The 110948-nt window shown below is 45.3% G+C and overlaps 5 protein-coding genes and 2 long non-coding RNA genes across 16 annotated transcripts; 5 read left to right on the top strand and 2 right to left on the bottom strand.

The window, feature by feature from the left end:
- The first annotated feature begins 21899 nt into the window (after positions 1 to 21899).
- LOC135253884 (E3 ubiquitin-protein ligase TRIM35-like) lies at positions 21900 to 26624 on the top strand. 4 transcript variants are annotated; one of them, XM_064333711.1, is made up of 9 exons: positions 21902 to 22715; positions 23013 to 23108; positions 23214 to 23444; positions 23824 to 23846; positions 24250 to 24365; positions 24928 to 24991; positions 25304 to 25374; positions 25536 to 25619; positions 25960 to 26624. In XM_064333711.1, the coding sequence occupies exons 1-9, from the start codon at positions 22233 to 22235 to the stop codon at positions 25989 to 25991; spliced, it is 1200 nt and encodes a 399-aa protein (XP_064189781.1). In that variant the 5' UTR covers positions 21902 to 22232; the 3' UTR covers positions 25992 to 26624. The 4 variants fall into 4 exon arrangements, with proteins under 4 accessions (XP_064189783.1, XP_064189782.1, XP_064189781.1 ...); XM_064333710.1 differs by having other exon boundaries at positions 25954 to 26624; XM_064333713.1 differs by lacking the exon at positions 24250 to 24365 and having other exon boundaries at positions 21900 to 22715.
- Positions 26625 to 33049: 6425 nt separating this feature from the next.
- Positions 33050 to 36692, top strand: LOC135253883 (uncharacterized). Its single transcript, XR_010329706.1, has 7 exons — positions 33050 to 33107; positions 33218 to 33312; positions 33959 to 33991; positions 35135 to 35158; positions 35360 to 35504; positions 36105 to 36352; positions 36480 to 36692. It is a non-coding gene; the product is annotated as an uncharacterized LOC135253883 (long non-coding RNA).
- Positions 36693 to 46406: 9714 nt separating this feature from the next.
- LOC135254322 (uncharacterized) lies at positions 46407 to 48947 on the top strand. Its single transcript, XR_010329836.1, has 3 exons — positions 46407 to 46740; positions 47206 to 47329; positions 48611 to 48947. It is a non-coding gene; the product is annotated as an uncharacterized LOC135254322 (long non-coding RNA).
- A 4522-nt stretch (positions 48948 to 53469) lies between these two features.
- Positions 53470 to 72981, top strand: ripk2 (receptor-interacting serine-threonine kinase 2). Of its 3 annotated transcripts, none has more exons than XM_064333664.1 (12): positions 53470 to 54278; positions 56760 to 56913; positions 58966 to 59121; positions 60036 to 60193; positions 61544 to 61593; positions 62550 to 62711; positions 64540 to 64625; positions 65329 to 65421; positions 66555 to 66648; positions 67703 to 67777; positions 68105 to 68302; positions 68948 to 72981. In XM_064333664.1, the coding sequence occupies exons 1-12, from the start codon at positions 54088 to 54090 to the stop codon at positions 69328 to 69330; spliced, it is 1800 nt and encodes a 599-aa protein (XP_064189734.1). In that variant the 5' UTR covers positions 53470 to 54087; the 3' UTR covers positions 69331 to 72981. The 3 variants fall into 3 exon arrangements, with proteins under 3 accessions (XP_064189734.1, XP_064189733.1, XP_064189736.1); XM_064333663.1 differs by having other exon boundaries at positions 68945 to 72981; XM_064333666.1 differs by lacking the exon at positions 65329 to 65421 and having other exon boundaries at positions 68945 to 72981.
- Positions 72982 to 73171: 190 nt separating this feature from the next.
- On the bottom strand, positions 73172 to 80218 carry LOC135253856 (metalloreductase STEAP2-like). The gene is made up of 5 exons (XM_064333667.1): positions 80073 to 80218; positions 78540 to 79077; positions 77587 to 78114; positions 76121 to 76285; positions 73172 to 75134 (listed from the first exon to the last, which is right to left on the bottom strand). The coding sequence occupies exons 2-5, from the start codon at positions 79038 to 79040 to the stop codon at positions 74841 to 74843; spliced, it is 1488 nt and encodes a 495-aa protein (XP_064189737.1). The 5' UTR covers positions 79041 to 79077; positions 80073 to 80218; the 3' UTR covers positions 73172 to 74840.
- A 53-nt stretch (positions 80219 to 80271) lies between these two features.
- LOC135253857 (STEAP family member 1B-like) lies at positions 80272 to 90971 on the bottom strand. Of its 3 annotated transcripts, none has more exons than XM_064333669.1 (7): positions 90730 to 90971; positions 89799 to 89972; positions 85038 to 85386; positions 83899 to 84065; positions 83290 to 83454; positions 82697 to 82960; positions 80272 to 80405 (listed from the first exon to the last, which is right to left on the bottom strand). In XM_064333669.1, the coding sequence occupies exons 2-7, from the start codon at positions 89889 to 89891 to the stop codon at positions 80379 to 80381; spliced, it is 1065 nt and encodes a 354-aa protein (XP_064189739.1). In that variant the 5' UTR covers positions 89892 to 89972; positions 90730 to 90971; the 3' UTR covers positions 80272 to 80378. The 3 variants fall into 3 exon arrangements, with proteins under 3 accessions (XP_064189739.1, XP_064189738.1, XP_064189740.1); XM_064333668.1 differs by having other exon boundaries at positions 89799 to 89910; XM_064333670.1 differs by lacking the exon at positions 80272 to 80405 and having other exon boundaries at positions 80817 to 82960; positions 89799 to 89910.
- Positions 90972 to 91057: 86 nt separating this feature from the next.
- On the top strand, positions 91058 to 95951 carry LOC135253858 (uncharacterized). 3 transcript variants are annotated; one of them, XM_064333673.1, is made up of 6 exons: positions 91058 to 91806; positions 93544 to 93652; positions 93918 to 94037; positions 94674 to 94752; positions 94980 to 95113; positions 95402 to 95951. In XM_064333673.1, exons 1-5 carry the CDS (start codon positions 91694 to 91696, stop codon positions 95069 to 95071), a joined length of 513 nt encoding a protein of 170 aa, XP_064189743.1. In that variant the 5' UTR covers positions 91058 to 91693; the 3' UTR covers positions 95072 to 95113; positions 95402 to 95951. The 3 variants fall into 3 exon arrangements, with proteins under 3 accessions (XP_064189743.1, XP_064189742.1, XP_064189741.1); XM_064333672.1 differs by having other exon boundaries at positions 91059 to 91806; positions 95399 to 95951; XM_064333671.1 differs by having other exon boundaries at positions 91062 to 91806; positions 94980 to 95951.
- Positions 95952 to 110948: the final 14997 nt, after the last annotated feature.

Below are 110948 nucleotides of genomic sequence, written 5' to 3'. Positions count from 1 at the left end.
ACAATGCTACACCGGAACGTCTACTCGATGTGACCTAATCCTGTTCCCTCATCAGGGTTAACCATGGTGCCAGTGTTATTTCCAGACTTGATGGGATCAGTTTTACGTCACAGTTCTGAAAAGACAAATAGGTGCAATGAGGAGTGCCCCCCCCCCCCACCTGGGGCTTGGTGGGGGGGGGGAGTTGATGGTAGAGGGGGAGGGGGGTCCACCATCTGGGTCACCACAGGCACTTTACCTTCTGTTCCATTTTCTGCTCTCTCGCTCTCTCTCTCTCTCTCTCTCTCTGTTTTCAGGCTTCTTAATTATTTCCTTTCACGGTCTGTGAACTCGGCCGGAGCACTTCTGCCTGAAGCTGTGCCCCCCACTCCCCGGCCCCCCTGTGCCCCCCCCCCCACGGCCCCCCCAGCCCCCCACAGCCCGGCCGGGTCTCAGCCTGGAAATGGACCGAGTCCAAGGAGGTGCTGCGTCTGCTCCTGATTAAAAAATGTATAAAACGAAACCGTCCTCCATGGAGCTGGCAGGGAGCCATGCTATCTCTCTTTCTCTCTCTCTTTTTGTCCCTCTCTCACATTCTCTCACTCTTCATCTCTCTCTAACTTTCTCTTGGTCTCACTCTCTTTATCTCTCTTTCCCACACACTCTCTATCTCTCTCTCTCACTTTCTCGGGCCGAATATATAGAGATTTATCTTTGCACAGCACTGCATTTCTGGTAAATGCACACCAACCCCCACCCAAAAAAAGTTTACCCAGGGGAAACATAAGGAGGTGGGGTGGCTATATAGTCAGTGCCTCTCCTGTAGTCCTGTGTGTGGCCTGCTGGGTGTACAATAGTCACTGGCTCTCCTGTAGTACTGTGTGTGACCCGTAGGGTGGTAATTAGTGATTGGCTTTCATGTAGTGCTGTGTGTGGCCTGTAGGGTGTAAAATAGTCACTCTCATGGAGGACCAGACTGTCCCAGGGTGCTTTGCTGCGTTTGTAAGCCAAGTGACTTACAGGCCAGCAGGCGGATGTGGTGCTGTTTCCCTGCAGGAAAGTGAGCAGGTCATTATATGCGCAGACAGCCTGGATCTGTGCGCTGTTTGGTACAGGAGAAGTTACGCCCGGCTTCGCCAGTCCTGGGGAGGAGCTTCCGTGTGCGGCTGGCCCGAAAATCTGAGCCTTCTGGTATCAATCTCACACACTGCAGCCTGCGTCTGAAGCAAATGACTCTACTCCCTCTCACCCTCTCGCTCCGTCTGTCTCTTTCTCTCTCTCTCTGTCAGTCTCTCTCTCTGTCCATATCTCTCACTCTATCTCTCACTCTCTTTCTCTGTCCGTTTCTCTCTCTCTCTCTCTCACTCCCTCTCTGTCTGTTTTTATTTCTCTCTCAAGGAGGAAGAAAATTGTTGAGTTATGGGCCTGTGGATGCGTTAGGTGACCTAGGGCAGTTTGGTGATCGCAAAATGGCCAAACCGAGAAAAGAAAAAGGTGACTTATTTTATATATAATATAATGAGTGCATGAACAGTCCAATTAAACAGAGGAGGATAAATTTGACCCGCTTAAAATCACAGGGGTTAGAAGTTCGGTGCATAAACTGTCTTAAAACGGTGGTGTCAGACTTCAGTGCCTGATGGGTTTTTTTTGGGTTGTTTCAGCACCAATGTGATTAATTTAAGACATTGATTGGCTAAAGAGTCCACGCACCCTTTTCCCTAGGTCTAAATTGGCTGCTGATTGTAGGAAAAGTATAAAAACCTGCAGTCGCTGCAGTCTTTCAGTTTGAAACAGCTTCGGTGAAGTCGAGAAATCTTGGAATCTGTACCGTTTAACCAAATGTGTGCTGTGTGTCTGTCTTTGTCTGTGTATATGGGTTTGCACGTGTTTGTGTGTGCGCGCACGTGTGTTTGGGTTTGTGTGTGTGTGTGTGTGTGTGTGACGGTATGGGGTACGCGTGTGGGCATGTGTATCTGTGTGTGTGTGTGCGTGTGAGTTTGTCTGTGCGCATGTGCATTTTAAAGACAGCGATGTAAATTTGGAGCTGGCCGGGTAAACGCTGTGTTCTTGTCATATTTGTGTCACTGTGCTGAAATGCACTGCTTGTAACTGCCCACCGGAGGGCGGACTTTTTCCCGCCATTATGCCGAGTGAACGAGGCTTTCGGACGGGGGGGTTGGATGTGACTGTGGAGGGCCTGGGCTGATTTAGGACCGAATCAGTCACAGCCACAGAGAAGGGCAGACAGGGAACATCCTCTACGCGCTCCGCAGCTTTCCGTTCCGTCCTCTCTTTCATCCATCCATCCGTATCATTTTAAGCACTTGTTTTATGTAAAAAAAAATGGGGAGTTCATGATGTGCTGTAAAACTGAGATTGAGGCACAGCCACTTTTGCACATGTGTATACACACACACGATTACACACACATACACACACACACATTCATACACCATACACACAGGCACATGCACTCACACACACACACACGCTCACACACACAACACACACACACACACACATACACACACACACACACACACACATTCATACTCCACACACACAGGCACACGCACTCACACACACAACACACACACACACGCTCACACACACACACACATACACGCGCATACACACAGATTCATGCAACACACACACAGGCACACTCATACACACACCAATGTAATCACTCAGATTCTGATGCATCGATTCTGTCCATGCACCTTATTAATGGGATTAAAAAACACAAAAGTAAAAAAAAAAAAAAAAAGTTTCCTAATGAGTTATTATCGATTTGAAAACAAATCATTGGCAAGGATGTTCATTTTTAAAACTTACTCCGGCAGCTGTCTGTCACAATTGACTGGGATAGAAACAGATCGAATCCAGTAGATACCAAGCAGAGTCAACCTGGGTCCACATTCGTAGGGCTGTAGAGCAGAGCTGATCTGGGATCATGTTTCTCCCTCGTCTATTATGAGCTAAACGGCTAAAACTGACCCTGGATCAGCACTTATAGTCTGAGAGGTACTGCTAGCTGTTCCTCTTTTTTTGTTGTTGTTTGTTTTGGCACCCAACGAGGGGCTTCATGTTTTTGCAATTTCCACCCGAATTTAGAAAGTCCAACCGCGCTCATGGATGAGACCCACTGCCGATTCGGGGGAGTGTGGACGTCCGCGAATTTTGCGGTGTCACTGCCGCCTGTGTTCCCACCGCGGACGACAGCCAAGCTCACCGTAGAGCGAGAGTGTGAGGAAGACCTGTCTTATTTTGGCATTGGTGTGCAGTTTACGGGTACCCTGAACGACCAGCAGCGTGGGGCCTTATCTGAATGAGCTACAGCATGGGGCCTCATTTTTGCCTGTGCTCAGTGCCGTATCAGCCACAGTGTCAGTGCATCTGATTTGTCATATCTCCTCTTCTTTAGGGGGGACGTGTGGGGGGAGGGGGGGTTGGCTGTGTTCCGGAATGCTGGTGGGCGGACGCGAGGAAGAAGACGGGAGCGCAATCTGGAGCAACGCGATCCACGCCGTCCCCGCACACGTGTCGCCATGCCGACCCGCGCTCCCCAGGAAGTGTGTACATCCTCCCCCTAGACAGAACTGAGTCACAGGTGCACCCAAATCCAGTGGGGGGAGAGGGCTGGAGTAAAACTAATGTCACTATGGGTAGTGAAAGTAATGGAATCTAATGCACAGGGCCAATCAGTCACTTTCTTAAATTGGTCTAAATCAGTCTCTAATCAATTAGTTGTTCAAAATGCGGTGGACTCCAGCATCGGATGACACATGACACACGTCACATGACACTACAAAAAGAAATATAAAGTCTTGAACATTAGGTTTGATATTATCATTATAAAAATATGTGTTGCACATTCTTTAAGAATTGCTGTATATATATATTAAAAAAAGATTTAACTTTTTGGTTCAGCACTCAACATCCTTTTGAATTGTAGGTTTTTCGGAATGTTTTTTCAACATTCTAAACCATTGTTCTAGAACTCCATTGCTTTGGATTACCAGCAGTGATTGTGACATCAGCATTGGAATGTCCAGAAAATTACGATATCACATATCTGTGATCTCACACCTTTAAAAGGTTGAACTTGGAAGCTCACCAAACTCGTTCACGGCCACAACTGGCCGAAAATGGTTTGGCTGTTATCCGAGCCCACAGGTACATAAGCCTGGGGCCTGCGACTCTCTGATACAGCGGTGCCCACGGAAACCGGGAACAGAGACGCTGTCGTATTGATTCCTGGATGCCCTAGGTCAGGGATAATCAGAAGATTAGATCACCCATTTACAGACATCAGTTTGGGATGGGGGTTGGGCCCAGAGCGTTGTGTGCTATTTTTGGGAAAGGAACAGTGTTTCGTGCAACAAATTAACCCACACAGAACGTTGGCGGATTGGGTTGGAATTGATTTCAGGAGGGAAAAATGAAATTGTTATTTGGTTATTATTTTGAGGACAAATACAAATGAAGGTAGAGAGGTAAAAGGTAAAGAAGGAGAAAGGATGCCAGAAATGCAGGAATGGGAATGAAGTAGGGGTACCTAGTAATTTACACCTGTAGGGGAACACAGGTAGTGCAGGTGAAAGTAACTGCAGAAAGGGGTTGTCTGGAAAAAAATTTGTTTTGGGAATCTTTGCTGAATACTCCAATGAACATTTTGCAGTGAAGGGCGGAAACTAACCTCAAACAGCACTGACGGGCAGCCATTTTGTGCCAGAACACTCGCAGTACATTCGCCGAGCTGGAGAGGGGGGCGTTTATTGGTGCACTTCTACTTATTGCACTTATCGGCACTAACTTCATGGGCTGTTTTTAGGACCAAGCTTCTTCCCGTGGAGTCGAAGTCAGGACAATGCAGGAACTCACCACTCAAGGCAACAAACACTTCACTGAAGAAAGTAAAAGTTTATTGTAATCACACGGGCCAGCGGGAAGGTCACCGAAGCGCAACGCAAGTTCACAGCAACCCACATCGCACTGGTCTTCTGGCCTGGTTTAAACGCCCTCTGGGGCCTTGACTGGGTGTGCGTGTCTATCCTATCTGAGAGAGCCTATCTCTTTGTTACCCAATAACATCTGTTTTGTACATAAACAACCATTAATGTTGCCTGATACCGCATGAGGTCACTACTTCCAGAGGAGAAACACTCCGAACCCATCGCTGTGTTTCAGTCGCCGTCAAACAACTTCTGATCGTCTCCTTATGGCTAAGCACTTTCCAGTAAATGAGGATTCCAGTGCAGTAGATCTGAAGTGGTGAGTTGCACAAAAATGACGACCTTAAATAGATTCACCCACAGTTCACCGGTAATAAAATAAAAAGCGTTATTCATCCAATGCAGGCTGAACAAGGAATATGATCATGTGATTGAATCACAGTGATGCTTGGGGTGTAGGGGCACTGATCATCCTCTATAAAGGAGCGATGCACTAGGAAAGCTGTTGTTTACCGAAGATTTTTTTTTTTGTTATCGCATTAAATTATTATTTTTTTTTAATCTGGTAATTTGAGAAGCCCGCTGGAGAGCAGGTCTCCACGGTGACGCATCGCTGATGGTCCGGTTGGCGGGAAAGGGAGAGGGAGAGGAGGGTAATGGAGAGGCGGGAGAGAAACGCGATACGGCCGTATCCGCCGCCGGTGACGTCGTTCCACGGCGTTCCGCCGCTCGCGCTCTCCTCCCAGCTTCCCTTCCCCTCGGGCGAGGCCGCGCGTGGAGCCGGTCTGTTTACCCCTCTCTGAATTCCCCCCCTCGTTCCCAACGGGAAACAAGGCTCGCCAGAGGTGCTATAGGAACACACCCAGGGGGCCAGTGTGAAAAACGATTTTTTTCAATTATTAGTTATTTACTTAACTATCTATGTAATTTGTCTGCAGTGATCGAGAGTATGAATGAAGTTCTGGCGGAATTTATTTTGATAAGCATCTCTGTTACAGTGGCGTGTAATCTTAGCTTCAGTGCAGCGCATTACGTGGAATCTGGGTGTCACTGATTTGACTTGTACTTCCCTCAAGTGTACTGCGCTCCACCTTTTCTACACCCTGTTACAAATTCAAATTCAAAATGCTTTATTGCCACCCTGTTACCCTCGCACATCATGCACCTCTCTTACACCCTGTGTACCTTTCATACCCCAAAACCCCCCTGTGCTCTCAACAGTGATAGAGGAGAGCAAGTTTCAATAAAATCCAGAAGACAGACCAGGTTTCACTATCATTAAGAGGACAGAGCAGGTTTCAGTAGCGTTAAGAGGACAGAGCAGGTTTCAGTAACATTAAGAGGACAGAGCAGGTTTCAGTAGCATTAAGAGGACAGAGCAGGTATCAGTAGCATTAAGAGGACAGAGCAGGTTTCAGTACCATTAAGAGGACAGAGCAGGTTTCAGTAGCATTAAGAGGACAGAGCAGGTTTCAGTAGCATTAAGAGGACAGAGCAGGTTTCAGTACCATTAAGAGGACAGAGCAGGTTTCAGTACCATTAAGAGGACAGAGCAGGTTTCAGTAGCATTAAGAGGACAGAGCAGGTTTCAGTAGCATTAAGAGGACAGAGCAGGTTTCAGTAGCATTAAGAGGACAGAGCAGGTTTCAGTACCATTAAGAGGACAGAGCAGGTTTCAGTATCATTAAGAGGACAGAGCAGGTTTCAGTAGCATTAAGAGGACAGAGCAGGTTTCAGTAGCATTAAGAGGACAGAGCAGGTTTCAGTAGCATTAAGAGGACAGAGCAGGTTTCAGTAGCATTAAGAGGACAGAGCAGGTTTCAGTAGCATTAAGAGGACAGAGCAGGTTTCAGTGTCATTGAGAAGATATTTTCTGGCATTCTGGAATGAGGATGAGGCATCTGTTGTCAGCTTGCCTCTTGCGAAATGATTTTTGCATTTTTGTTATGCTTTTCTTATCAGGGCTGTGAGTGACCGTTTGCTTCGGGGCAGAGACTGGCATCTGCCATCACATTTGGCGCAGAATCTTTGGAGTCATCCGAGCGAATTTAAATCCATGCACCTTTAAGAGAAGGACATCATCCATTTCAATCAGTTACAATGTGTCCCTGTTAACATGGGACGTGGCTGGGGCGACATGGCTCAGGAGATACAAGCGATTGTCTGGCAGTCGGAGGGTTGGCCTGGGCGTGTCGAAGTGTCCTTGAGCAAGACACCTAACCCCTAACTGCTCTGGCGAATGAGAGGCATCAATTGTAAAGCGCTTTGGATAAAAGCGCTATATAAATGCAGTCCATTTACCATTTACCATTTAACACAATTTATTTGCATTTGACCGAGGGAGAATCAATCCCTCCGGAGTTTCACATTAATATTCCTTCAGAAAACATTGAAATGTGATTCTCTGGAACAGACGTGTGTTGGACGCTGATGTCACCTGCATGTGTGGAGTTTTTTAGAGCTGGCTTTGGGCGCGTGGTTTCCGCACACTGTCTGCGGACGACCCATTTGACGATGGGCTGTCTCCATTGGTCACTGAAGGAGCGACAGTGCTGCTGTCGGTTGGTCACCGTAGCAACTGGTATGTGACAATTCCCTCCCACCGCAATCTGCTTCTGAAGAAACCGCACGTGTGCATCCTCTCCCTGACCACCCCTGTCTCTCTCTCTCTCCCTCTCTTTCATTCTCTGTAATTTTCTGTCCCCAATCTCTCTCTCCCCTCCTTTGTGTGTGTGTGTGTGTGCGCGTATGTGTATGTGTGTGTGCGCGTGTGTGTATGTGTGTGCATGTGTGTGTGTGTGTGTGTGTGTATATAGGTGTGTGTGTGCGTGTGTGCATGTGTATGTGTGCATGTGTGTGTGTGTGTGTGTATAGGTGTGTGTGTGTGTGTGCGTGTGTGCGTATGTATGTGTGCATGTGTGTGTGTGTGTGCGTGTGTATGTGTGCATGTGTGTGCGTGTGTGTGTGTGTGTGTGTGTGCGTGTGCGTGTGTATGTGTATGTGTGCATGTGTGTGTGTGTGTGTGCGCGCGTGTGCGTGCGTGTGTGAGTGTGTGTGTATGTGTGCATGTGTGTGTGTGTGTGTGTGTGTGTGCTTGTGTAGGTGTGTGTGTGCATGTGTGTGTGTGTGTGTGTGTGTGTGCGTGAGACTCCAGAGCCTCGTTCCCTCAGTGAGCTGCTGGTACCATGCCCAGCACTTTCCACAATACTGGCTTGGCAGTTCTCCGTGTCATTGGGCTAAATGACACAGAGAAAGAGAGGACACTCCCACCCCCTCCAATTACCACCATCCTGCGCATTAACAGACTTCATTTCATCTGTGTGACTGCAACTGCAAACACGCTCTCCTTCCCTACCGTCTACTCAGTGGGAGCGATGAGGCTCTCATTAACCCTGTGAGGTGTGAGGTCACGTATAGGCAGTTAGAATGTTCTTCAGTGAACATTCCAATGCTGATGTCACAATCACTGCTGGTAATTGAGGGAAATTGAGTTCTAGAACATTTTTCAAAGGGGTAAAACCCGGCAGGCGCATGATCGTTCCCTCACTCAAAAAGTGGCAAGTTTGTAAATTAAATCAAGCCAAATCAAAATTGTATATCTTGTGTATTTGTGACACTACCCTTCACAGCAGACCCCGGCCTTAGACTCCCACAAAAGCAAGCCTAGCGAGCCACTGTGACAAGGAAAAACCAAGCCTAGGGGGGAAATGGGTCGAATCCTCGAGTGGAACTACACTCAACTGGGGGAGCCCACCGACCTCTGGCAGGCTCAGGACCAAACACTGAGAGAACAAACTAAGCAAAGTCACCATTATTTGAAGGAACCAGATGATCTTGCAGAAGGCCGAAATTCCTTGTCAGCAGATCTGTGGTTTCTCGTCCGTTTTGCTGCCATCTAGTGGTGTGGAGTGCCACGCACACAGGACTGCAGTTGAGCGATCGATCGCCTCCGTTACCCGCCTCAGTCTCTGATCGCTCTCCAGCACTCTGCTCTGACGCCGAGGCTTCTACCGGTTGCTGGGTTACCTGCCGTGAGCTCGTTGGGAGCGCCAGGCTCATTTTAAACTCCGGCGAAAACCCTCGTAAACGAGGGGTCAGGGGAGCATGACACGAGCGCTTTGTGTTTTATGGACTGTAAGAGGTCTTGCAAGTCAAGCCAATTTAAGCTCAGAGGGGAAGAAATGTGTAATTTCCCTTCCAAACAACAATAATAAAAAATGAATAGAATAAAAAGAAAAATACAAGCAGATCTTTCATGGTGCAAAAAAATGCCCACTGTTTGCAGGATAAGATGAAACAGGATAAGATTAAAATAATAATAATAATAATAATAATAATAATGTTAGTCATATATCTCCTGTGACACTGTAGTACATAGTTCCCATTCTCAGCTTTTATTAAAGAGCGCTTTTATACACTTTGGTTTGACCGTATAGAATTGACAGCACTTATATATAGGGTCTCCCCCCATTTCAAGGCGCAATGTGGAGCTCATTGTATAAATGACATATGCATAATAGGGTCCGGCACGCCGCATCTTTTCTAAAGGACTGAAAAAAGCTCCTGCTTCACACTTTCAGCCCTGAAAACACAAGCCAAAAGAAGACAACAGGGGGCAAGAAAGGCACATGGAGAAGCAGCACATGACCAAACTCTTGCCTGAATGTCGGCCTACTTCCAGGCCAAGGGCAAGAAGCGCCTTAAATCAACTGGGCAGTGTTGCGTGACACAGCTTCCCTTCTATTGGCCAGATTTATGGTGGGCGGGGCTGAGACTGACCTACATGCACCTCGGCCTCAGTACCGCAAGGCTGAGTCTCCTTCATCCAGCAGGTAATTAAAGACATCCCCTCAGGAGATTTATTTTGTCACTGTCACCCAGGAAACATGCACTATGCAAAGGGTGTGGGGGGGGGGGGGGGGTAGTTTTCCCCTCCACTGCACTGTGCAAATGTAATATACTGCAATATAATGGAAATATGTGGGCTTTCTCTAAAAATATTGTTTTAAATATATTTCGAAACAGTCACTGTCATCCAACGAAGACACGCTACGCAGGCAGAGGCTCCGTTCTCTCCTCCACTGCATTATGTGAATGCAATATATTGGAAATATATTTTTCTTCATATTAAAATATAATGATAAAAATATTTCACAGCAGGGTAATATATTGTAATGTCTAAAAGTAGTAGTAATTTCTATATTCTCACAATCTATATTCTCAACAATATTCTTACAATATTTTGAAGTGTTGATAATTAATTTCACACAAATACAATTTCATAATATTCCATTTTCATAAGTTTCGGGTTACATTTTGGTTGGAGTTTTTTAGGCATAGATAGAACATACTTGCAGTGCATACATTTGAAACCACAGAATGGCACATAAAAGTATTGCTGAAAAATTCAATTATCATCGTTTTTTTTTGCCTCAGTGGAAGCACGTGACCGTCTACGAATTGGACGACATCGGACGCAGACAGCTGTCACTGCAGCGCGCTTTAATGACGCGAACAGAGCATGCTACATTCACAAACCTTGAAAATGTGATCACTGTCGCATGAGACATGTTTTCTTGGTCAGTTTAACATATTCTTAGGATGTTACATTTGAAAAAAAAAAAACAATGTTATAGTCATTATCATTAAAAACAAAGCAATAAATTGTGTAGATAAAAACAGTGACACAGCCAATTTCTGTGAACGATGGACAGTAAAGACACATGAATCCATTTCCACTTAGTGACCAGTCTGGCGGGGATTTTTTCCCACAGATAGAGAAGGAGCTTGATTGCATCGATACATTTATATACTGTATTTATATGAACGTACAGTCCAGATATTTCATTTTTCCTAGGTACATTTTTTTTTTGTTTGTTTTTTGTTTTTTTCACCGGCCGGGCTCATTTAATGCTCTGGGCCCCTGTGGCCTTGCTGCGACTGAATTGAAATGACTGCCGTTGTCTGAAATCGAGCTGTGACAGTGCCCTAGATTTCCCCAGGTCTCCGGCTATTTATAGAATGAATCGCTGACGAACGAAAAATAAGCAGCGTTCCAAAATAAACAAAAACAAAAAAAACGAGCTCACCTTTTCAGATGGCAGTTTAGCAGCACCCCCCTCCCCCCCCCCCCCAGTCACCCGCAGCCCCCTATTGATGCCAAGGCCCACTGACATGGCAGTAGTGCCCCTCTAGACATTCTGCTTGCTGGCAGCCTCACCCAGCATCTCTCACCCGGGCTCAAACTGCCACCCCCCCCCACCTCCCACCACCCCTATAACCCGGGCTGGGATCTAGACAGCTAGAGCAAATAAGAAACAGCACTCCGAACTGCACTGCGCCCGAACCGAGCGGTGTGCCCAGCTGAGAGCTGTGGGGTAAGGGGGGTCGTGTTTGGGGAGGGGGGACAGGGTGGGTGGCGGGAGGCGGAGGGGAGGGGAGGGGGAGATTCCTCAAATGCCTGGACAAATGTAGAGGAAATAAGTTGTCTGGGACTTCCCGTGCACTTTCAGAATGTGGAGGGGTGGGCGGCTGGGGCGGAGTTTATACGGGCAGCCTGGTAGCTTAAAAATTGCTTCCAGGCTGTAAAAACACAAAGAAAACATCACTGCGCATGCCCCCCCTCCCCCGCCCCCGTCCCCCCCCCCCCCCCCCCCCCCCCGGCCCGCACCCCCATGTAAAACATGGTTCCCATTGTTCGGCATGTGGAGGTTAAACTGAAAACACCTGCGGGAGAGCAGAGTGCCAGAAAGCAGGCGTTCCTCTCTTCCTTTCCTCCATTGCTCCCTCTCTTTTCATCTGATAGTGTGCGTTTGTGTGGCATCGTCATGCCTGTTCTCTTGCACGTATGGCTTTAAGCGACTGCACGTCCTTAAGCCCCGCCCATCAGGGCTGAAGTCAGACAGCATTAAAGATTTCAGGAAAGGCCGCCAAGGTTTGAAACACAGAGATGCTATAGGCCTGCTATAGGCCTGCTATAGGCCCAGTATAGGCCCACTATAGACCCAATATAGGCCTACTATTGGTCAAATACAGGCCAAATATGGGCCCACCATAGACGCAGCATCGACACACCTTTTGGTCCAGGAGATTGGCGCCATGGCCTATTAGGTTTGATACAAATTTCTGGGTGCACCGCTATCGAAACGAATTTCGCAAATAAAATTACGGTAAATTCACTGCAATCGTTTGATGAAGATGATTTACTTTGATTATCGACTTCAGTGTGAAGATCAATAGTTGCGGTCATTGTAGTCATACGTCATAGAAACGATGGGTTTATAACTCCGTGGAGATAACGGATGCCATTCGAACAGTGACAGCTTCTGCTTTAATTATCATGATGTTTTAGTGGAGGCCACAGTAAAAACCACATATTTCTGCTCAGGCTAAATTACAAGTTCATTCAAGGAATGTTAATAGGGTTCAGCTTTGGCCTGCACTGAAATAAATACCCTTTAACTACAAGCACTATGTAATGTAGAAATACATGTCACGGGCATTGCAAAAAACAGAATCCCTGTGTGTGGGTGAGTGTGTGTGTTATGTGTGTGTGTGCATGTTTGTGTGTGTACACGGGTGTGTTATTAATGTTCCTCGAATGAACTTGTAGTTTAGCCTGATCAGAAGTATGTGGTTTTTTTTTTTTTTACTGGCGCCTTTTGAGCTGTGACAGCTTCTGGTTTAATTATCGAGATGTTCGGTGGAGGTGGCAGCAGATGGAACTGGCGCCCACAAGAACGTCTTACAGTGGGAGGACGCGGAAGGCGTTTTGATATTTAACATTTTTCTTTGGGGGGGGAGGGGGGGGGGGCGATCTGTCAGCCTCGCTCCTCGTCCCTTCTCAGAAAGACGAGGGGCTGAGCCGATGACAGATCCCTTCCAGATGCAGCCGGAACCGCGGTTCGGGTTTGTCGTGACCAGCCCACGGCCTTTCCAAGCTGTCAAAAGTCCTCGATTCCCACACAGCCTTGTGCTGAAATTCAAGCGAACGCAGAGATGAAAAAATACATTAGTACTACTATGTACCCGATGTTATAATGTTTTAAGAAGGTTAATGAACAAGATCTTTACTGGCCAACCCTGGTCCTGGAGAGCCACAGGCAGTGTTGGTTGGTTTTTGTTGGTGTTCAGTAATTTACTAATAAAACTTTTCTGGGATCTACTGTAATCAGGGTTGGGGATCCCTGCAGGCACTGAGGCTCTCCATGACCTGGTTTAACCCTCACTGAACATGATATATGTGTGTGAAGAGGGTAGAGGCCTCTGTACTTCAGGAAGTAAACCATACTTTTTAGGAGGTTCCACAGAGACGAAGAGGCGGAGCCATCTTTTGATCCCATAAATCAGAGAGGAAGAGGCGGAGCCATCTCTCGATCCCATAAATCAGAGAAGAAAGAGGCAGAGCCTCCTTACTATAGGGCGGGGCATCTTACAACACTTCTGCAGTACTGCTCAAAAAAGTATGGATTTAAAAAATTTTGCATACTGCCCATCGCATACTAAAAAATATTCTCTGAACAGTAGGCAGTATGTTCACTTGAAGGTTGGCTAGTCAATGGGAGGTTGGTTGGTTTGATTGGTTGGTTTGGTTGATTTGGTTGGTTAGTTGGTTGGTTGGTTTGGTTGGTATGTTGGTTGGTTGGCTGGTTGATTTGCATTTACAATGCTAATCGTCTTACTACATTGTTACTCTTTTGTTGTAAGTATTCTTGTTTGTTAATAAAATGTTGTTCCGCTTTTAGATAATCTGTCTGTCTCTCAACCAGCCAACCAGCCAACCAGCCAACCAACCTCTCTCTCTATCTCTCTCTCTCTGGTCCAAGGCATGACAGTGCAGAAGACGACAGATTTGCATGCCTCAGAAGCACATTTATTGGATTGATTTCTGCGCTGGCAAAATGCCTAATGTCGGCAATTACCCAGAGAGCCTAGCTAGACCCCTGAACGGTCTCCTCCTTCTGTTCAGACTTTAAATGAACCTTGGCACGCCTTGTCTCTCTCTCTCTCTCCCTCTCTCCCTCTCTCCCTCTCCCTCTCTAGCTCTCTCTCTCTCTCTCTCTCTCTCTGCGTGTGTGTGTCAGTGTGTGTGTGAGTACAGTGTGTGTGTGTGTGTGTGAGTATGTGTGTGTATGTGTGCGTGTGAGTGTGTGTGTGTTGAGGTGAGTGGTATCTGTGTGGTATGAGGCGGTGAGATCAAAGGCAACCACCATTAGGAGAGGTCAGGGCTGTCTGTCTCATCAAAGGCGTCTATGGCCACAGGCCACAGGACACCAGAGACTGGCAGGCACAGGCTAGTACTGTACAGCAAGTAGAGCACATTCACAGCTTGAGATTGAGTTGGGGGGGGGTGGGGGGGGTTGCAGACACAGAGCTGGAGAGGAAAATGTGATCGCCGTTGGGCAGAGGGGCGATTGTGATCGTGAAGATTAGGGGGAGATTACCCCAACCCCAACGCCCCCATACTTTTGCAGGCTCTGAGAACGCTCTGTTGAAAAAGCCCAGGGAGTAAAGGCTACCACAGCTGCACAACTGCAACATATATGCAGCTAGACCACTAAACTGTGAAAGCAACCATCACTATCGCTATCACTATCCATCCATCCATCCATCCATCCATCCCTCCATCCCTCCATCCATCCTGGTCAGGGTCACATGAGCTCCTGAAGCCTATCCCAGCATGCATTGGGTAAGAGGCAGGAATACACCCTGGACAGTTAACTGTCACTATACAGACTCATTATTATTATTATTATTATTATTATTATTATTATTTAAATTGCTTTCCCACAACAGTGAGTGATGAAGCATGCAGACCAGACAGAAATGAAATGCTTAGCTTGTTTATTCCGTGTTACTCAGGGTTTTAATTGTCAGGAAAGCCATTTTCTTAAATACTTACTAAGCCTTTTTTCGGTCGGTTTCCTTTTAGCTGAAGCCTCTCCCGGCCTTGGCTCAGCGCTCCACCTCCACCTCGTAGACGGAAGACATATTGGAGGGCCGTTCCTGTAAGACACTCCAGGGCTGTTAAATCAGACTCGCCCACCATCTTCACGGTGAATGCCCGCGATGCCAAGAACACTTTGGCAGAGTCTCCCGGTTTTATTTTTTATTTTTTCTTTCTCTCTCTCTCTCTCTCTCTCTCTCCATCTCTCCATTATTTTAATTGCCTTTAACCCTTAATCAATATTTACGGCACTTTCTTAGCAGAGGATTCAGAACTAAGCATTCCTTCTCTTCTCCGGTTTGATTTGATTAAAAGTTGGCTTCTCTTCTGCACAGTCATGGTTTCATTCTGTTCATTTTATTTTATTTTTTTATTTTTTGGTGGGGTATTTGTTTGGAGGGGGGAGTGGGGTAGGTGGTGTTTCAGTTGTTAATGTCGGTAAGTGGTGTCAGTACTGTTGGAAGTGGTCATGGTGGTGTTGACAATTTGGGTGGGGCTGGTGTAGCTAGTCACGGTTAGGGTGTGATGTTGGTGGTTTGTGTGGTGTTGGGGGGATGGTGTTGGTTTAGTTAGTCATGGTTGTGGTGGTGCATTTGTTTATTGATTTACTTTTGAAATCCATTTTACTGCTCTCAACGAATGGCGTATGCTTACAAAGCAGCTTTGAAGCTTTTGGGGCTCAGAAAGTGTCTGGCGGCAAGCTTCCAGCCGGCAGCCATGCTACGGTACTAACGGCCGCTACGCGGTAACCACGGGAACGCCCCAAGCTCGTAACCCCGAGGTCCCGTGTCAGAGCTGCGGGCTGCTGAGGTCATAAGGAACGCAGAAACAGAGCACATCGATAACCAGTACAACAATGCTGACCGCAACTAGGAGATAAAGTCTGACTACTCTCTGATAAGCACGTTGTGGGGAGGGAGGGGGGTTGCGCTTGATTGCACTTTTTACAGATAGCCAGACAGTTATGTAAAGGCCCAACTACAGTGCAATGGATCAAAACCTAACAGCAGTCCAGACTGTGTCAGTCCTTAAAGGACAGGCTACTGGTCCCCCACGGCACAGACTGTCTGGCTGCCCGCTGAGATTCACACCCCTTTCATCTAAAGATCACAGAGCACTTCACACTGAAGGGCCCGTTCAGCCCGCAGAGCCTACCAATTAATGAGCAGTGTACAGCTGTAACACACACACTCACAGGCACGCACAGACACTCACACACACACACACACACAACACACACACGCACAGACACTCACACACACACAACACACTCGCACATGCACACAAACGCACACACACACACTCACAGGCACGCGCAGACACTCACACACACACACACACAACACACACACGCACAGACACTCACACACACACACACACAACACACTCGCACATGCACACAAACGCACACACACACACTCACAGGCACGCACAGACACACATAAACACACACACCCACACCCACTTACACATTCACCCACACACACACACACACACACAGGCACGCACACACCCACTCAGATCCGTGCACGCACACACGCACATGCACACGCACACACGTATAAAAGTTCTGTTCATTACCCCAACTTGACCCATGATAGAAGGAGGTTGAATTTCAGGGCTGGCCATGGATATGCCTCCCTTTCTGGGATCCCCGCACACATTGCGCTTTTTTAATGACGTGTCCTCTTATCCCCCTCTCCTCTGCACATCATACCCCAATTATATGTGGTTTTGATCAAGCCCAACCTGTTGATCTGAGCGACAGCCAAACTCATGTGTCAGAATATTTTAATTAAGGTTCGGAGTAAGCTGGTAATATTCCCATCGCCTCCATGCACAGCTCGATCAAATGTCCATTAAACTAATTTTCAGGCGCGCAACATTCATTTATGTCGGTTGAGTACAAAGGAACATTCATCTTATTTAATTTTCTGCGTCAACATTCCCTCATGTGACTCTTCACCTTATCTTGGAGGCTTTTGGCTGTGTTTCTGTATTATATATATATATGCCTCTGAGCCAGTGGTATTCTTTAATTGAACACGACAGCTTAATTTTTTATTCTTCAACTGACTGATTTTGTGTGTGTATGAATGTGTGAATGTGTGTGCATGTGTGCACCTGCTGCATGCGCCCTACTTAACGAAGCACCACCTGCGCATGCGACCCACCAAACGTCCCTCTCGGGTCGTCCGTGAGTGAGTGAGTGAGTGACCACAATTTGCCATGCATAGAAGAGACAGTCACGTCCGTGCGCAGTGAATTTCGGGCGATTAATTATCTTGAGCGCACGTTGGCGAAGAGATAGTCCGATGCGTTGGAGTCGGCCCTTCTTCAGACGGAGCGGCGTTGAAACTGCTTTAATACCTGCCCGTTCCCTCCGAGCCCAGCCGCGGGGAAAATCGATAGGAGAGCGGGAGTAATTACTAAATCTGTTCAAATTAATAGAGTGGCTGAATAAGCAGGAAGGGAAAGGCCCTGGCGATGCTCGTCTCTGTCGCTGATTAAAGGCTGCCTGGCTGCCTTGACAGAGCAGCGCCTGACGCTTCCCATAACCCCAACAGGAAGTGGTGTGCGATTTCCCAGGGTGCACTGCTTCTCCGTCTGAAGGACGCCGAACGCCGTTTGTCTCTGGCAGGTGGTCTTGCCTTGGGGAGTCAATCACGTCCACCTGTTGGAAAAAATATATAGGCCTATATGTAAAACAATATCCAAGACATTTTTATTGTTTTCTTTTTAAAAATTACTTCTCTTAAGTACATTTTGGTCAAATGTGAAAAAAAAAAAAATTTATTTGTGAAGGTTTGGAAACAAAATTATTAGTTCGCAAATGGATGCTGTTTAATTTGAGAGCAGTTTATAAAAAAAAAAAAAAAAAATGATGTTAGCCTGAATTGTGGGTTCAGGGGGAATTCATTTGGTTTTATGTGATTTAAAGCTACCATTGATTGTACTCCCTTTTTATAGAGCCCTTATTTTCCCTTACAAGAGATGCCTTCAAGACATTTGGCCGGAAGGAATTTAATTAATGAGTGTGGAGGCATAGGATTTTCAGATTGTGTCTAGAGGAAATGACTGGTATTCAGGGAAGTATTGCTTTTAAAGGCTGAAAACATGGCTGCCCCTTAATGCTGTGCCCAGTTAAAGGGCTCTCTGTGTTATATTGGTGATGGCTTGTAATTCTGAGCTTGATGGGTTCAATTCCCTGGTGGGGCATTGTTGCTGTTGACCTGTGCGCAAGGTACTTCATAAAAATCCATTAAAAATGGATTATCGTTTAGTTTTTCATAGTTTTTCTTTTGTTTTTTTTTAGTTAAATAAATGTCAGTGTTCTACCTTCCATTTGTCATCTGATGATGATTTTGTTATTTATGGGGAAAATGAACGTATCCCAAGGCTCACACCACTGGCTCCCAATGGGAGAGAAAGGTAACTGGAGTAAGACTTCACTAAAACTTTGAACAAGGAAACAAAACAACGTAACTTCATAACTCAGCCGACCAATGGTGTAACTTCATCACTCAGTCACTCAGTCACTCAGTCACAGACATTCGTGTCTGTAGGGTTGGCCCCGCTGTTGCGGTCCAGCCAAAAAGTAGTGCTGGGGAACTGGCCGCATCTAGTGGCCAGAAACAGGAACTGTAAGAACAGATGCGTTCTCTTAACAGTGACGAAAATCTTGCACAGGAAACCAGGATTTCTCTCCTAGCACGTGCCAGAGGAAGTAACGATTTTTGTATTTTTCAGCACAAATAATGATGTCATAAACCTGCAACCTTGAAGGACTGAGCTGTGATGTTTGAATAAGCTCGCTAAAAATCCTGAAACTCTGATGGAGGTTTGCTGTATGGAAAGTGGAAAACTGTCATCCACACTACATGTTATCACAAGTTAATTTAATAATATGAGGAATAATTTCATACATCAAAATGACTGTCTAAATGTTGGGAAGCAGTCAGATTCACCAGGAAATTGTAATCAGGTCACAGGAAACATGCTATGGAGGAACTAGGAAACGATTAAGAAGGGAGGTGTGGGGTATGTATTTTCATGAGATAAATAGATAAATAAAAATAAATAAAACTAACATTTAAAATAAATGTAGTTTTTCAGTAAGTCCAGAAAGGCATGACTGTGCTGAACAGGGGCGGCCGGCTTGTGAGAAATTCTTTGTTTCCATCATAACGACACGACAGAATCATTTTTGCTGCCAAGAGTGCCTCGCCTGCCAAATGGCGCTCACAGTCACTTATCGGCGACGAATCGTCCGTCCCCACTCTCTGAGCCTCGTCTGTCAGCTGCGGAAAAGGTCAGACAGTCGCTCACCTGCCTGCGCAGGGGCTCGATCGGATCCAGCGCGAATCCCCTCCACTTAAATAACACTGACAAAAAAAAAAAAAAACCTGTCTGCATTCCTTCCTAGACTCATTAAACCACAGTAGCCCGAGAGGAAGGTAGAGAGGAAGGTAACGTTTAAAGAAATAAAAAAATTTTAAAAAGCGTGCGAGTGACCTTCGGCCCGGCAAACAGCGGAGCCGTTACCGCCGGCGTGGAGTCGCGTCTGGCTCTGCGGAACAGCGAGCCGCCCGCCTGCCCGCCAGCCCCCCCGCCAGCCCGCCCGCAGCGGCGATTTCCATTCATCTTAACGAGACGCGCTTTGCGTGCGCGGTGCTGCCGCCGCCGCCGCCGCCAGCCGACCAGCCGACCGGCTCCTCCGCGAATTAATGGAGGAAGAAACACTTTTAAAAAAATAAAGAAATAAATGAAAAGGTTCTGCAGAGGCCCGCTGAGAGCGGCGACTGGCGCGCCGGAGACGGACGCCTCCGGGGACGGAACTAAACCCGCAGAACCGAGCGTGTCCTTAAAAACATTCCCGCATGCTCCCTGAAGGCCACCTAGAGCTTTTTTTTTTTTGGAACGCCGAAGTCAGTGTTCTAGAACCCCGTTGCTGTCAGTCACCAGTAGTGACTGTTACATCAGCATTGGAATGTTCAGTTTAGAACATTCTAATCACATATTTGTGAGATTACACCTCAAAGTGTTTACAGGTGAGGTAAGCACCTCAAAGGTTTAACACCTCACCTGTTTTGTGGCACACAATCAAACCAGCAGACACTGCGGCCCTCCGGGCCTGGAGTTAAACCTGCAGACACAGCGCCCCCTCCAGGACTGGAGTTAAACCTGCAGACACTGCAGCCCTCTAAGACTGGATCCTGCCACCTGTAGTTTGGAACATGGCCTCTAATACAGAGCTTTAATTTGACCTTCTTTACACCTGAACGTTACACTCAGTTCACTTCAGAAATTAAATCCTATGCTGCTGAAATGTAAAATGGCTGTACACCGCCTGGGAGTTGAGCCCGCACGCTCTGAGATTCAAGCCAATGCACTTAAATGCATTACATTAATTAAACAGAAACAATGTATGAGAAGATAAGTGCATTCATCTGATTTACATGAGCAATATCTGAGTGAAGGTGTCACTTACGCACACACAGTGCTTTATGTGTGTCACAAAGCAGGAGTGCACATTAGAATGCAGTAAACAAAAACAACAGGACTGCACTCTCTTCTGTTCACCGGTACCACTCAAACAGGCACACAGTGTAAGCGCCTAAAATCATAGGGCAGTGATTTCGTATAAGGTACATATTGATCTTTTTTTATTAGAAGAACAAATCCTCTTATGCGGTTCCTCTTTGGCTGTGTTCCCAAAAAAAAAAAAGAGTCTGTCGAAATAAATAAGTGATCATTTGTCACTTAAAGAATCAGACATGCACATTTTTATAATTATCAAAAATCCAATGCGGTTGATGATTTAAATGATTTTTCATGTGAAACTATCGCATGATAAATGGAAAAATGCTGGCAGGAATTCAGTCGTTAATTCCTAATGAACTTATATTTCTTCATTTCACTCTGGAGGTCAGATATAGTTGCCATGGCCTATGGTGGAGATTGAATGATGTCACCTCTGCAGCTGCTCCACGATTGGCCACTGATGCAATCCACTTCCTGTACAAATCCAGGGGCTGTGCCTTAATTCAGCGCACTCGGCTACTATTGAGTATATAAGTCACATGAAAGTTTTATACGACTTGCATACTCAATAGTGGGAGAGTGCACTGATTCGGGCATCGGCCAGGGTAATGAATTAGGGATGGGACATTAATGTGATCAATTTTTGCCCGGAAACCAGAAAGGAGCTCCACCAATCACAAAGTAAGCTAGAAGAGACAGAATAACCCTGAATGGGATTGGTGGATACTCTCTGACCATGCTTCTCTAGGTGGCCTTCAGGGAGCATAACCGGCATTTGTCCACCATTTTCTTCTGGCTTTGTTGTATTCGTAAATGCTGAGGGTAATGCTCTCTTTCCTCCGTCTCCTACCGGAACATGTGAGGAAGGGGGGCGTGGGGGGCGGGCTAGGGGCGGGGCGGGCGGGGCAGGGGCGGGGGCGGGGCGGGGGGGGGGGTGGAAGAAAGGAGGGGGGGAGACGAGTCTGAAGCCACTTCGCCAATATAGTTGAAATCTGGTGGTGTAGCGCATGGTTGGACCAAAAAAACCTGTAGGCCCGCAGGACGTTGAGCTGAGTAGCCCTGCTGTATATTATGCCACAGTAATTACCTTATCCCTGTCAATTACCTCATGATACGTTTCCTTTTCAGTCTCAATAAGTACCGAGTATTGAGTATAAGAGTATTGTCTGAGATACCTTAATCGACCTGGGTAAAAAGCCGGTGATACAGTCTACTTTAATGTTACAGTACCCCTTCCACTATACTGTGAGATCAGGTGTGCACTTCTGGGTGTGGCCATTCAGGAAGTGCTCTACCTATATCAGTAAATCTCAGAGACATTACCTGAACTGGTACAACGGAATTCCTTCCTCTAATAGATAAGCTGCTGGGGGTCCTTTCCTGTAAAGCCCCGCCCACATACCCGTCTGAAGATTAAAAACTTGGACGAGTTTCAGCTATGTATGACATGAAAGCACACAAGTGAAACAGAAGGTTTTAAGGCGTGTGAAGAGTCAGAATGCTCAGACTGTCATGTACGCTCGGCGAAGACAAAGTAAATTAGAGAGTCAGGAGGAGATAATTATACTGACCTCAACATAACAGCTGTAGACCAACAACTGCAGCAAAAAAAAAAAAAAAAAAAACTAGAAGGAAACAAACTGAGACAAAACTAAAATAAAATCAGCTAAAAAGAAAGAATAATAAGGCTAAATTTGAGAGAGAATCCAGGTTCGCAGTAGCTGAAGTGAAAGTAAAGCTACGTGCGGAGATTAGAACTCACTGAATGCGCTGAGAGGCAGTTCTGCAACAGGGAACAGCGGATGGCGGCGTTTTCGCCCCTGGAAGAAGAGCTCACCTGTCCTGTGTGCCACAGGATCTACGAGGACCCCCTCCTCCTGCCCTGCAGCCACACCTTGTGCAGACAGTGCCTGCAGCAGTGCTGGAGCCGCCAGATCCAGAGGTGCCCCGTCTGTCGTCAGCAGAGCAGCGAGCAGCCCCACCGAAACCTGGCCCTGAGGAACCTGTGCGAGGCCTTCAAAGGGGGAGGGGGGCGGAGCACTGCCCCAACCACCGCCGCCGCCGCCGCCGCCAGCGCCCCGTCCACGGAGCCCGGCGAGGCCGTCCGCACGGCCAGGAGGTGGAGGATCCCCGCCCGGGCCGAGGAGCTTTGCTCGCTGCACCAGGAGAGGCACAAGCTCTTCTGCCTGGAGGACCAGGAGCCCATCTGCGTCGTCTGCCAGGCGTCAGTGAAACACCAGAATCACACGCTCCGGCCCGTAAAGGAGGCCGCTCAGACATTTAGGGTAAGAAACCAGTGGCTGTCTGTTGCTTTTCGTTCACTTTCTGTTCACGTTGACCCGCAAAGTGCTTTGAGTGTGAACATAATTAATAAGATGCATTACTACTATTACTACTACAACAACTACGATTATTACTACTACTACTACTATTACTACTACTACTACTACTACTAATAATAATAATAATAATTGTGTTTGTATAGCACATTACCATTCAGAAATCTGTCTTATGTGCTTCAGAAAAATACAGAAAACAGTAAGCAAAACACACACATGCGCACACACACATTTTGTTTACAGGGGGAAATCAGAGCGGATTTGAAATCCTTGGATAAGAACCTTAAAGTCCTAGAGAAAACCAAACAGACCTGCGAGAGGACAGAAAGGAACCTCAAGGTGAGCAGGATGAACCAAAAAAAGTATCACTTGTGAAAATTGTGTGTGATTCATAACTCAATATAAAAATGCAGTTTGATAAACAACAACCGCTCCCTCACACAGAGCAAGAGAGAGTTCACAGAGAACCAGATCCGGGCGGAGTTTGACAAACTCTTCCGGTTTCTGCGGAACGAGGAGGAGTCTAGGATCAGTGCCCTGAGGAAAGAGGTGAGGGACAAGGCAGATTTGGCCCAGAGGATGACGGAGGACCTGAGCGACGACATAGAGTCCCTATCAGACGTGATTAAAGCCATGGAGGAGGACCTCAGAGCCAAAGACATCGTGCTGCTGAAGGTAACTTCGGTAGCGGTTTGCACAGGACGCCACAGACTACAACGTACTTCAAATAGAGTCGGGCAAAAACTTTAGTACCTCGCACCAGTGACATCTTTCGCCATGCTGTCGCCAAGCAGACGCTCTAATCCAGAGAGCCTTACAGCACAAACACAAAACCGAAGAGGGAGCAAATCTACAATAGCTGATAATCTGTAATAACTCACAAGTACAATACACTGCTGAATGAATAGCCAACTGTGAAGAATACGTATTCCCAGTCATTATCAACACGTCATACACCCTGAGTGTATTAATGTGCAATGTGTTTTGATGTGTAGATGAATTAGATTTGTTAGTTAATGTTTAATTAGTCAATATGTTTGGGGCTTCATTTCAGAACTACAAGGACACAAAGAGAAGGTATGTTAATTGTTTTCATCACTATGTTTTTCTCGTAATGATGAACCCTGTGTTATATTATATCCTTCAGCAGGTAAAACCTTCACTGTATGGACTCCTAAACTATGGAATGGCTCACAAGAGAGCAATAGAATCCCCTTTTAATGATAATAATTATAATAACAAGCATGATAATCATAATAATCATAATTGTTATTATTATTATTGTCAGTAGTAGTAGTAGTAGTAGATATTGTAATGCATTTTATTATTGTAATGTCAACACTCAAAGCAATGAACATAAAGGGGAATTGAAAAAACATAACAAACAGACTGTTATTATATTATTATTATTATTATTATTATTATTATTATTATTATTATTATCATTATACAGAAGCCTAACTCTAGAATGATATCGTAGGGCTCAGTTCATAGCAAAGAACCCTGGGAAGGTTCCAGAAGAAACGAATGTGGATAAACACGTGCTCAATCTGAAGAGCAAAGTTACGGACAGAATGACAAGATATTTTCAGAACCGTGAGTACAGGGGAGGGGTATTACACACCCTGAACAAACGATACACAAACTAAACGTTCTGCTACTACAAATGTACAAACTTACCATCTATGCCAAGGGACTGACTGAGCATTTGTAAAACTGCTTTTCCCAGCATGCAATATGATGGAACAAATCAATAACCAATATCTGTTAAACCAATGAGTTTAAGGTTTTTTTTTTAACTTTTTGTTTTATTTATTTATTTATTTATTTATTTATATATTTATTCATTTTAAATTGAGATTTTATATCTGTTTAGCACATTTCTGATATATTTAGTGGCTATATCATGATGTTTTTAAGAACATTATTAGGTCATTTAAATTAACTAGTATCGTCCACATGGCTTGGATGGAAAAATATTGATTTTCACCAGAATATGCTAGGTTTTAGTGTATGTTAGGTAAAGGTGAGATCATTGAAGCTGCTAGTATTGCATACAAGTGTAATGATTGTAATACACTTGAGGCAGATTGAAAAAAAGTAAATGAATTATGTAATGTGATAAATATTGTGTGAGTTTGTGTTTTTGCATTTTCAGAACAAGACAGAACAAGAGAGAGAGGCTCCGCCAATGCGATCCCAGCCTCTCCCGATCCCAGGAGGTCAGTACATTAAACACGATACTTAGAAAAACCTCTCTCTCTCTCTTCTTTTTTTTTTTCCTTGTCTTCCTCGACTCTGGGCACCTGCCCGGAGCTCTAGCCCAAGTTTGCTTCCCAGAGCTCAGTCAATTCCAAGTCCATTTTTGTGCATTTCTTCCTGGGGCAAAATAGGAAAATTAAATAAAATTAATGCTTCTGATACAGAGCTGTCCTATAAGGAAGCTGTAGTCTACAGGGAGAAAAGAAAGGCTCTTTATTACTGGGTTATATACTAGCAAAGCTCCACGGCCGTGCCTGCTTGTCTCTCCACAGGTACAGCTATTGTGTGCCAGAAGTTACTACGGCTGCACCAACACCAGGTGTGCGCAATCGAAGAAGTCCAGGTATGTTTAACACTCTTCCAGTCTTGTAGCTGGACAGTTGTCAGCATTGCACAGGAAATTATGCAGTTTCAATAAAATGGAGTCACGTGTGTGCGTCACAGTTATATGGCATTACTGTGTGAAGTTGTTTTCCCGAATACGCTGTTCTTCTCCCCAAAAAGGCATCCTTCGCCCATCTTTCCCCAGACGACCGCTCCAACCCGCCACGTCAGTCCAAAGTTTGCCCGGATACTATGACCCCCTCGGTAGGTACGACGATGCTCATTCACAGCATTGCTAGAACGAAGCCTACGCCGTCCATTGACATAAGGGGCGGGTTCTGCGTTGTTGTTCAAACGGAACGTTCAGGTGACGGCCAAACTGAACCGTGACTAAGTTCGGACAGTGGAAATGATACGTCTAACGTGTTATGGAACTGATTGTTGAACGCTTTCAGTGGTGTTTGAATCACCTTCTTTAAATAGCCAGAAGAAGACTGTTGTTTGGACATTGTTTTGCGTAAGAAAAATAAGGCGATAATTCATATATATATACTGTCTGTATATACATACAAATATATATCTTTTTTCTTTCATGCAGATGAAGGTTGTGGTAACTCACCTGGAATTGCCGTTTAGTTATTTCCCCGCGTGTTCTTCATGGACACAGGAAAAATGGACGAGACTTGAAAAGAAGTGGATTCCAGCTCCTGCCCACGAGAGGGTGAAATCTGGATATTCAAGTTTACCTGTTTTCATGATTCATTTACTTAAACAGATAGGCCCTTCCGGCATGGCCACACCTACATAGCGCTAGCATGTCAAACTAAGGTGCTTATCTCATGGTAGACTTGTGTTTCATGAGAGTTTACATAACTCCTTCATAAGCTCTATGGAACTCCTTCATAACCTCTACATAGCACATTTGTGAGCACTACAAGGGCATTTGTAAATGCTTTTGTCAGTAACCACAGGTGTATTGTGCATCCCTTGGCATGTTGTGATGCTGTCACTTGCTGCTAAAGAAAATATAGCTCTAATAAATGACTGTTAACGGGAACTAACATACAATTTGTACCTAAGACTGTATTCCTGTTTATTTAGTACTCTCTCAATCAATGCTTTAATTTAATAATGACTGTATTACCATATAATTGCCAATAATCACTGTTTTCAGAAGCAGCAAGTTTTTGTATTTAATGTTTACATTTTTATTGCGTATTTTAACTTAAATTGTTTGGGCCTGTAGAAAATGAATGGTCATTATATTAATGGGTGAATGTACCTTTCACTTCACTTTGATTTACATTACATTCCCATGTTATGTTCTTGTAATACTTTGTGTGTGATTGTGTATGGGGACATGTGTGAGGACATGTAGGGGACAGGTGTGTGGGGACATGTGGGGTAGAGATATGCTGGGACATGTGTGGGGACAGGTGGGGGACAAATGTGTGGGGACATGTGTGGGGACAGGTATGTGGGGACGTGTGCGGGACGTGTTGGGACAGGTGTGTGGGGACAGGTGAGGGACAGGTGTGTGGGGACAGGTATGTGGGGACGTGTGCGGGACATGTTGGGACAGGTGTGTGGGGACAGGTGAGGGACAGGTGTGTGGGGACAGGTATGTGGGGACGTGTGCGGGACATGTGTGGGGACAGGTGTGTGGGGACAGGTGTGTGGGACATGTGTGGGGACAGGTGTGTGGGGACATGTGTGGGGACAGGTGTGTGGGGACAGGTTAGGTACAGGTGTGTGGGGACTGATACTGCTCAGGAACAGCTTTGTATATGGTAATCTGAGGAGTGTGAAGTTTTCTGTCCCGGGCATCCTTGCCTGCTTAGGTTATCCCTCTTGTATTCATAACTGCCCTTTCTCTAGATCTGAAAGTCCATCCTAACGCTACACTGAACACATGCCCACTATGCACTCACACTCGGACTTGTGTGTTAAGTTATTAAGAAGCGCTGTTTTCTGCTCGCTGTGTGTTCACTTAGACGTACACTCTGTCCCTTGCATTGTTCATCAATCCATCCTATATCTAAGCCGCCTATTTCTGGCCAGTGTTGCAGGGGGTGCTGGAGCCTATCCCAGCATGCATTGGGCAGGAGACAGGAATATGCGTAGATTTGAGGGCCACGTTGGAATATCCTTGACAGAGCAACCACACATTAGAGCTTTTAATAAATCAAGACTAACTTCTTACGTTTCCTTATCCACCTGTTCTGGTATTCAAATTTATGTTGCATGTTTTTGTACTGACTGCTCCCATTGGTTGGAATGCTGATGACATGTTTAAGTGCTGACTGTTCCTATTGGCTGGGATGCTTATGATATGGTGTTATCTCCGCTCCTCACCCAATCATTTCTCTATACAGGGCTCTAAAGTGGCTGAATGGACGAATATAAGCTCAGATAAATATCTGTGGCGTGGGTGTACTGAGCGAGAGGGTGTGAATCAGACTCAAATATTATATATATATATATATATATATATTTTTTTTTTCTTGTGGGGACGCCGGAGACTGTGCCCACGTGCACAGTGGCGCAAAGCCGCTGCCACCGTCACGATTCTGTAGCCCCGTCTCGCCAAAAAAAACAAAAAACCTGAAAGGCGCTGGCATCGTGTCTGTGGGACGGGAAGCACGACAACGTGGGGGGAGCTGGCCTGGTCTCCTAGGAAACCAAATGTGTGGAAACGCCTCCTCAACCAGGGTCCTGTGTCATGAAGCAGGATTACTGAGTTAGCTGGATAACTGCGCTGAGTAAAACATGGAACAGGGGCCTGTATCATGAGGCAGGATTACCGAGTTAGCTGGACAACTGCGCTGAGTAAAACCCAAAACTGGGTCCTGTGTCATGAAGCAGGATTACTGAGTGTGGCATGCTTCAGAAAAAAGAAAACAAGGTCTGCTTATCAATTTGATCAGTAATCCTGCTTCATGATACAGGCCTCTGTTCCAGGTTTTACTCAGCGCAGTTATCCAGCTAACTCAGTAATTCTGCTTCATGACACAGGACCCTGGTTACTACATTAATTAACCACATTAATTCAGAATTGTGGATATGGATATTTTTAGTAAGAAATTACATAGATTTGAAAACTATAATTTCTTCCCTCAAATACTTTGTACATAGTTTCCTGCATTGCAAAGACTTCTTGAAACAATATAAATAAATACATGTTCACAAAAATAAAAAATAAAATGAAATATTAAAGTCTAGCCAGAAACGCTGACTTCTGTCACTTGGTCTGTCTCATTGCTTTTCCTTATTAGAGGAGCTGGATTCCATCTGAAAACAACATAAACTCAAATATTCCCACAGATATGTCACATCTTCCCTCTCATATCTTCTGCAGTGGGTCTTCCGAGAGAAAGCAGCACTGTTGGGGGTTGCAGTTATTTAAACAGACCTCATTCTTTTGGATACACAGACGCAGCGCACAGCGGTGGTGATGAGCCTTGTTCCTGGAGATCTACCATCCTGTAGGTTTTCACTCCGACCCTAATTTGGCACACCTGACCTGGCCCTACTAATCAGCAGCTCAGTGAGGTCTTTGGGTGTTGAATGAGGTGTGTTTTTTTACCTACAGGACGGTAGATCTCTTGGAACAGCGATGGACAGCCCTGTTCTGTGCACTGTTTGGTACAGGACAGTAGGTCCCCAGGAACAGGGTTGGGCAGCCCTGCTCGAGCTGTTGAATGAGGTGTGCTTTGCTAGAGTTGGAGTGAAAACCCACAGACTGTAGATCTCCAGGAAGAAAGTTTATTCCAGCTAGTGTACAATGTCCTGCTGCCACTTGCTGGTCCGAGCTGCCCAGCTAAATTTCTGATAGTAACGGTTGTCTCGCATCCAGAGGTCCTCAACATTTGTTAACTTAGTGCTGCCCAATCATGTGCCATGGAGGGCCGAGAGTATTCATTTCAGCCAATCACTTCACCTGCTGGTTTCACTGATTAGTTCCCTCCTGTCTGGTTGAAAGTGTGTAAATCAGGGAAATCAGCAGGTGCAGTGATTGGTTGGAACAAAAGTCTGCATAAATGTCCCCATGAAAAACCAGTATGGGATTCATGACACATGTGCATCCTAGGCGTATAAGGTGATGAATGCTGACTGCGTATACATTTTATGTGCAATCCTGTTTGTGTGTGTGAGTGTGAGTGTGTGTGTGAGAATGTACGTGTGTATGTGTGTGAGTATATGTGTGTATGTGAGAGTGAGAGAGAGTGTGTGTGTGACAGAGAGATAGAGAGTGTGCTTGTGTATGTGTCAGAGAGAGTGTGTGCGTGTGAGAGAGAGAGTGAATGTGTGTGAGAGAAAGAGTGTGTGTGTGTGTCTGCGTGTCTGTGTGCATGTGTGTATGTGTATTGGTTTCCATATGGTCAGTACTCCTGTGTGTGTCCTCTGAAGCAAAGTGCATTTAGTCGTGATGGGAGTTTGGAGCTTAGAGGAAGGAGAGGTCAGTGCACACAATAAAAAAGATTACACTGTGCTGCAGCTCCCCCTGCAGGTAAAACCTGGGTATAACTTGTAACAGGACAGAACAGTGTCATAAATTTCACAGAGAGCAAGTATACCGGCCCCAGTATTTATTGATGGCAACTTTAAGAGCTGTAGACTTGACAGTGTTCTGCCTTCATTTCAGCAGTATGTGGACAGTTTGACAAAGAGGAAAAATGTAATGGACTTATGCTATGGCAGTATCGCTGATGCGTACGATGCCCGTGTATGCCCGCTGCTTGGCTTCTTCTCCCTTCGGCATTTCAAACAGGCACTCAGACAGCATAAGCCTCAATCTCACAGCGTCGCTCAGTGGTCATAGGGTATCACTGCACAACTAAAGCGTTCGCTAGCTAGCATGTTCTGCCTGGGACATTTCCAATGGCAATTTTGATGAGAGGGGTTCTGTTTTCACAAACTGTACATCTTGTATTTATCACCACCATACCGGTTCAAACTTTAAGGAAATACTCAAACTGTGTGCGTGCATGTGTGTGTGAGAGAGAGAGAGACAAAGTGTGTATGTGTGTGTGTGTGTGTGAGAGGGAGAGGCAAAGTGTGTGTGTGTGTGTTTGTGAGAGAGAGAGACAAAGTGTGTGTGTGTGTGTGTGTTTGTGAGAGAGAGAGACAAAGTGTGTGTGAGTGTGTCTGTGTGTGTGTCTCGCGTGCAAGCAATTTTGCCTCAAAGCAAGCAAGCAAAAAAAAAAAAACTTACAAAATAACCCAAAACAAAACATAAATGAAAGGCATCTGATCAACATCTTAAGCTCTTAATTAACGTGGCAACAGAACTTTCTCGCCCCCTTTTTTCACTCTTTCATGAGGGATTAGCCAAAGTAACCAAAGCTCTCAGAGAAGAGAGACAGATCTAATATGTCAATTCAGGCTTTTTTGAAATTCTTATCCTTGATAGGACAAATATATTTGCATCAGAATTTTTAAAACATGAGAGCTCTATAATGTATCCACCCAGCACACTTGATGACTCAGTCCTTCGAAAGCACAATCAGACCTCCTTTAAAGGTATCCAACGCAAGCACTGCGGGGAGCAGTGTGGTATAAGGGTACAACTCAAAAGTTCTGAACGGAATAAATAACTTTGTTTGTGATGGTACCACAGCATCATACCAGTATGCAATTCAATATCTACGATATCTTCACAGTTACAAATATGCGCAAGACATTTAGAAGTTAAAAGGAAGGATTAAGAGATTGTGCCAAGGGTTAGGATGCTGTTAAACTTTATTAGAGAGTTATGGCAGAGCTATGACAGAAAGTATGACAGCAAATACAAACTCGCAGGGTTTGTAACTCTGACTCTTCATTTGAAAGGGCTGCTCAGGTCATGGAGGAGTTTAATTAGTGCAGCTCGCCTTAAGACACGTTTTCCAGTGGGTGCTTTTTAAAATATTTTTTAAATAATGAGAATGAAAGAGGAATGTGAGAGAGAGAGAGAGAGAGAGAGAGAGAGAGAGAGAGAGAGAGCGCATCATGCTTACCGGAGGTTCAGGAGACAAGCAGATGCAGAGCCGTATGGAAGAGGTGCTTTTAAAGTCCTGTCTAATCAGACTACAGTCCCCAACCACCCCCCCCTCCTACAAAGACGTTAATCAGCACTACAAACAAAATGTGTCATTTCTTTATTGCCATTACAGCATTTCATTTTAATAAGGGAACAAGGGCAGAATAGTTAAAGGTGACCACACTTCAGAAAATGGCTGTTTCATTTTTTCACTGCTGTGGGTAAGATAATCCCAACAGGAGGCTGGGTGGGGCTAATATATTGGTTGAGCAAATTTCAACGGGTAAGCTCCTTCTGTGTTGGGCACAATGTGCTTTCCTCCCCTTTACATACTGTATGAGAGAGTGCAGTAGCAGAGAGATAGTGAACCACACGTCTAATTTCAGCACAAAAAACCGTATTCCATGCAAAGTGGGGTGACTGGACAGTGAGGTCATGCATTAGCAGATCTACCTCACTTGCCCTGTTGGTGCCAGGGTGGCTAAACTCTGACTGATGTGGCTGTCAGCAGAGTAGAGCGCTGTGAGTCTGGGTTCCAATTCCACTGTGATTATGGACCTGGGGGGGGGGGGGGGGGCATTCCAGTCTTGGACCAGGGTGCTCCAATTTCTTTGGGGGGAGTAAAACTTAAATTAGTAATTTAATTACAGCTTTTCGTGTTTGTCCTCAACCTCCAATAAGTCAGTTCCACAAAAACAGAGACTAACCTACTTTAAAGGTGCCACAGAAGGGACTGAGGACTGTGTTGTTATGATGCCATGAAATGGTGTATGACAGTGCTGCTGGACTGTCCTTGTTTGAGAGAAGGACAGAGAAACAAAAGCTTTTTCATCATCCAGGGTGCTCACATTGACGTACTTGTGAAAGTTTAAGCAGAGGGAAATCAGGTCTCTTAATGGCTATTACAATCATTCATTTCTAAAATGATGTGGATCCAGTTCCTAACCTCGAAGCCCACAGTACTTCCTATGAGCACCTATAAAGCAGGTTAGTCTTTTTTTTTTTGCGGGACTAGTTAATGAGGACTGGAAAACAAACTGCTGAATTTACAGCAGGGCTTAAATTACTGAGGATCCAGGGGGAGCCCCCCCCCCCACCCCCTGAAAGAGACCTGAGGCCCCCCAGTCCTGCAACCCCCCAACAATCACAGGCCAGAGGGGAACTGGAACCCAGACTCACAGGACTCTGTTTTGCTCACAGACACTGTGTCTGTGAGCAAAACTCAGTCTGAGTTTAGCCACCCTGGAACCAACAGAGTAGGTGAGGTAGATCTGCCAATCCATAACCTTACTGTTCAGTCTCCCCACTTTGCATGGAATTAGCCTTTTTCATACTGAAATGTCATTGCACTCTCTCATAATATGCAAAAAAGAGGAAAGCACACTGTGCCCAATACAAAAGAACCTTGTCTGATGAAATGTGCTTAACCATTATATTATACTCCCACCCAACCTCCAGTTGGAATTATCTTACCCACAGTGAAAAAAATGAAACGGCCATTTTCTAAACTGTGGTCACCTTTAACTATCCTGCTCTTGTTCCCGTATTAAAATAAAGTGCTGTAATGGCAATAAAGAAATGGCACATACTGATTGTCATGTGGAATAACATCCTGATAGGAGGGGAGGTGGTTTGGGAGAAGCAGGGTACCTGACTGGAGTCTGATTAGACAGGACTTTAAAAGCACCTCTTCCATACAGCTCTGCATACACCTGTCTTCTGAAGACGAGGTAAGATGTTACATGTGTGGTTGCTCAACTGTCCCTCTCTTTATTTGGGGGGAACACAACTATCTTTCATAACTTCAAGTGATATGAATCCTTTTCTTCTTTTTACTTAGAGACAAAGAACAGGATGAAGAACCTGCTAATTACAGCACTGCTGTTTCTCTCTTTGGCTGTAGTTGCTCTAGGAGGAGGTTCACAATCTAAACCGGTACCATGTGAATTTATATTTACCTGTTTATATCCTCCATCCTATCTCAAAGAGACATTAGGTAAAAGTTTTGCAAATAGACTTTGGAGAATGGCACCTAGTCTACATTTTAAATAGCTATGTGCAGACTCAGCTCGACTGCCCATTCTCACAACAAAATGTAGACATTTCATTTTTAACTGCATGTAACATGCATGTATAAGTGATTATGAAAAGCTACGCAACTCTAACCTAGAGTTTTAGCCAAAATATTACTTTAATAAGTAACTGACTTCTGGAAAATAGGATGTATGTGAAAAATCATTAACTTTGTATAGTTCAAGTATAAAGTATAACAATCCATATCATGCAATAATTCATCACATGCATTTAGATTAAATACGCTACATATGTTACAGAACTATGCAGATTATTTTGGTGTTAACAGAACCTTGCTTTTTAAAATGATCACCTTAAAACTCCAAATCCCAATCACAAATTCTATTTGTGAAGGGTTCCTGCTCAACTGATGCAGCTAAAGACTATGTGCTGGGATTACAAACGTATTAATTAATTAATTTATTTATGTATTTATTCATTCATTTATGTGTGACATTGTCAATGATATTGGTGCAAATGTACCTGTTCAATGTGTCTTTGTCTTTAGCATAATGAAGTATTTGTGCCACCCACACCTGAGGTAAATATTGACTATATTATATTCATATATAATTTAGCTATTTTAGGACACATGTTTTCTGGCAAATAGACTTCTAAGATAATAATTTATCACTGTCTGAAAGAAAGTCTGAATCTCCCGACTTGCCGAGTGTTGAGCAAATTTTGCCTGAAATGGAGTCACAAACATTAGACTAGGCCTACTATTTGAAAAAGTAACATATGTCAAAAATCAGTTATGACAGGTCCGATTTGAATTTTCCTCATTTTTTCAGCATTGTCAGCTCTTACTGTAAATTAAATGACCGGGCAAGCATTGCTTTGCAGAATGTCTAAAGTTACTGCTTCATATCTAAAAGTATTGCATCACAGATAAAGGCTTTGTCATAGTTCTGTGTTCCTGTCTGTGTTTCCTTGTTGGGCCGCCAGATGGCGACACTCCTGTTTTATGTCCTGCTTAATTGTATTATTGTTTTCAATTATCCCATTATTGTTTGCTGGGTGTCTCGTTTTCCCTTCCCTCTCTGTGGCCTGATTGTTCATTGTGCCCTCCTGTGTCTCATCTGTGTCTTTAAGTTTCCCGTCTCCTGAACTCAGTGCTGGATCCTTGCTCATTGTTGGTTTGTTGGTTGTTTGCTTGTGTTTGTTTCTGACCGTATGTACCTTTCCGTGTACTCTGCCTGCCCGTGCTCTGCCCTGCCCGTGTTTTGAGTCCCTCTTATTTTCTTAGATATTTTGGAGTTTGTGTTTTTGCCCATCGTGGCCTTTTCTGTTCCCTGCTTGTTTGCCTTTTTTGTCAGTAAAGTCTGTTAACTTTCCCTTTTTGAGTTTGTCTTTCCTTCCTCTGCGTTTGGGTCCTCCCTACCTGTTTTGTGACAGGCTTTGTAGTAGTAGAGGACCAAGAACTGAACCCTGGGGGACACCTGAGGGAGTTTTCCCTTGACCTAGTAGGAGGGACTGTCAAGGTTGGAAGCAAAGCAGTTGAAAGCTGTCCCATAAATACCCAAGGTAGTCAGGGAAGACAGCTGGCAGTGGCGGCCAACCATGTCAAAAGTTGCATATGACTGGAATACATAACAGGTTAGGACCTCCGTGCTTTTAAAACTTAAAACGTACCTTCTTTATTTTCTGTTTTTTCTTTTTTTTTTTTTTTTTTTTTTTACAGGAAGAAGCCACGGCAACCAAAGATGTAAGTACCAGCAATGCAATAGTCCATTAATGCAGGCAATGCAATAGTCCACTGCTTATTATGGTGGAAGAAGCAAAACAACTTTGGAATTCTGCTACCAGAAACTTGACGTATCTTCTACATTATTATTATTGTTATTATTATATTTTTCTTCTTTATTTCATTTTTTAAATTTTATTTTCTTCACTTTCTTATTTGCAGTTTACATTTGGAGACATCATTGAATTTCCCTATAAACACAAGAGGGTGGTCCCATTCAAGCACTATGGTGTATTTGTGGGAAACCATCGTTTTCAGACGACCGGAGAGCAGCAAGGACCCCATGACACTCTTTTCCATTTCTCAGGTTTTTTTTTCTTTATTCAGATCCATTGTACTGGCAAGCTGATCAGAATTGTCAATGAATGTTTCTTGTGTGATATGTGGATGTTTGAATGAGTACATCAGTACAATATGAAAAAACGAAATAGTGTAAAATTGCCTGACGGGAATGTATGATTGAGGGAAATTAACAAAAAATGCTAGTCTGGGGTTTATTAAACAGGACTGAGACTTCAATCAAAATCAGTTGTTACTGTAAATTCAAATTAAATAGAGTTTCTTGGCCACACACAGTAGGGTTGACTTTGGCATTAGAAAGATTACAGTTTCATAACAGGTACATTTACTGAGCTGGATATTTCAGTGCAGCATTTCAGGTTAATTAAGGGCATAACAGCAGTGCCCAGGTTGGCAATCAAACCCACACCTTTTCAGTTACAGGCCTGGTTCTGAAACCATTACACCCCGCTGCCTTCACTAAACAGCATCTTGAAATTAAATGTTGTGTCTATAGTGAAGCATGGTCAGCAGTCTTTGTTTTAAGGTTATTTGTGTTATTATGTCTAAGAATTCTTTTTTTCCTTCGCATTATATGACTGTCTTTTGCATTTCTTGTTTCATATAGAAAGTGAAACCGGAATGAAATGTCAGTTTAGTACAGTATTGGCAGCAGCTGAAGGAGGTACATACCAAAAAAAGAACCTTCATGATGGAAAAGATGGGTGGCAAAAAAATACAGATGAGAAAATGGTGGAAATAATCAGATTTCTGGCAAATAACGGATGCGGAGAATACAAATTACTAAGCAATAACTGTGAGCACGTGTCAACATACGTCCGTTATAGTCAAAATGTTTCGAAGCAGGCACAGAGGGTATGTGATTCTTCAAACGTTTGAAATAGACTTCCCATTTCTGTCATTTACAAGGATAATTTATGATTCATTTCAAATATCACCACCTGCTCAACCTCATGTTTGTTCAATTTCATTTCTCCCGCAGGCTAAAAAAATAATTCGCTGTTTAGAGATTACACCCACGGGAAACAGACCCAAAAGGTGGGCTGCATCAATTAAACATTTCCTGGGTCTGGCCTGAGCACCCCTCTCAGAGGAAGAGTCAGAGTTACAAACCCTGCAAGTTTGTACTTGCTGTCATACTTGCTGTCATAACTCTGCCACAACGCTCTAATAAAGTTTATTAACAGCATCCTAATCCTTGTGTCTCTGCACTGGCATGCTCTCTTAAATTATTTATTTTAACTTTTATTTTCTAAATGTCTTATGCATAATTGACACTGTGGATATATTGTAGATGTAAAATTGAATACTGGAGTGATGTTATGGACTCATCTCAGCTCTTGGACAAATATACCTTACTTTTATTCAGTCCTGAACTTTTGAGTTCCAAGCCCAGTTCTATCACATCTACACTTAACCACTGTACTACAGTGCCTCCAAGTGTTTACTTTGTGTACCTTTAAAGCAGTTTTGTTTGTTTGTTTTTTTTTAATCTATTGGGTAAAAACAATACAGAGAAGTCAAATTTTAAAAATCAGATTGTGTGAGATTATGCAAATATGCAAGGGTTTGTAAGGATAACAATTACAAAAAATGTATGAACTGACTTTGTCTCAGACCTTGCAAAGAAAAAAAAGGAAAAACAGCTCTTTTGCCATGTTAATGTAAATGTAAAGTAAAAGTGATTCAATTTTGATCAGATGCCTTTAAATCTTGTATTGCTTTTTTTGGTATGCTGATTATTTTTGCTTTCCTTGAGGTAAGAAATAAAATCTCAAATAGAATTTTGTGCGATTGCACACACACACACACACACACACACATATATACATAGTGCCCTCCAAACATTACAGTGACTTTGTTCGTTTTATTGTATTCTTAAGGCATTTGGATTTGTGATCAAAAGTTGAAAATGAGACAAAAGCACAGACAATCAGTTTTTTTCCCCATGGTATTTACATGCATATATGTTTTACCACATTACAGAAGCAGCTGTTTTGTGTTGAGTTCACACATATTCAGCTATGCAAAAGTGATGACAAAGCATAGCATGTTAACACAAATGCTCAGAAGCCTGTGCCAGAGAACTCAGTCAAATGATGACATGATGTGTGAGTCACATGATCACACCAAACGAAGCTGTGTTACATAACACAAAATTTGTTAAGTTCAGTACAGTGGTGCTGAAGGGCAAGCAAGCATATCAGTCTTATATTACATAAAAGGCCAATTGAATTTAAAAAGAAATTCAAGTTATTTATTCACTTCAATGTCAACAGTGCTCGCCTATGAATGAGTGAAAATCAGTAAATGATGTTATCATGCGTAACATGCATTAATCACACCCCTAAACTCCCAAAATGCTTTTAAGCCCTCCAGATACCTCCAAACTCCAAGGCAAGGTAAAAGAGACGTAGTAGACTTTGAAATGAAAATGGTAGGAAAGGCAAAGATTGTGTGGGAGCATTTCAATGACGAGACCCCAAAACAAAATTTCATGTACTATTGTATATCTTACCAGCACCTGTCAAATCTGATCATCTGAGCGTGAGAATTTCTGGAACCTTCCAGGAAACAGGAATCCGTGACGCATAGAGTGGATAGGGAGACACACTGCATGTGGAGGACGGAGTGTAGCACAGTGGGTAAGGAACTGCGCTTGTACCCGAAAGGTTGCAGGTTCGATTCCCGGGTAAGACACTGTCGTTGTACCCTTGAGCAAGGTGCTTAACCGAAATTGCTTCAATATATATCCAGCTGTGTAAATGGATACAATGTAAAAATGCTATGTAAAAGTTGTGTAAGTCGCTCTGGATAAGAGCGTCTGCTAAATGCCTGTAATGTAATGTAATGCATGTTGTAAGTGTATCTCACGCTCTTTTTTAGCCCTGTCATGGTGGAACAGGTAACACTGGTGTGCATTATGTTTTTATCTTATCACCAATATTTATCTTATCTCATCTTATCTCATCTCGTCTGAGGCGATGAGCAGGAGGAGAAACAGCTCCAGCAGAATGAGTTTGAAACCCTAAAAATCCTTGAGTGTTTCCCCTCCCCCTGGCCCCTGCCCCTCCTTCCGTAACACAAGCGCCATGCCACTCACAAAACACTGAAACAAACTCAAACGTTCTGCACTGATTTTAGTTTATTTTTCTGTTTTCATGTGTTAATTTTGTGTCACGGGCCACTCCTTGTTATCCCTGCAAATGAAAAGAAGTGCACACACAAGCCCATATGGAAAGCATGCATAGTCATCACTTCATGCAGAATAAGATAAACTGGACTCAAAGAAAGTGTTTAACAGGAACTTCAAACAATCCTTAAACCTGCCCTAAGCCCAATCACATCACACAGCTTTTAATGAGAAATACGGTGGAAGACGGGGAACATCGATAATTTAATGGCACAGATGAGTCTGACCATTTTTAACAATGCTCTCTGGTCCTTGGCGTTCTGCTCATTACTGCCAAAATACAGGGTGAACGAAGGCAAATTCAGTGAAGGACCACAAGATGGCGCCAAATGATTTGACACGCTGACAAAGTACTGACACAAAATGGTAAGAGCTTTAAAAACTTTGCCATACCAGTACCTACTTTGAAGTAAATCAACGCAGTAAAGTCTACTATTTGATTGTATTGCCCTTAAGTGCAATTAATGCATGAAGTCTATGAGCCACTGACATCACCAAACATTTGGTATCTTCTTTGGAAATGCCTTTCCAGGCTTTCACTGCATTACGTTACATTACATTACAGGCATTTGGCAGACGCTCTTATCCAGAGCGATGTACAACAAAGTGTATAACCATAACCAGGAACAAGTGTGTCGAAAACCCTAGAGAGAAGTACCGTTCCAAGTGCAGGGAACAACCGCATAGATTAACTTGGACCCTGTAGGTTAAACTGATTAACACTAACACAAACAAGAACAGCAACAATTCAGTCTATGCAAAAATACAAGCAGTAGTTAAGACACGAGTGCATTAACTAAGTCAACTACGAAACAGCTACCTAGTTACAACCCTAAGCTTACAGTCAATTTAGAGATTACAGGGAGGTAGGGAGGGATGGGGAGAGGAGCAGCCTGAAGAGGTGAGTTTTCAGTTGTCGCTTGAAGTGGGTCAGTGTTTGTCTTTTTTCCCTCTTTTTTTCACATGTTCATGCCAAGCATCTGGTCAACCCATGGATGTGCATACACTGCCATCTATTTTAAGTTGATATTAAAACGATGTATGACTGTTCCATTTAGCCATGCTGTATCACTCATATTGGCTGTGATAAGAAGGAGCACACACACAGTCACACACACACACACACACACACGCACACATACAGTCACGATGGCTGTCAGGGGTGATCTGAAGTGCAGAGAGACAGAAGTTAAAATCCATGAAGGTCTTTACTTGAGTTTCAGGTTTAAAAAAAAAACACATCACAAGTAGAAAAAAACACGGAAGGAAATAAGAAAAATCACAAGGAAAGGGAAACAGGCGGCCTCTGGTGGACAACACTAGGAACTCATGAGACACACTCTCACACATACACGGATGCACACACGCGCACACACACATACATGCAGACACACACACTCACAAATACACACGCTTGAACACACACACAAATAGAAACACATACCCACGCTTGCTTCTAGGGAGCGAACACGGTAGTTAGCTTAGCCTCAAGTGTCAGGAGTTGACACACTAGGTAGCTTAGCATCAAGTGTTAAGCTGGCTTTAACCATATCTTCTCTGTTTCTCTTTCCATGGGGCTCCCACCCCTAACCTCACCCTGAGCTCAAAGACCGCTCCAGCCTGTTTCCTCAGCCTGAATCCATGGGATCATTCCAGCCCTGTCCATGGTCGTGGACCACTTGAGGCCTGTTCCTCCCCTGCCAAATGCCTTGACGCAGCCTGGAGCTCCAGATCCATCACCCTGCTCCTCTAAACTGCACTATTTAATCTCCTATTATTCCTGCTAACTTTCACCTCAGCTGTAACCTGCACAGCCGATTTGATTTGCTGTGATAGATCCCTTGAAGCTTTTCTGCTGCACTCCATTCTACTGCTACTTTACACCGGGCTGGCCAGTGGAGAATGGGCTCCCCATCTATAGCCGTAATCCTCTCGAAATTTCCTGCCCTTGGGAAATTTTTCTTGCCACGTTTTGAAGGTTAATTTTTACCGTATGCATTCGCTGTTTGGGGGTTGAGGCCTGGTGTTTGCTCGGATTGCTCTTTTTGCTCGGTCTCTGCCTTGCTACGTGAAGCGTCTTTGTGACAGTTCTCTGTAAAAAGCACCATGCAAATAAAATTTAATTGAATTGAACGCCCCCACATACACACACACAAACATGCAGACACACACACTCTCACACACACAAATACACACACATTCATACACGCATGCACACACACACAGATACACACATGCACAACATACACACATACACACATATACACACACGCACACACACGCACAAACACATACACACACAACATACTTACACGGTGTTCAGAACAGGTCAAAAGGGTCAGGAAAACAGCTTTTAATATTTTTTCTTAGAACTGATAGCATCTCGATTACATAGATAGTGTGACATAAAACAATGAAAGGGAATGAGGTTTTACGATGTTACATTAATGCCCATTCATACCCAGTGTTTGAACAAAGTAGCTGCTCAAACAAATTATTTGCATCACCGTCTTTAAAATACTATGATTACACGGTTAGTATCAGGTCAGGGCCCTGTTTCATGCACGCCACTTGAAAAATCGAGGATAATTGGACTAATGTTGTGTCACATTATGTCATGAATTAAATTTGGGCTTAATTTGAAAAGTCAATGTAGCCCTGAATCATCCCAGATTACTGCACGCACCCCTCTCTGTAATAATGGGGAGATTAATCGCAAACCAGAAACAGAATCGCACTCCTTATATAGACACACAGGGATGTGACGCTGCCCTTTGCAGGTTCCAGTAACACACTGAAATTAACAAAAGTGATATTTTCCAAACTCACAATATAGCCTATGTGTTTTTCTATTATGTATTGGGGTACATCACTAAATTATGGCAACACTGGAGAGGGCATATTTTTTACCTCTACAGATCAAAAATTCATCATTCAGTTTTATCCATCCATCCATCCATTATCTATACCTGCATATTTCTGGTCAGGGTCACAGGGGGTGCTGGAGCTTATCCCAGAATGCACTGGGCGAGAGGTTTTAGAATTGTGCTTTCGTTTAGCTAAGGAATAGTCCAGTCTCTCAGAAAACAGGAACGAACAAGGTCAAGTATGTCCTGCGGATGCTAAGATTTCAACTATTGCTGCTCTTCCCATGTCTACAGACAGGTGTGTGCTGCATGGATTTCTGGGGATGGCCGGGTATGACCACCGTTTTTGTAATCTGTTCTGATGAGCGGGCGGCACGGTGGTGTAGTGGGTAGCACTGTCACCTCACAGCAAGAAGGTTGTGGGTTTGAATCTCAGCTTGGGGCCTATCTGTGTGGAGTTTGCATGGTCTCACCGTGTCCGCATGGGTTTCCTCCCGGTATTCCGACTCCCATAGTCCAAAGACATGCAGGTAGGCCAATTGGAGACCCTAAATTACCCATAGGTATGTGTGTGTGAGTGAACGCAGCATGTGCCCTGCAATAGACTGGTTGGCATTGCTGTGAGCTCTCCAATACTTTTATTTTTTTTACTTTTAGGTATTTGCTGGATCTAGTGTGCTACCTGGTGTGGTGTGTACAGACCACAGCCCCTTAGTTTTCGGACAAATGTATAACCGGAATCAACATCTCATGCGTTGGTCTCTCATTTCCCAAAACGATCATTTGGATATTAGGCTTAAGAAGGGCTCTGGAAATGTACCAGCTGGTGCTCTCTCTTGCAAATCAGACACTGTCAGTTTGATCTTGTGGGCGGGGTGTTACAGGGCTCCTGATCCAGAGAACAACACTCTATTCAGTGAGATATCAGTGAGCTATCATCATCAGCCAGCTGGTCCCAACTGGTCCCTGTTCCTGGTTCATCCAATCACCTTCGTCCGCCTCAAGATTAAGCCACCTGAAACAGTCTGGAACTTTCTCTCAGATGAATTCCATGCATGGCCAATTTAATTCAAAAAAGGTTGTGTAAGTCGCTCTGGATAAGAGCGTCTGCTAAATGCCTGTAATGTAATGTAATTCCACTAAAGTTTAAAGCGATGGGCCACCCCCTAATGTTTGGACTCTCTTCCATTCTAATGTCATACTGGAATGTATAGTGACGGCAGCTACAAAAGGGTTTGGCAGCAGGTCAAACTCAATTTTAAATATATATATATATATATTGTGCACAGCCACATCATTGCAATTCTACATTATCAACTCAGAAATGGTCAAGTAAGTGGCTGACCTCCTAGGACTATACCAATGTAGCCAACAAGAAAAAGGCTTGGTGAGGAAAACTGGGGTCAGGGGACCGCAACACCAGCCTTCACCCCTGCTGAGGAGGGGCTGTTGGTAGTGGGCATCCCTGGGAGCACCTGCTCGAAATCAGTGGCGGAATGCAGCAGCTTCTATACCCTAATTCAATGACCCCCCCCCCACCCCCCATGAACAGTTGGCAGTTGGCAGCCAGGTCATTCTCTCACCTTCCTGTCTGTACCAGAGACTGAACCAGCACATCACTCAAAACAGTCATCTCCACTTGTACTCCTTTGACGTAAAGCACTCAAAAAGACGTGTTTACAGTCCTGAACGTATAACAATAGAACCTGCAAGCTGGCAGCTCCCAGGAGCATGCCAGTTCAGCTAGTGGAGCTCCTGGGGGGGACCACATTTAAAAATGCAATGAAAATATTTATTGGTGATTATGCAAATACTCAAGATGAGGAAACAGCACTCAAACCGTCTGTGAGCAGGTGCAGCCTTAAAAAAAAATAAAGAACTGATCAATGAACACAGCTCTTGCTCTCAGTAAAAATATTTTGATTTTTTTTTTTTTTTACCCATTTCTATAAAAACCATTGACATAGTCTCAGGCCTTCATCAGAACGCGTGATTATGCAAACTTTGCCATCATAAAACCCTCTCGAAAATGATACCAAAATTTACACAAATTTTCCTTAACATGTTATAATATACAGTTTGGGTGCATTTAAAGAAAATGTATGAGTTTGAATATGTATACATCACATACAGGCATACCCCACCACACTTTGATGCAATGAACGCAAAAACTGAGGTTTAAGCTGAAGCTGACTTAGCATATTTAAACCACTCAGTGAAACCTCAGTTTCACCTAGAGTGGATATGAATGCGAGGTTTGTAAGAGGTTTGTGTCGATAAAAAAGCCATCATTGTATGAGAATTGAGAAAGGGACGTGTTTTTGGAGACTGACAATATCCTTTAAGGCACTTTAATGATTGTTTTTATGAGCGCAATCAATTTAGTGAAGAAATTATTTACTTCCAGCAATTATTAGGAGTGCACATTGCCAGCTCCGAGCAAAGCAAGCCCAAACTGATACAGACAGGGTGCCCCCCCCCCCCCAAAGGCAGTGAATTTGGAACCCAGACTCACAGGGCTCTGTTCTGCTGACAGACACGTTAGTATGAGTGTAGCAACCCTATAACCAACAGAGTAAGTAAGGTAGATCTGCTAGTCCATAACCCTACTGTTCAGTCTCCCCACTTTGCATGGAATTTGCCTTTTCATACTGAAATGTCATTGCACTCTCTCATAATATGTAAAAATGAGGAAAGCACACTGTGCCCAATACAAAAGGCTTATCTGTTGAAATTTGCTTAACCAATGTATTATACCCCCACCCAGTTTACTATTTGGATTATCTTGCATGCAACAGTGAAACAATGGTCACTTTTACCTATCCTGTCCTTGTTCCCTTATTAAAATAAAGTACTGTAATGGCAATAAAGAAATGGCACATACTGATTGTCATGTGGAATAACATCCTGATAAGAGGGGAGGTGGTTTGGGAGAAGCAGGGTATCTGACTGGAGTCTGATTAGACTGGACTTTAAAAGCACCTCTTCCATACAGCTCTGCATCCACCTGTCTTCTGAACCTCAGGTAAGATGTTATGCGTGTGATCGCTCAACTTTCCCTCTCTTTCTCTCTCTCCCTTTAATTCATTACATTACTTGATTCATTGAATTGTAATTACTATTTGTATTTGTTTAGCAAAATTACAACTATGTTGGCTTTCTCTTTCCTGATTTGTTACTTTTTCAGGATATATCCATATATGTTGTTGCCTAAACGTTTGTTTTTTTAAAACTCGAACAAATAATCTTGATGAATGAACATAATTACCTGTTAATTCGATTTCAATCTGTAAAGCATCACTTTTATAGTGCAGTCATCATAGTTTACCACATTCAGCTAATCACCAGCAAAGCATGTGTACTGAAACATTCAGATATATCATTACTTTAACCAGGAATTTAAGTTTTTCTGCAGCCTCTAATTTTACTATAAAAGTTAAACAGAAGTTAATTTAAACAACTGAAAATAAATTATTATACAATGCTTACTTATATAAGTACTACAACCTCTTTGGGTCAGTGATGCCAAGAAAGATTTAATCCTTGATACAGTATTTGTATCAGTTTTGTTTATAGTGACATATAAATGCATGACCACTTGTGTTTTTAAAATAGGAATATCCACACGCTGAACCTTCCAAACTATTATTTGCTCCCTCCTTGCATACACAGGTACTGCTTGGTGTTCCAGATACGTGTATAGCAGGAGTTAAGGTGAGTAGCCAGACTACACCACCATGGGAATTTCACCCTAGGAAATGATAACCAATTCAGACACCTCAATTACAACAAGTTCCCAGGTTCTTTAACAGAGATGTGGTGTCAAAGGAAACATTCATTTTTTATTGAGATTTAAATAAATGGCTGCGATTACTTGTATGAAATCACTTGTATGAAGTCCAGTTCTTTTGGCCAGCACAATTAGAGACTGCTACAGACAAGAGAACAGCAGAATGTTTCTGCAATACTGCAAACCTTTTATGAATTTAACATAACTATCTTTCATAACTTCAAGTGCAATGAATCCTTTTTTTTTTCTTTTTACTTAGAGACAAAGAACGGGATGAAGAACCTACTATTTATAGCACTCCTGTTTCTCTCTTTGGCACTGATTGCTCTAGGAGGAGGCTTATTTTCAAACCCGGTACCATATGAATTCATATTTATTTGTCTATATTGTCCATCTAATCTCAAAAAGAAATGAAATAGCATTTATGCCTGCCTGTCATGTCAAGTATAATAATACCCACCAGGCCCTAATCGGTTGCATGAATTTCAATAAAATACACTGCATATGTGAAATAACTATGGCGATTATGTTGGTGTTAAAGTAAATTAACAGGACATAAAGTAAATTAACATTAACATGCTTGCAGGTGTTTTTAAAATGATTATGTTGAAACCTCTTTATAATTGTGAAGGGTTCCTGCCAAACTGTTGCACCAATGTTGTCTATGAGCCAGGGCCACAAAATTAATTGTTTATTTAGTTTTTGGTCACATCATTATTGTTGTTAATGTATGTTGTGTAAATATGTCTTTGTCTTTAGAATGGTCCAACACCATCACCTGAGGTAAGTATTGACAAATTGCTATGATGTTCTTGGAGAGGGACAGTCTGTTGTACAGTCCACTCCTCAGTGACACTGTGGTGCCCTGCAGGGTGAAGGATAGATCCAGCAGGAGAAAGGACTAAGTGAAGTAGAGTATCTCAGTTTTAGTCAAGTAGAGCTTTAGTGGATTGTTTGTCATTCAGATTGAAATGTCAAGCTGAGATGTGTGCTGAAACCACAGGGGAGGTGCAGGGTGGGAGAAAGAGCGTATCATCACAACATTATTATCATCACACATCACAATGAAAAAACAGGCTTTGAGAGGAGAGGGCAGAACCAAGACACTTGGTACAGAGATAAAAGAGGAAAGGACTAAGAACTGAACCTTGAAGCACACCTGTAGAGAGCAACATGGAAGGAGGGAGTGTCAAGGTAGAAACAAAGCAGTCAAGAGCTGTGTCACAAACCCCCAAGGTGGTCAGGGAAGACAGCTGGAAATGGTGGTCAACCATGTCAAAAGTTGCACGTAATTGGAATACATGACAGGTTAGGACCGGTGATCTTTTAAAACTTAAAACATGCCTTCTTTATTTTCTGTTTTTCACAGGCAGAAGCTCATGCGACCGCAAACGTAAGTGCAGGCAATTCAGTAGTCCGCTCTTGATTATACTTAGTTATAGATGAATTTATTGTGGAAGAATATGAAAGAAACATCAAGAAAAATTTTATCTCATTTACACTTTTACACTAGTTCGTGTCACATAAATTTAAATGATATTGCTTTTTTACCTTTACTCTTTCTTTTCTGTGACACATATCCTGTGTATTCACCCCCCCCCCCAGCCATATTTGAGTATTAGAGGGATTTTAATTATCTTTTGTATCTTTAACAATTGTGATATGCCATAACTGTCCAATGAAAGCAATGTTAAATAATATCAGAGATAGTACAGTAACATGCCATGTTTTTGTTACAGTGGAAATGTAGGATTCTAAATATAGTAAGAAACAAAACAGAAGTTTGTTATTCTCAATAATTTCTTTTTATATTGTTTTGACAGTATACATAAGTAATTTTTTTTCTCACTATTTACAGTTTAAATTTGGAGACATGATTTCATTTACTCGTTACCTTAATGCATATGAGCACTATGGCATATTTGTTGGAAGCCATTCTTTTAAGGAGAAAAAACCATACCAGGATCTTTTCCATTTCTCAGGTATTTCCATTTTGTTTTTTTTTTTTAATCTATAAATGCCTTTAATCAGATTCAATGCACTAACATGCTGGCCAAACTTCTCTATGAACATTTCTTGTGTGATTTTTGGATGTTTGTGTGAGTCAGTCAATGTGATATGCAAAAACGACATAGTGTAGAAGTTGCGAGAACAGAAGGGAGTTCACAGCCCTGAAACGTCGATTGGTTCAGATAAAACCAAAATTGAGCTTCTTGGCCACACACAGTAGTGGTGAGTTTGTCTTTAGAAGGAAGTTTGTCTTATATTTCCACATATTACATGCACTCTCACCCCAACTGACTTACACAGATCACATTGTTATAACTGATCAATTTACAGAACTAGGTATTTCACTGAAGCATTTCACTGAAGCACTACGACATTGCATGACATTACAAGCATTTAGCAGATGCTCTTATCCAGAGTGACTTACATATTTTCCTATAACATTTACATTGCATCCATTTATACAGGAGATATATATTGAAGCAATGCAGGTTAGGAACCTTGCTCAAGGGTACAATGGCAGTGTCCTATCCAGCAACTGAACCTGCAACCTTTAGGTTATAGGCCAGGTCCTTACCCATTATATTTATCTTATCTCGTTCAAGGGTGTATGAGCTGACTCCTGGTTGGGAATCAAACTCATACCTTTTGACTTACAAGCCCAGTTACAAAACCCTTATACTACACTGCCTTCCTTTAAAGGTATCTTGAAATGAAACATCATGTATACAGTGAAATACAGTGAGGGGTCTTTGCTGTTATGAAGTTTTCTGGCGACTAGTGCTCCTGGGGTTATTGTTAAGGTTGACAAAATCAAAACCTCCAGCAAGTACCAAGATATGTCACCAAAAAACTTCCCTCTGCAAGGAAGCTCAAAATTGAATACAAATGTATTTTTCAGCAGGGCAACAATCCCAAATATACCTCAAAATCAACCAATAGATGGTTACCTGACCTAAAAATCATTTCCTGTGGTGGCCATGTCAGATTTGAACCCCATCAGAAAACAAATTATGTTTTTTTTTTAGTTTAGGTGATGTACATATACATATATTATACATACAACATACAAGTATCTTGTTATCAGATGCAAGCTAGGTCTAAAATACTTTTTGCACTTTTGTACAAGAGAGGGTGCTGTACCTTTCTAATTACCTACACTTTTTAATAAACTTGAATAAATTAAATTTTAACATTGTATTCATTTCCTACCTTCCTATTTACTGATTAACTTTTGAATCTTATTTCTCATACAGGACCTTCTTCTTCTAAAAAAGATGATATTAGGTGTCGCTTTAGTACAGTACTGGAAACGGCTGGTGAAGATACATTCAAAAAAAATAACCTCCATGATAACCAAATTGGCTGGACTGTAAATTCAGTAGAAAACATGGCGCAGATTATCACAGCTCTGGCGAAAGATGGGTGTGAATCATACAGCGTACGGACCAATAACTGTGAGCATGTGGCTACATACATCCGATATGGCAAATTTTATTCGGAGCAGGTATGTGATTCTTCAAACTTTTGATATGGAGTGCACTCATTTCCACCAATTACAATGATAAAGCAATGAATTTTAATTACCCTCACCTGGTCAATCTGATGTTTCTGCAATCTCTTTCCTCCTGAAGGTTCACAACGTATGTCCTGAGATACTCACTAAACCCACTGGAAAACGTGTCATAAGGCAGGCTGCGCTACTTAAACACTTCTTTGGCCTGAGCACCCCTTTCAGATGAAGAGTCAGAGTTACAAACCCTGCGAGTTTGTATTTGCTGTCGTACTTGCTGTCATAGCTCTGCCATAACTCTCTAATAAAGTTTGTTAACAGCATCCTAATCCTTGTGTCTCTGCACTGGCATTCTCTATTAAATTTTTTCTTTTAACTTTTATTTTCTAAATGTCTTATATTTATTATATACATATATATATATATATATATATATATATATATATATATATATAATACATAATTGACACTGTGGATATATTGTAGATATACAATTGAATACTGGTGTAATGCTATGGACTCATCTCAGCACAAATATATCTTACTTTTATTCAGTCCTGAACTTTTGAGTTCCAAACCTAGTTCTACCACATGACACTTTACCACAGTACTATACTACCTCCCACAGTGTTCACTTTGGGTACTTTTAAAGCAGTTTTGTTTGTGTTTTTGAATTGTTTTATCTACTGGGTGAATACAATACAGCAAACTAAAGTTTAAAATACCAAAGTGTGAGATTTTGTAAATATGCAAGAGTTTGTAAGGATAACAAATAGAAAAAATGTCTGAATTGACTTTGTCTTTGGCTAAAAGCTCACATAAAGAAGAAAAAGAGGGGAAAACAGCTCTGTTGCCATGTTACTGAAATTATTATATGTTGATCAGATGCCTGTTATTTCTGTTTTGTTTTGCTTTTTTGTATAAGCATTGTATTTTTTTTTTTTCTTGCATGCCTTGCGTTAAAATCTCAAATAGAATTGTCTGTTCACTCACAAACAGACCTACACACTCACTCACTTTCAGGAAGGGCAGATTCCGGTGAGGTTTCAGTGCACGCCATCATTCTGCCTCAAGCTTCTGCCTCAATGGTCGCGCATTCATTTCAGAGGTCAGCATTCATTTCATTTAGCCTTCGGGAGCAAGGATTTCCCAGCATGCAACTGCCGTGAGAAACTAGGAAATATTCCAGTGAGCATTTTTTGATTTCCGCCGTCCAGGCGTCTAGATTCTGGCTGTTGCTCACTGTCTGGACAGTCAATTTTTCTTTCCGTTTTGTATCTCTCTCTCACAACAGGAAAGTCCCCTAAAGCAACCACCTACATACTCATTTCCGGACATTCCAGTCATACAGTCCCCTCCAAAAGTATTGGAACAGCAAGGCCAATTCCTTTGTTTTTGCAATACACTGAATACATTTGGGGTTGAGATAAGAAGATGAATATGAGACAGGAGTTCAGAATTTCAGCTTTTATTACCTGGTATTTACACCTAGATGTGTGTGGCAAGCTGAGTGCCACCGCTCGTTTAATAGATGAGAGAGACGAGAGTTTTATTTTTGGACGCAAATGCGTCTTTTTATTTTTACGGCCGCCACGCGGCTTTCTGTTCGGTACACACACAATTCACTGATGACTCTCCGTCAGCTCTTCCTCCGTCTCCAGTCCGTCCTTCTGTCTCCGTAGACCGGCTTTTAAGCGTCCAGGCTCACTGTCGAGGTAATCAGCACATTGTCCATCAATCAAACAATTAACCATCAGTGCTGATTAATAATCCCCAACAGCTGTGGTGCAGAGTTCCGAGAGCCGCCACGCCCACTCTCTCTCTCTGCAGCCAACGCAAAACCATGCCCACCCTATCACAATGTGTTAAACTACTTAGAACAGTGGTGTCAAACTCGTGCCATGGAGGGCCGTGTGTATGCAGGTTTTCATTCCAACCAATTAATGCTGCCTTAATTGAGTCCAATTACTCATTCAGCCATATGCGTTTAACTGCATTGAAGCACAGAATATAAGAAAATTTTTATTTAGACAATGCGGGTCACCATAGACGTCGGGTCACCATTGTGCACAAACCTGCATCCCTAATTCAGCAAATAATTTAACTAATTATATAATCAAGATCTGAGGCTGGAATGAAAACCTGCATACACACGGCCCTCCATGGCACGAGTTTGACACCACTGACTTAGAACATAATACCTTTGGTATCAGACCACCCAATCCTTAGGTGAGAAAAAGTATTGGAACAGAGAGTATTTAAGTAAATGAAAGCAAATAACACTTAATATTTGGTAGCATATCTCTTGCTTGCAATAACTGCATCAAGCCTGCGACCCATTGACATCACCAAACTGTTGCATTTTTCTTTTGTGATGCTTTTCCAGGCTTTTACTGCAGCCTTTTTCAGTTGTTTGTTTCCGGGGGGGGGGGGGGGTTGCCTTCAATCTCCTCTTCAGGAGGTGAAATGCATGCTCAATTGGGTTAAGGTCTGGTGATTGACTTGGCCAGTCTAAAACCTTCCACTTTTTCTCCCTAATGAAATCCTTTTTTGTGTTGGCAGTGTGTTTTGGGTCATTGTCTTGCTGCATGATGAAATTCCTCCCAATTAGTTTGGACGCATTTCTCCATAAGTTGGCAGAAAGAATGTTTTTGTAGACTTCTGAATTCATCCTGCTGCTACCATCATGAGTTACATCATCAATAAAGATTAGTGAGCCCACTCCAGAAGCAGCCATGCAAGCCCAAGCCATGACACTTCCTCCACCGTGCTTCACAGATGAGCTTATATGTTTTGGATCATAAGCAGATCCCTTACTTTCTCCACACTTTTCCATCACTTTGGTAGAGGTTAATCTTGGTCTCATCGGTCCATAAAACTTTGTTCCAGAACTTTTGTGGCTCATCTCTGTACTTCTTTGCAAATTGTAATCTCGTCTTCTGATTCTTACTACTGATGAGTGGTTTGAATCTTGTGGTATAGCCTCTATATTGCTGCTCTCTAAGTCTTCTTCGAACAGTTGATTGAGATACCTTCACCCCTGTCCTGTGGAGATTGTTTGTGATGTCACTGACTGATATTTTGAGGTTTTTCTTCACAGCTTTCACAATGTTTCTGTCATCAACTGCTGTTGTTTTCCTTGGTCGACCTGTTCGATATCTGTTGCTCAGTACGCCAGCAGTTTCTTTCTTTTTCAGGACATTCCAAGTTGTCGTACAAGCTATCCCCAATTCTTGTGCAATGTCGCTGATCGATTTCCCCTCTTTTCTAAGCTTGCTTTTCTCCCAAAGACAGCTCTCTGGTCTTCATGTTAGTTTATCTTTTATAACACAAATGCAGTTTTCACAGGCAAAACCCAAGGCTAAAACCAAGCGTAGACATTCAGAACTATTTATTGTTTAACCAATCAATCTAACAGGACACATCTGGGCAACAAGAAACACCTGTCAGTCACATGTTCCAATACTTTTGCTCACCTAAAAATTGGGTTGTCTGATACAAAAGGTGATATGTTCTAACTTGTTTAACAAATCTAGATAAAAATACCAGGAAATAAAAGCTGAAATTCGGATCTGTCATCTCATGTACATCTTTTGACCTCAAACTCAATTGTCTTCAGTGTATAGCAAAAACAAAGGAATTGACCTTGCTGTTCCAATACTTTTGGAGGGGTCTGTATATCTCACACAGCCTCTCTCTTTCTCTCTCAATCACACAGTAAAAATTCTTGCCACTTAAACAGATAAAAAGTAGGCTTTCTCACTTATATAACAACAATTATCTTTATCATTGATTGCATGTTATAGAAACTTGTCATTAACTTGGGTGTTGTTAAAGATTTCAGCAGTCACTGAATAGTTAGACTTTCTTCTCGGGTGGGAAAAATCAGCGGTTAGAGCAAGGTCGCACCATTTCTACTTAGATACAACCTCTTTAGCGTCTGGAGGGTTGCAGTTGTGACCGGGTCTATAATAATTATGGTGTTCATGTCTTGTAACAATTATTTATAACGACCAACTGTACGGTGGATTCATTAATGCATTCATTTTTGTACGGTGCACGTTTATTTTGAGAAAAATTTATGTTGCCACGGTATTGACGCAATGGGAAATCACCCGAGTAGCATGCCATGGTATAACCCGCTTGGCGTCTCACCTGCGCCGAGTCAAAAGGGATTCGTTTAACACAAAATTGATCCTCCCGAAACATTGTGAATCTTGGTATTCCCTGTTTTTACATTTAGGCAAAGCTATATTAATTCATGCGTTCTTTCTCAAATAATAAAACGGGGTAGCTGCCAGCCCACCCTGTCGTTTCCCAGAAATGTATCGTCTGGGAACGCGTGTGAGGCTACCGTATAATTGAGAAACTAGGTGCGTTTGTTTTATACAATACGATTCTGTGCACTTATTCAGAACAGCAGGCTATATGCTTCATGTTTATCAAATAAATAAAATCACTGGCAGAATTTAAGTATCTACAAATATCGATGATTTTTCCTCAAAATACCTTGTAGTGTCGCACACACAAAACAATTGCGGAATTATTTGTAGTATTACGCTACCACGCGAGTATAGTTTCAGTGTATCATAGGTTATTTGACAATCCCGGAAGAGGCATGGTTTTGAACAGAACGTTGTCGTGAAATAACAATTGAAACAGATTTACAGCTTTCATTCTAACGCAGAAAAGTTGACAAATATTGATCTGAATTACGCTCTTCATGTTTTGGAAATGTGTATGTGCGAGTTTAATGCGATATTGCGTAAAACTGGATCAGCGGTGTACCCGTGCATTCCGGTGCGACGTAGCAAGCCAGCTAACAGTTAGCCGAACCACAACAAAGCTTTGATTGGTTTAAATTGTTTCTGATCTCATATGGACAGGTGATAAGCTAACAAGGGCGGCTGTGCTTCTCTAACTGTAATGGGGTGGGTGGCTCTCAAGTAACACAAATCCAGATTCATGTTTTGACATTGCTCATCTGCGGCGACTGGAGCCAGGTTGGACTAGATCAAGCGAGTGTATTTTCCTCGGCTCTATCCACGGTCGTTGTCCGGCAACATCTCCAAATGGAAATGTGACTCAATCCCGCAATTTGTGCCAGGCCAGCAGCCAAACGTTGGGTTCTCTTTTTTTTTTACGACAGCCGCATAATTTATTTCCCTTTTCGGGCGATTCTACGCTTTCGGAGCCCTTTTTTAATGAATTTACTCAATTATGGAGCACTCTGGCTGTGTCAATATATGTAATCTCACCAGCACGTTGCCAGTGATTCCTTATCGGAAACTGACGGATTTACATTACCTGAGTCGAGGAGGATTTGGGACGGTTTTCCGGGCGCAACATTCAGACTGGCGGACAACCGTTGCCATCAAGTGTTTAAAATTGGACTCTCCCGTCGGAGAAAGGTAGGCTGTCGACTGAACATTACTAGCAGTGCACCAAGACACCACAAATGCCTTTAGATTAAGAAAATTATGGAGTTGCAGCAGACTACCACAGTATTGAAAGGCAATAGGCCTAACCTACATATTTAATATTAACGTTGCCAAATTGGAAACTTCCGGAGAATTCTAACACGTGATGCGATTTATCCAATTTAGCCGATAAGATGTAAAATAAATAAAACACACAGACACTGTATAGCCTACACCAGCAACGCGATTAAGCTTTGTGTGATAAGACCGGTTTAAAGTAGAAGGAAACCCATGCTACAAGTTTATTCCAAACGAAAACATGTCCGATTGCCTGCGGTGAAAGGATTAAAAACGATGTTTAAATAAATAAATACATAAATAAATAAATAAACAAACCACATCAGAAGGCATGATTGTGTGGGCTACTGTTATAGGCTGTGTGTGTTAAACTTCTAGATCAATGTAAAATGCATTGCCAACGCGCTGTAATTGTTCGCCAATAAAGCCACGTTTTTAAGATGATTTTTTTTTTATTCCCTGGGAAGGAGAATATAAAAGCATAAAATATATGTTTTCCTGTCTCAAATCAGTTTGAAACCAGTGTGACAGTTCAGCCAATTTGGGCTAACGTGTCTCGTGGAGCGTTCTAGTCGAGTCGGTCGGATCGTCCTAAATTGTTGTTTCTGACTCAGAAATAAGCGCTAGATCGATCCTACAAATAGCAAGAGTTTATGAGTTGTGACGTAGGCTATTCTGCAATCCTTCACCTTCGCCGCCGTGATTACTACTACCGCAAACTGTCACGTCATTTTTTTTTACAGTTCCGGTGAAAACGAAAACCAGCAGCAGATTCACGCACGCGCACACATACTCACAATTGGATGCATTGGCATGGCATGAGCAAATGGCAACATGCAACTGCATTGTTTCTATATTTGTTTTAAGAAAGCTCTTTTAAGCCGCTATAATGAGACCGTATCCTTTTGTAATTTTTTTAAATGTCACATTCACATACCTTCAGAAGGTCTGAAGAAAGTGTGAGGCACTGTAAGGAGTTTAAAGTCTCCTCTTTTGGGTTGAGTCTCAAAGAAGCAAGATATATATCTCTCATATCTTACTGGATGACCAGCTCACTACACAAATTCCCAACTGACCAACTCACTAACCGAATCCCAACTGTCCAACTCGATAACCAAATTCCTGCCTGACCAACTCCGTAACCAAATTCCCGACTGACCAACTTGCTATTCAAATTCCCTACTGACCAACATGCTAAGTTCCCAACTGACCAACTCGGTAACCAAATCTCAGACTGACCAACTCACTAAACTAATGCCTGACTGACAAACTAACTGAATCCCCAACTTACCTTTTCACTAACCGAACCCCCGACTGACCAAAGCACTGACCGACAAGTTTTCCAATTGACTGACGGACTCACTGACTGACCGGGGGGGCCTTGACCAGAGTGTCCTTGACTGTGGTCACTTAACCCCCCCCCCCCCCCCCAGGCTGGGTTTTAATTCTCTCTGTCACAAGCAGCTCATGAAGCTAATGAAGGACCCTGTGAATGGGTTGACAGGGAATTTTCTGTACTCCATGGCAGTGCAAACCTTGTCCTTTTTAGGTAATTCTCTTGTTTGCTTATTTTCCTCTTTTTTTGTATGTCATGAAAGCCCCATATTATTCCAGAGGTAGCGGTCCTGTGGTGGCATAATGACATTTTGACTGGAGAAGTGAAATATCTAGGTGCCCTGCCCACCTGTGCCTCGCTGTTGCAATCAGTACAAGCCTTTAAATTAAACCAGGTATGTAAAGTGTCATGTAAACCCTAGGGGTGGGACACTTCATGATTTTTTTTTTTCCCTCAGCGATTACTAGCTGATTTTTTCCTTGCGTTTTCGCAAGTACTCTTTAATTTTTATTATTCATTTTCTGTGCTTAGAGCCTGTTTTACAGACCCGCTTAAAGGCCCTGCAGAGCGTGCTCTCTGGCGTAGCCTAGCCTGCAGGGCGTGCTCTCTGGCGTAGCCTAGCCTGCAGGGCGTGCTCTCTGGCGTAGCCTAGCCTGCAGGGCGTGCTCTCTGGCGTAGCCTAGCCTGCAGAGCGTGCTTTCTGGCGTAGCCTAGCCTGCAGAGCGTGCTTTCTGGCGTAGCCTAGCCTGCAGAGCGTGCTCTCTGGCGTAGCCTAGCCTGCAGGGCGTGCTCTCTGGCGTAGCCTAGCCTGCAGGGCGTGCTCTCTGGCGTAGCCTAGCCTGCAGGGCGTGCTCTCTGGCGTAGCCTAGCCTGCAGGGCGTGCTCTCTGGCGTAGCCTAGCCTGCAGAGCGTGCTCTCTGGCGTAACCTAGCCTGCAGGGCGTGCTCTCTGGCGTAGCCTAGCCTGCAGGGCGTGCTCTCTGGCGTAGCCTAGCCTGCAGGACGACGCACTGGCTTTAAACGCTTCATCATCGTTTTCATGTTGTGAACGTGTTACAGGGAGAGGAACTGTCTGCTGAGGGAGGCAGAGGTCCTTCACAAAGCCAGGTTCAACTACATCATCCAGATCTTCGGCGTCTGCAACGAGCCGGAGTTCTTCTGCATCGTCACTGAGTTCATGAGCAATGGATCCCTGGACCAGTTTCTCCATGAGGTGTGTGTGCGTGTGCGTGTGCGTGTGCGTGTGCCTGTGCCTGTGCCTGTGCCTGTGCCTGTGCCTGTGCCTGTGCCTGTGCCTGTGCCTGTGCCTGTGCCTGTGCCTGTGTCTACTTTGTAAGCTTGACCAGGATGTGTGTAAACCAGAGGTAATAACAGAGTAAGGATTAGGCCGTTGGAACATCACCTTGCGCATAGAAACCAGAGAAGATCTCCACCAATTCTGCAGTTATGTTGGCAATGGCAAATAGAACAATGCCAATACTGACTGATGGATGCCTTCTGGCTATGCTTCCTAAATGTCCTCATGGACCAGTAGTAGTATACCACAGAATTCCACCAATCACCATCTCTGCTGTTCTTTTCCTTATTAGCAACGTACTCTGTGATTGGTGGAGCCTTTGGTTTCTGTGTGAAAGCCGACAATACACTCATCCCGTTCCTAGTCTGTTATCCCTAGTGTACACCAGGTTGTGTGCTTCTAATCTCTTGTATTGGGGAATTACAAATATGCCACCATTTAATCTTTTTTCATTGTTAGTATTATCTTATCAGCATTTTATCAATAACACAATATAATAAACACACAATGACTCAGTGAATTAACACAATAAAATCTATGTAAATACAGTATCTCAAGCTGCTGTGAGGCTAATTCTGTTAAGGCACTGTTCCAGTGTGTGGATGGGCCCCACGGTCTGGAATTTGTTAAGGCGCTGTTCCAGTGTGTGGATGGGCCCCATGGTCTGGTATCTCTTAAAGCACTGTTCCAGTGTGTGGATGGGCCCCATGGTCTGTAATTTGTTAAGGCGCTGTTCCAGTGTGTGGATGGGCCCCATTGGCTGTAATTTGTTAAGGCGCTGTTCCAGTGTGTGGATGGGCCCCATTGGCTGGAATTTGTTAAGGCGCTGTTCCAGTGTGTGGATGGGCCCCATGGTCTGGAATTTGTTAAGGCGCTGTTCCAGTTTGTGGATGGGCCCCATTGGCTGGAATTTGTTAAGGCTCTGTTCCAGTGTGTGGATGGGCCCCATTGGCTGGAATTTGTTAAGGCTCTGTTCCAGTGTGTGGATGGGCCCCATTGGCTGGAATTTGTTAAGGCTCTGTTCCAGTGTGTGGATGGGCCCCATTGGCTGGAATTTGTTAAGGCTCTGTTCCAGTGTGTGGATAGGCCCCATTGGCTGGAATTTGTTAAGGCTCTGTTCCAGTGTGTGGATGGGCCCCATGGTCTGTAATTTGTTAAGGCTCTGTTCCAGTGTGTGGATGGGCCCCATGGTCTGTAATTTGTTAAGGCTCTGTTCCAGTGTGTGGATGGGCCCCATTGGCTGGAATTTGTTAAGGCACTGTTCCAGTGTGTGGATGGGCCCCATTGGCTGGAATTTGTTAAGGCTCTGTTCCAGTGTGTGGATAGGCCCCATTGGCTGGAATTTGTTAAGGCTCTGTTCCAGTGTGTGGATGGGCCCCATGGTCTGTAATTTGTTAAGGCACTGTTCCAGTGTGTGGATGGGCCCCATGGTCTGTAATTTGTTAAGGCTCTGTTCCAGTGTGTGGATGGGCCCCATTGGCTGGAATTTGTTAAGGCTCTGTTCCAGTGTGTGGATGGGCCCCATTGGCTGGAATTTGTTAAGGCTCTGTTCCAGTGTGTGGATGGGCCCCATTGGCTGGAATTTGTTAAGGCTCTGTTCCAGTGTGTGGATGGGCCCCATTGGCTGGAATTTGTTAAGGCGCTGTTCCAGTGTGTGGATGGGCCCCATGGTCTGTAATCTGTTAAGGCTCTGTTCCAGTGTGTGGATGGGCCCCATTGGTTGGAATTTGTTAAGGCTCTGTTCCAGTGTGTGGATAGGCCCCACAGTCTTTCTGAAGATTGGGTGTATTTGTTCTGCTGAGAGCTGACATCAAGTCTGAGTTTAAAGTAGCTGGTTTTGGATACTCTCACAACCGGCCTGGATTGTGTCAATCTCTCTTTTGTCTCCTGCTTTCACATGGTCAAACACCCTCTCCTTATCTCCCTGGCATTCTTCCCTCCCACGTCCGCCCCCCCCCCCCCGTGCAGAAGGACCTGTACCCTCAGCTCGCTTGGTCACTGCGCCTGCGAGTCCTGTACGAGATCGCCCTGGGTGTCAACTTCCTGCACAACATGACTCCGCCCCTCCTGCATCACGACCTGAAGACCCAGAACATTCTGCTGGATGCCGAGTTGCATGTTAAGGTCCGTGCACTGAGATACATCCAGCTACACACCCAGATGCACCTGTCTATCCCCAGCTATCTCCAACTGTACCCAGGTGCACCCAACTATCTCCAACTGTACCCAGAGGCACCTAACCCCAACTATCTCCAACTGTACCCAGATGCACCTAATTATCCCCAACTATCCCCATCTGTACCCAGATGCACTTAATTATCCCCAACTATCTCCAATTGTACCCAGATGCACCTAACTGTCGCTAACTCACTATCCCCAACTGTACCCAGATGCACCTAACTATCCCCAACTGTACCCAGATGCACCTAACTATCCCCAAATATCCCCAACTGTACCCAGATGCACCTAACTATCGCCAACTCACTATTCTCAACTGTACCCAGATGCACCTAACTATCCCCAACTGTACCCAGATGCTCCTACCTATCCCCAGCTATCTTCCACTGTACCCAGCCTCTCGTTACTTCACTCACTCAAGTCACTCATTCACTCACTAATCTGCACTCATTCACTCACTGACTATCATTCACTCACTAAAGTGCAGTCATTCACTCACTCACTCCCTTACATGCTCACTCACCTACTTGCTTGCTCACTAAATCACAATCATTCAACTCATTCATTCACTCACTAAATCACACTCATTCACTCACTGACCAATCTGCACATATTCACTCACTCACTAACCCATTAATTCACTCATTCACTCACTAAACTGTACTCATTCACTAAATCATACTTATTAATTCACTAATTCACTCACTAAATCGCACTCGTTCATTCACTAATTCACTCACTCACTAAGTCACACTCATTCCGAAAACAGCAGCGTGTGAGATGAGAGCTCCTTGTGCTTGTGCGCGCGCGGAACCTTGACCTCCCTCTGTTTCTCGTCCGTTCTGTTCCCTGGCGGACAGATTGCGGATTTCGGGCTGTCAAAATGGCGGCAGCTTTCCATCAGCAAGGCTTCCGGTTCCAAGCCGCCGGAGATGGGGGGCACGGTGATCTACATGCCCCCCGAAAAGTACGAGCCCTCACAAACACGACCGCCGGACGTCAAGCACGACATGTACAGGTATGCTCACAGCCCCTCTACTCCCCAACCCACTACCCCTCTACTCCTCTACCCCACTACCCCCTGCCCCCGTGTCCCCCTGTCCCCCTGTCCCCCTACTCCTCTACCCCACTACCCCCTGCCCCCATGTCCCTCTGTCCCCCTGCTCCCCTACCCCTCTACCCCCTTACCCCCCTGCCCCTGTGTCTGTTCCCCTACCCCTCTACCCCCTACCCACTTACCCCCCTGCCCCCGTGTCCCTCTGTTCCCCTGTTCCCCTGTCCCCCTGTCCCCCTGCTCCCCTACCCCTCTACCCCCTTACCCCCCTGCCCCTGTGTCTGTTCCCCTACCCCCCTACCCCCCTACCCCTCTACCCCTCTACCCCTCTACCCCTCTACCCCCTACCCCTCTACCCCCTTACCCCCTGCCCCTGTGTCTGTCCCCCTGTCCCCCTACCCCTCTACCCCCTTACCCCCTGCCCCTGTGTCTGTCCCCCTGCCCCCTACCCCTCTACCCCCTTACCCCCTGCCCCTGTGTCTGTCCCCCTGTCCCCCTACCCCTCTACCCCTTACCCCCCTGCCCCTGTGTCTGTCCCCCTGCCCCCCTACCCCTCTACCCCCTTACCCCCTGCCCCTGTGTCTGTCCCCCTGTCCCCCTACCCCCTTACCCCCCTGCCCCTGTGTCTGTCCCCCTGCCCCCCTACCCCTCTACCCCCTTACCCCCTGCCCCTGTGTCTGTCCCCCTGCCCCCCTACCCTCTACCCCCTTACCCCCTGCCCCTGTGTCTGTCCCCCTGTCCCCCTGCCCCCCTACCCCTCTAACCCTCTACCCCCTTACCCCCCTGCCCCCGTGTCCCTCTGTTACCGTTCTCCAGCCCTCCCGCCTCCCTGCTCCCCTGTCCCCCTGCCCGCCTGCCTCCCAGCCTACATTCCTAAAAAAACATATCCAGGCACCAGTGCAGTGGGTTTGTAACTAAGTGGAAAGGCCTGAGGAAAGTTGCTTATGTAAGGTGTACAGTACAGTCCACCCAAATACACCCCCCCCTCCCCCAGTTGGTAATACTGGAAGTTTTTTTTCTTTTGGAGGAGGAGGTTACTTTAGAATACTTTTGTTTGCAGTGGCACGGCCAGCACGTCTCATTCATCTGAAACTCTCAGGTTTGTGGCGTAACCGTTGAGTCATGGGGACTTTGGGAAGGACCGTATTACGAATGGTCGAAACACTTCCTCTTCCTTAAAATCGCTTTGGTGGTTCTTTTTCTGCCGCACAATATGCAGAGTAACTAGGGCTAAATCAGCTGCACTGCGTGTCCAATACTTTCCTTGTGTTAATCTGTGTGTGTGTGTGTGTGTGTGTGTGTGTGTTCTTTCAGTTATGCAATCATTATGTGGGAAGTGCTGTCGAGGAGGATACCATTTGAAGGTACAGTTCATATTAATACAACAGCGATGTCATTATTATTATTATTATTATTATTATTAATAATAATAATAATAATAATAATAATAAAATTGTTTTTTTTAGAGTGGGACAGCCGATCCACGTTTTATATTGTTAATGAGGGCTTGTTCCCTCAATATGTCATCTGAAAATTAAACAAAGGTCGACTGAATTGATTTTAAAAATGTATTTATTTGTGGTTCAACCCATGATGGGGAGCCTCCACCCCTTTGGGGGGTGTGCAGTGGGGCGTGGATGTGGGTGTGGGCGAGGGTGGGGGGGCGAGAAGTTTGCATGTGACAGAAATTGGGCTGCTGTTCCTCTTGCCAACTGAGGATTTTTTTGTCCGTTGCTGATGAACTCTGGGGCACGGTACAAAACGTGGCTTCTCACAATGTTGTAACCAGGCGGTCCCTGGAGTCTGTGAGCGCGAAACCCCCCCCCCCCCCAAAAAAGCAGAAATGAAACGCGGGAATGTGCATCGCACGCCCCCCCAGTTGTGCCTCTCTGCGGGGCATCAGAGCTGGACGGCCCTCATCCTGGAGAGCCCCTGGGTCTGCTGCTGGTTTCGCTCTTTCAGTGTGAAATGGGGAAGCAGTCCAGACGCAGTGGGCCTGGCGAGCTAGCTGTGCACCCGCTGACCGCCGCACACCATGTGACCCCGGACCACATTTACGAATCTGAACTGATGATAAACTGACACGGTCAGCTCTCTCTGTCTTTCTCTCTTTCTTCCTATTTCTGTCTTTTAATCTTGCTCTCTCTCCATCTTGTCTATCGCTATACTCTCTCCTCTCTCCCCCCCCCCCACTCTCTGTCTCACTCGCTCCCCTCCCCCCTTTCTCTCTCTCTCGCTCCCCCTGTTCTTTCTCTCTCTCTTTCTCTATCTTTCTCTCTCTCACACTCTCTCTTTTTGTTTCTTCCTCCCCCCTCCCCAGAGGCCACTAACCCCATGCAGATCATGTTCAGTGTTTTGAGGGGTAACAGACCCGACACCGGGCCGGACAGCCTGGACCCCCACATCCCCTGCAGGGAGACCCTCGTTGACCTCATTACCCGGGGATGGACCGCCAACCCGGACGAGCGGCCGTCCTTCCTCCGTAAGACTCGTCTTCCTCTCTGTCCCTCTGCAGAATGCTCTCTCTCTCTCTCTCTCTCTCTCTCTCTCTCTCTCGCTCTCTCTCGCTCTCTCTCGCTCTCTCTCGCTCTCTCTGTGTCTCTTTCTCTCGCTGCGTCTCTCTCTGTCTCTCTGTCTCTCTCTCTTTCGCTCTCACTGTCTGTGTCTCTTTCTCTGTCTCTCTGTCTGTCTCTCTATTTCGCTCTCTCTGCCTGTGTTTCTGTCTCTCTGTCTGAATCTCTCTCTCTCTGTCTTATTTTCTCTCTCTGCCTTGTGTCTATCAAACACATTCTCGCTGGACTAAATGAGGAGAGGACTTGGCAGCCTGTAATCCAGTGTCGTGGAGAGCGCAAAAAAAAAAAGAAAACACCACGGGGAGAGATGATTCTATGACTTTGTTTATTAATATCGCACTTCGTTCCAGTGACCCTCAGGGAACTGTGTATTCTACAGTGAAGCTTATCAAACAGCCATTGTTACAGCAGTCATATTCCCCTCATGAAGGAGTCGTTTGAAAGTACAGACGTTGAAAAGAGGGGGGAAAAAAAAAACTGAAGCCTGTGCTGTTACATTAGTGCATTAATGAGCCAGAACAATGAGAACAGTTCTTTTAACTGTTTTTGATTTCATTTTCCAGTCCTGTAAAAAAAAAAAAAAACGGCTCTTATCCATGTTACCAAATGGAGCTACACAGTGGCAAAAATATTTCCCCGCTCACATGCGTGTCACACCCGGGTCAAATACTTTTCTAAATGCTCTGCTAAGTTTGTCTGGTGCGTTTGAACCTGTGACGTTCTCTCAAAAAGTGCAAACCTCACCTTTTCGGCCATGCTGGCACGCTCAGTTGCACCAGGCCAGATCAGCGGAGCACAGAAAAGTATCTGAATCCGAAACGAATGCGTGTTTTGCCCAGGTCTGGTGCGCGCGTGATCTCGCATCGCAGGGGGCCGTTCGAAGAGAGGGCGCTCCTCGCGTCACGGCGGAGAACGCGTTTGTAATCGAACCCCTTTTTGGTTTTCTCGTACGGGGGGACGACGTAACGAAGCGGGAAGTCTGGTCCGGACACATTCTGCAGCACCTCTGAGAGGAACTGAAAGCAGCTTAGGGGGCTGTGAACCACCTGTGACAATATTAGCAAATTCTCTACTGCTTGCTGTCCCCCGTGAATGTCTTGGTTTTTAGTACGTCCGTCTGACTGTGACAGGCGTGCGGGCAGGTGACAGATTAAAGGGAAAAACCTGAATAAATGACTGGAGAAGCATCACAAATTCAGATGCTTCCATACAGGTGTAATGCATGGTACAGTTAAGCCATTAACATCCTGTCATGCTCTGTGGCATGTATAAAAATGCTGACCAAGCCCAGTTGACCTCGATTTTGGATCAAGATGGCTAGAGGAAAAAATCTGTGTCTTTTGAAAGAGGGTTTGTTATTGGGGACCGGATGGCAGCAGCTTCAGTCACAAAGACGTCTCACCTGGCCAGTGTTTCAATAGGAACAGTGGCGAAAGTGTCATCTGCATTTAGATCTATGGGAAAGACAAATAACTAAATGGGGTCAGAAAGTGTGGTAGAAAGCGTACTTTTTATGACCGTGATGCTCAGTGCATCAGTGCGATTCGTAAGGAAAAACAGAAGAGCAGCTCTTCCTCAGGTGACTGAGAATATCAATGCCGGACGTGATCAGACTGTGTCAGCAAGAACTGCTTCAGTTTCCGAGAAATAACAATAATAATTTTTAAAAAAAGACCAGGTGGCTGTTGTTCGTTGTCCTCCATTTTGATTCCGCGGGTGTCCCGCCCCTCTGCGCAGAGTGTCTGATCGAGCTGGAGCCCATGATGCGGCGGTTCGACGAGGTCGAGGTCCTGGAGGCCGTGCTGCAGGTGAAGCGAGCCAAGGTGAGTCCGCCCTGCTGATCCTGGATCAGCCGAAACTGCCTCTCTTCCTGAGCCTCCCGACCAGTTTGATTTTAATTTGGGGAAACTGGAGCCACCTGCCCCAGTCAGACAGATTCACAGTGAGGGGGCCTGCTACCTGTCCTGTTCATTGTGTTACCTTTTTCATCACATCTTCCAGTCCTCTCCCTGCCAACTGTCTCGTTACATTTCCTGTTATCCCTGTCCCATTACTGGTGTGATACCTGTCCCATTACTAGCAATGGTATCTCTCCTGTTGGCAACCTTGATACCTGTCCCATTACCACCCTTGATAACTGTCCCATTACCAGCCTTGATATCTGTCCCATTTCATGATTTTGTTACCTCTCTTTTCTCTTGTCTGGTTGACTAACCCTGCCCATTTCCCTACCTGTCCCCTGTCCCCATTTCCCTGTTACCTGTACTTTTTTCCTTAGCTCGATACCTGTCTTTGTTTGGTAACCTGCCCTGTTACCTGTGGAGCTGTTCTTGTTCTGGCCCCACACCCTGTCAGTGAAGCACGTAGAGAGCAGTGTGGGTCTCGGAACGGGTGGGTGGTGGACACGAGAGTGAGGGGGGCGACGGGCAGGTCTCAGTGCGTTTGTTAATGGGAAGGTCAAAGGTCACCGATAAGAGCAGGGTCAACGGGCAAAAAGAATGATGACACTGCCGTCTCCGCCCACAGGCGCTGAGCCGTTTCCCAGCAACCTCAGCGTGCGCCGCGAAGAAGGAGGAGAAAACGCTGAACGCCATGAAGGAAGCCAGCACTCCTTGGCCGGTCAGTTTGCGCTTCTCACCTCTTTGTTTTCTCCGTCCGCTTGGACTTGCTGTTTGTGCCACTTCCCGCAGGTCCGCCCAATAAGCAACAGCGAGCAGCTTGTGACTTTTTTTTTACATTACATTACATTACAGGCATTTAGCAGACGCTCTTATCCAGAGCGACTTACACAACTTTTTTACATAGCATTTTACATTGTATCCATTTATACAGCTGGATATATACTGAAGCAATTTCGGTTAAGTACCTTGCTCAAGGGTACAACGGCAGTGTCCTAACCGGGAATCGAACCTGCAACCTTTCGGTTACAAGACCAGTTCCTTACCCACTGTGCTACACTCCGTCCATCTGTGATTTAAAAAAAAAATTTTTATCTTCAGTTTTTCATAACATTATTGGTTGGGCAGCGCGATATACCCAGTCACATTTTTTTTAAGCGTAATAAGAACAGCCGCCACCGAGGGGCGTAAAAGCGATCTGTCGTTACTTATATCCGTTGGGTGCCGATAAGACAGCCAATCAGCTTCCATGCGATTAGAAAAAACAATTCACATGATCCCATTGAAGCTGTACAACCTTGCTGCTGATTGGCTGTCACCCAACAGACATCGGTGATGGCATTTTTCCCCAGAAGCATTACACATGGCCTCTGACATTTGGTTGTTTACTACAGCCTCGGGTATGCTTAAAGAAAAAAAAAGAGATGAAAGATAGCTGATACACCACGTGGTGGCAGTTATTTTTAGTGCGCTTTAAAAAAAAAAAAAAAAAAAACGTGATTAGAAAAGTCATGCAGCCCTACTTCCGGCCAAAAACCTGTCCGCTCCCTCACACTTCCTGTTTTACCTGTTTGCGCTCAGTCTGCCTCCCCCCCCCCCCCCCCGACCCTCTCAGGTTTTGGCAATGCCTCACAGAGATCTTGCAAATGAAAGTTTCCACGCAGACCTCCTTTCTCTCACAGAGAGGGGCCCAGAGGCCAAGACTTGTTTGTTCTTTTTTTTTCCCTCCTTTTTTTCAGGTGTTCCCTTACTGTATGGATAAGGCATCCCTTGCGTGAAAAGTTAAACTGAGTGCCATCCTCTTTTTTTATGATTCATTTGTATTATTTCTCTCTTTTTTTTGTCCCTGGTCAGGACACAAGCTCTGCCTCTGGCTCCTTCTCCTCCCAGGAGGCAGAGATGTCCCAGCCTGGCTTTCTGACCATCAGCAGCGCCCCCTCATCCAAAGGCAAGTCCCCCAGTCTCTCCTGTCACGATACAGTCCTTCCTGTCACATCACACTCTCTTCTGTCACCACAGTGTCCCTCCTGTCACATCACAGCGCACACTTTTCTGTCATGATAATGTCCCTTGTGTCCCAATTCAATGTCTCTTTGGTCACAAGTGTTCCTTGTGTCACAATACAGTGTCTCTTCTGTCATGATACCTTTGTCACACTACAATTCTGTCACAATAGGTTCCCGACTCCCATCTGTCACAACCCAGCATTTTTCCCCTTCAAAGTATGGTTTTATCAGACCTAACCATGCTGAATACTGCCCTAAAGCAGTGTCCCTCTCTCGCTACCAAGGACCTTCTTCTGACCTTTTCAATCAAATATCTGTATTTAGGTGTGTGTGCTTGTCTCATGTCCGCTGCTCTCACATCAACCACATCCACATGTAGATGACCAAATATATGCATTTATGTAACCAGGATTAACAGACAGGATGTTTGACTCCATGCTAGCTGGCTCGGTGTGGTTTATGTCCTGTGGTATTTGGGAAAGCAGAAATTAGCTTTTTTATACAGACCGTGCCCAGAAAGAAAGTCCCCTCGTGCTTTAGTGAACAGGGGAATTTCACCTTACAAGGGGAGTTTCAGGTCAGGGATTCCCCTGGGAAACCCAAAAAGCTGTGGCCATACCTGTGGCATGCCCCAAAGCTGTAGCGTCTCAACAGTGCCCCCTGGTGTTGAAAAAGAAGCGATGTCACACGGTTGGAGAGCAAACCCTTACAGTAGCATAAGGCCTGTCTTTGTTTTCACCAGGACTTTGCTCTTGTGATTCGACTGCATTGGATTGCTTGTAGCTGTATGTTAGACTATCTCTGTACTTTTTCTGTATTACACAATGTTTCATACTTTAGCACAATAGCCCACCAGCATTAAATATTAAGCATATGATTGGCTGTTACATTACTTGTTGGCGTGATTGATCGATGGATTGGTTGATTTTATTGGATGACATAAATGGCTGACATTATCGGCTGACGTGATTGGTTCTGTGTCCTGCTGATATACAGAGGGGCAGCGCTGTTCGCCTGATCCCTTCTGTAAACAGGTCGACCTCCAGCACAAGCTCTACAGCAACAAGACAGGCAAGTGGACCTTTATTCTAAACACAGGCACCAGGCCTGGCCTACTGAATTGCACATAGTAGCCATTTTTTGTCGCTTTCTAAACAGACATAACATAACACAACGTAACGTAATATAATGACGAGAACAGGCCATTCAGCCCAGCAATGCTTGCCATTTTCCTGACTAAATCAGTGCTCTGATTACCTGCAGTCTAGGTAGTATTTGTCACTGAGATACTGCATTAGAAAGACAAGTGTAGGTAAGAAAATATTTGTTGTTGAAATTGTTATTTGTTTAAAAAAAAAAATAAAAAAAAAATAATAATAATTTCTCCTCACCACTCAGACCCCTCTTTGGTGTCACATCCTCTGGAATACCCAAAGTCCCTGGTGGACCCTGGCTGTGAGAGCTTTGAGGACAACCTGGACTGCCAGACGGCCCGTCCTGTCTCGGGCCCCAACATCCCCTTCAAGAGGGCCGTCCCAGAGGAGAGCGTGGGCGACTCGCAATTCAGCTGCCTCTCCCTGAAGCCCCGCCCCCTAGGTATGTCACATGACCTTGTGGACACGCCCTCCTCCCCACAAGTATTCCACGTGGTGCAATGACGTAACCGCTAAGGTGCGACCCAGTGTTATTCTGGCCACGCCCCACCCGGGTCTGTCACACGTTACATTACATCATAGCTACTTCCCCATAAATGTGTCAAACGCCGCATTACCTTGTGGCCAGGCCCCCTTGTATGTCACACGACACCTGACTCCCCCCAGCAATCCACCCCGGGTATGTTATGTCACGTGATCCTGCAGCCACACACACACACAGACATATACTCCTACCCATCCACACAGACGCATGCATGCACATACGCACACAAACACACCACATACACAAGCACACAGACATGCACACCCACCAATCCGCACGCACGCACGCACACAGTAAATAAACATAATAAACATGCAGCTTTGCCATGTTATTAAGGCTGTTTTATGAGACCAGCTCCAGTCCTTACAGTAGGTCATTAATCAGAAAGCACACAGGACGCTTCCTTGCAGCCTCTCTGTGCGAGTGTTTTTTTTTTTGGTGGATTCCCCCCCCCCCCCCCCCCTTCTCCGTCCCGTACACCGATAACCGAACGCGTGACTCCCTCCTCCTCCTCCTCCTCTCCCTCTGACCCTGCGGCAGCAGCGACGGCCCCGCCCTTCTCCCCGCCCTTGGCCACGCCCCCGGGGCCGGCGGCGCAGTGGATCCAGGCCCGGCGGGAGGAGGTGGTGCGGCAGATGACGGAGGCGTGCCTGAACCAGAGCCTGGACGCGCTGCTGGCGCGCGACTTCCTGATGCGGGAGGACTACGAGCTGGTGTCCAATCAGATCACGCGCACCGCCAAGGTGCGGCAGCTGCTGGACACCTGCGACCGGCAGAGCGAGGACTTCTGCAGGGTGGTGGTGCGCAAGCTGCAGGAGAACAAGCAGATGGGCCTCCAGCCCTTCCCAGAGTTCCCCTCACCAACCCCCACCCCCACCTCCACCGCCCCCACGGCCACCTACGTCAACAGCCGCAATGTGTTCTAACCCCCCTCACACACATACACATTCACACACACACACAAATACACAAAAACCCACACACACACATACACATTCAGACTCACACACTCTCTCTCTCTCTCTCTCTCTCACACACACACAACACACACTCTCACTCTCTCTCTCACACACACAAGGGGAGGCCCACAGCAGTCAGCTTTCAGCAGAGGGGGTTCCCTGCTCCCCCAGAGAGAGGGGGGTGTGAAGTGGGGTGTGGGTTGCCAAGGTCATTTTCCACCCACGCCCCCTCCCCCTACTCCAAAAAACAGGGATAGAACTGTAAAAGTCCCTGGAACTGTTGGCTGTATTATTATTATTATTTGGGTTTCTTTTCTTCTTTTTTTTTGCGGGGGGGCGGGTGCAGTGGAGTTTCCTGTCATTGGATGCCTTTGTTCTGGGCCCTTTGCATTTTGGGGGTTCGATTTGCCTCTTGGAACGTCAGTCGAAGATGATCACTGATCAGAAAAAAATTATACAGATGGATCATGTCTGCCATACCAAAAGTGCTAAATTTGCATTTGTAACATCTTTGATCAATTTATTTTGGTTGGGTTTTTTTTTTTTTAACCTCCACCTAGGAGGTTATGTAATGACATGCATCCGTTTGTCTGTCCGTGACTGACATATCTGGAAAAGTAATAGTCGGATTGCCATGAACGTTGGCGTGTGCACACGTTTCCAAGAGGAAGAAACTTTCTGAGTTCGGTGAGCCCATGACCTTTCTTCTGGTGCCACCATCAGGCCAAATTTCAGTTTGAGATCTACATACTGTATCTCAAAAGGTAATGACGGGATTGTCATGGAATTTTCTGCGCACATTAATGTTCCCAAGAGGAAGAAACCTATTGATTTTGGTGATCGCACGATCGTTCCTGTAGCGCCACCATCAGGCTAAACATATCTTGAAAAGTAATGACTGGCTTACCATGCTGTCCATCAGCATCAAGGTATTGGCCAGGTATCACACTGATCTACGGACAAGAACAATGTTACACGTAGACATTTATACAGAGTGTAAATAAGGCATGATAAGTGAATGAATAAGTAATGTTTATAGACTAGGTGACTCGATTGGTTGAAAGCCCACCTGCATCAAGTTATATTGCAGGTCATTGGGTATTGTGTTAGTAGGACCAGACAAGACCGTTAGCATTTGATTAGCTCCATGCGTGCCTGCGTTTGAACCAACTTCAACTTAAACACGTTTAATCGAATCGCACGTCCAAACAAAAACGTCGCTTCGCAGCGATGGACGATTCGCAAAAACCGGTTCTTCTTCTGCAGCTCTCTTTGGTGAACACAAAAGGTTCTCACGGTGCTGCCGCCAACGGTAGTGGCAGCGTTATAGCATTTACGGAACATTTACAGTTACGCCATCGTGAGAACATTTCTTTGGGGTTCTTTTCTGCCAAGGACACCTTTACTTTTTTGGCTCAGCGTTTCTCAGAAAGAAATGCTTCTTTGTTATCAGATTGCCAAGGCATTTACTGTGCACGTTCATTCATGCTAAGCTGTGCCTTGGCCATGGTCAGCACTTTGCGGAGTGCATTCTCTCTAGTTTATTTTGATCTTGTTCCAGTGAAGGGGAGTGAACTTATTTGAAAACATTTTGATTAGAGTTCAGGAGTCATTTGGTATATCTTCCAGCTTGTATCTATTAGAAACCTAAAGGAACTTGGGTTGAAACACACACGCAGTATTTTTTTTTTTTTTTTTGAATGGAAAGTTTAAGGAAACATATCTGTTGAGCCTGTCGATTGTTAGCCTTTGCACTTTCTTTGAAGGAAAATTGTGTTCCATTGCCCTTATTTTCCTGTGTTAGCCTTCCTGTAGAAGCCAAATATTTATTTATATTTGAACATTTTAGCATATAACAGAATTGTAAGTGTTATGGGGAATCTGCAGTAGGCTCACCTGTTCTGCAATAAGTGTTAAGAAATGAAACTTAAATCTGTAGTCGTAGTCTACAGCCTTCCATAAAGTGAAAATTTGGTAATGGGGGAGGGGGGGAGTGCAGTAAGCGCTTCCCCTGTTTATCCTTTTCCACACTTGTCTATTTATGGCAATCGCATCTGACGCAAGAAATAAGGCAAGCATTGGATTTGCCCAGATTCGAACTGAATTCCATCTGGCGGTCGTCCAGGTGAGATTCCACTGTTTATGTTTTGTAGGCCATTTTGTAGAGCCTAATTTTTAATTCATCGACTGGCTAATTGATTCAGATCAGTTGCCATTGCTGACGGGCAGTGCGGGGGGGGGGGGCTAAATTGGTGTGACATCACTGTCAAGGAAACTGGAAGCTCATTTGTGATTTCATTTTTTATTTTTTTCCATGGAGGGGCAACACAGACTTTTTGTATTTATGCTTCCTGATTCCCTTTCCTCACTTTAGGGTGTGGTGGAGCAGCACTCTTGAGATCTGTGACTTCCCTTTTTAAAAAAAAAAAAAGTGCCAAAATTCTCTCTTGAAGCTGCTTGCTCCTCAGTTAGACTGCTGTATGTATATTTGTTATCTTTCTGATTTCAGAAGGGATGGTTAGTTCCTCCCACCTGTATTTCATATCAATTTATGCTGTAAGAACAGTGCCACCTCTGCACCAGCAGAGGGCAGTCTGACATGGTGTAGCAGTAACTACTAGGACCTTATTACCCGGTACTGAAATCTCCTTCTCTCAAGAGAACCCACCATCTTAACCCTCATGTCCTACTGATTAACATTACATTTGAGAGGCTCATTTATTCTTGGAAAAGAAACAAAATACAGGCTCCAGGACCAAGATTACCATTCTCTGCCAAAAATTTGGGCTAGGAAAATATAGACATTTTTCTTATTTTATATCATTTTTTTTTTTTTTTAATTGTGGCATTGTATATAACTGTTGCCTTATCATCACTTCCAAAGTGTGCGTTATTTGGGTCATTGGGGGAGAAAAAGTATATATATATACTTAAAGAGTTTTACTGTTTCTGTTTACAAATACTGTGCCATCATCATAGGTTCTGTGTGCCAACATGACACTTCTAGATGATTCCACAGGTTGCCCTGCTCCTCTCTACCTCCCCCCCTATTTCTGAGTATATGGGTGTTATGGTGATAGATATCCACGCTGAAATTTAGAGGACAAAGTGTTAGCATGGTAGCATCTCTCTCTCGCGCTCTCGTACACACACACACACACACCCACGCACGTGCACATACACATGCACACACACACACACACCCTGCACCACAACAAAATCATTCTCAATGTTCTAATGTTATAGGATGTTCCCTTTACTTACTTCCTTTAGCCTGGATAGTAGCATAGCGGAGTAAATTTATTTAATTTCTCTCTCTCTCTCTCTCTCTCGGAACCTTGTTTACTTTGGTTTAAATAGCTCACGTAAAACAGAAGAAAAAAAAAACAAGCACCAACATGGACAAACTTTGTCGACGTGTTATAAAAGTGCTTAGGTTATGATCTGATCATTTTAGTTTTTTTTGTATCTGGAATTTTTTGCTTGCCTCGAAGTGAAATAACAAATAGAAATATATGTGTAGAGTACTTGCATTACTTGAATGTACAACCCTTCCTTAAAAATGCAGGGTTGAATTTTGGGCAGATGTGGACATTTTAATAAAATACCTGTACTGAAGTATTGAAGATGAGTAGTTTATGCATGTTACATTGCATACGGGTGTCTACAGGCATGTTTGTGTGTGTGTGTGTGTGTGTGTGTTAATGTGTACATGTGTGGTGTGTGTGTGTACATGCATGTGTACTTCCTGCCAAGAAACACATTTCTCCAGCATATTCAACAAGGATGAATAAATAAGCGAAGCGCATTTATTTCATTTTATTTTATTTTGTCAAGACGGACAAAAACTGGGCAGCGTCGTTAGCATGGCACGTGTGCGTTTCTTCGACGTCTTGGACAAGGAGAGGGTCACCACGAGCGACAGGGCTAAGGGACAGACTGCGACAGGTCTCATCACCACAATACACTGCATGTCTCAGCTTATGAGCGTGTGTGTGCCTGTGTGTGCCTGTGTGTCAACTGTGTCTCAACAGATCCTCTTGCGTCACTGCCAGGAAGCCGACCTTTGGGTCATTCATTACACACAACTGCCTCATTTCACACCACAGCCTTTTACCATCCAGGGGAAATCCTATTCATTTAGTAGCATTTCAAAATGTAATGTTATTTATTTTAATGGCAGGATTTTAATAGCCATTTTTGGCACACTTGCATAAAACTGCAAAAAATCACGGGCTTTTTCCTGGTTTGATATAAATGAATATAAATGGTCTGTTTAGTTCACTTTTACACACATCGTTCATGAGACACCAGGTTATTGACACGGCAGACATCACCTATTATCCCATCTTTCTGCAAGGATTTCTTTCGGTTTTATTTTATTAGTTAATAAAGCACTATGTTTGCTCGTAACTGTTTAGTAACACAGCACAGTGGCTAACGGCTAACTGCAGCTCCTCAGTAACACAGCCCTGTGGCTAACAGCTAACCGCAGCTCCTCAGTAACAGGGCACAGTGGCTAACGGCTAACTGCAGCTCCTCAGTAACATGGCATAGTGGCTAACGGCTACTTTCAGCGCCTCAGTAACACAGCACAGTGGCTAACAGCTAACCGCAGCCCCTCAGTAACCCAGCGCAGTGGCTAACGGCTAACCGCAGCTCCTCAGTAACACGGCACAGTGGCTAATGGCTAACTGCAGTGCATCAGTAACACAGCACAGTGGCTAATGGCTAACTGCAGTGCATCAGTAACACAGCACAGTGGCTAATGGCTAACTGCAGTGCATCAGTAACACAGCACAGTGGCTAACGGCTTAATGCAGCACCTTAGGAAATGAAAACTGACGGAACACCAAGCAGGGTAACACTAGAAATAGAATCTAATAGAGTACAGCTGTACCCCCCCCCCCCGCCCCCACACACACAAATATACACACACACACACACACACAGCTTCGCACATCATTTATGAAAAGGTCCACTGTACACACTGCATTTCCAGAGCAAACTGAATCATCTCCTCTACGACCGCCAACTCCTACAATAAACAACTATATATAGGCTGGAATGGGGGATGGTAACTTAGCTTTCATTGTGAGTTGCTGGGACAATTGGTCAGTTAAAGTCACATGACAGTGGAGAAGGGTCACATGACAGTGGAGGGAGGCTGTGGGTGCATGAGCAGATTGTGTAGGCAGTTATGGGGAGGTTGGGGGATAGTTGTCATATCGAGTCCCGTGATTGGTCGAGATCACGAGATTGTCGAGATCACATGATGGAGACCACCCCCCCTCCCCCCAACCCCCCCGGCGGCAGTGTTGTGGGTGGTTATGGAGGGGATGGAAGGACTGTCATATTGAGTCCTGTGATTGGTCTGTTGAGATCACATGATGTTGACCCCCCCCCACTGGCGGCAGTGTCGTGGGTGTTCATAGGAAGGTTTGTCATATCGAGTCCCGTGATTTGGTCAGCGGGGATCACATGATGGTGACCCTCTCGGGAGAGACGTGGGCGGCGGCCGAGCCCGGCCCGTCGTCACGGAGACGCTGACAGCCCTCCTCCCAGCCCCGGCGAATCCGGCGCAGCCTCTGCCCCACGCAGGGCAGGAGGAGCACCACCTTCCCCAGGATGACGGTCACCGGCAGCACCAGCGCCACCGCAAAGCTGGGCGGCAGGTAGAAGCGGTAGGACTCGGCCTGGAGCGCCCGCTTCCACCCAAACAGCAGCGTGTGGAAGGTGCCGATCAGCAGGGCGATGTAGCCCAGCGTGGACTGGGAGGGAGAAGAGAGAGGGAGAGAGAAGAGGGGGAGAAGAAAGAGGGAGGAGAGAGGGGGAGAGAGAAGAGAGGAGGAGGGAGAGTGGGAAAGAGAAGATAGGGGGAGAAAGGGAGAGAGAAGATAGGAGGAGGGAGAGAGGGAAAGAATGGGAAGGAGAAGAGAGGGGGAGAAAGGGAGAGAGAGAGGGAAAGAGAAGAGAGGGGGAGAAAGGGAGAGGGAGAAAGGGAGGGAGAAGAGAGAGGGAAAGAGAAGAGAGGGGAGAAGAAAGAGGGAGGAGAGAGGGGGAGAAAGGGAGAGAGAAGAGAGGGGGAGGAGAGAGGGGGAGAAAGGGAGGGAGAAGAGAGGAGGAGAGAGTGGGAAAGAGAAGAGAGGGGGAGAACGAGAGAGAGAAGAGAGGGGGGAAAAGGGAGGGAGAAGAGAGGGGGAGTGAGAGACAGTCAGAAAAAGGGAGGGAAAGCTAGATAGATAGTCAGAAAGACTCAGTCTCATAAGGTGCGGGTGCCACCTGTTTTAAGGTGCGGATGCCAGCGAGGAGTTTGGGTCCCACCTGTTTTAAGGTGCAGGTCCCGCCTGTTCTAAGGTGCGGGTCCCGCCTGTTTTAAGGTGCGGATGCCAGCGAGGAGTTTGGGTCCCACCTGTTTTAAGGTGCAGGTCCCGCCTGTTCTAAGGTGCGGGTCCCGCCTGTTTTAAGGTGCAGGTCCCGCCTGTTTTAAGGTGCAGGTCCCGCCTGTTTTAAGGTGCGGGTCCCGCCTGTTTTAAGGTGCAGGTCCCGCCTGTTTTAAGGTGCAGGTCCCGCCTGTTTTAAGGTGCAGGTCCCGCCTGTTTTAAGGTGCGGGTCCCGCCTGTTTTAAGGTGCAGGTCCCGCCTGTTTTAAGGTGCAGGTCCCGCCTGTTCTAAGGTGCGGGTCCCGCCTGTTTTAAGGAGCGAGTGCCGCAGGGGCATTTGGGTTAAGGTGCGGGTGTTGCCGGGGCATTTCTCACCTGAATGAAGCTGAACTCCCGCCAGTTGAGGGCACTGTTGACAGAGGGGATGGAGGTCACGGCCAGCAGGGACAGCAGCCCCAGGCTCATGATGCCGAAGGACAGGTACATCTCCACCCTCCACACCTCCTCCTCATTCCACGAGCTCTCCACATCCGCACGCACCTGGGGGGGCAGGGGAAGCACAAATAACACACACACACAGACACACGCACACAGACACACGCGCACACGCACACAGACACACACACACGCACACACATACACACAGACACACGCACACAGACACACACACACACACACACACGCACACACATACACACAGACACACGCGCACACGCACACAGACACACACACACACGCACACACATACACACGCACGCAGACACACACAATATTGACTTATTTCACATTCCAGGTGTTTGCTTCTACCTCTAAAACCGCAGTACCCGAGTCTTCATATACGAACGGCTGATGTCCCCTTTAGGTGGGTAGGTGGGTGTGGAACATGGGCTGGATTGTGTGTGTGTGTGTGTGGGGGGGGGGGGCGTACAGCTGTGTCACTCTGTCCCTGAAGCTGCATGACTCAAATGTGGGTCATCAACCAGAATAGAACAACATGCACCGGAGAGCAGGAGTCAAAGGAACTCAAATAATACATTTTAAAAAAGAATAAAGGCAAAGGCTGTAAACATCCCAATAAAAATCTAAAACTCACTTTGATTTTAGTAGCTATGTTCATCTGAATGCCCCTTTCTTAGTGAACAGCATCTTCTACTGACTAACAACCTGTGAATACCTTTGGCTAGAAAAGTTTTATAATATTTATTATTATTATTATTATTATCAATAATCAAACATACAACACATCATCCAAAATCACACGCATTAATGTGAAGTTAGTCCACCCTTTGCTGCTAAAACAACCTCCAGGTAGAGAGGTTGGGTACCGATTGGGCGATTAGGCCTGGCTCACAGCTGGCTTAACCAATTGATCCCAGAATGGTTGGATCAGGTCAGTCAAGTTCTTCCACAACATTCTCTCTAAAACCATTTGAACATGGAGCTCAGGGGCACTGTCATGCTGAAACAGGGAAGGGCCTTCCCCAAACTGTTTGGGATGCACAGAATCATCTAGAATGTCATTGTATGCTATAGAATTAAGATTTCCCTTCAGTGGAACTAAGTGGCCTAGCCCAAATCATGAAATCCAAGGGTTGCCCAGATACGTTTGTCCATATATTGTATTTCTAATATGTCGATATATTGCAATCTAGTCCACTCTAATGTATTTCCCCAAACTAAAGCCAGACAGTGGAAGTGGAAGGCTAAACATGGCTGGCCCATCAACGTCCTACCTACCTACCTCCAGGTCCAAGAATAATAAAACGGAAAATAGGCCAGTCCATAAAAATGGCACTGACAGCCCCCCTCCCCCCCAAACCCGCTCAGGTGGGACGGGGTACCTGCTGGAAGGCCGTGTTGAGGACCAGGTACCTCTCTGACCTCCTCAGGGGCAGGCAGAGGCTGTAGAGCACGTGGACGCCAGCGAAGAAGAAGCTGAGGAGGCCGAACTGCTTGCGGCACTGCAGCCAGTCCTCCAGCCACCGGGGGAAGCGGCGGTACTTGGTCCCGTAGTGCAGCTGGTGGGCGGCCGCCAGCAGGCCGGCCAGGTACACCAGGGCCAGCAGGGTGATGGACACCACCGGCAGGGTCTTGTTGACGATCTCCACGGGGATCTTGTAGAAGTCGCTCTGCTGATTCCGCACGTAGGGGTGGACGATGTCGCGGACGAAGGAGTAGACGAAGAAGAGGATGGACAGGCCGACGGCCACCAGGACGGGGCCCTTCCAGGGGGTGAAGAGGTGCAGGGGCATGTTTTCGATCTCTCGCGCCGAACACAGCGTCCCCATGTCCACCGGGACGAAGTTCAGCTGCCGGGCCAGCTCCATAACCTGCTGCCGGGCCTCCACCGAGTTACCGCACACATACACCTGGAGACAGGTAAGAGTTACCACACACATACACCTGGAGACAGGTAAGAGTTACCGCACACATACACCTGGAGATAGGTAAGAGTTACCACACACATACACCTGGAGACAGGTAAGAGTTACCACACACACACCTGGAGACAGGTAAGGAGCATAACTGCACACGCCTCCACCGAGCGTACGACTGCACACACACCTGGAGACAGGTAAGAGTTACCGCACACATACACCTGGAGACAGGTAAGAGTTACCACACACATACACCTGGAGATAGGTAAGAGTAACTGCACAAACACTAACATACTCCCCTCTTTATTTCTCTCTCCCTCGCTCGCTCCCTCCCCCTCTCTTGTTTTCCCTCCCTCCCCCCCTCTCTCTCCCTCTCTCGTTCTCCCTCCCTCCCTCTTTCTCCCTCTCTCCCGTACCTGTCGGCTGGCGTCCATAGGGGCGGACTGCATGGCCCAGGCGGAGATGACGTTGAAGGCCTTGACCACGCGCGAGTCCGGGAAGAGCGATGCCAGGTGCTCGGCGTTGGATTCCGGGTACTGGTTCATGCGCCCGTTGTTGCTGACGTCCACCAGCACCTTCCCGGCCAGCAAGCGCCTGAGCCCCCACAGCGAGGCGTAGTGCTCCCGGCGCACGGCCAGGACGACCACGCCCGCCTTCCCCACCGCGTCCTCCTGATTGGTCACGTCCACCACATGCGGGAAGCGGTCGGCTGCGCGCTTGGGCTGCCGGCTGCCCACCGCCACGCGGTACCCGCAGCGCAGGAGGCGGAGCGTCAGGCACCGGGAGAAGTCGCCCGAGCCGATGACCGCCACGCAGGGCCTTCCGGAAGCTTCCTTCAGGCCGTTCTTCTCCAGGCTGGGCAGGAAGGTCTCCTTGGCGTTAAGGGGGCTGTTGCCCATCATAGAAATGGTGTCCATTTTCAAGCCCTCTGCGTCACTGGTGCCCTCTGGTGGTCTTAGGGTAGAACAACAGATACAATCATTATCATCATCATATTGATTTTTTTTTTTATTGTTATTTATAATAGTAAAATTATTATCCTCAAAAGTCACACACATTAACGGATCTTAATGACAAAGCAAAAACAATTACAGCCTACTACAACGGACAAAAACATAAAAAATAATAATACTAATTGTAATATAGAGACAGAATATCAGCCAAAACTAAAACGTGCATGTCCTGCACTTCTTAACTCTTCAATTAATAGTTTACCTGGGCATTGCTCCCAATTCACGCTGTTGTCATTTTAATGAATTAATTTGTTTGTTTATTCATTCATTCATTCATTCATTCATTCATTCATTCATTCATTCAATTATCCGATAACAAACGAGCCATTTCGTCAGTTTCGGAATAATAGGAAGCATGGCGCTTCAATCCCTCATGACATTGTAGCTCTCGGTCAATAAATAAATAAATAAATAAACGAGAAAAAACAACAGGCTGGAGTCCTTTAAGGTCTAAGGTCTTTTAGGGGCATGCCAATCACAATATTTATGCTCGAAATGCTTCCGAATCACAGTATTGCAGCAAGATTAGACTGCATGCACATGTATGATATTTAATCTCAAAATATTCCAGCTCTCTAACCTGTTACTGGAGGCGCGCTACAGAGCCTAAAACTGCGCCCGGGAGACCAATTCTCAATTCCTCTTCTAAATAAACCATTAGGCCAACTGAATGCATTTTACATGCCGATCTGTCGACCTTTAATAGACTACTCGTGGTTTTGATATGAAAGAGCCGCAACGAATGTTAATAATGCTAGCTAGCAGGGAGAGGTAAAAATAAAACAAATCGACAAGAGCACGTAATACCAATTTGCTGGATGCGGGATTCTATTAGACGTATTTGCTGTACAGCTAAATATATACGTGGAGTTACGTTTATTGTTGTTGTTTATTTATTTCTTTTTTAAATGACATGACAAGGATGCGCGGGCTTACCTTGCATATGCTGCGTGTGGACAGTGGAGCTCAGATTCCTCTCTTCCGCTCTTCCTCCGCCCGATTTAGCCCTGGCAAGGGCGTTTCGCGCACAGAGACTGAACGGTTCGTGGGCTCAGGCGGCGCACGTTCGGCGGTTTCCCCGCGCCCGACTAGAAGGGAATCTGCGCGCAATGGCAACGTAGATGTCACTCAGGACGCAGAACCATCCCTCCGCAGTGCTGCCGTACACGTCACTCGGCGCGCGGCCGGTGAGGCAAGTCTGTTTCTTGAACTCCACCGGCGGTCAACAGTGAATCATTCAGGCTAAAGGGATGTATTTCGCGTAAAAAGCTAAATAGAGGTCAAAATAAAAGGAAGTATCGTAAACTGCTAGAGGTTAAAAACAGAGCGATTAATTTAAAGTTATAAATATTGCCACATATTGGGTGGGGGGGGGGGGGGGTATGACATGGAGGAAATCATAGGCTATTAATCTGGGGGCCCTGAAAAAATGGTTGAAAACCAAGACTGCTACTAGTAAAAACACGACACACACATTAGAAGCATTCCAAGACGTTGTTTGATTTAAAAGCATATATTTGTTCAATGTGAGCCACGAACATATCAGTTTATAGTCATGAATATGACTCCCTGGTATGCTGTCCTTTTAATATAAAAATAAGGCCAGTTCGATGTGGGCTAATTCCAGTAGAGTCGCGTCGCCACAGCAAACAGCTGTGAACCAATGAACATAGGCTGGGATTGCACAATACCAAGACTTTTTATTTCTATTTTTTCACAAAAGGTTTGGCAGTACAGAAATGACAAAACTAACTTGCAAAACAGCCTGTGAACATAAAAAAATGAAATGTTTACATTTTGTTTCAAGTAAAAGACTAAAGCTAATTGAAACTAGAGCCTATAAATATGCCATAACCTGTCATGTTTGAGCGCTGTGTAACAATGCAAAGCAGCAGATCCCACGCTTGTGGTGGAGCTTTTACTGAATAGTTCTAACTGATCGGAAGTCCTGAAATGCGAACATGGAAAATGCGTGAATATGTATTATGCATATTATCACATGCATCATCATGATGTGTAAAAATAGTAGCCTTCACGGCCCTAAAATGGGAGCTAATCACCCAACAGACACTAATAGCATCTAATCGAGAACAATTAACAGCTTGTTAAAAAGACAGAGGTTTGCGATCATGGTTTGTATAAATCCAGAACACACAGTGTCCCCCTGGACACAATATGAGGACTGCTGCCCTGGATCATTTTATTTCTCCGTGTTTCAAAAATTTTTTTTTTTCAACCTCCCCCGTCATTCTCCCAGCCATGGGAAAACAACAAGGAAGCAGATTAAATATAAACACGTGACTTTAGAATGTTAAGGTGGCTGCTGTAGCCTGGAAACGGAATGCATACAGTTGTAATACAACAGAACTATGTCTGTAATAATTTTTTTTTTTTTTTTTAACAGAAGGGAACAAAGAGCAGTGTGTTCGAGTTCTCGTTTTTTTTTTTTTTGTCAGCATCTAAGAAAACAAAATGTGTGTGCAGTTCATATTTACTTTTGGAAAATAATATGTTTGCCCTTTACAACCAACTCTGGCTGATATTCCTACTAACACTGCAGGATTCCTGCCATTGGTAATGTGAACTAAGAAGTTCTTAGTTTTTAGAATATATTTGAGAAAAAACTTCAGTACATACACATGGAAAATCACTGGCATATAAACTAAAAGTAGCCCCAAATTTGACCAATAAGGGACACCTGCAAAGCATTCAATCGATGAAGAACAATTCTAGTGCATTACTTAATCATTCTTAAATACTTCCATCCATTACATTTCACTCTCAGAAACGTTAAACAGGGAAATCTCAGACCGAAAGTACAGCTCCTACAACACCATTTTTAACTGGCAATGCTGTAATTTTCTCAATATAGCAAACAGCAATAACTGAAGGATACATTTCCCTTAAACTCTAACTCCACTGGATGAAGTGAGTCATGCCCAGAATTCAGGAGATCTGTAAGTTAAGTTAGCATCTTTTCTGCGATGTTGGGTCTTATCACCAAAATACAGATGGGCATATACAGTAGGTTGCTTAAATACAGGTATAACAGCCACAGATATTAAACAAGTGTGTGGAAATTAAGTAGTCCCAGCCTCTACTTAACAACCACCACAAGTGCAATATCTTTATATAACAATTACATATAAGTTAATTAAAAATAAAAACTGGAAAAAAACATGACACAATGTAATAAGATACAGCATCTGACAAATACCTAAAATAATATTTTAAATGATATATTTTACATTTTAATATATTACTACATATTTAATTAATATTTAAATTAATTTAAAAATCTTAATTTATATTTAAAATAAGACATGTTCTGGGAGGGAATTCTTCACAGCCGAACACAGAGTGTACAATCAAGTTCACTGAGCACATTTTACACTCAAAGCTAACCTTTTACGCACTGTGGACTTATATAAAATCTGGTTCTTTTTGAGTTCAGTTAACATTAAATAATGGTGGTGAGTGTTCAATAGCGGGTGTGTGTTCATTCTGAAGTACCCCAGTGCATTGTGGGGGGACTGATGATGCCCAGTTTATGGCTCTACCTGCTTCGCTGGCCCTCCCTGGCGGGGAGGGAGGGGAAGGGGGCGTGGCCTCTCCCAGCCACGTCGAATCCGCCCCAGCTTCCTGTCCACACATGGCAACAGCAACGCCCCCTTTGCCAGGAGCACCACCCCTGGCAACAGTGAGGCCAGGATGAAGGAGGGAGGGGTGTACCACACAAAATGCTTTGGCTCCACCCACTTCCTCCAGCCGTACACCAGGGCGTGGGCCGTGGCCAGAAGCAGGGCACTGTATCCCAGACTCCTCTGCGGGAGACGGAACACAGCCGACCAATCAGAACTTACTTTGTCGGACATTCCATAAGGGACTGAAATCAGTATACTGATTGGTTTCTGTTGGATTCTATCAAGCAATCAGTCAATCAGAGAAGATCCATCTTCTATAGAGCAGAGCTATAGAATCTGACAGTAATTTGTATGTACGTGTCTGTGTGTGCAGGTGTTTGCATGTGTGTGTTTGTGTGTGCATCTGAGTTAGTGTGTGTCTCTCTAGTTAAAAGCATCTGCTGTACACAAAAGCAGAAGAGCAGAGAGAGATGACTGAGGCGGCTAGGTGTGTACAGGTGTGGGGTTACCTGGACGCACTGGAACTCCCTCCAGTTGAGGGCGTCACTGACGGATGGAAGGGAGGAGATGGCCACCAGTGCCAGAGCGGCCAATCCCAGAATACCCAGCGACACGTAAATCTCCATGCGCCACACGTCGTCCTCCACCCAGGCGTCGGCTTTGTCCTGCTTCACCTGTGGATTTCACTGAATATCATGGAATATTCCATCACAGCCAATCAACAGTTAGGAGATACAGCAGTAGCCAGTCAGTAGTCAGTAATTCTATAATGCCTACACACTAAAATCTGGGTTTTGAGTTCCAGCACGACTGCTGTTTTTTCCCCCACCTGTTATTTAATGTATTTATTAATGCAACAGGTTAGCCAGAAACCAGCAGTACTGCTGGCTAATTATAAAAGAAGATAAACTACCAGCTGATTGGCAGTTATAGTACATGCTGATTAATCACTGCCAGCTGATTGGATGTTACACTACTTGCTAATTCATCACTACTTGCTTATTGGCTATTACAGCACTTTCTCATTAATTACTACCAGCTGATTGGCTGTTTTGATACTTGTTGATTAAACATGACCCCCTGATTGGCTGCTACAGTTCCTGCTGATTGGCTCCCACCTGCTGATAGGCCCAGTTGAGCAGCTTGTATCTGTAGGACCTCCTCATTGGGTAGCAGAGGCTGTAGATGGCGTGTAGTGAGGCCAGGAAGAAGGCGATCAGGCCCAGCTGTTTCCTCATGGACAGCCACCTGTCCAACCACCCTGGGAAACGGCTGTACTTAGTGCCTATGGGGACACAAACAGGAAGTGGCTTACACGCATCACAACCTGCTTTATGAGGTCAGTTCCATTCCAACCACAATGTTCACTCGGCTGCAAAAGCATTGCCCCCAGCTAGCAAAAAAAAAAACATTCTTACAATGTTACTGGAATGTTTTGTCAATACTTTAACCCTTACTTTGTCCATCCATTATCTCAACCACTTATCCCTGGTCAGAGTCACAGAGGGCTGGAACCTATCCCAGCATGCATCGGGCAAGAGGCAGGTATACACCTGGTACAGGTTGCCAATCCATCACAGGGTACACAAACCATTCACTCACACCTAAGGTGTGTTCCAAATGCTTATTTTCTCTCTTTTCCTTGTCTCTTTTCCTAGTATGGATTCCAGATTCCAGACTTCAATTTAATGTATTTTTTGACCCGTTTGACCTTCCATACTAGGAAAGGAGGGAAGGACGGGAAGCAAGGAGTTAAAAAAAATAAGCAGTTGGAATGCACCCCTTGAGTCATTAGAGTCTCCAAGTAGCCCTTGCACCGTGTGAGGAAACCCACACAGTCACGTGGAGAACATGCGAACCGAAAGGCTCCAGCCGAATTTCAAACACAGGACCTTCTTTCTGTGAGGTGAAAGCGCAATCCACTGCACCACCCTGTTGCCCGCCCACACTTCATGCCAGTAAAAACTGGAAAACACTCCTGCAGACCTCTGAGGATGTTCAACAAGAACACGTTACCAAGAATGACTAATTGTGTTGCTTCACATCTAAATTTATAAAATGTGATTGCAGGAAGTGCACTGAAACAAATTCCTTTACAACTGGAGGTACAGTGGAAATAATTGTGCTGTGTTTTGTTGTATGAACTGTAGTGTAGGACTTTGCATGTTCCTTGTGTGACCCCACCCCCATGCCCCCCCTACCCTCCCCTGCCCCCCAATCCCTCGCCCCCCCGACCCCCCATGCCCCCCCCCCCCACCTCGATGGAGCTGCAGTCCCGCAGCCAGCACCCCCGGCAGGTACACCAGCGCCAGCAGGTTGATGGAGCTCCAGGGCAGGGTCTTGTTCATCACCAGAATGGGGATCCTGTAGCACTCGTTCCGCCCCTGGGACACGTAGGGGTGCAGGACGTCCCTCAGGAGGGTGTAGAGGAAGGCGGCCCCCGCCACCGAGGCCGCCAGCTTCAGCGGCAGCCGCCACCGCGGGAACAGCGGCATGCCTCGCAGCCGGACCCCGGCGGGGAACTCAAAGTCCTCCACCGGGAAGGGCGTCAGCAGGGGGAGCCGGTGAGCCCCGTTACACAGAGCCTCCACTCTGCCCTCAGGGACCTAAGAGGAAGAGAGCGCAGGGAGAACAGACCAGGCAGTTAATCAGCTAATTTGCGCAAACTAACACCGTATGAAGATAGACCAGGAAGCTATCATCTGATTCACGCTAACAATTAATGGAGATAGACCAGGAAGCTAACCTCTGATTTACACTAACACCGTATGGAGATATAGACCAGGAAGCTAACCTCTGATTTACGCTAACACTGCATGGAGATATACCAGGAAGCACTCATCTGATTTCTGCTAAATAATGCACTTGCAAACATGATATGGTTTCAACTTTTCAAACGAACAATATTAAAAGGCGTCTTTTAGCATGTAGTGGCGCACATACATAGGCATGTGCATACACACACAAGCATGCACACACACACACATACACACACACGCACACACACACAGCCACACCCACACACACGCTCACACACACGTTCACACACACACACACACACACAAACACACACACATGCACACACACACAGCCACACACACACACACACACACGCTCACACACACACACACACACACATATACACACACACACACACACACATATACACACACACAGAGCTACACTACGGTGTCAGCGCGTGAGGCCAGCTCAGCAGTCAGCCACAGTTTCCATTTGGGGTCGTAACTAACGCCATTTTCAGAGCCTCGCTGAGGGCCAACAGAAACCTTTCCCTCGGTTCCCTCAGCTCAGCTTTCAAATGCATATTTACTCTCCAGAAATGTTTACCCAGAGGTCCTTCAGACCTATTTAACTCCTGACTCATGTGTTTGCCGGCTGGGTGGCGGTGTAGCATAATGTTCAGGAACTGGGCTTTTCACGTAAAGGTTGCAGGTTCCATTTCCAGGTACCCTCGATCTGTATTTAATGTACACTGCTTCAGTATATCCAGCTGTGTAAATGGATACTATGTAAAAAATAATAACAATAATTTTAAAGCAAAGGGCTGCGTAATTCACTCTGGATAAGAGCGTCCGCTAAATGCCTGTATCGTAAATGTAACACTCTTCAGTGAAAAGTGTGAATTACCCAAGTGTGGTCCACATAAGCATCTGCCTGCAACTATTCTGTGTTTATGCTATTTGGCTAAAAATGAGTGTTTACTGTATTTCTGCAGCTATAGCAGAGAGGCCACAACCCCAGTGCAAAATTACAGCCTGTGCAGCATTTGCATGATTGCTGCCTTCCCCACACTCTACCACTTGGAAGCGTGCTCACCCAGAAGGAAGTCTAAAGCCGCGTTTCCACCAAAATTACCCGGAACTTTCAGTCCCAGGAACTACTTTACCAGGAACTAAAAGGTTCCTTCAGCCAATGGTTGTCTGCGTTTCCACCGGGGTCTAAAGTACCGCGAAGATTAGGCAAATTAGCCCACTGACGTTGTCGTCGGTCCATCTGTCATATGATTTCTTCTGTAACCCCATACTACCACCGAAGTAGCCTACATTATTTTCTAATAACCGGGACAGCCCGGAGGGGTTTATTCCACTTATATACAACGGGTTACCAACAATGACTATATATGGTTACTTTTGTATTTATTGATTTTCATATCCTCTCAAACACATTCATTAACAGCAGAAAACATGCACACGTTGTAAACAATTTGCTGTTTTATTACTTTCTCGTCGTCAATTCCATATAGGCTAATCGCAAAATGACAAGAATAGAACGAAAACTCGGACTTGCGTGAAAATGTAAATTAGTAGTGGTACAGCCACCGTTTGCTTTCCTTCGAAGTTACTGCTAGCCGAGCAGCGAAGTGTGCCCTCCAGATGCGAACCATGCACCATAAATGAGTCCATAGTCTTCCTGGTCTTTTCGTGGAATTGAAAAATGGCAGTAAAATTGAGTAAAATTACGGCAGTCTGAAAAAGCTAAAGGGAAGATTACTAGAATTAACCTGTTATTTTACCCGGATAAAAAGTGCGGAAGGTGATTTCCAGTTTGCTTGTACTGTATTACTAATGTTAATTATGCAGAACTACCGCATACCTCATACCTCACATAACTGTATCAAACGTTTTGAGTCAATTACAACGGGCTAACAAAGAAAATCCGGAAGAAAATATTCAGCAACCGAATTAATCCGTTTTAATGTTTTGGTAGCCTACGTAATATGCTGTCCCAGCACGAATGCTTAGCATTTTATAAAACGAATACTAAAGCAAGAAAAGAACAGAAGAGCACATGTTATAATTCCAAGACGTTGACAGGCTATAACCAAAAGTAGGCTACTGCGCCGCATAACATACAAGTTTGATTTGAAGTTATTATGAAAATAAATTGGTTTTCCGCTGCATATTTTCAAACATGGCAGGTAATGGCGGAAAATAAATACAACACAAATGCTACGAGTACTCGACCAATCAGAAATGTTCAGCGCTGCAAGCTCCACCCAAAAGGTTCCTGTACTTTCAGAAAGTACTACCCCCCGAGCAGGAACGTTTTGTGGGGTAAAACAAAGCCCCCAGAACTAAATTTAGACCCTAGTTCCTGCGGTGGAAACGCACTGAGTTCCTCAAAAGGTTCCTAGTTCCGGGGTATAGTTCCTGCGGTGGAAACGCGGCTTAAGTGACCGGTATGTGTGTGTGTGTGTGTGTGTGTGTGTGTGCCCTGCGATAAACTGGTGGCCTGTCCAGGGTGTATTCCTGCCTCTTGCCTGGTGCACACTGGGATAGGCTCCAGGAACCCCCCCCCCATTACATTACATTACATCACATCACATTTATTTAGCAGACGCTTTTATCCACAGCGACGTACAAAAGTGCATATCGTGGTCACTGGACAACTACAAAACACAGGTTCCATAAGGTACAATATCGCCCCCCCTCATAACCCTGAGCAGGAGTAAGCAGGGATAGACAATGGATGGATGGACCTCTGTTATAGTATTACTGATTAGTACTGGGCAGTTTCTTTCTTCCCCTGACTCGCTCTCGCTCTCAGCCTGTCTGTTTATCTGGGTGTGCTCTTTCTCTCTCTCTCTCTCTCTCTCTCTTGAATCAGTTCAGTTCATTGTGCTTCACTGGCGTGAAATACACATATGCATAGTGCCAACACAAACACAAGGAACATACAAAACAAGTAGCGTGACAGTGCACGTACAACATGAACAGTAGTTATTACTTCTCAAGTTACAATAAGAGTTCAAATAAAAATCATAATAATAGTATTTTGATAGTGCAAATTAAAATAATAAATAGGTTTTGTGATTATTTATCAATGACTCTCTCTCTCTCTCTCTCTTTGTGGTGTAGGGATGCAGAGGTGCACTGCTGTGCCTTGTTTACATGTCACACAGGCGCGTTTGCACAGGGGAGGGTGTGGGTCATCTCTATCCCAGCAGTCCATGGGGCCGCGGCGTACTTTAACCCGAAAGCGTGTCCTGAGCTAACACCGCCTGGCTGAAATATGTTCGTCCACCGCGCCACAAAAACGCTGCGCGCTGGAAATAGTTTATTTAAAAGTTTATTTAAAAGTTTATTTAACAGGAAAGTTCCCACAGAACATCGCGGCCACTGTACTAATTCCTGGACTGAATGTCAGTTTGTTTCCTGAACCGGCTGAAATGGAGAACTGACTGAGGCTGAAATGTAAACAAACGGCCTCGAGCCCGCCTCTAAGCTCGGATCATAACACAGGACATTTCCCAGCGATGCCTCTTACCCAACCTACGTTTGGTACATCGGCCCCGCGATGGCAAAAGTCACGGTGTCATTCTGTCCAGGAGTGATGTCAGGTTAAAATGTAATTAAGCGTGAGGACGGCTGCTGTTCTTTTTGGCTCAACAGGAGTGACGCATACCATTTCATAAAAGCATCCTAAAGAAAACATGTCCGATTGATAGGAGTGCAACAAGAGTTCTTCTGTACGTGATACCGCACAATGGCGCTGCCAGTAGAGCATGCTGGGAATGCTTTTGGGCTTGGAGCCACAAGATTGCAGGTATAATGCTCAGATATTTGGGATTAAAAACTGAAGCATGAACAAACACTCGAGAAGTCTACAAGGAACTGAGCTAAACGACACCCTTGAGTAAAGCTGTATCCTCACTTTTTGGTGTGGGAATTCCATTAGCATTTCAGGGCTGACACCATTGCTCATATTAATCAGATGAAACCACTTGTGCTTCTCCTATAATGTAAACTCATAAGAGCTACTGCTAAATTAATGTAATGTAATGCGATGTAAATTGACGTGACATAATGTGATGCAATATAGTTTGATGTGATGTAAAGTGATGCAATGTGATGTGATGTGATGTAAAGTGAGGCAATGTGATGTGATGTCATAAAATTCAACGTGATGTAATGTGATGTGATCTCATGTGATGTCACATAATGCAATGTAATGTAATATGATGTGATCTGGTGTGATGTGATGTAAGCTACAGTACCTCCTGTCCCACATGGAGCTGGTTCCCTGTGGCCACTTCATTCAGCTGCAGCCAGTGAGGATCACACTGCTCTTCCTCTGGATCTCTCTCCATAGCCTCTGGGATTAAAGTCCTTCAGCGCAATTACAGGAAAAACACAGGTGTGGCATTATGGAACCTGTCGTATTACTGGGCCTGAATTTCACAAAGAAGATAACTATTAATGCCACTGCAATAAATAAACAAATAACATTTAATGTCAACAAAACACTATTTCACTTATTATTATTATTATTATTATTATTATTATTATTATAAAGTAGGAGCAGTATCTGTTGTAGTAGCCACAGCAAAACCGCAGAGCCGGTAGTTGAATCAGTAACATTAGTAAGAATCATACCAGCAGCGGAAGTACAAGTAGTACAGGGAATATTATTATCTTCGTTTTTCAAAAAAAATCATTTCCGATAGGTTTAATTTATTCTGGGCTCTGAAGCTTAATACATAGGCCTTATTAAATTCTAGACGCGTCATCATCTTGGGGACCCAGCAAAGGATTCAAATGACTGACTACGTTTTAATTCCTCGGGGAATTAATGCATTAATCCGCGAGGAATTTACCGTCACAGTTTCTGGTTCCCACAGTTCTACTACCGCATTTGTGCATTAGTAGTACAGTATGTGCCACAGTCTTCAGATTTCCGTTTTGGAAAAGTACTCTGTACAGGACCACCAGTGGCCGCTGGTATTAAAAAAATACATCGTTCAAAGACACACAAGGTCGATTCACGATCAAACACACGTGAAATGTGCCACGGCACAACACGTTTAAATGTCACATCTAACGTAGACACATCTGCGATATAAAATTAAACAGAATTCTTGCTCCAGACGCAACATTACCTATTTGTTCACGTGGCTCTAACTTTATAAGTTTGCGGGCATGACTTACGGTAAGTACAGCTCATCGGAGCAAACATCATTGCGATGTCCGAAATAAGACCAACGTCCAATGACTCAGTAAGACCATGAAGAGGAAGCATAAAACGTTGAGGAAAGAGGAAAATAACGTTATAATCCGCCTACGATTGACACTAACAGAGTGAGTCTCTAACTACACTGATTGTGTCACACTTCTTAACTATTGGCAACCCCACGCAAAAAAATCCGTGTAAATCACTACTTTAACTTTGTGGCCCGCCCAGATTTTATAAAAGCTCCGCCCGTATGTAAGCAACCGTTTCCCCTTGCCCAATCGGCGAGCATAAATTCGCAAAGAGAATGAACCTCTCCACCAATCAGAGAGACACACCGTTTTTTTAGCTAAACACTCCGAGTCAGACACCGGCTTGAGGGAATTTGGCCTGTGTAATGGGTAGCCTGTCTGTGATTTTTCCGCAAGCCACTCTTGGAGTTCGCTGAGCTGGTAACCAGCCAAAAATGAGACGCAGTGAAGGAAGATTCGCTAGAGAAGTCGTGTGTATCGAGATAGTTCTGTATTTTCTCCTTGACATGGAGCTTGTGTAATTATGTGGGCTCTAATGACATGCAATTAACATGTGATTGATCTAACATGTGCTACGATATAAAATGAAAAAGTAAGATCGAAGTTGAAAAACCTACATAAAAATAGGCTGCACTTGAAAAAAGATCAATCCCTAAAATGGCCAAAACAATGGCCTTTTAAGAAATAGTTTTTGTAATTTCGCTATGCGACCTACAGGGTCCCTAAACCGGTCGGTCCTGTTAGGTTCCCAGTAAAACAGAAAATGGCATAATTTGATTTGTGCTGCTTCCTTTGGAGTGACGCACATGACGGTCCTGTGATCGCTTTTCATAAAAGTACGCGTTAGAACGTTTGGTTTTAGAACAGTGTACTAGACCTGACACCGTGGAGAATCCACGAGGATCTTAATATGAACAGAATCACCATGCGCGTGGAAACCTGTCTCTTCGTGTCCGCTCTGCTTTTGGGAGCATCCGTCCCTTCCACCGCTGGACCGCTCCACGCGCAGTGCAAAGTAGAATGGTAAGGTATAGGCTGCAGTTATTGTTCTCGTTCGTTTGGTAGTTGTGTTGTGTTTTTATCCTGGACAGTGCAGTTGGTCGGTCGGTCATATTATTAACCTTTACCATTTTAAGTCGTGTTCGCTACAAAGGTATTCCTGTGAATACATTGATGAGTTGGATATATATATATATATATATATATATATATATATATATATATATACACTACATGGCTAAAAGTATGTGGACCCTGGACACCGAACATCTCATGCAAGATTATGGACGTTACTATGGTTTTATTTTTCTTCTTTTTTTTTTTTTTGCTGCTGCTATAACAACCTTTACTCTTCTGGAAAGTCTTTCTGCTAAATGTTGGAGCGTTGCTGCAGGGATTTGCTTCCATTCAGCGAGAAGATCATTAGTGAGGACGGGCATTGATTGGGCCATTAGGTCTAGCCCACAGTTGGCTTTCCAGTTTTGACAGTTGGCTCCCAAATTGATCACAAAGTTGTTGGATGGGGTGGAGGTCAGGGTTCTGTGCAGGCCAGATGAGTTCTTGTGCACCATTCTTGACAAAACTATTTTTATATGGACTTTGCTGTGTGCCCGGGGGCATTGTCATGCTGAAACAGGAAAGAGCCTTCCCCAAACTGTCGTGGAAGCACAGAATCGTCTAGAACGTCATTGTATGCTGTAGTATTAAGATTTGCCACTACTGGAACTAAGGGGCCTAGCCCAAACCATGAAAAACATCCCCAGACCAAGGGGTGTCCAAATACTTTTGGTCATGTAGTGTACATTTAATGCCTTAAATACGCCTCTCAGATAGTTTAATTTTTAATTTTTTTTTTTTCGCTTTGGAGTGGGGTGGTTGTTGGGGGTTTAGCAATTAATCTACGTTCAGGAGAGCAATAAGGGCAACGTAGCTTGGCCTGGCTGAACTCGTTTCCTAGGACATAGCGCGCTAATCCGCACTCTCCTGTGCTGAGAATGGAGAGTGCAGAGACAGAGAATAATTGGGGGAGAGGGTTGTGCCGAAGGTCAAACCGAGGTGAAGGCTAAGGGAAGTGGTAAGGCTGAAGCCAGCCATTGTGACTGGGCCTGTAAGTGCATTGAGTGTGTCACATTGCCTTTGGTTTTGTCTGTAGAAATCATCCGTTACACGAATCCTCCTCTTTATCCCTCCTTTCTCTCCACACCCATTCTCTTTCACTTTATTTTTAGAACCCCCCAACCCCAACACTATGCATGTTTTCTCTATAGAGCTACAAAGTAAGACAAGGGGGGGTGGTGTCCTGCAGGCAGAACATTACTGCAAAGCCATTTCTTCCACCAGGTGGCAGTATTTGACAACAGAAGATGTTGCTCCTCTCTGTTCGGAAATGGACTCAGCTCAAGAGAACTTGAAGTATAGAACTTTTTCAGGTGCAGAGAAAGGTTGTAATCCAAAGAGAAAACTTACAATGCTGCCTAGAACACTCAGAGTAGGGGTGTAATGACCCATCGATATGGATCATTTTATCAGTTCAAAGGGCAATCCGATCTCACCCAGTGTCAGAACAGGAAAATGCCATATCTGAAGTAATAAGTATACCATCCAGGGATTTTTACTACACCACATTTATATAAAATTGTGCGTAACTTGTAACTCAGTAGTATGGAAGGGCCCTGATTCAGACAGAGCCATGGTGCTTCTGGCATTTTGGGGGTCCCCTGTATGAAATGTCAGTCTGTACCCCCCTTTTTCATGTTGCAGGTATTTTGGGGTGCCCTGCGGGGCGGTCTACGTGGCCCTGGTGAATCAGATAAAGAAGTGGGCCACCATCAGCAGCTGTGCAATGGGAGGGGAGAAGTGTCTCTACACCGTAAGGGTCTCCTCTTGGGGACGCCCCAACAGAGTCTGGGGTGTCGCCATAATGTAACCGTGGAAACAGCCTGTCAGAAGGCCACGCTCTTAAATTCAGCCATTTGAAAGAGCCACCAGGGGCTCAAATACAGTACTGGCACTAATTATGGAAACACTGCCTTTATAAATAGAGTTTGACCCCCTCTCCTTCCCTGCCTCCCTACCCCTGTCTCTCTCTATCCCACCTTCCCTCCCTCCCCCTCTCGCTCTCTCTCTCTCTCTAGCTGCAGTCGGCTAGCCTGCACTTCATTGCAGCTAAGCACACGGTTCCACTGAGGAAGTATGTGGATGACCTCAGCTTCCGCCTGGTTCCCTACAAGCTGTTCACCCACTGCCGTGTGGCGGTAAGAAGGCTTCCCATTGGTTTAGAACAGCAGGGCAGAAAAACATCACAAGTCACATGTTCCAGGGACCGGAAATGCCTATAACAGAGTGCATGTGTGTGTTGTTGTGTTTGTGTGTGTGTGTGTGTGCATGTGCATGTGTGTGTGTTTGTGCAAGTGCACCTGTGTGTGTGCCCATGTACGTGTGCTCAAGTGTGTGTGCATGTGCAGTGACCAACCCAAAAACCCTCTTTATTTGGCATATTTCCCATTTTTTTTAAATGTGCTGACTGCTGACTGTCTTAAAACTGCTATTATTTCATAACTGTCATGAAGTTTCCTTTATTTAGTGACCATCCTTAAATTTGGCTGTTTAGTATGGTTAACAGCTTAAACAAAGGCCTTACTTCTGTTGTTGTTCACACCCGATTCCTTCTCACTCAACTGCTCTTAATGTGGTTGTGATAACCATGCATGCATATAGAATAGGTTTTGGTAAATAAATAAAAAACCCCAAAAAAACCTTTATTCTGAAAATCAGTTTCCACTCTGTGCCAGTTAAGTGATTTCACAGTATCACATGCCTGACATTATCAAATGTGCAGATACGCTTTGTTAGTTCATGATCTCTGTTAACTGGAGCCATTTCCTTGCCAGGCCATGTCTGTTTCTGAAACCTGGTATGCCATCCGTGACCACGGCACCAACTACTGCAACCTCTACAACCTCATAGATGGTAAGAACACGTGTGTGGAAAGCACCAGGCATCCCTGCAGTCTGGCACTCTACAGCCACGTTTTACTGTGATGTCACAAAGCCATGACTCACTGTGATGTCAAGCAGCAGCATCTCATTGTGATGTCACGCAGCCTTGCTTCACTGTGACATCACACAGCCAGTGTGACCGCGGCGATGCTTTGCCTTGGTTTTGATGCTGTCCCTGCCTCTTTGTGTTGTTGCTAGGTAGCAGGCTTAACGAGGCTCCTGGGTACACAGAGATTACCAGCGAGTTCATCTGCACTCAGCGATCATCTGCTAACTGTACAGTGTACTGAGAATGATGGCATCATCTGTATGGTGCACTGGCACTGAGACTGGTAAATATGTCCGACTGGCACTGAGACTGGTAAATGTGTCCTGGCACTGAGACTGCTAAATATGTTATACTGGCACTGAGACTGGTAAATGTGTCCTACTGGCACTGAGACTGCTAAATATGTTATACTGGCACTGAGACTGCTAAATATGTCCTACTGACACTGCTAAATGTCATATTGTCACCTCCAACTGAGGTTGAAAATCCAAGTTAAGAAAGTTAAAGTCCTCCCCAGTATTTTGTTCCAATCACCTGGATTTGCTAATTAGCACAATTCTTCCATCAGCAGGGAGGGAGCTGGGCTGAGCTCATGGGTGGAAGAAAACACACGGCCGGACTTTTACTTTCTGACCCCTGGACTTTCCACCTCTGCACACCTACCTCACCTACTTCAGCTCTATAAATACAGTCAGGCGGGCTGCCAGAGTCCCTTTACCCAAACGCGCCCCCCGCTTGCATTATGAGACACATTTCTCACCCCCTCCCCACCCCCAAAACCCTTTGACAATGGTGACGAAAAGGAGAAGGAGGGCGTGCATCATTGTGTCAGGAAATAATCACGGTTTGCGGTTGTGCTTGGCCTTCCAGTTAATGTCTTAGAGACATTTTTTTTCCCCCAGTAAATGAATTTAGCGCGTGTTTGATGACAGACATTGTGAAAATTGCGCTCCGCTGTCCTCAGGTAGCTCCTGGCCGATGGCTTAACTTTGTTACGCGTGCTCTGTACCACATATTTTGTCTTTTCGCTGGTTTTGATTTCACGCACTGACATGTTTAGGATGTTTTTGTTCCCCCTGAATCAATAAATTGCCCAATAAGACCCTGCAACTTGGAGTGGACTAATGAAAGTAGTGTTGATTTTTCTGTGGTTCAGAGTTTCAGTTTATACTGTGAAATGAGCACACGCACGCACGCACACACATGAATGCATACACACACACTCACACACATACATGCAGACACACACACACATGCACGCACGCACACACATGCATGCACACACACACACATGCACGCGCACACACATGCACGCACACACACACACACACACACACACACACACACTCTTTTTTGTAAATATAGCTCTCTGTGTCTCTGGGGTATAAACTGAAGCATACAGATGCATCGTTCTTTTTGACATATAAACTAGTTTTTCTCTTTAAAGCGATGGTGCCGGTGGAAAAAAACAGAAGAGACTTGGAGCAGTGTGAATTGCAGGCCAGGTTTTATTAGGATAGCAATATGCTCAGCGGGGCATTGCCATCAATCACACAACAGATCGCTGGTTCGTCAGCAGCTGTTGTGTGCCCTGTCTGGGGTAATTCTCTCAATCACCAGTAGATGGCAGTGTCAGCAAACCTCTTCTTGCTCCCGATTTCATTTATTGTCCACAGAAATTGATTTTTTTACTTTCCCAATTTTTTAAAAAAGAAAACAAAAGATAAATCAGAGCTGTTTTTATTTTTTAATTACGAAGATGAAATTTCAATCAATAGAGAAGAATAACTTGTAAAAATAAAAGAAACGTTTTTTTAAAGAAACATGAAACAGTATGTGAGGTTTGAATTTCTGATGAAAGTTAAGTCTAAGTCTAACGGGCTTTCCATGAAGATGGATGCAGGTTGGGGCGAGGTGGGGTTGCCATGGATGCAGGGTGGAGTGAGGTAGGGTTGCCGTGGATGCAGTGTGGTGTGAGGTGGAGTTGCCGTGGATGCAGGTTGGGGTGAGGTGGAGTTGCCGTAGATGGAGGTTGGGGTGAGGTGGGGTTGCCATTGTCACTGAGAGGAGGGCGTGAGGAACGGTCCATGGCAGTTTGCCCAACTCTACTGTTGCAGCCTTGTGTGAGACTGAATCATTAAATTGAATGGCTTCAATGAATCAATTAGTTAACCTGACTTGCAATGAATAAACCAACTTGCCTAAACTGCATCAAATCAATCAAACACTGGATTCAATCAATATATACATCAACTAATTTAAACTGTGTCAATAATAAGGATGGGCATTTTACATTTGTTCACAAATCAGGCAATTGCATGATGTACTTGATCAGTCGTCGATTACTCCTGGAGATTAAAGCCTGGAATCACTGCACAGCAATGTGCAGCAGTATTCTCAATGCATAAGGTGAAACAGTCACAGTGCCATTTGATATTCAGAATTCATTCACAACGTTATGTTGTAACAGAAAAAAAATGAATATAAAAAATAAATGATTACACGAAAAACATTGCTCAAGATTGTTTGGGCCTGTTATCTTAATGAACAAAACAAGGCGATAGTGCTTAGTGCTGATAAAAACAAAGGAGCTTACTGTAGCCTAAAAAACGTTTACACTGGCCTGAGCAACACAAAATCGAATGCTAAGCCTTCTCCAGTGAAATAATGAATAAAATAAGTTAAACCAAAATACAATAGGCATTACAAAATAACACGTAGCTTGGCGAAATTGACTCTGGGCAAAACTAGACTGATATTGTAAATCGACCTGAACGACTTAAATCAGTTAACCAATCAATCAGTTAACCAATCAATCAGCTAACCAATCAATCAGTTAACCAATCAATCAGTTAACCTCACCAGCGGTAATCTATAAAATCAATCCACTTGCTGAAACTGCTTCAACAAAATCAATCTTAACCTGAATGGCTTCAATCAATCAATCAATCAATCAATCAATCAATCAATCAATCAATACATCGACCTGCTACAGTCAATCAGTTACCCTACACTGCACTGCACTACATGTTTGTCAAGCAGACATGGAACAAATAGGAAGATGCACGGAAAAGGTTTGCGGACAGCGCCTCACCAAAACCATAACCTGCGTTAACGTGTCAGTCACACCCCCCCTGTCCCCCCCCCCCCCTGATTCTGCCGTCCCCGGGTCAACCCCGGCTCTGAACGTCACAGGCCACCCCTGATTCCCCCTCCCGCTGAGGTCACGACCCCCCCCCCCCATCCCCCCCCACCACCCCCCCCCCCCCCCGGCCCAGCCCCCAGCCGCCCGCTCAGGAGGGGGGGGAACAGAGCACCGAGGCTCAGGCATTTAGCGCTGCGGAATATTGCAGAGATTTTTCATTTCTACGGGCCCATTAGGATACGGGCTGTGTCACATATTAAAGCTGAAGGGCACCCTCTTCTGTCCTTCTTAAAAAAGTTTAATAAAACAAAATGGAGCTCTAAAAGCGCCGGGGAGCGCAGACTGCACAACCCCTCCGCACCTCCAGGGTTTATGCACGATGGCCTTTACAGCAAATGGAGAGAAAGAAGAAGAAGGAAAAAAAAGAGAGTTTCTGTCATTTGTCCCTTTCAGACAGAAATACCGTCCAACTGCACACTTTACTACCAGCCGAGTATCTGAATATTTTTCTTTTCTTTGTTTTTTATTTCTTTTCTTTTTTTTAGTATTAACGATTCAGCTATTCCAGCACTTTGTAATCCAGTCCTGTAGAACCTTGGTTCTGCTTGGTTTCTAATTTTCGCTTAGCAACCAGTTCAAACCCAAGACCCTAGAGACCAGGTGAGGTGGTAAGTCAGCTGTGTCATGAACAGCTAAAATGAACCAATGAAGTTGAGTGAGTAAGCAGCAGACCCTGTGGCTCTCCGGGACAAGGGGACTAGGCTCCTGATCTATATGACCTTGAACCTAGCCTGGGCTCAGAGCTGATTCTAATGTTCTCTGAAGGTTAATCCTAATGTTCTGTCAGCGTGAGACATGCAGAGAGCCAGTAGTTGAACAGTGCCCTGTCACACATCAGTAAACTGGCATGATGGTTCCTGTATATTTCCTCTGTCCAAAATCCAAACATGTAAAATCATGTGTGTTTGTGAGTGGGTGTGGGCAGGTGTGTGTGTGTGTCTGTATGTGTATGAGTGTGTCTTTGGGTGCATGTGCATGCCTCTGCGCATGCATGTGCACGTGCGTGCATGTGTGTGCATGTGTGTGTATGTGTGTGCGTGTGCATGTGTGTGTGCGTGCGTGTGTGTGTGTGCGTGCATGTGTGTGAGTGTGTGCGTGTGTGTGTGTGTGTGTGTGCATGTGTGCACGCGTGTGTGTGTGCATGTGTGTACTCCAGGTCCAGCCCTTGTCCTATTTTGATATAATCTGTTGCTGATGAAAGGGCACAAACCCTCAGTAACCAATCAAAAGAGCGTGACCCCAGCGCGACCCCAGAGGACCGGGGACCGGCGGTCCGGGACCGGCCCTCGGGCCAGCAGGGCAGCGGTAATTAGCGGCTCTATATCGAACAATATTGAAAAGCGCAACAATAACATGCAATAAATCATTCTGAGACTTGCACTGGATATGGACTTTCAAGGGCGAGCGGTGTATCCTCTTAAGAGCCCAAACAACAGGAACCTGCCAGCTTTCTTGTTATTCTTCTTTTTTTTTTCACCTGTCTTTTCTTTTTTTTTCCTTTTTTTTTTTTTTAAAAGGTCCCATTTTTATTTATTTTTTTTGTTCTTCAGATGGGTGTTAAAGGGCAAACTCTCCCTCAATCATCGCATTATGAGGGGTGCAGGTGTGTGGAGGTAGGGGCCTTTGTTTAGTCTAACACTAGTTAAAGCATTAACTAACCTGAACAAGGAATGAACTAATCCATTCGCATTTATTCATGTTAACTATGCCATAAGCAGATTTATAATAGGAACTAGATTTTGAACAAGTAGTATTTTTTTAGATGCAAATAACGTCTTCATGCAAGTCACATGATCCAAACTCCCCGCACCACTCCCCCCCCCCCCCCCCCCGCACCCACGGTTCATTCGTAAGGGCCGCCGAGATCCTAAAATCCCAGAGTCGGCTCTGTCCGCTGGTGTGGGAGAGCGGCTAGCTCGGTCTGGCACTGCCGCTGTAAGTAATCAGGAGAATGCGCCTGCATTTCCCCTTTAATGGAAAAGAGCATCTGCTAAATTAGCGTCACGTAACGATGACCCCTTTCCGAGCGGTATTCTCTCAACTGCCAGGAGCACAGGTAAAAAAAAAAAAAAATGCCATTGCTAACTGAATGTTTTGAGTTATAAAGAATTCTCCGTTGGCCATGAAAATGCAATGTTGCACACACAAAGAGAGTTAGGCGTTTGGTCTTTATGGCTTCTATTCGAAACTCAGGGATTGATTTGACACTTCATCAAACTTCCCTCAGAGTTTGCTGCTATGAGGTACGCGTGAGGCAGGCGATAAATAAGACAAGAGGTATTATAGTCAGGGAAAAATTGGCTGCTATGGTAACTGACCTTCACCTTTTTATTTATTCTTTTTGGTTTTTTTTTTTTTTTGGTTTTCGTCAATGAGAAAGTAAGGTTTTCAACATCCTGAAAGAAGTCATCCATAACATTTCGAGACCATAAGAGACAAAATCTATCAGCATGGGTATTTAAATAAATAAATGCATATATATATGAGAGAGAGAGAGAGAGAGAGAGAGAGAGAGAGAGAGAGAGAGAGAGAGAGAGAGAGAGAGAGAGAGAGAGAGAGAGGTGTGAGTGCCCTTTAGCACAGATTAATGTATCATTTCATCGAGGGAAAGTAATAAGATGTCCTCGTTACACATGCCCCCACCCCCACGCTGGGACAGTTCATATCGCTCCAAATTAGAATGAATAATGTTGGCGTGGGAGTCCTGGCATATCAGGGTTCTGATGGGGGGGAGGGGGGGGGGGCGTTTTAATCTGAGCGGCTTTAATGAAACAACCCCCACCCCTCCATCACACCATACCCCCCAAGCCCCCCCCCCCCCCTCGCCCCCATGTATGATTTCATTTTGCCACCCTGTTAATGGCCAGGGAGGTAATAATTACATTCAAACATTAATTTGGGGAAAGACAGGGGTATGAATCATGATGGCTGGCCCACCAATACAGACAATCACACACACACACACACACACACACACAACAGCACACATTAAAACATGGATACACGTGCACACGCACGCACAAATGCGCACATTCACAGAATGCCTCCATCTCTCATCCTGTCAAATCAGAGGAATTAGAATGACAAACAATTTCAATTCCTCCACGAAGGGGCTTTCATTACAGAGATGCAGGGGGTGGGGCGGAGCTGGGGGGAGGTATTTGGGTGGGGCGTAATGAAAGTGAAGGATAGTATGTTGTTTGTTTGTAAGGTGTGGATGGGGAGGATAAGGGGCACTGAAAATACCTTTCGACAGGCGACCTGTCGAAACTGCAGCTAACACCCCACAGGCCACACACAGTACTACAGGAGAGTCACTGACTATTTTACACCCTAGAGGCCACACACTGTAGTACAGGAGAGTCACTGACTATTTTACACCCTAGAAGCCACACACTGTACTACAGGAGAGTCACTGACTATTTTGCACCCTAGTGGCCACGCACTGTACTACAGGAGAGCCACTGACTATTTTACACCCTACAGGCCACACACAGTACTACAGGAGAGCCACTGACTATTTTACACCCTACAGGCCACACACAGTACTACAGGAATGGTAAAAACTCCCCAGTGAGGAAATACAGTCTAAGGCTCCTGTAGGATCTCAGTATCTTACCTGTCCATTCACACAGTTTGTCGGCCGCCTGATTCTGCCTGACAGGATTCTGGGTAATGATGTTTACACCCCTGCATTTGTCACAAAAATAAATTAGCCTCTGGAGCCTCCCAGCATCCAACCAGAGAACGATATCTGATATCAATATGTTATAAATCATTATGATACATAAGCCAAGAGCCAGAAGAAGGAAGAGAGGTAAAATAGATATTGTATAGATACAGTAATGTTTGAACAGTCTGCAGTTTGGAGGACTTATGTAAAGGTGTTTCTGGAAGAACTTCATAAAGAATTTACAGTGGGAGAAAGAGAAAGAGAGTGAGAGAGAGGGAAAGAGAGGGAAAGAGAGGGAGAGAGAGAGTGTGTCTGGGGAAGAGGGAGGGATTGACTGATGAAACGATGCCGTCAGTTTTCTCCGCCACAAGATGAACCCCCATCCCAGAAGGAAAGGGAATGTGCTGGATTCCTTCAGGGTCTATGGTGTGGGGAAGGGGGGAGGGCATTGTGGAGGGGTTGACATTTGTCGGTACTCAGGAGACAAGGCCTGCCTGTCAGGGCCGGCCAGTGGCAATGGCTTGGTTTGAAGGCTATGCCACACCTTTGCCATTAAAGACAGAATCGCCTTCAGGAGCCACGTCCTATGAGGGTGGCGCGGGGGGGAGGGTACAATGGTGGGGGTGGCGGAAGGCTCCCCCTTCCGAATAGACCAAGCATATCAGCAGCGCAAAGCCCTTTTTTGCCTCTGGAAAAACGCAGGTGCTTTACGCTTCAACAATGGTCCATTCAGGAGGCCGGCGCCATCGCTGTGATCTCCAGACCTGGGGCGCACAAAGGCGTGACCTTTACCTCCAGACCTGCGGACTCCAGCGCTGAGCGCGCGCAGGGCTAGCAGACTGCTGCACTGATGGGCTAGCAGACTGCTGCACTGACGGGCTATCGGACTCCTGCGCTGACGGGCTAGCTAACTCCTGCACTGATGGGCTAGCAGACTGCTGCACTGACGGGCTAGCAGACTGCTGCACTGATGGGCTAGCAGTCTGTTGCACTGATGGGCTAGCAGTCTGTTGCACTGATGGGCTAGCAGACTGCTGCGCTGACGAGCTAGCAGACTGTTGCACTGATGGGCTAGCGGTCTGTTGCACTGATGGGCTAGCGGACTGTTGCACTGATGGGCTAGCGGACTGTTGCACTGATGGGCTAGCAGTCTGTTGCACTGATGGGCTAGCAGACTCCCCCTCTGACGGTACCCTGGGACTTTTTTTCACAGCACAATCCTGTGCACGGAAACACGCCGCGGTCATGGTAACAACGATTATGCCCTTAAATGAGCGCACTTTCCTGCGTGTTGAACAGTGTCTCTCTGCTTATGCTTAATTACTCGGGGTCAGTCTACCTCTGAGAATCATGGGTAAATTGCTGGGGTCAGGGATGAAAGAACATCAAAAATGCATGTTTTGTTTTGTTTTTTTTTATTTTGTTTTTTTTTTTTATTTTTTTTTTTTACTGTAGACACATCCCAAACTGCGACTGCGTCTTGCCTCGCACCTCAGTGGGACAGCCTGGAGCGCAACCGAGCGATCGGCTGCGCATAGCTGGAGACAGCCCGGGGTGACAGCACCAGCTCTGGGAGCACATTAAAGAGCAGTGAAGGATGGTTCTGTAGCCACCGCTGCTGCCTGAAATCTGTTCAGTTTTAGTACAGAGACACTTTCAAAAAGGCACATTACAGAAGAAAAAAAAACAGGAAGTGGTTTAATAATTGCACAAGACAGAGCCTGAGCGGGGGGCCATCTCTCCCCCATCTGAATCTCTTCATCAAAAAACTGCAGTAGCTTCACGAAGATGCGGAGTTTCTCTAATGTTCTCTCCTGAGTGGCTGTCCCAGCATGCACCTGGGTGGGCTTATAGATGCGAACTGGAAATTGCAGGATGACAGAAGAGGGGAGTGTAGGAAAGAATTAAATAAAAGAGTTTGTCTTTGATTCAGCACTGTCCTTTTGCAGCACACGCGCCCGTCCCGGGCCAGTCACCAGGGGATTTGCCACCAAAAAGGTCATTAATCATTTAGATGTGCGTGTGTGTGTATGTGTGTGTGTGAGAGAGAGAGAGAGAGAGAGAGAGAGTAAGAGTGGATGAGTTGGTGTGTGTGTTTGTGTGTCTGTGTGTGTGTGTGTATGGGCGCATGTGTGCGTTTGTGTGTGTGTGTGATTGGGAGAATGAGTTAGTGTGTTTGTGTGGGTGGGTGCGTGTGTGTGTGTGTGTGTGTGTGAGAGAGAGAGAGAGAGAGAGAGAGAGAGCAGAGTTTAATAATACTCCATAACTGAATATTTTCCTGCTGGTGGTGGTGAAGGGGGATTCACAGACTATTCCTGGAGGTGGGGGCTGTCATTTTGATTGGCAGCTGGGATTTTGGGGACCGGTGGTTTGGGTCCAAGGGTGGCAGGATGCACTGCCAAAAAAGAGGTACATTAATTTTGTCCGGGGAGAAAAAAAAGAACCCAAACACGATCAGAGAAATATTACACAAGGCCACTCAAAAAAAGTTCTGTCTGAAGAACAAGACAAGGCCGGAATGTTTGTTTTCTTAGGAGCTTTTCCCATTATGCAGAAGGCAGCGCTGTAGTCAGTTCAGGTGCCTTAACCTTGAGTCCAAGTCCAGACTGAAGTAACCGGAACGCAAGTCTGAGGACCAGTCTAAGTCAGCAGTACAAGCCCAAGTCCATCTCCTTCCTCACCCCAGAAATAACGGTATGTAATGAACAACACTCATTGTCCCCCAGACTGTGCCCTGAAGCTCCATATGCCGTACAGACCCAACCAACTCATCATCATTCCCAGAGAATTCAATTTATTGGCATGCGCAGAGCACACTCGCATTGAAAAAAGGACATTCAGTAATAAGAACAAGTGGAGGCTTTTCAGAGTCGGTCGGACGGCGCGGGGGAATCGCGAATCGCGCAAACAGATCTCGACCCCCTTTACTTCCGCGAAACAGCAGCGAAGACACGCTCTCTTTAGCCTTTACCGCGAGGAAGGGGGGCGGGGGGGCGGGGGGGCGGGGGGGGGGGGGCCCCAAGCATGAATGTGAAGTGTATCGTTCAAACCCATCTCCTGGCCTTCCGGGAGGTCCTGTGGTGTGAGAAAGAGCGCCCCCTGGAGGATGGGGCGGGGGGGGGGGGCGGGAGAAAGGGCGAACGGTGGAAGAACACCGAGGCTATCGCTGGAGCTGATCTCAGGTCTTTTATTTTTTAGGGAGCCCTGGTATTTTCTCACAATGGGGGCGCGGGAACGGCGCGCGTTCCTCAGTGAGAGGGCGCCAAAAAAAAAACAAAAAAATCCGGAGCCATATCGCGGTTCCGCCCGGAGCTCCATTGAAACAGAGTCTTTGAGGGAGACACAAAGACCGTCCACGGCGGTAAAGGACTCTCTGCATGCCGTCAGAAGGGCCAGGGACCCGGGGGGGCGGAGCTTTGGCCTGTAATACCCGCCGACAGCAGCCTGGGTCGGGTCTTATTCATCAGGATCATAGCCTGTAATGAGCCTGACCTGGCTGCTCTTAACCTTACAGCGCTATGAGCCTGACCAGGCTGTTCATAACCTTACAGCACTATGAGCCTGACCAGGCCGCTCATAACCTTACAGCACTATGAGCCTGACATGGCCTCTTAACCTTACAGCACTATGAGCCTGACCTGACTGCTCTTAACCTTACAGCACTATGAGCCTGACCAGGCTGCTCATAATCTTATAGTACTATGAGCCTGACCAGACTGCTCATAACCTTACAGCACTATGAGCCTGACCAGGCTGCTCATAACCTTACTGCACTATGAGCCTGACCAGGCTGCTCATAACCTTACAGCGCTATGAGCCTGACCAGACTGCTCATAACCTTACAGCACTATGAGCCTGACCAGGCTGCTCATAACCTTACAGCACTATGAGCCTGACCAGGCTGCTCATAACCTTACAGCGCTATGAGCCTGACCAGGCTGCTCATAACCTTACAGTACTATGAGCCTGACCAGGCTGCTCATAACCTTACAGCACTGTGAGCCTGACCTGGCTGCTCTTAACCTTACAGCGCTATGAGCCTGACCTGGCTGCTCATAGCCTTACAGCACTATGAGCCAGACCAGGCCACTCATAACCTTACAGCACTATGAGCCTGACCAGGCCGCTCATAACCTTACAGCACTATGAGCCTGACCAGGCCGCTCATAACCTTACAGCACTATGAGCCTGACCAGGCTGCTCATAACCTTACGGCGCTATGAGCCTGACCAGGCTGCTCATAACCTTACAGCACTGTGAGCCTGACCAGACTGCTCACAACCTTACAGCACTGTGAGCCTGACCAGACTGCTCATAACCTTACAGCGCTATGAGCCTGACCAGACTGCTCATAACCTTACAGCACTATGACCCTGACCAGGCTTCTCATAACCTTACAGCACTATGAGCCTGACCAGGCTGCTCATAACCTTACGGCGCTATGAGCCTGACCAGGCTGCTCACAACCTTACAGCACTGTGAGCCTGACCTGGCTGCTCTTAACCTTACAGCGCTGTGAGCCTGACCAGGCCGCTCATAACCTTACAGCACTATGAGCCTGACCAGGCTGCTCATAACCTTACAGCGCTATGAGCCTGACCAGGCTGCTCATAATCTTATAGTACTATGAGCCTGACCAGACTGCTCATAACCTTACAGCGCTATGAGCCTGACCAGGCTGCTCATAACCTTACAGCGCTATGAGCCAGACCAGGCCACTCATAACCTTACAGCACTATGAGCCTGACCAGGCCGCTCATAACCTTACAGCACTATGAGCCTGACCAGGCTGCTCATAACCTTACAGCACTATGAGCCTGACCAGGCTGCTCATAACCTTACGGCGCTATGAGCCTGACCAGGCTGCTCATAACCTTACAGCACTGTGAGCCTGACCAGACTGCTCACAACCTTACAGCACTGTGAGCCTGACCAGACTGCTCATAACCTTACAGCGCTATGAGCCTGACCAGACTGCTCATAACCTTACGGCGCTATGAGCCTGACCAGGCTGCTCATAGCCTTACAGCACTATGAGCCTGACCAGGCTGCTCATAACCTTACAGCGCTATGAGCCTGACCAGACTGCTCATAACCTTACGGCGCTATGAGCCTGACCAGACTGCTCTTAACCTTACAGCACTATGAGCCTGACCAACTTTATATATAAATACGTGCATTATGGTAATCGTGATTAAAACAAAATAAGGAAAGGACTGCCGTAGCAGAACTCTGGCTATACTTCCAGGAAGTTATACCCACCAATCACTGTCTGATTGTTTCTGTTGGTTGGCAGCACCCACCAATCACTGTGTGATTGTTTCTGTTCGTTCGCAGCACCCACCGATCACTGTCCAATTGTTTCTGAACAGCAGGACTGGCTGTCTGAGAATTCCAGCAGATGCTGGATGGACTGGTGCACTTTTGGGCCGCGATTGTAACGTGAGCCACTGCTTTACCTGCATCTTCTGCAAAATTGTCGCTGCTCTTGGTTTCCATGGCGATGCTAGCAAGTGGCGTGGGGGGGCCGCAATTGTGACCCCCCCGCACACACTGTGAGTGCAAGAACAGCTGGTCCAAAAGACCTCAGAGATGGGGGTTAGGGGGAAACAACCTGCCCCCCCCCGGCTCACGGCCCCCAGACACCTCCTTCCCAGTCGTCTCTTTCTGATTTATTGCTTCATAAACCATTTTCCTCCAAAAAAAATTGACTTCCCCTCACCTTTCGTGATTGCCGTTTTTTTTTTTTTTTCCCTGTCTCTTCTCTTCTTTATGAACAAGACGGAGACTCAATTGATGACATGCCTCCACCTCCACCCCCACCCCACCCCCCCCCCACCCACCCCCCCGGTACTGGCGGTTTATGGGAGCCGTAAAAACACATTCTGGTACAAATAGAATCGGCAACTTCTGTCAGAGACAATCGCTCCGTCGTTTGATGGCCCGGGACACCTCATCTCAGAACACATATATAAACCCGTTGTCTTCTCTTGTGTGTGTGTGTGTGTGTGTGTGTATGTGTGTAAGACAGAGTGAGAGAGAGAAAAAGAGTGAGAGAGAGACACACACACACAACTGTATGGCATAGGCAGTACAATTTGTAACTTCATGCCGCAATCTAAAGGAACGGTGTGAGAGCGCAAATTCATAAATTCATCACTGTTTACTGCCGTGTCATTTACTATTCACAGTTTTACTGAATCCTTACAGTAAGCTCATTCGTGTTATGTTCTCCTGTTTTCTTTGACTGAATGTCATGTGTGTGAATCTATCTGTGCTTCGGTAAGCTTTCTCATGTCATACCATAGCTTGTCAAGCTATTTGAAAATTATCGAAAGACAGAGAGAGAGAGAGAGAGAGAGAGAGAGAGAGAGAGAGATGATGTTCCATGGTGGAACTCATTCATTTTTTTCTCCTGTTGCGTTCTGGGAAGGCTTGTGATGGTCTTTGTGAGTCCTGTCATGTCCCTTTGACCAATTACAGTCTGACCGTTTTGCCCCCCCCCCCCCCCCCCAACCATAGTGCCATCCCCACCAACCACAAATGGGTGAAAGGCTTTATTAATCTCTAGCAGTACCATCAATAATTCAAGGCAGTCTTGATTGGATGCTAGTTTTAGAGATGAGCTAGCTCCCCACTGTGCAGATGGTCATATCGTGTGACCTTCTTACAAACACCGGGCCCCGAGCCCCTGATATTGGGGTACCCCAAGGGGAGCAGCGGTCTGCCATCACTGCTCCCCTCCTCCCCCTCACCCCAGAAAAAAAAAGCTTAAAAGCAAGAAGAAAGAAATTAGCGACTTTTTGGTCCAGGCTATGAACCACTGCGAACCGAGGAACTCGATCACATTCATCTTGGTCATCGGGCGAGACTCCACGCTTTTAATTAATAGCTGGAGAATCTGCTTTGTCTTCCAAAAGGATGAACTGTAATTGTGCAGCGAATTAGAGGGCTTAATGAAAGCAGCCAGGGGGCCCATTCATCAAGGCCAACAAGGGAAAGCAGGGGCTGGCAGACTGGGAGAGCCATCCACTTAGCACAAGGCTGAAATAGAGCACCAGGAGGAGGAAGAAGAAGAAGAAGAAGAAGAAGCATTTATGCCTGTGGGGAATTTTTAGGGAGTTTTGTTTGCTTAAGAAATGCCTTTTAATAAATGGTGGTGGCCTTGTTTTCACAGTGTCCATGTCTTATGTTTTGGGCTTTCTAGGTTTTGGGGGGTAGGGGGGGGGGTCCATTCTTTTTTTTGGTGAATGGTGTGTTTTGGTGGGGGGGCATATTTCTGAGTGTTTCTGTGGGGGGGCATATCTCTGAGTGTTTCTGGGAGGGGGGGGGGGTGGCGCATGTAACACGAGAGCCATAGGACCTGGCTGGGGACTGGAGCAGCCTGTGAAATATCTGCCCTCTCCAAGTAACTGAAGGAAAAGATTTCTCAACTGAAAAAATGGCGTCCACTTGCCTGTACGTACCGGTGTGTGTTATACCGAAGTGACGGATGTGCTGATACTAAAGTCATTTTCTGTGAACAGTGCACCCCCTAAAATGTGCGTTCACTCCTAGAGCATGACATGTTCATGTCTCTGCCCATTAATCTCCTCCAGGACTGCCCTCGTAGACCACAGTCCCAGGCCCTGCTTGTTAAAGGCTGCAATTGTTAACAGCGACTGCACGGACACACACACACACACACACACACGCACACGCACGCACACGCACATATACACACACACACACACACACATACACACACACACACACACAACACATCACACACCACACGCACAATAACACACACCCCAACACACACGCAGCAACCATATAACACACACACACACACACACACACACACGCACGCACACGCACATATACACACACACACGCATACATATAAACACACACACACACACACACAACATGCACACACGCAAATACACACACACACACACACACACACAAACACACCCACACCCACACGCGCACACACACACACACACACACAGGTGTGCACGCAATGTAGTCACCATACTTCGGCGATGATGTCAGCCACAAAAATACATAATCATTATGAAACATGCTGCCTAATAAAATTCACCTCTCGGGGGAAACCATCAAGTCTTTCCTTCATTTTATTCCTTTCAATAAAAATACAGGAACGCCATAAAGGCTCAGATAAATCTACCATGCTCATAAAACATTTTAATAATACAGACAGGAAGCAGAGGGAGATTAGAATGATAAAGACAGGAAATAATTGAATAATTAAATACCACTGAAATAACATTTATGAATACATATTATTTGAACGGTAATGTTAAATTGTATGTATGTATGTGAGCATTGATACACATAAGATTGATCCATAGTTACTCACATTGTGAAGTGTTTATGTTTTATGGTTTATGTTGCAATAGCATGATAATGTATTTTATTTCAATATGCTGTAACATAATCCATTTCTGCATGAGGTTCATTCATGTAGATCTGGAAATGGACCCCATTCTCCAACTGGACAAGTGATACTGGTTTAATAATCGTTGCCCAGCAATACCAGTTGTCTTTCAGGTGGTTTGAGTGTGTGTGTGGAGGGGTGGACCCCCAGGTAGGACGCTGCCATGCCCCCCCCCCACCCCCCCTCCCCCCACCCAGCGAAGGACACCAGGAAAGAACGAGGGAAAGGAGGAGTCAAGAAAATGTGCATTAGGCAAATGGAACTTACTTGTGTCAGCTTGAAGATGGCTGCTTGAAGGCCAATCATTTATACATCTTGCCTTCCACAAAGGATGCACCTGGCTGCCAGGTAAACGGAGGGTGGAAAACCAGCAGTGGCCCCAGTGGGGGGGGGGGGCAGTGCGAAGCGAGAAAGAGCGCAGAACAGACTGAAAGAGTGAAGATGAGGAAGAGGGGAAGCGGAGAAGAAGGGATGAAAACGGAGGAGAGGGGAGCGGGTCCAGGGGTCAGGCGCGCGGGCGGAGGACGTCCGCGGTTGTCATGGCGGCCGCGGGGAGGGCGCTCTGTCCGTTGGTGAAAGAGAGCTTCCGGCGGGTCTGGGGGGGGGGCGGGGGGACTCAGCCCTCCCCCGGCGGCCCAGCGCGGGGGCAATCCGATTAGACTTTATTGTCTGCAGGATGCCGGGCCCGTAATTCAGTTTGAAGAGAAGGAGAGTGCTCTTCTGTGTTCAGATTTATTTTTTATTTATTCATTTATTTATTTATTTAAAAGAATAGCCAGGGAGGGAGGGACACT

The sequence above is a fragment of the Anguilla rostrata genome, chromosome 4 (genome assembly GCF_018555375.3).
Source record: "Anguilla rostrata isolate EN2019 chromosome 4, ASM1855537v3, whole genome shotgun sequence".
Lineage (NCBI taxonomy): Eukaryota > Metazoa > Chordata > Actinopteri > Anguilliformes > Anguillidae > Anguilla > Anguilla rostrata.
The sequence above is the reverse complement of the archived record's forward strand: the minus strand, read 5'-3'. Positions and strand labels throughout refer to the sequence as shown.

Excerpts from the sequence above, each read along its gene's own strand:
- LOC135253884 (XM_064333710.1), top strand. The coding sequence starts at position 22,233 with ATGGCGGCGTTTTCGCCCCTGGAAGAAGAGCTCACCTGTCCTGTGTGC. Across the intron at positions 22,716-23,012 it reads AGGCCGCTCAGACATTTAGG|GGGGAAATCAGAGCGGATTT; the intron begins GTAAGAAACCAG and ends TTTTGTTTACAG. Across the intron at positions 25,620-25,953 it reads CGGATACTATGACCCCCTCG|ATGAAGGTTGTGGTAACTCA; the intron begins GTAGGTACGACG and ends TCTTTCATGCAG.
- ripk2 (XM_064333663.1), top strand. The coding sequence starts at position 54,088 with ATGGAGCACTCTGGCTGTGTCAATATATGTAATCTCACCAGCACGTTG. Across the intron at positions 54,279-56,759 it reads GACTCTCCCGTCGGAGAAAG|GGAGAGGAACTGTCTGCTGA; the intron begins GTAGGCTGTCGA and ends AACGTGTTACAG. Across the intron at positions 60,194-61,543 it reads GTCAAGCACGACATGTACAG|TTATGCAATCATTATGTGGG; the intron begins GTATGCTCACAG and ends GTGTTCTTTCAG.
- LOC135253856 (XM_064333667.1), bottom strand. The coding sequence starts at position 79,040 with ATGGACACCATTTCTATGATGGGCAACAGCCCCCTTAACGCCAAGGAG. Across the intron at positions 78,115-78,539 it reads CTATGGACGCCAGCCGACAG|GTGTATGTGTGCGGTAACTC; the intron begins GTACGGGAGAGA and ends ACCTGTCTCCAG. Across the intron at positions 75,135-76,120 it reads GGGAGTTCAGCTTCATTCAG|TCCACGCTGGGCTACATCGC; the intron begins GTGAGAAATGCC and ends TCTCCCTCCCAG.
- LOC135253857 (XM_064333669.1), bottom strand. The coding sequence starts at position 89,891 with ATGGAGAGAGATCCAGAGGAAGAGCAGTGTGATCCTCACTGGCTGCAG. Across the intron at positions 85,387-89,798 it reads AGCTCCATGTGGGACAGGAG|GTCCCTGAGGGCAGAGTGGA; the intron begins GTACTGTAGCTT and ends TCTTCCTCTTAG. Across the intron at positions 82,961-83,289 it reads GGGAGTTCCAGTGCGTCCAG|AGGAGTCTGGGATACAGTGC; the intron begins GTAACCCCACAC and ends CGTCTCCCGCAG.
- LOC135253858 (XM_064333673.1), top strand. The coding sequence starts at position 91,694 with ATGAACAGAATCACCATGCGCGTGGAAACCTGTCTCTTCGTGTCCGCT. Across the intron at positions 91,807-93,543 it reads GCGCAGTGCAAAGTAGAATG|GTATTTTGGGGTGCCCTGCG; the intron begins GTAAGGTATAGG and ends TTCATGTTGCAG. Across the intron at positions 94,038-94,673 it reads TCACCCACTGCCGTGTGGCG|GCCATGTCTGTTTCTGAAAC; the intron begins GTAAGAAGGCTT and ends TTTCCTTGCCAG.